General features: G+C 47.6%; 23 protein-coding genes across 25 annotated transcripts; 12 read left to right on the top strand and 11 right to left on the bottom strand.

Moving 5' to 3' along the window:
* Positions 1-2,743: 2,743 nt before the first annotated feature.
* L3040_007283 (uncharacterized protein) lies at positions 2,744-3,983 on the bottom strand (the record flags this gene model as incomplete). Its single annotated transcript, XM_007288781.1, has 2 exons — positions 2,744-3,809; positions 3,874-3,983. 2 exons carry the CDS (start codon positions 3,981-3,983, stop codon positions 2,744-2,746), a joined length of 1,176 nt encoding a protein of 391 aa, XP_007288843.1.
* Positions 3,984-4,652: 669 nt separating this feature from the next.
* L3040_007284 (uncharacterized protein) lies at positions 4,653-7,768 on the bottom strand (the record flags this gene model as incomplete). Its single annotated transcript, XM_066156217.1, has 14 exons — positions 4,653-4,662; positions 4,713-4,750; positions 4,801-4,932; positions 4,977-5,278; positions 5,331-5,533; positions 5,577-6,135; positions 6,184-6,308; positions 6,361-6,718; positions 6,768-6,821; positions 6,870-6,986; positions 7,041-7,164; positions 7,217-7,415; positions 7,466-7,610; positions 7,663-7,768. The coding sequence occupies 14 exons, from the start codon at positions 7,766-7,768 to the stop codon at positions 4,653-4,655; spliced, it is 2,472 nt and encodes an 823-aa protein (XP_066011020.1).
* A 4,770-nt stretch (positions 7,769-12,538) lies between these two features.
* Positions 12,539-13,054, bottom strand: L3040_007285 (uncharacterized protein; the record flags this gene model as incomplete). Its single annotated transcript, XM_066156218.1, has 3 exons — positions 12,539-12,591; positions 12,687-12,722; positions 12,769-13,054. 3 exons carry the CDS (start codon positions 13,052-13,054, stop codon positions 12,539-12,541), a joined length of 375 nt encoding a protein of 124 aa, XP_066011021.1.
* Positions 13,055-13,313: 259 nt separating this feature from the next.
* Positions 13,314-14,694, top strand: L3040_007286 (uncharacterized protein; the record flags this gene model as incomplete). The annotated part of the gene is made up of 8 exons (XM_007288784.1): positions 13,314-13,474; positions 13,533-13,561; positions 13,617-13,743; positions 13,802-13,864; positions 13,913-13,938; positions 13,991-14,395; positions 14,463-14,501; positions 14,555-14,694. The coding sequence occupies 8 exons, from the start codon at positions 13,314-13,316 to the stop codon at positions 14,692-14,694; spliced, it is 990 nt and encodes a 329-aa protein (XP_007288846.1).
* Positions 14,695-15,059: 365 nt separating this feature from the next.
* On the top strand, positions 15,060-16,472 carry L3040_007287 (uncharacterized protein; the record flags this gene model as incomplete). Its single annotated transcript, XM_007288785.2, has 3 exons — positions 15,060-15,396; positions 15,447-16,416; positions 16,466-16,472. 3 exons carry the CDS (start codon positions 15,060-15,062, stop codon positions 16,470-16,472), a joined length of 1,314 nt encoding a protein of 437 aa, XP_007288847.2.
* Positions 16,473-19,223: 2,751 nt separating this feature from the next.
* On the top strand, positions 19,224-20,259 carry L3040_007288 (uncharacterized protein; the record flags this gene model as incomplete). The annotated part of the gene is made up of 4 exons (XM_066156219.1): positions 19,224-19,762; positions 19,839-19,914; positions 19,969-20,010; positions 20,071-20,259. 4 exons carry the CDS (start codon positions 19,224-19,226, stop codon positions 20,257-20,259), a joined length of 846 nt encoding a protein of 281 aa, XP_066011022.1.
* A 1,933-nt stretch (positions 20,260-22,192) lies between these two features.
* On the top strand, positions 22,193-23,939 carry L3040_007289 (uncharacterized protein; the record flags this gene model as incomplete). The annotated part of the gene is made up of 4 exons (XM_007288787.1): positions 22,193-22,234; positions 22,293-22,492; positions 22,559-22,939; positions 22,991-23,939. The coding sequence occupies 4 exons, from the start codon at positions 22,193-22,195 to the stop codon at positions 23,937-23,939; spliced, it is 1,572 nt and encodes a 523-aa protein (XP_007288849.1).
* A 4,367-nt stretch (positions 23,940-28,306) lies between these two features.
* L3040_007290 (uncharacterized protein) lies at positions 28,307-30,375 on the bottom strand (the record flags this gene model as incomplete). The annotated part of the gene is made up of 5 exons (XM_066156220.1): positions 28,307-29,067; positions 29,126-29,365; positions 29,421-29,888; positions 29,957-30,155; positions 30,217-30,375. 5 exons carry the CDS (start codon positions 30,373-30,375, stop codon positions 28,307-28,309), a joined length of 1,827 nt encoding a protein of 608 aa, XP_066011023.1.
* Positions 30,376-39,433: 9,058 nt separating this feature from the next.
* L3040_007291 (uncharacterized protein) lies at positions 39,434-45,705 on the bottom strand (the record flags this gene model as incomplete). Of its 2 annotated transcripts, XM_007288791.1 has the most annotated exons (12): positions 39,434-39,770; positions 40,231-40,297; positions 40,525-41,153; positions 41,209-41,543; positions 41,597-41,618; positions 41,928-41,963; positions 42,021-42,088; positions 42,151-42,311; positions 42,407-42,493; positions 42,549-43,971; positions 44,106-45,257; positions 45,391-45,705. In XM_007288791.1, the coding sequence occupies 12 exons, from the start codon at positions 45,703-45,705 to the stop codon at positions 39,434-39,436; spliced, it is 4,632 nt and encodes a 1,543-aa protein (XP_007288853.1). The 2 variants fall into 2 exon arrangements, with proteins under 2 accessions (XP_007288853.1, XP_066011024.1); XM_066156221.1 differs by lacking the exons at positions 40,231-40,297; positions 40,525-41,153; positions 41,209-41,543; ... (6 more) ...; positions 44,106-45,257; positions 45,391-45,705 and adding an exon at positions 40,000-40,043.
* A 1,340-nt stretch (positions 45,706-47,045) lies between these two features.
* Positions 47,046-47,898, bottom strand: L3040_007292 (uncharacterized protein; the record flags this gene model as incomplete). Its single annotated transcript, XM_066156223.1, has 2 exons — positions 47,046-47,368; positions 47,421-47,898. The coding sequence occupies 2 exons, from the start codon at positions 47,896-47,898 to the stop codon at positions 47,046-47,048; spliced, it is 801 nt and encodes a 266-aa protein (XP_066011025.1).
* A 2,337-nt stretch (positions 47,899-50,235) lies between these two features.
* On the top strand, positions 50,236-51,680 carry L3040_007293 (uncharacterized protein; the record flags this gene model as incomplete). Its single annotated transcript, XM_007288793.1, has 4 exons — positions 50,236-50,286; positions 50,345-50,887; positions 50,946-51,140; positions 51,192-51,680. 4 exons carry the CDS (start codon positions 50,236-50,238, stop codon positions 51,678-51,680), a joined length of 1,278 nt encoding a protein of 425 aa, XP_007288855.1.
* A 2,167-nt stretch (positions 51,681-53,847) lies between these two features.
* L3040_007294 (uncharacterized protein) lies at positions 53,848-54,968 on the bottom strand (the record flags this gene model as incomplete). Its single annotated transcript, XM_007288794.1, has 2 exons — positions 53,848-54,577; positions 54,628-54,968. 2 exons carry the CDS (start codon positions 54,966-54,968, stop codon positions 53,848-53,850), a joined length of 1,071 nt encoding a protein of 356 aa, XP_007288856.1.
* Positions 54,969-60,817: 5,849 nt separating this feature from the next.
* L3040_007295 (uncharacterized protein) lies at positions 60,818-61,938 on the top strand (the record flags this gene model as incomplete). Its single annotated transcript, XM_007288796.1, has 3 exons — positions 60,818-61,138; positions 61,192-61,380; positions 61,435-61,938. The coding sequence occupies 3 exons, from the start codon at positions 60,818-60,820 to the stop codon at positions 61,936-61,938; spliced, it is 1,014 nt and encodes a 337-aa protein (XP_007288858.1).
* An 8,811-nt stretch (positions 61,939-70,749) lies between these two features.
* On the top strand, positions 70,750-71,230 carry L3040_007296 (uncharacterized protein; the record flags this gene model as incomplete). Its single annotated transcript, XM_066156224.1, has 3 exons — positions 70,750-70,915; positions 70,970-71,048; positions 71,101-71,230. The coding sequence occupies 3 exons, from the start codon at positions 70,750-70,752 to the stop codon at positions 71,228-71,230; spliced, it is 375 nt and encodes a 124-aa protein (XP_066011026.1).
* A 2,658-nt stretch (positions 71,231-73,888) lies between these two features.
* L3040_007297 (uncharacterized protein) lies at positions 73,889-75,878 on the bottom strand (the record flags this gene model as incomplete). Its single annotated transcript, XM_007288798.1, has 5 exons — positions 73,889-74,121; positions 74,212-74,499; positions 74,565-74,932; positions 75,059-75,574; positions 75,694-75,878. 5 exons carry the CDS (start codon positions 75,876-75,878, stop codon positions 73,889-73,891), a joined length of 1,590 nt encoding a protein of 529 aa, XP_007288860.1.
* Positions 75,879-76,976: 1,098 nt separating this feature from the next.
* On the bottom strand, positions 76,977-78,545 carry L3040_007298 (uncharacterized protein; the record flags this gene model as incomplete). The annotated part of the gene is made up of 1 exon (XM_007288799.1): positions 76,977-78,545. One exon carries the CDS (start codon positions 78,543-78,545, stop codon positions 76,977-76,979), a length of 1,569 nt encoding a protein of 522 aa, XP_007288861.1.
* Positions 78,546-79,818: 1,273 nt separating this feature from the next.
* Positions 79,819-81,311, bottom strand: L3040_007299 (uncharacterized protein; the record flags this gene model as incomplete). Its single annotated transcript, XM_007288800.1, has 6 exons — positions 79,819-79,956; positions 80,066-80,406; positions 80,535-80,632; positions 80,716-80,760; positions 80,816-80,912; positions 81,038-81,311. The coding sequence occupies 6 exons, from the start codon at positions 81,309-81,311 to the stop codon at positions 79,819-79,821; spliced, it is 993 nt and encodes a 330-aa protein (XP_007288862.1).
* A 1,761-nt stretch (positions 81,312-83,072) lies between these two features.
* L3040_007300 (uncharacterized protein) lies at positions 83,073-83,531 on the top strand (the record flags this gene model as incomplete). The annotated part of the gene is made up of 1 exon (XM_007288801.1): positions 83,073-83,531. The coding sequence occupies one exon, from the start codon at positions 83,073-83,075 to the stop codon at positions 83,529-83,531; it is 459 nt and encodes a 152-aa protein (XP_007288863.1).
* Positions 83,532-85,520: 1,989 nt separating this feature from the next.
* L3040_007301 (uncharacterized protein) lies at positions 85,521-86,574 on the top strand (the record flags this gene model as incomplete). Its single annotated transcript, XM_066156225.1, has 4 exons — positions 85,521-85,675; positions 85,747-86,185; positions 86,298-86,372; positions 86,485-86,574. The coding sequence occupies 4 exons, from the start codon at positions 85,521-85,523 to the stop codon at positions 86,572-86,574; spliced, it is 759 nt and encodes a 252-aa protein (XP_066011027.1).
* Positions 86,575-87,496: 922 nt separating this feature from the next.
* Positions 87,497-88,228, bottom strand: L3040_007302 (uncharacterized protein; the record flags this gene model as incomplete). Its single annotated transcript, XM_007288803.1, has 2 exons — positions 87,497-87,832; positions 87,884-88,228. The coding sequence occupies 2 exons, from the start codon at positions 88,226-88,228 to the stop codon at positions 87,497-87,499; spliced, it is 681 nt and encodes a 226-aa protein (XP_007288865.1).
* A 1,737-nt stretch (positions 88,229-89,965) lies between these two features.
* On the top strand, positions 89,966-92,333 carry L3040_007303 (uncharacterized protein; the record flags this gene model as incomplete). The annotated part of the gene is made up of 9 exons (XM_007288804.1): positions 89,966-90,070; positions 90,124-90,259; positions 90,309-90,530; positions 90,581-90,651; positions 90,700-90,771; positions 90,818-90,932; positions 90,987-91,173; positions 91,223-91,290; positions 91,348-92,333. The coding sequence occupies 9 exons, from the start codon at positions 89,966-89,968 to the stop codon at positions 92,331-92,333; spliced, it is 1,962 nt and encodes a 653-aa protein (XP_007288866.1).
* A 6,264-nt stretch (positions 92,334-98,597) lies between these two features.
* Positions 98,598-101,305, top strand: L3040_007304 (uncharacterized protein; the record flags this gene model as incomplete). Of its 2 annotated transcripts, none has more annotated exons than XM_007288805.2 (4): positions 98,598-99,626; positions 99,759-100,758; positions 100,805-101,208; positions 101,258-101,305. In XM_007288805.2, 4 exons carry the CDS (start codon positions 98,598-98,600, stop codon positions 101,303-101,305), a joined length of 2,481 nt encoding a protein of 826 aa, XP_007288867.2. The 2 variants fall into 2 exon arrangements, with proteins under 2 accessions (XP_007288867.2, XP_066011028.1); XM_066156227.1 differs by having other exon boundaries at positions 100,817-101,208.
* Positions 101,306-103,199: 1,894 nt separating this feature from the next.
* Positions 103,200-105,379, top strand: L3040_007305 (uncharacterized protein; the record flags this gene model as incomplete). Its single annotated transcript, XM_007288806.2, has 2 exons — positions 103,200-103,493; positions 103,592-105,379. 2 exons carry the CDS (start codon positions 103,200-103,202, stop codon positions 105,377-105,379), a joined length of 2,082 nt encoding a protein of 693 aa, XP_007288868.2.
* Positions 105,380-123,605: the final 18,226 nt, after the last annotated feature.

Raw genomic sequence — 123,605 nt, forward strand, 5'->3', positions numbered from 1 at the left:
TTCGTACGGGGTAGAGAGATCGTACTACCGGTACTGTATAGCCTCGGGCGCGCTTGCTTGCTTGCTTGCTTGCTTGCCTTTTCTACCTTTTCTTTGTTTTCTTTTCTTTTCTCTTTGTTTTCCTCTTCAATCCAATACCTACCACTCCGCAAGACCTTGTCACTCATAGGTGAGTTTTGAGTCGCACCTTGACTGGATTGGATACCGTCGGTCGGGTTTGTACTACTTACTACCTACCGGTAACGTGCCACTGCATGAGATGGGTGGCTGCTGCTAATGTACTGGGAAGGTGGGAAGGTGGGAAGGTGGGAAGGGGGAAGGGAGGGAATCCCAAGTACGGAGGGAGGCAGGCCTGGAGATGCGAATTCGGAACATTTTTCGAACCGGATCAGGGGGGCAGGCTTGGTCAGTTGTAGGTACCGGTACCGGTACCGGTAGGTATCGAGACCATGCTGGGATCGAGGTTTGAGGATCTAGGCTAGCCTGGAGCGGGCGGTGCTGGGACGGACGTACCGTACGTGTGCGTGCGACTTGTCGGTCACGCATTGCAGCTCTGTTTGTCGTTTGCCAGGTTGTCTTGCACCGGTATTATTGTCATGAGTGTTCGTTGAGCGACGGAGCTTCCAGATGGCAAGTTAGGCGGGAGCACGAGCGGGAATGGGATGCTTTATAGGATACTACTGTTAGGTATTGTAAAGGGGAAATCGCGAAGTGCGAAGTCGTCGTGATTTTCTATCTGATTTCCCAGTGTGCAGGTGGATCGAAACTTGATATCAGGAGGTAGTTCGTGTACATGGTAGATGTGTTGCTTCTGGGTTGGAGCGAGGCGGTTGGTGGTGTGTCTATATTCTCCAGTTGAATTACTGGTTACACGGTTGATGGTATTGTTCAGCCATTCTACTTCGCAGTCTACTGGCCCAGCGCTTTACTGAGAGCAGTCTTTCCTGAGAGCAGTCGGGCTTCTCTGTTGATGTTAGCGTGCTTGGACACCCCTTCCGCACTTAACGCAATCCTTCCAACCACCAGAAGGTAAACGGTTCGGAAAGAGACACGAGGGATTTGCAGTGCCGAGTTGGTCTCGCTATGATCTCTAGCCCAGCCGTTGCCTTGCTCGTCGGGGATATCGAAGAGATACCGGTACTTATTATTTCTTACTTTTCTGGCTTACGCCTCGGTGCAGAAGGGATATGGAATCATTCGCTCCTGCCTCTTTATCCGCTGCTGTCGAGTCGATGCTTCGTGAACCGGCTTTCGGCCATATCCATATAGAGCTGCATTTGTGTCCCGCTTGGTAACCGAGCTTTGGATATACGGGATCACTATGGAAGGGCCGGTCGTTGGGCGAGGATCGCCGCAAGCCTCTTCACTAGCAATCGCTTCTTTGTGAAATGGTGAGCTCGTCATCTCCTGGGGTGTGATTGAGATACAGAGTGCTTCTAGCGCTTTGGGATTCAAGCGGGAGCCGTGCATTGGAAACCCGTTTAGTCAAAGGGTGGAATTGTGTATTCGGAGCTAGAACTCATAACCAGTGATTCAGGATAGCTCAAACTCTAGTCATGTTCTGTTTGTAAAGTGATAACAGCAGTGACGGTACATAACATCAATGCCGACGTATCCCTTCTACGCAGAGAGCAGTACTTGGATGCCTAGTGGCTTTGAAGTATAGCCCAATAAATGCAGTGGATATGATCTAGCGAAGCTCGAGACCGTCGAGCAATTCGCTGTAGAAACACAATTGAAATATAATATATATATATATATATATATAAACCCATACCCATATAACCACCAAAGCAAGATCTATACAACCGAAACACTGACGAGGGCCCCTTCCGCCCTCCTCCCCGTGTACATCGACTTCCCACCTCGAATACCTGCCAACAATCCGATCGCAAAGGGAGTATGTAGTTCTCGCTTAGCAGGCAAAAGCTAGGTACCTCACCTTCACCTTCACCTTTACCTTCCCCGAATTATCCCCGCGAGAAAAAAAAAAAAAAAAAATAGCTGATACATATATCCACATACTTCTTACAGACGTATCCAAGGGCGCAGATGGCATAGTGGTTTGCTATCTGTCGGGTCAAATTGGTGTGGGGGATCAACAACTGTAGCGATTTGGGGCCGAGTGGTTTAGATTTCACCGAACCACACACGACAGAAAGGAGGTAGGCACTCGACATCGGGCTGAACCTTTTTTGATGTTTTTTACTTTGGTATTAAGAACTCTACTGATGGTTTTGGGGCGGTTTTTTTTTTTCTTTCCTTTTTTTTTTTATTTTTTTATTTTTTTATTTTTTTATTTTTTTATTTTTTTATTTTTTTTTTTTTTTTTTTTTTTTTTTTTTTGGATTGGTTTATTTGCGTTCCGACGATGGGTTGTTGAGCGAGCGAGGGAAGGGAGGGAGCGAGCGGGTGGCCTAGGTAGAGCCGACGAGAGGGAGACCAATATTTTGTAGGAAGATGCGGTTCGCTTCGTACGGGACTTGTGTCATATAGCTGGCTGGCTATTCGAAATGAGTAGGAGGAGGGAGGGAGGGAGACCTTCAAGTCTAAAGACTCAAGCCAAACTGGGGCTTGATCTATGATTTCATTTCACGCTTCAGGTCGACTGACATACATATAACTCGAGAAATGCGTAAGCAGCTTATAGATGTACGAAGCGTAGATGTTTGTATTATAGTAAAGTAGACCTATGGTGCTTTTTAGAGAGAGGGACTCCTGATACTATCCTCGACCAGACGCTCTATACAGCCGTGTTGATATTGATAGTTAGCGTCATCTCCGGCATCAGCTCAACTCCGACCATCGCTTGTACTGTCGCCGCGACATGTCCCACCTCCTCCTCAACCACATCGTCGCCCAGATATACATGGTCACCAGACCCTATCGCCTCGTCCGCTGCCGCAACCCTTTCGTCACCCCCATCGACATCATCCCAGCTCACGCCCTCGGGTAAGTCAACAATCTCACCCGACACAATATCGTCCGAAGAGAACTTCAGCGCCTGCACATCATACCTCACGATCCTCAACGTCCGAATCGAAGGAAAGCAAGCGGAGACCGCGCATCGGGCAGCGTCCACCATGTCGGCATACAGCCACTGACTCTGCCGCTGCGGATCCGTGCAGCAGCGAGCGTGATGCACGATATCCACGTCTGGATCGCCAGCCGTGAGGCTCACCACCACCGTCTCGAGCACCGGGTGGACGCCGATCCGCACGACGTCGAACAGCTCGGGACAGACGCAGTGGACCCGTAGCCTCAAGTGGCGCAGCGCAGGCAGGGCATTACGAGCGTGCAGCGCCTGACAGACAGCGTGTGCGTCGCTCTCGCCGGCTGTGGCATACCGCGTCGTCGGACCCAGCTTGTCCATCGTCAGGCTCTCCAGCGAGGGCGGCAGGGCCGCAACCACGCTCTTCAGCGCCGCCGTCCACGTGTCGTCCGCCGCGACAGAAGCATACGTCTCCGCGTCGCAGGACAGCGCCAGCCGGAACGTCCGTAGCTTCCTCATCTGCGCTAGGCCCGTCGAGAAGGCGGCCAGGGCACTGCTTAGCTCCGTACTGCGCGCGTGCTGCTGCGTTCGCCACCGGGCTCTCTTCTGCGCCTCGGTGTGGGCGGGGTCCGAGACGGATTGCCTGCTTGCGAGGTGGTGGAGCTCGTTCGGGATGGAGTACGAGCCTGAGATGGAGAGGTGCTTGACGCGGCTGCGGATGAAGGACTGCACGTCGGGTGGTGCCTGGAGGAAGCCTGTGAGGGTTGAGAGGGAGAGGGCGACGTCCTCCCATGCGACCGATTGCGTGACGCTGTACCTGTGGATTCTCAGATGTGCAAAGGAGGAATGGGGGGGAGGGGAGGTGTCGAGGAAAGGCGCACCATGATCTGAAGAGGAGGATATGGTCGACTCGGCCGCGCAGGTAGGCGCCACCAAGGATTCGCGCTATTATGAGGAGAGTCTCTGCTGGGAGACTGTCTAAGGACGGCATCTCTTTTTTTTTTTTGCGGTCTGATTAGTTTGGGTACTCGTGAAGGTCGAGAAATTTCAGTATTCGAGGTGGCTGGTTGCCGAGACTCACACAAAGGAAATTATTTGGAAGCTGGTTCCGGTCGTCTTTGTTTGAGCCTACCCACCCAGCATTCTGTATTAGGGGTGGGAGGGAGCGAGTTGGAATGCATACAGTAGAGTGACGTGAGGTAGGAGAAAAAAATTAGTGAGCAATGCGAGAGCGCAGCTGTGCCAATCGCTCGCTTCACCCTCCATAAGCGAGTCTGTCTGCCTCGGCTAATGTCAACAAACCTGCAGGCACGAGACTTAGTGTTCCTTTGATCAATATTTACAATTGAAATCTCTCCATTGTTGACTCAGTCAGAGTGATCTGCAGACCATAGCCGAATGTGCTGAGCTTCGGAAACCGTCGCAATCCTTTCCATATTTCTCATCGGGATTGACCTCCCTACCACTAACCTATATACAGCCCAGCCCTATCCCCTGCCAGAGTTCGCTCCGTTGAGGACCTACGATTGGAGACCTGTAAAGATTCAGTATGTTTTTTTTTCTATCACGTGCTTTGAAAATCTTACATTGCGAGTAGAATGTGTTCGAGAACGTGCATGTCCATCCGGTAGGGCAGATTTTGGGTCCTGTGTAGGTAGAATCACCCGCGCCTATCATAGTATCAGCAATTATCCCAAACTTCGGGCTGGGTTGGACGTACATTGTCCATACGGAAGGGCTGTTGCTGTCGAGCCAGCGCTGCCTTGACGTTAGCTCTGCGCTTTTCCGATCGGAGTGAACGGGCTCACCCAGAAGTTTTCGAAGTCGCCGTAGTAGTCTTGGATGTCGAACTCGCCGTAGTAGCCTTGGATGTCGAACTCGCCATAGTAGTCTTCGAGGTCGAAGTCGATGCTTTGAAGCTCGTTGTCACGATAACCGTACTAGATTTACTCGACGTGACAGAATTCGTAAGGCTCGTTCTAACACTTGAAGTCGTCTTTGACGTCGTCGATGTCGAGGAAGCGGTCGCAGTCGAAGGCGGAAGCGCCCCCGAGGCGATGCCATAATAGATTCCGCGACCATTAGTCCCAACGTACACCTTGCCATAAATCGCCATATCGGCTCCAACGACATTTGCTGACGCAGCACCGAAGCCATGAGTGGCGTCACTGATCATGGCCCAGTTGAGGCCACTGTCTTCGGATTTGAATAGGGCTGTTGTGCCGCTGATTGTGAAAAACCCGTAGATGGTTGGATATGCGGCTGTGGTCGAGCCGGCACCAAACGCTACGAAGTCATAATTATTAAATGAGGTGGGAGTGGAATGAAGGTAGCGTACCGAAACTGTAGCCTGCTGTAACACTACTTGCGACTTGTGTAAATGTGCTACCGAAATTTGTCGAGTGGAAGAGACCAGCGTCAGTCGTTGCCCAAACATCACCAGCAACTGTTGGATGGACTCGTATTTGGTTGACGAGGGTGGATGACCCCAGTGCGACAGTTTTCGTGAAGGTGACGCCGCCATTGGACGAGACATAGAAGCTATGAATTTTAAGCACAGCTCAGATTTGGGCATGAATCTCACCTTCCCGCGGAGCCACCATAGAAGTACGAGTTGTTCCTCTTATCGGACGCAATCGCCGCCCCAGACGGCAGACTTGGGACCGCAGCAAACGTCGCCACATTTTTCGAAATCAGCGGGCCGTCCGTTCCAGACATTAGTAAGATGGTATCAGCATCAGCTGAGAATGCAACCTTGCCAGGGGCTGTGGTCAAAGAAGCACCGTAGTACGGATTCCAAGATCCTCCAAAGTTAGAAGAGATAGCTATCTGGATGGCTGTAGAGCTTTCTCCTGATCGTACGATGTTGGCGGGTTTGTTACCAGCGTAGTCAAGATCCTTAGTGCTGCCGTAAGTTGGGGTGTGAAAAGCTTGGGTGGGAGCGACATCAAGACTTGCGTGAGAGAAGCCTCCGATGTCGCCCACAGCTGATAGAAGCGGAGGACCACCTGGCACCACTAAAAGGCTTTGGACGGAGGTTTCTTCAAGCCCGTTTGCGAGTGACTTCACGGTCACGGAATGGGAAGTATCCCAGTTCAACAAGTCGTGAGATCCATAAATGGTAGCGCCAGTCCCGTAAAGCCCTGGAATGATGTCAGCAATTCCCTACGGATAGTAGAGAGAGCTCTCACAATGATTAGAATCAAACGGATCTATCGAAAGCGCTTCGACCATCCACCCAACTTTGGCTACGAAGTCTGCTGTAGAAGTTGTGTCCACAAGCCATGGGGCATTGGTTATGTCAAACTTGTAGTAGCTATCCAAAAGTCAGTGGCATCATGACTAGATCAACAGTTCGGAAGACAAACTAGTTGATGGATGGATATGCGTTCCATTCCCAGATAGGCGACCAGGTCGCACCTGAATCAGTACTTCTCCAGATAATCTCATCAGGCCACCAGCAGTTCAGAGCCGCCACCATGAGCGTACCAGGACGCTGCAGATCGACAGTCAGGCCGCCGTAGCCATAGTATGTCGAGGCTAGAGGCGTGGGAGAGATGTCAGTCCAAACGCCAGAAGTGACATTGTACTTGTGCAAAGTGCCATTGGTCCCATCGTAAGGGCCGACACCATTGGCATAAGTCACGTAGAGGATCTTCTCTCCGGGTGAGAATACTCCCTTGTGAGGAACAAATCCTAGCTGCGGCTCCCCTGATACCCAAGACCCTGGTGCTAGTTAGCCTCTGGCACAGTTTAGACAGCGGTACAGACTTACAGGTGACACCAGCATCCTCGGACTTGAAGACGGATTGGCCAGCATCGACGACCCCTAGATGATTAGCCGAATTCAACATCGAAGATTTGGCCGGAAACTCACCCACGAAGATACGAGGCGTAGCAGTGCCTTTGGTACCGGTCGTAGTATCAAACGTGATCCAGGCAATGCCTACCGGATCAGAGGTATACGAAGAACTCGCGTCCTGGAAGTATGTTCCTGTTCGAAAGTCAGCTAGCAGTTTGATGAAATAAAAATTCTGAGCGAGCCTACCTGGCCAAGTGAAAGACGAAACCTTCGCAAAAGTAACCCCGTAATCCGTGCTCTTATAAAGCCCATTTCCACTTCTTGCTCCATAATAGATGATGTTGTTCGCTTTCGGATCAATGGCAAGACGCTTGAATATTTCAGCCAGATATCTCGGTTCTTCAGAGGGCGATACATCATACCTCGCCTATCCCGCGTCCAGGCATATTTCCACCAACCTTGAAGGGGAGCTTGGTCTCAGCCCACGTATTCCCTTGATCGGTTGAGCGCAGAATGGATCCTGCATTGGGATCCCATTCATTGGTGTACATGCCAACCGCTACGTAGAGCCGATTTGTGTCCACAGGATCTGTGGCAAGTGCGTCGGTACCCCAGTCATGCCTCAAAATTTCAGCTGAGGTCTGGAGTGTGTCGAGAATTCCGAGACGTACCAGTTGGAAGAATTGGCCCATTCCATCAGAGGTGTCCAGGAGTCGTCTGCGTTCAGTCGGTATGCTCCTCCAATGTCTGTTCGCGCGTAAGCCAATCCCTTGACGGTGGGATTAAAAACGATCCCAGGGACGAAGCCACCGCCTCCTGAGGTATGAGTCAGTGGTGCAATGTGAGCTGCTGGAAATGAACCGGATACCTCCAATCTTGACATTCTTCCAAGTAAAAGCTTGAGAGGCCACAGCTTGGACAGATTCCGAAAGGAGAACGACCACTAGAAACGCAACGCTTTGAAGGGTACGCATGATAAAAGAGGTAAAACTTTGGTAACTGAAATAGATTCCTAAGGAGCAGGTAATACGAAGACTATATAAAGGCCAATTCTACTCATGTCCGCGAGGACAGGAAGATGATTCAGGAACATAGAGACTTAAATCCTAGCTGCATAACGCGTGCATCAAAGTGTGCCTGGTACCTTGCAACTTTTGACGAGGAAGAATGGACGGAATATGCAAGGTATCACGAATGATGGCAAGATCTGGGGTACAGACGGGGATACAATTTCTCATTCCGTCCAGATGAGCACATAACGGATCTGTTCGGTCCGTACTGATTAGGGCTTCGAGCTAAGTTAATTCTCTTATCGGCTTGATCTTATTATGAAGTTGCGCGAGATAGCAAATGGATAAGCTGAAGGTTGTTTTGTAAAGGCATCTGGCCGGCTTTAACAGCCGACGGTTTTGTCAGGTAGCTACCGTCGCACCTGAAATCTTAGACCCGACATCATTTTCCCGTGGTTTTCGTCAAAGAGGGTCGCAGATTTATATTGAACCTACAACTTCAATATGGCAAGGCGCAAAAGTGGCCAATTCGAATGGTGGAAACAAAAATTTCCGTCGCGACTTCGGCTGCGCCCGTCCGGCGCAGAAATAATTTGCTGGAATTAAGGCCCGGCCTAATATTAAGCGTTTAACGATAGCTGCAATCGAATATGTGCTTTTGAAACTATATATAAAAGGGAAGAAGCAAGTCGGGGCTGCAAGGCATCGATATTCGATCGCCGGTGAATATAAAAAAGCTAGCAGCGAGACATCAAGCATAATAACGCCTTCGCTTAGATAATTATCCGCGAGGCATATTAAAAAGAACGGAGCGTGATTTATAAACATTACATTTGCCTTAAAAAATTTGTATGCAATTGCAAGGTATCTATCTTATAGCTGCTTTAGCCCGTATACAGCACATATAGCTTATTAATCAAATAACTATAATTATAAAGCTTAGCATAAAGGATCGTAAAAGGTATAAGCGTAAGTGCAAAGCGGAAAGACGAAGAAAGTATTAGGCGTTTGAAAAAAGCTGTCAAGGCTTTGCTCGGGCGGATATAACTATTAAGCGGTTGCTAAAGGGCAATGCTTACGAAGCTAAGGCTTGTATTTAATTAAGATTAGAAACTTGATTGAGATTAAATGTGATAGATAAAGCGGACAGTTTCGAATGGTGGAAACAAAAATTTCCGTTGCGACTTCGGCTGCGCCCGTCCGGCGCAGACATAATTTGCTAGAATTAAAGCTCGGCTTAATATTAAGCGTTTAGCGATAGATGCAATCGGATATATGCTTTTAAAACCATGTATAGAAAGGAAGAAGCAGGTCGGGGCTGCAAAGCATCGATATTCGATCGCCGGTAAATATAAAAAAGCTAGCAGCAAGATATTAAGCATAATAACGCTTTCGCTTCGATAATTATCCGCGGGGCATGTTAAAAAAAAGCGGAGCGTGATTTATAAACATTATATTCGCCTTAAAAGATTTATATGCAATTGCAAGGTATTTATTTTATAGCTGCCTTAGCTCGTATGCAGCATATACAGCCTACTAGTTAGATAACTGTAATTATAAGGCTTAGCATAAAGGATCGTAAAAGGTGTAAGCGTAAGTGCAAAGCGAAAAGACGAAGAGAGTACTGAGCGTTTGAAGAAGGCTGTCAAGGCTTTACTCGGGCGGATATAAATATTAAGCGGTTGCTAAAGGGCAATGCCCACGAAGCTAAGGCTTGTATTTGGTTGAGATTAGAAACCTGGTTGAGATTAAATGTGATGGATGAAGCGGACAGTTCCAAGACAGCCGTGTCCAGAGTGACGACCAACAGAGTCGGAGATGAGAAATCGGATGAGGGCTAGCGAGACAGGAAAAGAGCGACTCGGACTCGTGACTGAGACGAAGATCCTGAGGCTGATGGACCCCTCTAAGGATGCAACGGATGCTGTTCCGCCGTCGCGAAAGGAGGAGAAAGGGGCGACTGGGGCTGTTCGGAAGGAAATGGGGTTGCTGGAGGGGTTACGGGCGAGAAATTAGAGAGGTGGGGAGATTCAGGGAAGCCTCGAGGGCCTTGCGTGGGTGCCAGGGCCGTTGATGCGATAATGTATGATAATAAGGGTATGATTTCGCGGCGTGCAGGAACAGGCAGGCAACGACAATGCAGTCAGATAGGAAAGAGTATTATTTTGCGGAATATGATCGCGTTGAATTTTTCAATGAACCATCTACCGTTCGAGCCACCTGTGTCAGCAAATCTAAGAGAATTAGATTTCACAGCTGAATGGTTGCGTTTGTTGAGATCCTGCTTCTGGTCTCAGCCTTGAACAGAGGGATCTAATCCCATGTGCTGGGCTAGGCGTCCGATCCCAAAAGTGACTAGGGGTACCCCCGAGAGGACTCGCGCAGAAAACTATGGCAGTTCTAGTTTTTAGTACCTTTAGCCTTGGTGAAATATTAGCAAGTATCATGTACAAGTTCCAATACAAACAAATGTAACACAATTTCTTGAATCAGAAGGAAGGCAACGGAAAATCTCCACACGGTTTTGCTCTCTCGGAGACAAGATGATTTAAAATCCGAATTTCTTTCATTATTTTGAACAGCGAACAGTTGCTCGAAAATTTTGACAAATAGTTGTAGACTCACATCTTACTCATTGGAAATCCGATTACCTAATTTCACGTATCTCTCGTTGACCACTTCTGAGTCTGTCAACATGTCATGATCATGGGAATGACTGTGAGCTCTGTTAGCCGTAAGTCGGGAGAGACTAAACATATCGAGGAAACATTTGAAGGTGCTCAGAGTCTAATTAATAAGTCCACTCGGGGTTTCGGTCAGGGATAACTGAAATTTTTCATCACAGCAAGGCGGTAAGGTGAGGAAATCGAGAAAATGATATGTACGTACTGTGGGGTATCAAAGAGTCTTTCGGCAAGCGCAACCCGTAATTCAGAAGACTTCTGGATTATGTTTCAAAGGACTTGCCCATTCATCAGTTACTCCTACATGATCTGATCAGCAAGGTCTTCGCGAAGAGAGTTTGCGCTCCAGAAAAGGCACGTGAGATTCTTATCAGAGCATATGGTGATGGTTTGTCTCATGGCCTGGTCTCCCAGGCTCTGAAGTAGCAAATACTTTATAAGTTGCGTAGCATCATCTGAATCCCGTACACCGTGTTCTGGGTTGAGGCCTGGATGACTGCTTACCTGATGAATTTGGCCGGTTCATGGCTCTGCGCCTTGGCGGGGATATTGGACAGATTCTTCTCCGGAGATTATACTTCGGCTTGGAATAACTAAGGTCGTATCATGCATGACACAAGAGCGCCAGTGACATTCTGTTGGCGGACTGATGAGCTTCAATGGTTGGTATGTGTAGAGAGTTGATAAGTTTCCGCACATGCAGAAATTTTATATCTGGTGTGGACACTTGCGATAGTGCGGTGGATCCTGTCTTAACGCATAGACCAGGAGACGGAGCGTGATGCGACCAATCGCTCAGAATTCATCGTCGCTCTCGTCCTCATTTCTCGGTTTGATATTCTTGCTCATATAGGGACCATCCAGCCAATATCCAAGCCTTCTGTAGTAATCCCGAGTGCCAACTCCAGAAATGACACTGATCTTGGCGCTGCCATGCTCATCTCTGGCAATCCTCTCAGCCTCCTCCATCAGCAAGGTACCATATCCTTGATGTTGGAACTTTCGAGGATCACGAGCATGAACAGGCACAGCAGAACCATACACGTGTAACTCGCGGACGAGGCTGGTGGGTTGGCCGACAAGCTCTGGTCGGTAGGTGTACTTCTTGGAACACTTGCGGAGACGAAGGAGTCCGATCAAAATATCCTGTTTTGGATCCTCGTAGGCCAGGAATGTCTCCCATCCGCCATTGGCAGTGTAGTCTCGACGCACAAGTTCAACCTGCGAAGGCCTGATCTTATTCTTGACCTCGTTGATGCCGACTTCGCGAGTCCGAACATCTCGACATGTGGTACCAAAGTCTTTCATTCTGCTCAGAGCCAGTTCCCTCAGATTTCCATTTTCCACACCAGATGTGACCAACGGCATTGGGATATCTCTCTGAACTCGGTAGATACGAGTCCACGGCGGGACGAGGGCCAATATCCGGGCAACAATATCGATAAGAGCATTTGGAGTATAGTTCTTATATCTGCCAGTTCTCCATAGCTCGTATAAACCAGTTCCTCGAATGACGAGCGTGGGGTAGATTTTCAATCCATCTGTTCGAAAAGCTGGGTTCTCAAAATACTCTCTGAACTGATCCAAATCTCTCTCCATGCCGACATTGGGCAAATCTGGCATCATGTGGCTAACTACCTTGAAGCCTGCATCCTTTGAGAAACAAAAGGTTTCAGCAACAGAGGCAACAGTGTGTCCTCGATTAGTATCCCGAGCCACATCCTCGTAGAGTGACTGAACACCGATTTCCAGTCTAGTACAGCCGTATCGCAACATATCGGTCAAATGTGTAGGCAGACAATAGTCCGGTCGAGTTTCGATTGTAATCCCCACGCACTTTATGTTACTCATTTCTCCGGCTTCCACGGCCTCGTCAACACTGGTCCCTTGATATCCACTGAGTGCATTATGCAGCTGAGAGATGAAACTCTCTCGGTAGCTGACTGGCAAAGACATGAATGTCCCACCCATAATAATATATTCGACCTTGTCCACACTGTGTCCCAGCGACTTGATCTGATCCACCCTACCTCTTGCCTGCTCGAAAGGATCATATCGTGCTCGAATAGCTCGCATAGAAGTAGGTTCGTAGCCAGTGTACGACTGTGTAGAGTATTCAAAATCAGAATCTGGGCCACCTGGACAATAGACACAAATATTTCCAGTGTATGCAATGTGTGGGCATCTGTGGGGTTTACACATGACAGCGACTACCGCAATACCAGAGGCACTTCCTGGAGATAGTTAGGCGAAAGCAATGGGAAGTAGGATCAAGCATACTAATGGGCTTAGCTATCAATTTTGGCAAGATGTATTTTTTGTAATGCTCGGGAATGGCAGCGATGATAGCTGTCAGAGCTGGCATATTGGTGAGCCTATGCTTCTTGGACATCCTTGCACGCAAGCTGTTGAGATTAACATCTTTCTTGGGCGCGGATGCATCTTGCTGCGCTTCATGGTCTTGTACAAGGAAGCTGACGATGTCTGAGCAGGCCCTCAAAGCTCGCTCATTCTCCGGGGGTAAATTTGCGACTTTGGGCTTGCTCTGCCGCTCGGAGAGAGTCATCGTGAAGGTTTCGGTCGCCATATTCGTAGTAGAGAGGAATAGAAGGACCCAGCCTTGGGTTCTGGGCGCTTGATTGTCGTTGATGTGTATTGTGGTAGGATCATGGTGGGGGGTTGGCGACATAAATAGCAAAATTGCAGAGGTCGGCTGGTCCCGGAGCTAAAACTTCTACACAGCTCCTAGCATACAAACTCATCAGCAATCACAAAACCACCCCTCATTCCACCACTCATTCCTGACATCAATTGTCTTTGGCAAGATGCAGGCCTTTTCAAGATGTGCTAGACCGGCGATGAAAGCTGCGGTGCGCAGACAGGCCTATTCCTCCTCGACCTCCGCCTACACTGCGACTGCCGAAAATTTGCGGATCAACGGCGAGACCAAGGTCATCTACCAGGGCTTCACCGGAAAGCAGGGAACGTGAGTAGCTGTGAGCTGGATGATTCAGAGGAACGGGATACTGATCCAGGTGTTGCAGATTCCACGCGCAACAAGCAATCGAGTACGGTACGTGGTCGAAAACATCAAGGTCGCGAAAAGACATATCTGATAAGGAAAGTAGGTACACAAGTGGTTGGAGGAACAAACCCCAAGAAGGCTGGACAAACACATTTGGGTCTGCCCGTCTTCGCCAATGTCGCCGACGCCGTGAAGCAGGCTGGAGCTACAGCTTCAGCTATCTTCGTCCCGTACAGAAACCCTCGACCAGAGCCCCTTTTTTACCGCAGACATTTAACGATTTTCCAGACCTCCGCTTGCTGCCGCTGGTATTGAGGAAGCCATTGCTGCCGAGATCCCTTTGGTTGTCTGGTATGTGTCCCAGTGAGCAGGCGAAAGGGCTCTCTAACGTTTATCTAGCATCACTGAGGGTATCCCTCAACATGGTATGTAATTCTGCTCCGACTATGAAGTCTCGAAACCTTACGCATTTGACAGATATGGTCCGAATCACCGACATCCTGAAGACGCAAGGAAAGACACGTTTGGTAGGACCCAACTGCCCGGGCCTCATTGCTCCAGGTCAATGCAAGATCGGTATCATGCCAGGATTCATCCACAAGCGCGGCCGTATTGGTATTGTCTCTCGTTCCGGAACTCTTACATACGAAGCCGTCAATCAAACCACCCAAACCGGTCTTGGACAATCACTCGTGGTTGGAATCGGTGGTGATCCATTCTCTGGCACCAACTTCATTGACTGCTTGAAGGTTTTCCTGGAGGACGAGGAGACCGATGGTATCATCATGATTGGTGAGATTGGAGGATCTGCCGAGGAGGATGCTGCCGAGTTCTTGAAGGAGTACAACACTGCCAAGAAGCCAGTCGTCAGTTTCATTGCTGGTAAGTCAGCTTCCAAAAGGTCTCATAACGATTATCAAGAACAAGGCTAATCTTAATACTTGTAAAGGCATCAGTGCTCCAAAGGGTAGAAGGATGGGACATGCAGGTAAGCCATACCTACCATTTGCACTACTACGGGCTTTCACTAAATCAATCAAGGTGCTATTGTCAGTGGAGGTAAGGGAGGAGCCGACTCCAAGATCTCTGCTCTTGAGGCTGCTGGTGTTATTGTGGAGCGCAGCCCTGCAATGCTCGGCAAGACCCTGCACGGAGAGTTTGTACGAAGGGACTTGATTTGAGGATACTTGTTGAAGTAGACGATAGTGGGTAGTTGCACAGGGAGCGTTGATGCATTTTCTTTCATGTGTTTATGGACAATACCACGTTCCTGTTGTACAGCTAGCCGATTACCCTTAAGATTCGATAGACCTTTTTGATCTGTATCAAATCAGACATGTATCATCCCGATCTCATTTCATGAAGCATTTTCAAATGGCTGTAGTCGTCTCTGTATAGATCGAAACAAAACGTCCAGGTATCCTACTTCCCTTGACTGGGCCGGATTCGGTAAAGCGCGGCACATTCTCAAAAAAACCCCCGCATATGGACTTCCGAAGTCAATACCTCGATTCCATCAACCAGCGTACTTTGTCTGATATCCACGATGCTGTCCGGGATATTGGTCTTCAATCAGAAAGGGGAGAATCTTATATTCCGTGCCTTCCGAAATGATTGCCGGCCGCGCCTCGCAGACGTATTTCGAATCCAGGTCATATCGAATGCCCAAGTGCGGTCACCAATCCTTACATTAGGCAGCACAACCTTCAGTCATGTCAAACACGAAAACATATATCTGGTCGCGATCACCAAAAGCAATGCGAACGCTGCACTGGTCTTCGAGTTCTTGTACAGGTTGATTGCGCTTGGCAAGGGATATTTTGGAAAGTTCGACGAGGAGGCGGTTAAGAACAACTTTGTGCTGGTCTACGAGCTCTTGGATGGTCAGTTTCAGCTCTGAGAAACAAGCTGCATATATTGATTACTGCTGCAGAAATCTTAGACTTTGGATACCCGCAGAACACCGAAACGGATACTCTCAAGATGTACATCACCACCGAGGGCGTCAAGTCCGAGCGGACAATGGAAGACTCGGCCAAAATCACGATGCAAGCAACCGGCGCGCTCTCCTGGCGCAAAGCAGATGTAAAATACCGCAAGAACGAAGCTTTCGTCGACGTGATCGAAGACGTGAACCTCCTCGTGTCTGCCACCGGTACCGTACTTCGCGCAGACGTGAACGGCCAGATTGTCATGCGCGCATACCTCACAGGGACCCCTGAATGCAAGTTTGGGCTCAACGACAGATTGCTGCTTGATGGCGATAGTCTTTCGTCTCTCGAGTCGGGCAATAGGCAGGGCTCGAAGGCGACGAAGGCAGCGGCGGGCAGTGTGACGCTGGAGGACTGCCAGTTCCACCAATGTGTCAAGCTGGGTAAATTCGATACGGACAGGATTATCTCGTTTATTCCTCCAGATGGTGAATTCGAATTGATGCGGTACCGCGCGACGGAGAATGTTAATTTGCCGTTCAAGATCCATGCCATTGTCAACGAGGTCGGGAAGACGAAGGTGGAATACAGTATTGCAATCCGCGCGAACTACGGCAGCAAACTCTTCGCTACCAATGTTGTGGTACGGGTGCCCACCCCGTTGAATACAGCAAAGATCACGGAGAGGTGTACGCAAGGCAAAGCGAAGTACGAGCCAAGTGAAAACAATATTGTGTGGAAGATCCCGAGATTTACAGGACAGAACGAGTTTGTGTTGAGTGCAGAGGCGTCCTTGACGCATATGACGAACCAAAAGACGTGGTCGAGGCCGCCGCTGAGCTTAAACTTTAGTCTGTTGATGTTCACGAGTTCTGGATTGCTGGTTAGGTATTTGAAGGTGTTTGAGAAGAGCAATTACTCTTCTGTGAAGTGGGTGCGGTATATGACTAGAGCTGGGTCATACGAGATACGGTGAGTTGCTATATATCTACCACGCGGTGAAGTTGCTGACAGAGTGCAGATTTTAATGTATTTTATGGGATTTGGGAATGGATCGATGCATAGCATTGGCGTCAACGGGAAGTCTGAGCTCACAGTAGTCGAAGACTTTTTTTTTTCCCTCAAAGATATTGCCTACTTTCATTTCATCGCAGCTACTTAGTGAGACGCGGACCCTGAATTTCAGACGGGCTCGGCAATCAGGGCAGTATTACTAAATGGTACAAAGATGACCCAGACTGGATATAACTCTTAAGAGAAAACAGCCTTCCCTTTTACTGCATACCCGTATACGTTAAGAGAAGCTCCATGGAAGCTGCACGATAAAATATCATCGCCGAAACCTCCCTGGGGAATAGTCCTCCTCTCGCTGCGAGGCGGGATGTCTATCAGGATCGCTGTACGTATGAGAGCAGCGCCACTCCAGACTGCACTCATTGTTCGCCGTACCTCACGTTAACGCTAGCAACTATCCCTTCCTCCGCAGCGCTGTTAAGAATCTGCCAACACCGACTTGACTCCAACCGTTGGATGCGTGCGTAAAGCAGACGGTACCCACGGGATCAGGATGATGTCGACCAGTGGGATGGGTAGTGGCTTGGATGGCAGGCAGGCGGAAGGAAGGAGGTTTCTTTACCTTTGGGGTATATATAAATAGAACTGTTGTTGGAGAGATGGGGAAGTGAGTGGCTGGCCTAGGTCACGAGAGAGAGAGACAGAGTGGGAAGGGAGGAAGTGAGGAAGTGAGGAGGGCTTGATTTACGGATACGGATAGCGAGCGTGGGGTACTGCGGAGACGGGTATATCTCCGTAGAAAGCAGATAATGAAAGGAATGCAAGCAAGCAAGGCTGTAGGTACCGGTAGGCATCAACGCGCCTGTACCTCGTATCTACGGAGCATCTTTATCTATCTTCTTTATCCTCCTTCGACGCAAGGAACGCTGGAGCACATACATCATGTTGGTTTTTTGTTGGGGATGTACGGAACGGACAGGAAGGCGGCGAGTTGGCGCCAGCCGTCTGGATTCCGTACGGCACGGAACTAGAAGCGAATGCAGGGGGAGGGGAGGGGAGGGGGCAGGCATATTTGGGATGTACTCCATACGAACTTCATTCACACTCCGGAATCTAGGATCTACTTGGAGAACTGGAAAAAGCCTCGTGCTACTGAATAAGTACAGTTTATTATTACGAGTGGAAGTCCTGGGCAGGCGTGTATGCATGCTTTTAAGAGGTATGGGGTATGGATGGGTAGGGATGGATGGGATGGGATGTCAGCGTGATAATTGATATATGTAGGTTTATATATGGCCCGACCGCCCATTTTGTGGTTGAATCTAGCTGGCTGTTCTTTCTTACTTTCATGGCTATCAGCGAGCCATAATTGGAAGACGCGGTCGAAGGTGTAGATGATGAAAAAAACAAAGCATTTCATCACGCGCCTTGGTTCACGTCGAAATATGTAGATCGTGAGATAGTTAGCCGACATTTGAAGGGATGGCAAGATGGCAACTATACGAAGTTACCAGGATAATAATAGCGTGGTGGGATGATGCATGGCGACTAGATCGCATAAAGGCAGTACAGATCTCTAAAGAAACATTTCTTGAAAATCGAAAAATGTTCCATTTTGTTTATACTGCAGTTCTGAGTGAATATGAGATTGGGGGTTTGGCTCGCTCGCTAATCACTAACTTGGAGCCTTGTTTGGCTCGCAAAGCAAGTTTTGCAGGAGATCCATATCACTATCCTAAATATAGTTGGGAGGTAAGGCTGCTTGTCAACTATCGTAGGTGGTGATCATCAACTATAAATAGAAGGTAGAGCTCGTTTGGCTCCACTACAGGTGAAAAATAACCGTCGGCTCGGACCGAGAGGGATGTACGGAGGCCCACCTAAGCGAGCCGACGATTAGGTAGCTCTTCCATCCATTCTCCCCTAACAATTTGGATGTATTGCTGTGGCGTTTTAGCGAAGTTGCTATCAATCGTAGTTAATTCAAAAGCCGCAGAAAGACCAAGGAGATTGCGATCGATCCCGTATGCGACGTTTTTTAAGAAGCCGAAGGAGCCATTTGATAGTGGTGGAGAGATAGTATCAAAGATGTTATATTTTAGGCTGAAAAGGTTCCAAAATAGGGGGTCGGTTCAATGGTGCAAGGGTATATAGTGATCAATTACTATGGAAATTACAAAAAATCCTCCAACTTCGATATTTTGGAGATTTGTATGGAGCAACTCATAATTCTTGGAATAGTAATTGATCCCAACTGCAAATCACTATTGGGACCCACTATACATCGCAGATTGAAGATCACTATAAATTTTGTTGGTGCACTATGTCTCCAACTTGCGAGGTAAGGTCGTTCTTTTTGTTGAACATTGATACATAGCTGACGGGGTATTTCTTCCGGCCCGAACTCCGTACCAATCATTTTTCACTGAAGAAGAGAAGAGAAGATAATCTTCCGACCTACCACGCATTTCTCGTCGTTCATTCTCCAGGCCCCCTCGCGTGGTGGCAGCATTTCGCGCCACAACATTCCTCTTCAAATACCAACCTCGCTAGCGAAGTAAACATATGAGACCTGGGAATTTCCCTACCCACGACTCTCTTTTTCTCTCCTCCTGAAGACATTCGTCTGACAACGCTCTTTTAAAAAACGACACTCGTTTCTCACGGTGGACACCCAGTATCTGACTCCATTCGAACTGGATATCGACGCTCGCCTCAACGCCCCCGAAGCTGCTGCTGCCGCCGCCGCAGCTCCCGCTACCAGCATGGGCTCCCCTATCGAAGAGTACGCCTACTCGGTCCTCTTCTCCTTCATCGGCGTGCTGGTGTTCATTTCTAGCGTCATGGCCGGGATGTGGGTCTACCGCCTCTACACCACGCGCGGCTTCCACCTCGCCGACTTCGAGAGGCTGTCTGCGGAAGCGCAGAGGTTGGCCCAGGAAACCTCGACGATCCGTCGAGACGTCGAGAGTGACTCCTCGTCGGAACCGTCGGTTAGGATTGCGAACGTCGCGAAAGTGGATGCGGCGGATGAGATCGATGCTGGCATCAGGATCGCGCTGTGTGCCTGGGAGGATATCATGCAGCCGGGGGAGGGGGCTGCGCTCGACGAGGAGAAGGGGGTTGGGGGCGGGAAGCTAGATAGCCAGGGCGAGGGCCAAGGCCAGGGCCAGATGGGGGAGAAGCGTAAGAGCCACGGACGGTATGTGATTGGGCTTATGAGAGGGAAGTGTCTCGAACGGGTGGAGAAGAGGAGGGATCTGAGCCCGGCCTTGCAGGCCATGCATCTTGAAGTCTTGTCCCGGTAGGTGAAGACGCTGTCGTCGTCGACATACATACATACATACAAACGGCCGGAGACTGATCAAGTGCCACCGAAGAAACTTCGACATCCGCTCCAGCCGTATCAGCCGTCGCATGGCGAGCGGAAGCAACATCTCGTTCGGGAAGTCACCAGTGAGTCCTCGCCCTCCTCGTCGCCCTCTTGCCGTTTCACTAACGTGACCGTAGCGGGACAAATACCGCTCGCTCTCCGAGCATCCCTCTGAGACGGTAGGTCTCCCCGCCTCTCACACCTTGTACCTCGGGGCTTTACTGATGTCGTCGGTCCAGAACGAGGAAATATGCGCGCCGTCCACCTCTGCCGCTTCGGCGGCTGCGACTCCAGGGTCGATCGACCCCATGGTGCCCAGCGCCATGCCTCTCCATTCGACATCTCAGAGGTCGGCCAGTTGCCCGGTTCCAGACGACGATAAGTCTGAGATGATGGGTCCAGCGAGAAAGGAGCACACCTGTGTGTAGACACGTATATATATATATATATATATATATGTTTGTATGTATGTATGTATGTGCATGTATATGCACATCTATGCATAAGTTTAAAAATTTAATCATCTCGGTCCTGTAGTGGTCCTATATGCTGGGCTTGGCGGTGGTAAAAACGAGACAATCTGTTTACCTGGAATATGGTCTTTAATATCCGAGATTTGACCTGTCCAGGTATTTCCTGTAATCATCCTCTCGGTTCTGGCATTTCTGCTTGATCATCGGGTTTCCTTGCTGCAGATATATGAGTGAGTTCCCTTTCTGTGGTTCCCTCGGACGGACGATGTCTCCTTCAAGTACGGAGCGTTCGACCCGTCGGTGTTCCGGCATGAGAGATCTTTCTAGGCCCGCTTGAGCCGGAATCTCCGTCTTCATCTCTTGTCAACGCCCTCCCTCGTTCGTCCTTTGTCTTTCACCACTCACCCCCCACGAGACTATATCTCCATCGCATGGTGCCGATTGTCCCATCTTTGGCCGGTTTCCATTTGGTCGCATGTGTGTGGTTCCGCTTGCATGCGTCTCATCTACATATAGATCGGGCTGTCGGTTTGTGTTTCAATTAATCTCGCAAGGCTATACCTACAGGAGATTTACTATACTTCGGCATAGTCTAGATCGGCTTTCGCAGGAATCAGGCCGGGGCCACGCTGCTGTGAGTTTCAAAGTTCAGCCAATCGGCGATCTCACTTCACAATCAAGGACTATTTTACCCTAAACCCTATTTACGGTTAACCCCCATACACCTTCGGGGTATTTTTCAGACTTCGCTCCCGCCCGGGACTGCACTCTCTAATTCCCCTTACGGACTCTGCACGGCACGCTTCATCCACCACCCACCATTCCGGGACCCGAGAATCAATATACTTTTGTCGTATTACCTTAATTGTTTTTGAGTTACTTCCAAATACGGAGCACCTATTGTATTTACTCTTTCGCGCCGACGGCTCGAGCCTACCGAGAGCCAGAACTTTGTCAGCTCGCCTGGCAATACGAAAGCTTAAGGCATGATAGCCCGAGGGTTTGGGGGTGGTTTTTTTTTTTTTTTTTTTTTTTTTTTTTTTTCTGCGTCAAACGTTTGGACCAGAGCTACATCCCATACTTGTGTCAAGATGCTTGGGATGATTAAGTGTCGAAGTCTATCTATAGTCTGCTTGTAGTGTGGTTTGGAAATGGTGATGGATAACCCTTATATACGCGCGTGGGCTGGAAATCGTACGCACTTCCTTCCCAGTTATAGTAGTAAAGTAATTGTAAACGTCCAGAACATCGATGCTTATCACTGAAATTCAAACTCATATAATATTTCAACTGGTGTTTTTTCGAGCACAGCCGAATCATTGGCAGTGGAGCAAGTTCAAGTAGGAACGGACGAGTCCTGGACACCCTGCAGACCGACCGAGGACCACCCAGCAAGCAGAGGCAGGGACATGCTGGACCCTCGACTCGACAACTCGACAGTGGACACCTCCGTATCAGATATTCGGCACGGCGGTGGTTCCTGTAGGCGGGATTTTCATAATGCGGATTTGCAATTCATCTACTCTCCGCTTAGGCTTGGCGCACTTAAGTATGTAGCGGCTACCACCGTGGGATATCTACCTACCGACCCATCCCTCTCTCGCTATTTCTGTTCTTCCTTTCGCGCAAGTACATACAGCCTTCTGCTGCTTGTCCTGGTACCCGCGTCTAACCACCTTCGTCCCGGTCACATCGCTGGCGAGCCTATTCTACACAGTCACTCTTTCAATATCATCTTTTACTTCGTTCTTCATTCTGGGTGTTGGAGTTGAAAGAAAAAAACGAATCTAGGGCGACATATTCTTGCCGAAGCTCTTTTTTTGTGGTTAGAATAGGAGTTTAGGGGAAGAAATCTATACGATTTCACACACATCCATACACAGCAGTTATGCCTTCGTGGGGTATCTTGCAAGACCCGAAGCACCCATATGTTAGTCAACAATGTGTCGGTTCTCCCTGGCAACTAGTGCTGATCATCATCGTCACAGGTACCAGGAACCATTAAACTCAACGAGGACGTCAGCGCAGAGAAGCTCGCCGACTGGGAATATCAGGAGCCAAAGAAGAGGGGAGATACTATACTCAACCCTCAGCCCTCAGATAGTCCCAATGACCCTCTGAACTGGCCGACGTCTACCAAGCTGGCGATCCTGGTTATTCTCTCTTTCGCATCTGGTGTCACGGTCTCGTGAGTACAATCTCTGGCCTGCCTTGGTGATTCGCAGAGCAGATATACTGACGATGATGACCGTAGACTTGGGCCGATGCTCACACCTGGTATGGAAGACATCGCCAAGAAGTTCAACGTCACGACAGATCAGGCTTCATTTAACCTCGTCGGACTTTTACTGGCTGCGACGGGAGGTGCACTATGCTTTACAGCCGCTGCGGCGGCGGTATGGGGGAAAAGACCGGTTTTTTTCCTGTCCACGTTGTGCCTGTTTGCTACAAGCACCTGGGGTTTCTTCTCTCCCAACCTTTTGTCTCTGACGGCTTCGAGATTCATTCAGGGAGTGGCTGCTGCTCCCCTGGACACACTCATCGGTGCCACAGTGTCAGAACTGTTTTTCGTTCATGAGAAGGGCAGGATGTTGAGTATTTGGAACATGTTTGTTATGGGTGGTCCCAAGCTCGGGTATGTTTGTACTCGCCGGCATTTACTTCTTTCTGTACTAATTGAATATAGCCCACTGGTTTCCGGCTTCATCATTCAAAACCTCGGATTCGAATTTACCTTCGGCATCTGCGCGCTGCTCTACTTTGTCATCGCCGTCCTGATGTATTTCCTACTCCTCGAAACGGTCTTTGTCGAAAAGGAGCCCGTAACCGAAGTCATCTTTGACAAGTCTTCCCTTCGGATCTACGAAATCATTATCCCGGAAAAGAAGAAGAGCTACAGCGAGCGCCTCAAGATCTTCCAAGGCCGTGTGTCGAAGAATGCCAGCTTCTGGCGCCTGTCTTTCAAACCCTTTCCCCTCATTTTGTTTCCTGTAGTCATCTACGCCGCTATCACATTTTCTACATACGCAGCAAGCATCACTCTCGTTGCATTACTCCAAGACACCATCTTTTCAGAAGCCCCTTACAACCTCACCGTGTCGCAAATCGGCCTGACCAACGTCCCCCTCTTCGCCATCGGACTCGTCGGCACCCTCTTATCAGGCTACGCCGCCGATGGAATAGTGCAGTTCATGACGCGCAAGAACAATGGCGTCTGCGAGCCCGAGTTCCGCCTCGTCCTCATGCTCATAGCCGCCACCCTCAGCACCACCGCCTACCTAGGCGTCGGCTACAGCGTGTCGGCCGGGGCGCACATCTCCATCCCCATCGTCTTCCTCGGCCTGCACACGGCCGCCGTCCCCTTCGCCAACAGTGCCATGTTCACCTACGTGATGGACTGCCACAGCCAGCACGCCCCGCAGGCCTTCGTCACCATGGGCCTGGCCAAGGGCCTCATGGCCCTCGGCCTGAGCAACTTCGTCAACGGTTGGTACGACAAGTCGGGCCCCAAGGCCGTGTTCACCATCGTGGCCATTGTCAGCCTCGCCGTCTCGCTCATGTCCCTACCAATGTACATCTTTGGCAAACGTCTGCGCAGCAAGATCGCGCGCAGCTCGTTCCATCAGGGCATCTAAAGAACAGGCGGGCCCATATTTTACGATTCACCTCTTCTCACCAAGCACATAGAAAAAGAACTCGGGAGACTTTTTTTTTCCCTTTCTTTTTAGCGCATACCCTGCGGGCAGAACCAGTAGACCGGGACAGCTATCAGAAAACGTTACGACGACATGTGATCGCTTATTATAGATCTGGGATGCATCTCTTAAGGCACCTCTTAAGTACTTAGGTATGTGTATATCATACATTCTCGATAAGTTTGATACTTGTCAAAATTATCTTTACTCCTGGGCAGTAGACAGCCCTCCCAGAGAGATGCGCCTGTACCTCTACCATATACTGTATATAAATTGTATTCAATCATATAAACTAAGAACAAAAAAGTACAAAAAAAATTACAAAAGAATATAAAAATAAAGAAAAAAAAAATGTAGAAAAATTAATAGAAAAGTTAAAAATATTGACCAGGTCATTTACTCGCCAGCTTTCACATCCACGCATATTGGTGGCTTCCGTCACATTGCTATTAATCTAGGCTAAAATATATTACTAATATTGAAGGGGGTGGAGGGAAGGGGAGAGAAAATGTTACAGAGATAGCTGCTTGCATCATACTTGAAGAAACTACTACTAGGAATGAAATGCTAGAATGATAGCTGCTTGCATTATCCTCAAGGAGGCTAATAGTAGGAATAAAACGCTAAAGAAACAGCTGCTTGCATCGCACTTTAAAAGGCTACTATAATGTACGGTGGGGTCCACTGATAGAGCAAGGAATAGGATACGGTAGAATGGGTTCTGATTCTTAAGTAGAGAAGAAAGAGAAGCTCTACCGAGCCTGCAGAAGCTCTATCTAGCTGCTTGGCTACATGCCATAAGTAGCGCCCCGCGATATATAAAAAGTACAATATATAAAAAAAAACTAGCTGCTTATACCGCGCTTTGGCGGTTAATCGTCGGCTCGCTTAAGTAGACCTCTCTACATCCTTTCAGTCTTAGTCGGCGTAAGCGATTGCGGATCGGAAGCGAATGCGGATTTTTCGAGTATATTAGAAATTCTCTTATATTATAGCAGTTATCATTATAATTAATTGAAAAATGAATATATAAACAATTAATCTACGAGTATACCTTCTTTTAAAATATTTAGAATCTTATTATCAGTCGATAAAAAGTTTGCTGTTGAATAGCAAGCTAAAAAAAAATTCGAATTTGTTGTTAAACAATAACGGATCGTCGGTAAGCTTTAAAAAGAAGAAAGAGATATTGAGTATCGTACAGGAATCGATTTACGCAAAGCTAAGCGTAAGCGTAAAAGGGTGTATAAAAACGCTTTACTGCAACTTTAATTATTAAAAACGACGATGCAATATTTATTTCAATTCTCGATTCGAAAGAGATTAAATAATTGCAATAACTAATATTAAATTTTGCGGCCTTATAGAAAAAAGTATTCCTCGATCAACTTTCTCTTAACTTGAACTTTTTTTCGATATCGATGATTTAATAATTACAAGTGATACTATTAGAGACCCTTTTTTAAATTAAGATTTTTTTCAATATTAATATCGATAGCGATAGCTTTAATTCTGATAATAAAAATTCAAACGATTCGTTGCGTAAGGTAAAAGACGAGTCAGATTCTAATGAAAATAATAATCGATCGTCAAATGTTTTATCGGACAATACGATTTTGGAAGTTTCGAAAGAAGATATACTCATAGAATTAATTGTTTATATAAATGTTTCTTAATTGTAATAGTAATTGCTATAATATTGAAAAAAATTTGACATCATGCTCGAAAAATCCGCATTCGCTTTCGATCCGCAATCGCTTACGCCGACTAAGACTGAAAGGATATAAGGAGGCCCACCTAAGCGAGCCGACGATTAGTCCGAATACAAAGTTCAGCAGCAGTTTCTTATGTCTTTCGCATAACTCATCACACCTCGTACCGCATTCGCTTTTCCCTTCCCTTTCCTTCCTTCCTTCCTCCCTTCCTTCATTCATTCGTGCATCGTTCTCTGTCCGTAGCTCTGTCCGTCCGCACTACTCTTTCCGCCGATCAAAGCCTAGCGCGTCCCTCCGATCGATCAACTGATAGAAACAGTTATATTTCCCAAACAAAGTAAGAGAAGAGAGGATGATCATTCTTCTGGAGGACACGAAAGGCTATGTATGTACTTATGAGATACGCTAAGGAGTCGTGATGTCATCAAGGTCGGTCTCTCCTTCCCTTAGCTTTCTGAGACTGGAAGAGGTGTACCTATACCTAGGTAGGTAGGTAGGTAGGGTAGTATAAATCTAACTAACCGAAGCGAGAGAGTTTGAGAACGTCGTTTCGACTTTTCAACTTTTCGACTTTTCATTTCTTCCCCAAACTCTTTTCTGAGATATCTCGTCTTTGGATTCGGATCTTTTTACAACCGATACTGGATGATCTTTCAGCGAGTCAACTTCCACCTCCCGAAGCGTTTTAAGATAAGTAAACAGCTCTCTTTTATCTTTATCTTCGTCATCATCGTCGCCGTCGCAGGAGCCGGTAGGGTAGGGAGCGCTTCAGTTTCCATTTCAACTCGTCTCGTCTTGTCTTTTTTCCCGAGATACAAGGGGGAAGAGGGGGAAGAAGAAGAAGAAGAAGAAGAAGAAGAAGAAGTGGCGGTGGCGGCATTAGCCTAGCTTTAGATGTGTCCAGCAAGCCAGCAAGCACCTCTTCGAACCTGACCTCCCCCCCTCTCTCTCCTCACTCACTCACCCACCACCTCTCTCTCTCTCTCTCTCTCTCTCTCTCTCTCTCTCTCTCTCTCTCTCTCTCTCTCTCTCTCTCTCTCTCTCTCTCTCTCTCTCTCTCCCCCTCTCACTATCTAGCCAGCCGCCCCACATCAACACCGAAATTTCCAGATCCAGATTGCCTCTCGCTGGGAATGAATTGGTAGAGAATAGGTTAGGTTAGGAGGGGGGGTCTAGATCGAGTATGCTATGCTATTCTATGCTATGCTATGCTATTCGACATCACACCACATCACACCCCACCCAAAGCTATAAACGAAAGGCGTAGGAGCGCCGAGCGCCGGTTTGATAGCGGAGGTTAAGCTACGCCGTCGCGGCACGCGCCGCCTCGGTGCGCCGTGATTTTTCTTCTCTTTTCCCTTCTCATTTCCTCTCTCCTCATCTCCTCTCTCCTCTCCCCTCCCGTTTCAATTTTCGATTTTCGATTTTTATTTTCATGCTCATGCTCATCGATTACATGAGTAGGTCAGGTACCTTAGAGGTGGGAAGGGGGAGAGAAAGAGAGAGAGAAATAGAGAGAGAGAGAGAGATAGAGAGAGAGAGAGAGAAAGGAGGGGATCTAGAGTTTGGGATGGAGGAGAGGGCTGGGATGGGATGGGATGGGATGGGATGGGATGGGATTGTGGTGGTGGCTGTTGAGATTGAGAGAAGTGATAGATTAATATATATATATATATAATAATTTACAATTATAATAGAAATAATAAAAATTTAAAGCATGTTCATCCTCATCACTTCATCACTTCATCACTTCATCCCTCGGCTGGGCTACATAGCTCCAAGATGTGGACATTTCATTATTGTCATCTTTTTTTCAATTTAAATGTAATGGGCAAGCTCAAAGAGGAGGAGGAGGAGGAGTGGTTATTTTAAAGATATTTCGTAGGGCTCGTTGCAGAAACGTAAAAAGAAGAAAGGTGTAAAAAAAAAGGAGAAGAATACAGTGATGATACCCTCGTCGCCGTCATCCTTTGCCACCGCCCTGCTTCTACTCTGCTCTGCCCCTGCTCTGCCCTGCCCTATCTGGGACTGGATTCAATGGGACAGGCCACATTACCCACAACATACAAGAGGATAATGATAAGGAAAAAAAAAACACCTTGGAAACGCAGCCTTTGAATAGTGAGATAAGATAATTTGATAAGATGCCGGATATGATATGGATAGCCGGGGAATTGGATAAGGATGTGATAGATCGCGCTATTGATGTGGACAAAAACAAAAGGTTGTGAAGAGTCTATCCCGATCGATCCGCGACAAGGTCCGGATGATGTGACGCGAAAGGGGGTGGTGGGTGTATCGACAAAACCAGTGACGGACGAGACTTTAGGGGTATATCGACGTACGAACGAACGAGCAGAACGAACGCGCATAGGGAGTAAAATGCTTTGCACCGCCTTTTTGCTAGTTTTAAAACTGGGCTCCTCGCGCGCGGTAGATGGAATTGAATTCAAACACCTCGGATCGCCGAACGATAGATAAATGAATGAGGGTATCCGCTAAAAATGCTGCCTCCGGAAATTTTGACGCCGATACTCGAGTTTTCATGGTTGCGCCGTACTGCTTGCTGCTTGCTGCATATTGCGACCAGGCCTACGCTTGCGAGTGATAGATCCCACCTTGTCCCATGCCCTGATGCGGCTCCTCCTTCAACTCCTGTGGACCGGAATACCCTTGTTCCTGAGCTAGATATTCATGGTACCCTCCCGGGGCTGCTTGCGGCGCCTGCAGAGGGTGGTGCGGATGTCCAATACTGCCCGTCCTGAACTGAGACCCGGGTGCTGGCCTGATATCATACTTGGTCTGGAAAGAATCGAACTGGTTTGGGGGACTGTTGGATGCCTGCGGCTGCGGAGCGGGAAGGACGGGTCCGGAAAACGCGGAGACCATGGCCTGGGGAGAAGTGGTGTACGAAGGGGATTGTTGGCTGGAGCTGACCATATTGTTGCTGCCCCAATGTTGGAGGGGATGATGCTGTTGGGGAAACACCGGGGAGAAGCCGAGTCGGCGAGAGGGGTCTATCTGGTTGGGGCCGGGCTGGTGGTAATTCATCGAGTGGACGGGATCCTCGTAGCTCATGCCTGGCATCTCGTAGGCTGGATAGGACGGCCGCAGCTGGAGATTGGAGCGGACGACTTGCTGCGCTCTGTACTCGGAGTCCATGTTCACGTGCTGCTGGAAATGGGGGTTCTGGCCCATGGCGGGCGACACAAGACTATCAGGCGGTGTCATGATGGAACCGGATTGGAAGTCGTCCTCATCATCGTCTTCCGGTTTGAAGTGGGCGTTGTCATCAGAGTCGTCATCGTCACGTAGTTTCCCGTCGCAACATACCGGGATCGTAGTGCTGGCATCTAAGAAGCAGCGTCAGATTCTCATCATGCTTCAAACCGTGACCCAGGGCCGACGTACCAATCTCGCCCATGCGAAACCTCTCCTCTTGTTTGGCAACCTTGAAGATCTCCTTGAGCAGAGGCCTCTTGGCCTCGTTGTCCGGGTGGTCCTTGTCCGCGAACCAGTTGGACATGGCCTCCATGGTCGCCAACTCCAGAGTCTTGACATCCAACCCCCCGGACTTCTGTAGCGTCGCGTGCTGGGTTTTCTTAGGCTCAATGACCATCCTGAGGATGTGGACCAACAGGTGAGTCCGCTCTATGGACAAGTTAGACGGGAAACTTTTTCAAAGCGAGAGCTAGCCAGAGCCTACCATGCTTCAAAAGGTGGTCGGGCTCTCGGTGTCGGACGCCTTCTTGACCGCTCGTGCTCGGCCACCACGGCGGTGCTTTGTCGTTACCCTTGGTGTAGGGGTGGTGCGTCTGCTTCTTGGGCTCAATCAAGCGGACAAATGCCTTTCCCATCACCTTACATGCCGACTGCTGCATCTCCCTGAACCTCCGGTGATAGTACTGCAAGACGTCACCCCCGTTGCCGATGACCAAGTGCTGCCTCTCCTGAGCCGGGACCGGGAGCGGCGCGTCCTCATCTGACCGCTCACGCAATTGCCCCGGGTTCCCTCGCCGAGGTCTCTTGGAGATCCTCGGTCCGTCATCCGATTCTTCGGATCTGGACTTGCGATGTGGACGGCGTCCAAGGTCCGATGACGATCCACCGCTGGAGTACTTCCGGTTGGGACCACCTTCGTCATACTCGGATAGGGAACCCATTGAAAGATACGCTATGCCACACCCGTTAGCCAACGGTTTCCGACCTCCAGAGGTAAGTAAATCAAGCTCATCGACCTACGAGGATGGTACGATCTCCCCTCGGATTCACGGAGAGCTCCACGGAACGCCCTCTTTGTCTCTCTGCTGAAGATCCGGTCCAGGTACGGGGTCATGGACTTTCCGGCGTAGGTGACCTCTTCTCCATTATCTTTTATCACAATGAGAGCAAAATTCCGGACAGGTATCCGGGCACATTGCTTCAATGCTGCTTCAATCGTCTTGAGTAGTGTTAGACCACTGGTTGGTCTCTGGGTGCATATGATGGGATGGATCACTCACGGTAGCCTCAGCATGTTGATGTCCCTGCTGCACGGGGGGAGGAACATGTTGCAGGCGATGGTCCTCTAGATAAGGGTCTCGATTATCTGTGCGTTGCCAATCCCTCGCTTGGTAGTAGCTCCCGGGTTGCAGGTTTCCTCCTGGTACCTGTTGCACCATCTTGGGAAGAAGATATGGATGGAGGCGTGGGGGGAGTTCTTCAGCGCGGGTTGGTTGACTGGCGGCGGTGTGGTCTGCAAGTCGAGTTGTCGTATTGGAGAGCTAGACGAATGTGAAATGTTCGGACAGAGAAAAGGGGGATCAAGATAGATAGATGTATCAGGACCCAGTGAGTGGAGCCGAAGTGAGAGGGCCTGCAGATGTGGATGGGAGGGGGGATGGATGGGGTCGCGGGACGAGGGACGAGGGACGAGGTGCTAGCGTGATGTCTGATTTACGGCACGCATCCTAGCAACCGAGTGTTAATGAAGTAGGTGAGCCGGACTGGGAGTAGGAGTCGGCTGAGCTGGACTGGGCTGGGCTGGGAGAGAGAGAGGGAGTTGTTTTAGACACACACGGATGGATGTTGATGAAAGAGAGAGAGAGAGAGAGAGAGAGAGAGAGAGAGAGAGAGAGAGAGACAGAGAAAGAGAGAGAGAGACAAAGAGAGAGATTGAGATAAGCGGAGCGGACGGACGAACAGTTGATTAATCTAGCCGTGTTTCTGGCTCTGCGGGTCGGAAAATTCACAGAAGAGGACGTTGAGTGGTTGATCGAGGTGATCTGCTGGTCTCTTGTGGGATAGGTGGTGGATGGTGGATGGGGTTGGATGGGGTTGGATGGTGGTGGCGTTTGCTGGGCCTTCCAAAGTCGCACAAACGGAGGCGGAGGAGGCAAGGATATCCAGCGAGGGTGTGATGTGGAGAAGCTGAGTAACTGAGTAACTGAGTAACTGGGTAACTGGGTAATTGGGTAATTGGGTAATTGGGTAACTGGGTAACTGGGTAACTGGGTAACTGGGTAACTGGGTAACTGGGGAGGCAACTGGGTAGGCAGCTGGGTAGCTGGCTGGGTAGCTGGGTAACTGGCTGGCTGGCTGGCTGGCCGAGGATCAGTAGAGAGTAGAGCTGGCTGCAATTGAATCCGGATTCGAGGCGTTTGATAGCAGCAAGGCCCATAAGATGGGTGAGACCCAAGTCCCGTCGACCGAGACTTTGGTCTCCCGTTTCCCGAGAAGAGACGACCCTGGACCGAACGGTAGGTCAATCAATCGGTCGATCGGTAGATCGGTAGAGAGATAGATAGAAAGATAGAGAGATAGATGTGTCGGTCAGTAGGAGTGAGAGATGCTCACGCTGGCTGACTGCTGCTATCTATGCCCGTGGAGGAAGGGAATGCAGATGCAGATGCAGCTGCAGACACCAATTCAATGCGCGGGCTGCTGACTGTCGAGGTCCTGAGGCCAAATGAATGAGTGAGTTGGATGCTGTGTTTACCCCTCAGGTCAGCTTAGAGTCAGACGGACGAACGAACGAACGAACGAACGAACGAACGAACGGGTGTGTGAGACAGCCGCCGCTCTTACTACGAGGCGAGGGAGGGGAGTCCGGAAAGCGGCAGAAGTAGACAATCTCGACCCGGGCTTGTCTCTAAGAGGTAGCAAATAAGTAGTACCAGTACCTCCTCTCGTTTTCCGTTGCGTGTTCCAGTTGTAAGTCAAGCGTGTCAGTCGCTCGTTGCCGTCCTCGTCGTCCTCGTCCTCGTCGCCGTGGTGGTGTTGTGTGTTGTGTGCTAATGTTGGGCGAGAATGTTTAAGATCCCGAGGCGTGAGCGGGTCCAGCGTCCGGCGACCAATTGAATGACGTTTCTTGACCTGGGTCTTCGTTTGCAAAAGAGGGGGGAGAGAAGAGAAAGGAAAGAAGCAATGACAGAGGCGGACCCGTGAGGTTTTAAGAAATTATTGCTCCGATCGGTATTGATGGGGATAGGATGGGTTGGGGATGGGCTGGGCTGGGCTGGGCTGGGCTGGGATGGGATGGGATGGGCTGCCCATGCCATGTCATGCCTATAGTAGACGAAAAAGCAGCAGCCCGTCTATACTGTACGAACTCACAATTATATATGTATATGGATATTATATATATAATATATAATATAATATATATATATACACATAGATACATAGATACATACATACATACATACATACATACATACATACATACATACATACATACATACATATATACATAAACATATACATACATACATACATACATACATACATACATACATAAACATATACATAGATATATATCCTCGGTACGGAATACACAGACCAGATGGGTAGACAGACAGGACAGGACTGCAGCATCCTGAACGCAAATCATCTTCGGCAAGGCAAGCTGCAGGCAGACAAATGATAGGGCCGGGCCGGGCAGGGCAGGGCCGGGCAGGGCCGAACAGGGCAGCATAACTGGTCATGACTTGCAGGCCCGGGATGCAGCTTGCTGGCCGGGGGAGGCAGGTTAAGCTCGCTCGCTTTTGCTGTAGTTGCTGTTGTGATGATTATTGTTGTTGTTGTTATTGTTGTTGTTGTTGTTGTTTTTGTTGTTGCTGCTGCTGCCACTGCCGCTGCCGCTGCCGTTGCGGTTGTTGATATGTTGTGGCAAGTGAAGATGTGAGTATCTTATTTAAGCTTCTTGGTGTTGCAGTTGCCGTTGCAGTTGCCGCTGTGCTCGCTACGGTGAAGTCCTGCAGCTGGATGGCCGAACGTCTCTGGCCGAAGAGCCGAAGAGGGTGGGCCAGACACAGCGAAGCATAAGCATAAGCATAGCACAGCACAGCGCATATACCTAGCACAGCGTATTAAGCAGCGGGCAGCGGGCAGCAGCAGCAGCAGCAGCAGCAGCCTCCACCATCCACGCACCACCACCATAACCCATGGTAATAATTTGGAGTTGGATTGGAAGTCCGCGCTCCAGCAACTTCCAGCTTGTTGGGTCCCGGACTCCACCTCCAGGTCCAGGTCCAGGTCCAGGTCCCCCGGCCCGCTTGCTACGATCCCCGAAGAGCGATGGAGTGAGGGGAGGGGGGAGCGCCAGAGACATGAAGAAAACATGGTGGGAGACAGGGCCTGACGGGCATGGCGGGCGGGCATGCTTGCCTGGCATGCCACGACACCCACATCCGTCGAATGAGCCGGGCAGGCAGCAAGCAGGTTCCGGATGTATGAGCAAGGAAGAGAAGGGAAGGGGGGAAGGGGGGGGAGAGGAGAGGAGAGAGAGGAGAGAGAAAAGAGGAGAACAAGACAAGAGCCAATTTCGGGGACGGGTTCCTGGATGAGCTGCAGAGCGCAGAGCGCAGAGCGCAGAGCGCAGAGCACAGCACAGCACAGCACAGCACATTCAATGTTTGCGCGTGTCCGGGATCGTGGGATGGATGATGGATAGGTGGTTGGATGTACTGTATGGGGGGTATGGAGCTTTGGGTGGATGGGATGTTTGGGATGTATTGGACGTGTTGGTGGTATTGGATGTATTGGACGTGTTGCTTGTATTGGATGAATCGGAAGTATTGGATGTCATGGATGGATTTTGGATATACTACCACTACCACTACTACTACCAACCACTCCACAATGCACAGACAAGACAAATTCGACGGGCAGATCCGATAGCTGAAGGTGGATCCCGATCCAGATAACCCCCAATGCCGAGAAGTCTCCGCACCACTCACCGCCAGGACTCGGGGTCAGAGAAAGGATATGCCATACTAGTATGGGTATATACCGAACTACTACGTAGTAGTAACTCTGTCATAAGACTTGAATCCCGATATGCTTTCACCAAGTTTGCTTATTAACTTGACCCTTGTGATGATTAATCATGGATTCAGAGAGAGAGGAAGAGAGGAAGAGAGAGAGAGAGAGAGGGGGAGAGAGAGAGAGAGAGAGAGAGAGAGAGAAAGAGAGGGAAAAGAAATAGAAAAAGGGAGACAGAGAGATAGAGAGAGCGAGAGAGCGAGAGAGCGAGAGAGTGAGAGAGCGAGAGAGCATCTCCGGGTCACTGCCGTTCCCAAGATATTGGGCGCATACGGCGGTGCCGGTTGGTAGACTCGGGGCGGTCAGCATCAGCATCGCATGTGCTGTGTGGACAGGATCCATATATGTACATCTGCTGTACAGTCCATGTACTACGTACTCTCCTCTCCGTATGTACATTTACTGTAAGTGCAGTATCTACCAGGATGATAAGGATATGTATGGGACACGGACACGGAAGCGCTCAATGTCTGAGACGCTACTACTGTACTTACTGCACGACTACTCCGAGCCGTAGGGAGACCAACTCAACCTGGACCTCGACCTCGACCACGACCAGGCCTGGAAGTGGAAAGAAAATACGGAGAAGTAGTGCTACTACTTGGACACATCACGGAACAACCTAAATCAGCCTAAGCCGGGAGCAATGACTGTCAGCGGCAACTCAAATTCTCATCTCATCTCAACTCAGCTCAACTCTGCTCTCGGGCTCCCGTCCTTGGACTTAAACCTAATAAACCTGGGGGCAGGGCAGGGCAAGTAAGGGCTTCGGCAAGGCAAGGCTTGGTTTGGATTTGCAAGGCAAGGCAAGGCAAGGAGACGATCAGAAGGGCCCTCAGAAGAGAGCGCGACTCGAATTTCTGGAAGCTTGTACTTGATCCTCCTCCACGTGCCTCCGATCTCACACGATCTCTATCCGTATTTATCCTTATGACAGGTCTCTTTCTCGAGATTGCTGAAGAATCTTCCGAAGAATATGCTTAGCAAACACGAAACAACATGACGAGATGTGATGAAAAAGACAGTAACAAGCAAGCAATCGAAGCAAGCAAGCGAGCAAGCAAAGCAAAGCAAAGTCAAAGTACTGACCTTTTCCGCCCTTGCCTGCCTGCCTGCCTCGGCCTCGGCCTCGGCCTCGGCCTCGGCATCGGCATCGGCATCGGGGAGCACAACCGCTCCTCCTCTGGCCCCCCCTACGGAAAACGGAACGCTCCCCTCTTCCCCGAACCAATCTCTGACATCCATCCTCTGTTGATGATCCATCCCCATCCCATCTATCGCCACCATCTCCAAGGACACAAGAAAACACTCCACTTGAAAAGCACGAAAGAAAAGAAAAGAAGAAAAGAAAAGAAGAAAAGAAAAGAAACGAAAAGAAAAAAAGAAAAGAGAAAAAAAAAACAGAAAAAAGGAAAAGAGAGAAAAAAGGACCCCGAGTCTCACACAAACCAAACCAGCAGGACATCAAAAGTCAGTACGGGTACCATATTGATCCGAGCAGTGATCGCCACTACCGACCGTACGCATCACCCGAACGTTGGTGTGGACAGGACAAGACTGGGCTGGGCGCTACTTAAGTAATCTGAAGCTACGTAACCTACCCGGTCGGAAAGACTAGTAGCGCCAAAGCCGATGGCGATTTCTATTACAGTACCTATTACGGTACCGGTATTTCCATGACCTTACTGTATATTCCCGTCTCGACCCTTCCTGACTGGACTACGGATGGACTACGGAGTAGAGCGGCGGGACGTACTAGCGGCGTCAACAAAAGAACCGCATCACCACCCATCACCACCACCACCACCACCACCACCACCACCACCACCACCACCACCTCCACCACTACCACCACCATCACCACCACCACCATACAACCACAACAAGCCGCAAATTCAAAACATGAGCAGCGGGAGAGACACCATCGTGACGGACGCTTGACTCGAGGATATGCAGAACGTGCGCGGCCTTGCCGTTTCCTCCCATGCGGCGGCCCGGGGATCTCCATCCCGTCCAACCCAATCCAATCCAATCCAATCCAATCAATCCAAGCCAATATCCAATCCTCAATGCAATCCCACCTCGAGGCTGTTGCAGCTCACAGCACATCCCCAACGCAATAATTTCAAGTCAGACGATACCAAAAGAAGAAAGAAGAAGACGAAGAAAAGCACAGAAAGGCAAGAAGATGAAGACGAAGAAAAGCAAAGAAAGGCAAGAAGAAGGAGAAGAAAAAAAGCAAAGAAAGGCACCTACTTCTGCTTCCCCGGGCAAAAAACAAAAAACAAAAAAGAAGAAAAGAAAAGTAAACACCCGTCCCCCCGTCCCCCTCCCCCTACGCACAGGTCTCGAAGAGGAGCGAGCCTTGCATTCGGCAAAAAGGCACCCCAGCCTCCACTGCGGGGCGGCCGCCCCCAAAGCCTAATACTGCGATTCGGAGTGCTGCTGCGCCAAAACATTCCGTTTTTCTTCCTCTTCTTCTTCTCTCCTTTTCTTCAAATGTCTGGAGGGTCCTTTTTTAAATTCCTTTTTCGAATGGTCCGCGGTCTCAGACCGAACTCGGGAAGCGAAGCGATCACACCCCCATGGTGGCCACCGCCGCCACCGCCGCCACTGTGCCAATGCTCTGTACAGCGCCGCCGTGTCACCTGGAGCGGCAGCGGTAAGTTCGACGCCGATGACGGTGACATAATTTCTTTCTTGCCTTTATGCCTTCATGCGTTCGTTGCTTCCGTCCCGTTTCCGAGCGCGGGGTTTGAAAAAGTCAAGTCAAGGAAAGGAACTATTCATCCTGTCTCGCGATGCCTCGTCTGCTTGCTGCCCCATCCCGTCCGTGAACACATGCTACGGTCCAAGGGAGAGGAGACCGGTTCTGTCGGTGGGTACCACGTTCTAGACCTTCTTGCTCTGCACATCTTAGCCTGATCTTCCGGGATCTACCTCTGATCATTGCTTCGACTTCCGCCTTTTCGTCAAGGGAGGCCTCACATTATCTGACTGAGTTGCACTGTTTTGTATTTTGTTCTACTCGGAGGAATCTGAGAGCCAGGCCTGATCTGGATTCTGAAAAGGGTTGTGGCGGATTGATTTGTCTTTCGTAGTGGGGTATGTGCGTTTTCTTTCTGGTGAAGAAGCCGTGGGGGTGGGGGGGAAGCGAAAGTAAACAACACATGTTATTGACGCAATATGCAACAGCCCAGCCGATGACGAAGCTGGGTTGAAGTGAGCTGAGCTGCTTCCCCGGAAGCTAGTAGTACTTGCTGTATTTCCTAGCCGAACTCAGACCCCAGGATCGAGTAAAGCGCGAGTTGATGCTTTACGGTATCCCAGCTGACTGCGAAGCCTCTAACTACCTCGGTACAGGCATAAGTACTACGTACTACGTAGTACGTACGTAGTATTACCCCTCGAGGGTGCGTCAAAGGTTTAGTTCCCACTATAAACCCCTGATGACCCTATCCTTAAGGGGGATACTTACGTCTGGGACGTAGTAGTAGTAACTACTGAATCCCCGATGGCGCAAAGTATTGCATTTCTGTTTCTATTCTCTCCTGTACATCTCTTCCTCTACGTCCTCTTTATCAGAAGAGATCCCTCGCCTCTTTTCTTCTGCTCCCTCCTCTCCATCAAGAAGATCTCTCTCCTCTCCCCTCGACTAAAAAGGTCTGACTCTCTCCCCAAAAACCCAAGTTCTACCTACCTACCTCCACAGCTACACCTCTCGCCTCCCATCCATCTATCCAACCCAGCCAGCCCAACCCAATCCAATCAAATCAGTAATCACAAACTACCCAGTACCACCACCACCACCACCATCATCATCACTACTTACGACCACCACCTCCACCCCAGCCTGCATGCCGCAAGCCGCAATATCAGCATCCCTCCCTCCCTTCCCCGGTAGATAAATCCAGATCTAAAGTACCCCTCGCTGCTTTCCTTTCTATTTCTTTTCCTTTTTTTTTTTTCTCTCTTCCTTTTCCTTTTTTCTTTCCTTCAACTAAATATAAACTAAACTAGATTAAACTAAATTAAACTAGACTTGAAGTAAACTTGAGGTAAAGTAAAGTAGACTGAAGTAAACTTCAGGTAAACTAAACTAAACTAAACTAAACTAAACTAAACTAAACTAAACTAAATTAAACTAGGCTAAACTAAACCAAATTAAACTAAACTAAATCAAACTAAACTAAACTAAACTAAACTAACCTAACCTAACCTAACCTAAACTAAACTAAACTAAACTAAACTAAACTAAACTAAACTAAACTAAACTAAACTAAACTAAACTAAACTAAACTAAACTAAACTAAACTAAACTAAACTAAACTAAACTAAACTAAACTAAACTAAACCAAACATGAAGTAAAAATCAAACTCGGCTCGAACCATATAAATATACAGCAAAGAATATATTCAAAATAACAATACCCTTTTCTTCTACTTGCTTGTGTCCTATAATAGTACACTATTACTATTACTATTATTACTACTACATCATTACCATACCTACCGCACCGGCTACGATATCGACACTTTTGCGATTTAGTATTTTGTTGTTGTTAATAGATAGATTGATAGATAGATAGATGTTTATCCACATCTAAAGCACTGAATCACAGTATGCACGAATAGAGTAGGTAGAGGGACTGCTGCTGCTGCGGTGATATCTCCATCTTTTTTTCTTGCTATATACTTATATATTTATACATCTATACACCTACCTCCCACTTGTTTCCTTCTGCTGCTCCTTCGCCATCCTCCTTCACCACCTCCATCTTCTGTCTATCTATCCCTCCTCCTCCTCTTCCTCCTCCTCCTCCTCTTCATCATCAGCTCAACTCAACCCACTCTCCGACCACACTCCACCACATCACACCAAAAAGCCAACCAACCACCCCAACTTTCCAACTCCACTCCATCCATCCCATTCCATTCCCAAGCAGGTAAGCAGGTAGGCAATTAATCAAGCAAGTATGCAAGCAATCAACCCACCAACTAGAAAACCCAAGCAAGCAATCAAGCAAGCAATCAACCACCTAACCAATCTCAAGCGAAACACAAACAGACCTTCTCTCCATCCACCCATTCATCCATCCATCCATCCATCCATCCATCCATCCACCCATCTATCCATCTAGCAAAGCTCATACCCAACTAGCTGTTCACCACCCAAGTCCAGCGATTGAGTCTGATATTCAAATTATGATCATATGATACTATACACAGATAAAAATGCTATCCGGTAATGCACTGGTTTCACACTCCGAAAAATTTCCTTTTCCCCAACTCGGCCGTGAAGTAAAAACCTCGCTTCCATCCCTCCCAACACCGCTTCATCACCCCCAGGTATCCTGTATTTCCACAAAAAAACTTTTCCCCTTACCCATAATCTCCGCGGCTCATCTTTTGTCCTCACCTCTGTACCCCCTCCAACAGCCCCGCTTCCTTCACCAGTCGCCAGAAGCTCCCCCGGAGCTCCAACAACTCAGCCGGCGTCCCAAACTCCTCCACGCGCCCCTTGTCCAGCACAACGATGCGGTCAGAGTCCAGGATCGTGTTGATGCGGTGTGCAATGGTGATGATAGTGCGCTTGCTGAAGAGCGGGCTTCGCAGCGTCGTCTGCAGCAGGGCGTCCGTCTCGACGTCCACCGCCGCCGTGGCCTCGTCCAGGATGAGGATGTTGGACGGGGTGAGGAGGGCCCGGGCTAGAGAGACGAGCTGGCGCTGGCCTTGCGAGAGATTGGAGCCACTGTTGTGCGGGGCGTCAGTTATTGATGTTGCGTGCTTTCTGTCTTCTGATTGGATTGGTGGGGGGAGGTGTGATGTTGTGAACGGAGAAGGGAGGTGTGGGGTTGTAGGATGGTGAGAATAGAAGAGGGTGGTTGGTGTGCTTGGAGTTGTGCAATGTAACCCCAATACCACCGACCGAGTACACAGTACAGCACTCAGGGGAAGGCTTCAGCAAGCCCAGCACCTACGAGGCAGACAAAAAAAGCCAAGCAAGGAAGCACAGCTCGCACATACGCGACGGTTTGGCATGTGAACAACCGTGTGCCCACTACCTGAGCCTTCGCATATTGCGCTGACTGGGAGAGAGGAGGTTGGGCACGGAAGCATGCACCATAACAATACAGCCATAAAACAACGGTGGTGGAAGGATCCAAGGCAGGGGACGACAAGCAGATAAGGAACAACACTCAAGGACTCACCCCTCCTGAATCTTCGCTTCCAGCCCACCATTCATACTGCTAACGTGCTCTTTCAGCCTAGCATGTTCTGCACAGCCAATTCGTCAGCCGAAATCCCCGGCACGATTCGCCGCTTGCAGATTCTGAGGAATCAGGTACCACAGCGCCACTGACATATTGGCGCCTGCCTCGTCCAACCCCGGCCCTATCCCCGTCCCCAGAATCCCGTATAATGTGACGGTCGAAAAAAAAAAAAAAAAAAAAAAAAAAAAAAAAAGGCTTTAAAGACTTAAGAAGGATTGGGAGCAGACTTACCCAGCACGCTCCACAACTCCGTATCATCATGCACATGTCCAGGGTCAAGGTTATCCCGAATCGTCCCCTCAAAAAGAGCCGCATCCTGCGGAATGATCGCCAGCCTGCGCCTCAAATCCAGTAGCCCAATCGTCGACGTGTTCAGCGCATCAATACTGATATTTCCCTCGCTCGGCTCGATAATCCGAAACAGCGCCAGCGTAAGCGAACTCTTTCCCGCCCCCGTTCTCCCCACAACCCCGATCTTCTCGTGAGGCTTGATGTCAAGGTTGATATCCTTCAGCACGAGGTCGAGCTCGGGTCGGTACCGGGTGCTGTAGTTCTTGAACTCGACCGCGCCAGACGCAGGCCAGGAGATGGGAGGGCGGTGCCGGTGCAGGACCTCGGGCGCTTCGCTCTCGAGGCGTGCGTACTCGAGCACGCGCTCGACGGAGACGATGTTCGTTTCGACTTCGACGGTCTGGCGCACTATCCAGTTGAGTGATTGGGTGATTTGCAGCGCGTAGGACATTGCGAGACCGACGAAGCCGGCGGAGAGGCCGCTGCCGGTGGCTACCGAGATGATAGCAAAGCCAGCTGCACTCAGGATGATAATTGATCCTAGGAATTCCAGTCGCACAGCGAGCCATCTGGATCCATTCTATAAGCAAGTGGGAACCCGCAGCAAGAGGGAGGGTCACGTACCGATTCGCGTTGATCGAGGGGAAGTACGCGCGGAGATTTGCGTCCACGCGCCACTCGTTCTCCATTGCGAAACGCTGCTGCTGGTGGTAGGCCCGAATGGTCGTGATACCGCCCAGCGACTCTTGGAAATGCGCATAGATAGGGCTTTTACTTACGGAGTCCAGTCTCTTGAGCTCCCGGGAAGTGCGGAGATAGTAGCGTTGGACCCAGTAGTACACACCTCCCAAGGGGAGAATGAGGGCAGTGAAAGCAGGGGTCGCCGTCGAGATGACAGCTAACGTGAACATGGCCCGAGCGCTGTTGACGAATAGCATGTTAAACGTGCGTGCAAGGACCTAACTCACTGTCAATCTCGAGCTGGCAGCTTGGTAGCACAGATAAAACTCACTTCATCGACCCGGTAAATATCGCTAAGCGGTGGCGGTTGGTGTCAGTAAAGCAGCGGAACACTAGGGTGGCACAACATCGAGCATCGACAAATAACAGTCCGCGATACGAACTGCATATGCAACGTGCTTGATGCAACGCTGCGGGGTCTCCAACCACTTGGTGGCACCAGTGCTGAGGGGAGAGTCAAGAATCCTCGAGTCAAGCTTTCTATGTAGCTCGGGCAACCCCGCAGCAGCAAAGTAAGCAAACACTATGGAAGGAAGAAAGAACCGCCAACCACTCCTCAAATTCGGATCGCAGCAGACGGCAAGGATTGAAAGTAAACGCACCTAGAGAATCTGTTGAGGATACGCCCAGCCGGAGTCCTACGCACGTCAGTCAGTCACCATCCCACAATCTTGGCCTCAGAGCAAGGCACTCACGTCTCGAAAAAGCTCATCGGCGATCTGAAAATGGCAAACGCCATCCTCTCGTGGAGTTTCCTCGACGCCTACGGGGCGGAGTTTAGCTTTGTGCCGTCTTGCATCCTGCAGATCCCCCGAGCAAACTTACCTCAATAGAACAGAAGATCCAGAGGATGAGTGTTTGCACGACGACAAGCAGAGCACCGCCGATGCCGAACGCAAAGTAGACGCCGATGTACTTGCCGACTTCCGGGTTGCCATCCGCGCGCTCATTCCTGTCGGCCCACCGGTTAAGCCAAACGCTGCCACCTGCGATCAAAAGTAAGCGTCACACGACAAAAAGGGGTGGGAATTTCCAGAATGGGCGAGCTCTGCATGGGAAACAGAGACAAGATGCAGCTTACCGATCTGTGCTGTTTGCCCGCCGATTAGCATGAGCCCGTACAGGCCCACGGCATACAGATTGCTCGTCTTGGCGTATTCGGCATACACTGGTCAATACAATTTAGCATGGATACGCTCCGGCAACCGGGTAACGAAGCTTACCGTCCCATTTGACCTTGCCCTGTTCCGAATGTTCTTTGTTCTTGCTCTTATGGCCTTCCTCCTCATCACGCAGTTTGCCTCGCGGACCCTTGAAGCTGGCGGTACTGGCTCGTCTCAGGGTCCCGCTACTTCCCTTACGCTTCTTGACACCTGACCCTCCCGGTCGAATAGGCTGGAGTTCAGTCAAGTGCTCTTGGGCCTCTTCCATCTCATCTTCTTTCTCGTCATCGAGAGCTTGGTCAGTATCGATGATTGTCGAGGAATTGCTGGAAGTGGTTGACGTTTCTGCTGAGGACTCCTGATTGTTCAGAGTCTTGATCAGGTTTGCAATCTCCCCCTTCATTGCCATGACCTGATTATGAGTACCACGCTCGATGATCTTGCCGTCTCTGATCAGACAAATGAAGTCAGACTCCAACAGGACCGGGATGGAGTTGGTAGCCAAAACCCTTGTTTTGCTCTTTAGCAATCCATTGGAACCAAGAACATTATCGATGAGATGTCTCCCAACATGTTGATCAACAGCCGACAGACAGTCATCGAGAAGGTAAATATCAGCCCTGGCGTAGACAGCGCGCGCAAGCGTCAATCGCGCTTTCTGGCCCCCAGAAAGCGAGATTCCACGCTCTCCAACTTCCGTCTCATCGCCGTCAGGCAATTGAGCGAAATCCTCGGTCAACGCGCAAGCGTGGACGCACTTTTCGTAGAAAACTTCATCGAATTTGTGCCCGAAGGTAATATTCTCTTTGACACTTGCATTCATGACCCAGGCTTGCTGAGCCACATATGCCGTCTTTCCAGCAACCTCAACATGGCCCCTGACTTTCCACAGATCTCCGAGGATGGCTTGGAGAAATGATGACTTGCCGGCTCCGACTCTGCCAACAATGCAGGTAAGCTCGCCCTTGGAGGCGGTGAAATTGATATCCTCAAGTGCGTTTCGGCCAGCGTGTCTATCCCAGGAAAATGTCCCGTCGCGAATCTTGAGAGACTCTTCGCCGTTCTCCTCAACGGCATCTTTCAGAAGGACTGCATCTGGTTGGAGCTCTTCGGCAGTGAAGAACGCAGTCAATCGGCCGACAGCCACGGAAGCTTCGATGATGGAAGTGATGACCATGGGCAAGATTGCGAGGGGAAAAGTAAGGAGATTGAATAGCGTCAGGGCCGGGAACACAATATCGGTGGTCAAGGGTCTGTCTTGAGTAAGGACGAAGACGGTGAAGGTCGAGCAGGAGACCAGAAACGGAGTGGTGGACCAGGTGAAAGTAGCAATAGCTTGAGCGGCACCAATCTTTCTCAGAGTCTTCAATTCGAGGTCGTTTCGTACGTAGTTGAGCTTCTGCATAAAAGCGCTTCCCCAAGCGTAGAGTTTGATGCTCTTCATATTGTTGACAATCTCAGCAATAAGTCGAGTTCTTTGATCCTATGATGCAGTATGATTAGATCTGTTGCCCATCTCGGCTGAAGAGCGTATTGTCAAACTGAATTTACAAGAGCGGGGGCGCTTTCGCTTAGAAAGGGGGCAACGGGGCAGGATCCACTCGAGAGTAAACACACCTTATTTTTCATCTGTTCCTTCTGCAACGTCTTCATCATCCGCGCAATCAACCCGTTGATAGGAATCATCAAAATCATCGCGCCCACACCCGCCAGCATACTCAGCCCAAGCAGCTGATAAAGACTGACCATACACAAAATAATCTGGTAAGGCGCGCTCCACAGCTGCTGTCCATACTGCGTTAGATCCTGCAGTCTCTGCGTATCCACCGCCATATAATTGACGATATCGCCTGTGCTCTTCGATGCTCGCCCTTCATTTGACAGTTTCAGGGACTTGCCGTAAATGGCTGCCGTCAGCGCTGTCTTAATACGCATACCCGTCTCGAAAGCACGCTGGAAGTATTGGTGCAAGGCCATAGTCTGGCCGACCGAGACGGCGAACATAGCGATTGCGATAGCCGCGCCGCGGATCACAGGCTCCGGCTCCCTGCCCTCACGGTACGAATCCACGAATTTGATCAACAACCTCAACAGCTGCGGCTGCACGAACGCCAAGGTATCGGACACCATCTTGAACAAACTACCTCTCACATATGGTCCACTGAATGAACGGAAAATCGCCATCCAGAGACTTGGGTTTTTCTTGTGGGCAATCTCCTTGTCCCAGGCCTTCTTGAAGGTCTCACCGGTCGACTTGGTGGTATCGCGTTTCGCGAGGTTCCAGAGGTCGTCCTCATTCAGGAATTTCTTGTAGCCATGGCGCATCATGGGCGTCATCCAACTGAACGTCAAGATGGAGAAGACAGTCGCGTATTCAACCGGGCACTCGTCTTCGTCGCCCACCACCTGGTAGTCGGACTTCTCCTTCGGCACCAGCCACTCCCATCCAAATTCCACCCACGCGAGTCCGTAACCGACGCAGTATGCCACGAAGTATGGGAGATGGTGGTGATAGACTTGCTGCGAGAGGAGGGAGCGCAGTTTCACGGACCACGCGATGAGTAGGAAGAGCCAGTAGAACAACACCACTCCATTAGGATTCCGTAACCGATCGTGTTCCAGCCATTGAATCGTGAAGATGACGCCCAGCGAAAGAACAGTCAGCACGCTGGTCCAGAAGCGGAAGTCGCCCGCCCAGACGTTGGGATAGTTGAGGATCTGGAAGACGAGTTGGAGGGCCACGGAAAGAGCTATAGCCACAATAGTTGCCTATACCCAGTCAGCGATAATCCTTCCTAGCCTAACATAACCCCCTAGCAAGAAGACCCATGAGAGAAGACCAATACTAATCCCTTTACATCTGCCCCAAGAACATCCGATATTCGATAGAAGATAGACCTACCATCTTTCCCCCCTCTGCCCAACCCCTCCCCCTCCCCTCCATGCCACCCAACTTCCCCTTCCGCCTTAGCAACCACCACACCGCGCCCGCCCCAAACAGGATCCCGAAGGCCGCCACGCTGCTGACCCAGACATCCATGAAGCACGGCGTGAAATCGTATCGGATCGGGCTCAGCGGGCCCCATCCTTCGCGGTTGCCACAGAACGGCTGGTGGCCGCTGTGTTGGGACACGGCGGACATGTAGTCGCTACCATCTTGCAGCGGCGCAGAGTGGAGGCCGAAGAAGGAGCCTGTGGATAGGATTCTCTGCGCCATATTTTTTTGGTAGCCAGCTGCTTGCCTGCCTGTCTAAGCAGCTTCTCGATCGATCGTTTCTCTCCCTATCTTTTCTCGGTAGCGTGTTCGATTCTGTATTCTCGTTGCAGGGATGTTCCGCCGTTTTGGCGTATTGTGAGGCGCGTTGTAGTCGCCTTTTTATTATCGTGGAGGGAAATGTCGGTGTTGGCTGGCGTTGGTGTTGCCGCTGAGAGAAGAGAAGAGAAGCTCGGCAAAAGCAAGTCGCTTGGGCAATCTATCAATCCACCCTTCTGGGTCCCGGGCCGTTATGCTATCAAAACATTTCGTTTCGTCAGCGGTCTGGCTAGCTCTTATCGGCATTGAGCTTCTCAATCTCTCCGATGCCTGCATACCCCACTTTATACTTACCCAGTAAGGCATTACCTCGAGTGCTTCAGAGGTGCAGTTGTGGCTTACAATATCCTATCTACCTAGGTAGGTAGGTATATTAAAGTTACCTATGATTCCCTCTACAGAGTCTATGATAGAGAATTGCGCATATAAGGAGACAAGGTAAGTAAGTATTAGGAAAGTTACTTCGTAGGGCAAGTAAGCCTTGCTTGCTCTTACGTATAATAATTGGTAGACGTCATCGATCAAGCATTTCCGGGACCTTCTTTCCCGAATTTCTACTTAGCCGTCAATCAAAATCAGCCTTTCCCGCCCGGATAACGCAGCCTCGCTGACAAGGCTGTTGTCTATGTTTATGTATCTCTATCTACCTACCTCTTCGCATTTTCAACTTCTCCATCAGAGCATAGAGCCTAATAAATGTACCATGTCGTCAATTGTCCTTTCGGCTGTGATACTGGGCTGGTCTTACAGATCTCTCTCTGCAAAAGTTCGAGCATCTTCTTGTCAAAAGTGACTCTACATCTTGAACACGCATCACGATACTGAACGTTAACGTTCTTTCAATGCAATCCTCTTCATTTACTTCCTATGACACACACTGGGAATTCTTTGCAAACCGCAAACGCCAAGAACAAAGAAAGAAAATGCATACCCCGACCTCAGTGTTTTGCGTTCTAGGAGTCCGATTTGTCCATCATCAAATATCTCCCGATTGTGCGCGATAAGAGAAAGGAACTGGCTACACTCAAGCTCAGCTAAGGAGAGCCTCAAGAAGCCGGTGATGCGAAAAGCAGTGACCAAGAGGAAAAGTGAGAACTGAATCAATGTCCATACAAGAAGAGCGAGAGGCAGCGACTGTCGGAGTTCGTAAAATCGTATGTAAGGGTATCATCATATCGAAGAAGCCGTCGCATACCCAAGCGTCACACTGACTGAGGGCCACCCAAGGTTCAAGATGCAAGCGTCTAGTTTTCGAGGGGTCCTTCATCTTTCTTAGGAGCAAGACCGGCGCTTTGACAAGTCTTCTTCCAGGTCTCAACCTCACGCCATGCGCGTTCGCACTCGGCCTTCAGCTTGTCGTTACTTGCGCTCAACTCAGCAATAGCTTGTTCTGTCAAGAGCTTCTCTAGGGTCCACTTCTCGATATTCTGCGTCTCGTTCTCCTTCAATTGTGTGATGAATTGGACTGCACGCTGCAGGATCGAGCCTTTGTTCTTCTCGCAGCCGGGGACGATCTTGGCCAACTCATTGATCCCTTCATTGATGGTCTCTCTGCGACGGCGCTCGACTACATTTACTGTTAGCGCATGCCAAAATGTGCTGGCCGTGTCCAAACTTGCCTTCCTTGTGGTTGTCCTTGCGAACCTTATGCCACTCGTCGGATCCAACCGCTGGCTTGCCTCTGCTCCTCTCGACAGGTTCCTGGCCGTAGCCGGAGTAGCCACCGTCATTCTGGCTGTTATCCATGTAAGGGTTGTCGCGACCACCGTCGGAATCTTGGGTAGCGAATGAGACGTCGGTGGCTTGCGGAACGGTCATAGTCGGGTAGATGCCAGCGAGCGCAGCTTGAGCGGTGGCCTCATGCTGATTTGAACCGTTGTGGTTGTCGAGTTGGGCCTGGTGGTGGAGGTTGTTATAATCCTGGAGCGCCTCAACGTCCTGCTGATCCTTACTAGCATTGTTGGGTGAGATACGCTTGTTGTTACCTCGTCGTGTGTCATCAGCTGATTCAGAATCCCGCTTCCGCTTTTGGGAGATGTCTTCGCGCATAGCGTTTGCGACCTCTTGCAAGCCTTGTTCAAGATCCATGTCTGACATTATAACCGTTATGCCCTACTCGTGACGAGCCTTGCGATATGATTCGTAGGTCTGGTGAGGGAAAAGGTCCCGAGAGGCGCAGATGACCTCGAGGGTTGGCAGGAAGTATTAAGGCTGGAGCTGTTCCGTCGGGGCGAAAGATGACGTGTTGTACCGGCCTCTGTACAGGTACAACGAATCGATCTACTGCGTGCGATCCTCAACTCGAAGAGAGGTCTGGGTGATTCGCGCCGATGAGAGTTCTCGAAGCGCTCCGCTGCAGTAGTTCGCTCAGTCTCTTCTCGCGACGAACGTTTTTGTAACCTTCGTAGTTGTACCTACACTGTCAGCACGTGTCATTGCAGATAAGTACCACATTGCAATTGCACTTTTTGATGCGCTGACGGGGGATGCGATGCGATGGCCATGAAATTGTTCTGCCCTGCCCTCAGAGGATTGATATCCGTTCGACAGGTCATATTAGGGCGAAAAACACACGCGCTGGCGAAGTACAGTCTGAAGCGTGAGCGCGAGAGAGCTTGACACTGCTGCTGCTGCTGCTGCTGCTGTTGCTTGCAAACAAAGACATTGTTTGAGTTGCAGCACGGTACGGTACAGGGAGCGAAGACTTATGGCTGGTCGGCGTGATGTGACATTGAAGGGAAGAAGCAGGAGATTCGGTGTTTGCGATCCGATGGGCGGGCAGGGCAAAGCGCGCTGGACTTGGGCCAACAGTGAAGTCCGAGCATTGGGCGTGACGAGGTCGTGACCTTGAACGGGGAGCTGGACCACTGCGATGCGACGTGACCGAAGCTGGTGGTAGTGACACCAACTGAATGGAATCGCCGAGATGGGCAGAACAGGACCGTAGTGATGCGAATTGGGAGAAGGACGAAGTGCAAGGAAAAGTAGAAAATGCTTACCTATTGTATTTGTTGTATTCTATTGTACTGGATAGGTAGGGATTGGATTGTAGGTCTGCTGCCCACGCGACTTGTATTGCGGCGACGCGTCAATTTCTACAATCTCGACAATCCGAGGACAATAGCAAGATCAAGAAGGTTCCCGATCAAGTCCAATCCAGTCCGACGGGGAGATAGAGAGTCGTCGGGTCGAGGTGAGGGAGGAGGCGGACGAAGGTGAGGTGAGGTCACGTTGACCGAAAGACTTGTCGTTTTTAAAAAAACGAACGTGAGAAAATCGTGCACCAGACAGGTCTGCGAAAGAGGATCGTGATGGATTTTTGCGGTCACAATGTCCGATAGACACCTTTATGTTATCGATGGCGAAGACCCGACCTTGGATGGAGTTGAGGAAGAGTTGTAAAAACTCGGACACGTGCGGCCAGCACCTGATCAAGCGTGACGCTAGCAGAGGCCCCGCTATGAGGAGCAGGGGTGCGTTCGGCAAGGGGAAGACAGAGAGAGGGTTCCAGGTCAGATGACCAGCTCGAGCTCGAGGGGAGAGTGGGAATACCGGTACGGGAGATAGATGAACGGCTAGATGAATAAAGACATTGGACTCTGATTCCACGGTTCAAGATTCAACGATTCATGGGATGGAGTAAATGCTCAGGCTAAGCTAGGTCAAGATTTCAGCTACCGGTATGGAGCATTCTTCAAGTATTCCTGTCTAGTCCCTTGAGGTAAAGCGCGGCAGTAGGCAAATGCTTCAAGTGCGATCGCCATGCCAAGAGGCTGCGATGCGATGGGTAGTCGAGGCCAGCCTTGTCAGGACTCTTGGAGACGTAACGCTCCGAAATCTATGAATGAGCCTACGTGGGATGGATGATTATTGATGACGGCAATGATGTGCAGCTATCGCACCGTCCATTAATCAAGAAAATACGGCGTAGAAGTGTGTTGACTTGGGCCAAGATCAAAGTGTGCTACGGACGACTGTGGTTGAGGGTTGAGATACGGTACCTACCGGTAATCTCCAAAAATCTATACGTACAGAGATGCATTCACTAAGCACACACCCCATACCCAGAGCATGGGGATGACGGGGAGGAAGTTCCGAGGCAAAGGCTCACGCGAGCTCTTGCACTCTCCAGCAACAACAGCACCCGACTATACTACATACTTATCACGGAACATTTGCCAGATCGTTCGACTCCCACACCAACTAGATACATTACGAAGAGAAGAGCGAGATCAAAAATATACGGTTACCTCCTCCTCCTCCTCCTCCTCCTCCTCCTCCTCTTCCTCCTCCCCCTCTCCCTCCTCCTCCCCCTCGCCCCAAGACAAGTAAGCCCAGAACTCCAGCCAGAGCCATCACTCCCACCACCGTCCTTGACAGCTCTCGAACGCTCCCCAAAGCACAACACATGCAACCACCCTCTCTCGTCCCAAGATGGCCGACCACATAACTTCAAAGCTCAACCCAGAGACCCACCTCATTTTGGTACTTCCATCTCCACCATCTTCACCTATACCGTCCACAACTAACAAGGGCGCCCCAGGACCAACCCCTTCTCCGTCTCCCCTTCGAGCTCCTCCGCAAAAATTTCAAGTCCGCCCACCGCTCCGTAGAAATGGATTCTTCGTCCGTCAAGTCTACCCTCAAAGAGACCGCCCTCGTCTCCCAATCTCCCTCGTCTAGCGACCCCGCCGAGATCCTCAAGAACGTCGACTCGATGCTCGTCCGCATGCGTAACCTCAAGCGCAAGCTTGCTGCTGCCTCGGAAGAAGAAGCCCGCTTGCATCAGCAGTCGGCGAGTAGGATTAAGCATATAGGGGAGCTGTACGGTATGCAGAGCTTAGATGACGTGAAGTACGAGGAGTGGAGTCGGACGCGGCTGGACAGGTTATTGGTAGACTATCTGCTCAGGAATGGGTATAGGCAGAGCGCAGGGGCGCTGGCGAGGGAGAAGGGCATTGAGGAGTTGGTGGATGTGGAGACTTTTGTGCAGATGGGGAAGATCAGAGAATCTCTGCTGAACGGGAGGACACAGGAAGCCTTGGCGTGGTGTCAGGAGAACAAGAAGGATTTGCGGAGGATGGAGGTATATTTTCTTTATTTCTTTACACATGTGAAGGGGAATGCGACTGACACAGAGGCAGAGTAGTCTCGAGTTCATGCTCCGCTTTCAGCAGTACATCGAGTTGGTGCGCAGTCAGGAACAGGCGAAGCTGCTGGAGAGTATTGCGCACGCAAAAAAGTACTTACTACCCTTTCGAGAAGCATATCCGAAGGAGGTGCAACAAGCCTGTGGACTTCTCGCATTTCCTCCCACGACGAGAGCAGAGGCATATTCCGTAAATTCCCCATCTTGCCAGTCTACACACATCTCACTTAATTACGCACAGGAACTATACTCGTTCACTCGCTGGACCACCCTCTCCAACCTCTTCGCAACAACCCACAACGCCCTGCTTTCTCTCCCCTCCGTCCCTCTCCTTCACATTGCCCTCTCGGCCGGCCTCTCCGCCCTCAAAACCCCCTCCTGCCACTCCTCACACCACCTCCCCTCCTCCTCTTCCACCCGCCCCCAAACTCAAACCCAATCCCAATCCATTTCACCCACCTCGTCCTCCTCACTAACAACATCCGTCTGCCCCATCTGCTCTACCGAGCTTAACGATCTCGCCCGCAACGTACCCTACGCGCACCACACCACCAGCCACGTGGAAAGCGATTTAGTGCTGCTGCCGAACAATTGCGTCTATGGACTCGAAAGGCTTGAAGAATATAGTCGGAAAGCAGGCTTGGAGAAGGGGTGGGTGAGGGATTTGAGGGAAGGCGGCAGCGGGAAATTGTACAAGGTTGAGGATTTAAAGAAAGTGTACATTTCATAGACAGCGATCGATGGCTTTAAGCAATGGATAGAATACTTTGATGCTATGAAGATAGTATCGTCGATTGCTTGCCTCAAACTCTTCACCTATGTGTATATGTGTCCCTTTTCTCTTCTTAATGGTTGAAATCACGAAAATTAAACGGGCTCTAGAGATGGTATTGGATTTTGTTGTTGTATTTATTAACGTCGGGCGGGTATCCAAGACGCAATGCTTGGACCCTAGGGCCTCTTATAAGGTACGGCGACGTGCTAAGTAGAGGAACTATATATAAAGTATTATTTAATCGAGAATAAAAACCACGTTAAAGAAAGGCTTTCTTTCGAGAAGCCTCGGGTCTCTCATCCCGCGATATCGCATAACCTTTATAACTTTCAAAAGCAATTCAAGTTAGTACAGCGCAGCTGCTATCGATTATGCTTTTTTTTTTCTACGAATAAGATAGATCGCAGATAAGATATATCTTCGTCGAAAGAAAAACTTCACAAGCAAGTTACAGCGTAAGTAACGTATATCGGTGTCGATTATCGAAATAATTCGAGGCCGGACCGGGATTAGCTAGGTGGCCTCTTCGAAAGCGCGATTTCGTAGATCGTCTTAAATCCTCTCTCATCTCTTTCACCTCGTTCCCTTTTTTATCGCAAATGCTTTTAATATTTTCAATCGGTATGCCTGTGGAGTATAAATCGTCATCGGCGTGGTAATCGAGGTATGAAGAGGAGGCTCGTTCGGATCGCTGGTAAAAGAAAATCTCTTCGGAAAGGGTACCTTGATTTGATTTTGGCTTTCGAGACTCTCCTTGCTGCAGGAAAGAAAGCTGGAGGTTCGTGAGAGGCATCTCGTACGAGTAAAGAATCGTAGCCCTTCAGATGGTAGTGGATAGTTTGATGCATGGGTAGATTGATAGATGAGTGTATGTTTTAGGATTTTGGATCCGGGGTTTGGGGTGCGGGGTTTGGAATTTGATGGTGATTTCTGATATATGGATGCATAGATGAGTGGATGGTTGGTAAGTTAGATGCTTGGATGGGTATACCGGTATACATGTTTGTATATCTTTTCTGTATGGTTGAAGTGGTGAATTCTAGAAGATGATCAGCAGAACTCCGATTTAATTCTCGAGGTTGGGATGAGGTTGTTGGGAGGTGTGTAGAGAGATGGATGGGTGGATAGGTAGATGGACGTTGTGTATGGTGAAGTGAAGGAGAGAGAGGTGAAGTGAAGGAAAGTGAAGTGAAGTACGGTGAGGGAAAGTAAAGGAAAGTGAGGGAAAGTAAGGGAGAGTGAAGGAAAGTAAAGGAAAGTGAAGTAAAGTAAAACAAAGGAAAGGTAAAGAGAAGAAAGTAAAGGAAAAGAAAATCAAAGTAAAGTAAAGTGAGGTAAAGTAAATTAAAGTAAAAGAAAGTAAAGGGAAGAAAAGTAAAGGAAAGTGATGTAAAGTAAAGTAAAGTGAAGTGAAGTAAAGTGAAGTAAAGTAAAAAAAAGTGAAAAAAAAAAAAAAAAAAAAAAAAGGAAAGTCAAAGTCAAAGCAGAAAGTAAAAGTAAACAAACCGCTGCAAGCAGGATTAAGTTTAACCAAGAAGCGAGCGTGATATTTACTTTACATAATTTGCAATTGGAATTCTGAAATTTGGTAAGTAGACGGACCCTATCCAAACGACAGATACCTCGCTCGCTGCACAGGCCAGTCACTAAGGGCCTTTTTTTTTTTTTTTTTTTAAAGGAAAAAAAAAAAACTTTAAGATTCTGTTTGAGAAACTTGAGATGTTTTTTTTTTTTCTGCTTTTGAATTTCTGAACTGGAAAGGAGAGGGGAGAGAGAGAGGGAGTAAAGAGGCCTAGAGGTAGATAGGGATACTTCCATCCTGCTTGGGCGGGCGCATTTTACGATTCTGGATGGGCACCCTGGCGAGAATATAAGATATTGTTAATTAATCAATCAGAGACATCGGATGCATACATCGTTTGGTCTTGGGTCTTGAGGGGTAGCGGTCTGTTATGCGGCAATGATTACTTCGTGTTCGTGATCTCCAATACCGCGATCCCGAAAAACGCACCCAAAAATGTAAATTCCGTCGTCGTTCGATTTACATGACCTAGGCATCGGATTCTTTCTATTCTTTTCGTCACAATGGTCGTTTCATCGTGAAAGTACCTCCTCCAATCAATCATACAGGCAATCCTCTCGCCCGCCGCGACTCCTCCTCTTTCTTTGCCTCCACCCGAGCCAAAAACTCTTGCCGGGCCTTGTAAGCGCCCCTGCTCTTCCCAGCAGCGTCAAGCTCGTCCGCGATTCCCTCTTTGTCCACGAATCCCGCCCAGTCCATAGCACTCTTCTCCACCGTGTTAAACTTCTTAACTTTCGCCTGTCCAGACAGCAGTTGTACCCCGCTATCTTTTCTCGTCCCAAAGGACAGATCAGTCCTCTGCGGCAAGCCCTCTATCACTGGTTCGAATATCGAGCGGCGGGCTTTCTTCAACGGCCGCTTGGGTTTTGTAAAGGGCGAATTCTCCTCCTCTGTAGGGGTTTCCGGGGGAGCCGTAGCGGGGTCGGGGTTCGATGCTAAGAAGAGTTTTGCTTCTGCTGAGTGTCTGGGGACGAGTTTCTGCTCTGTGTGTACTTTTCCCGCAAAGTTATATGTTCGCTTTATCATTATCAAGGAATCAGGGCCATCTCCCAGTGTGCTTGGCGATCGAGCCTTGTGGCTAGTATCTGGTAATGTGAGGGTTGTACGTTTTATTTCGGGACTCAAAGAGCCTTTCGTAGAGGAATCGATCGTCGGTTTGGGCTCTGAAGGAGACGGTGCTGTTGGTTTCCCGGATATCATGGCTTGCCAGACTGCGTCGACGTCAATGGTTGCTGCTGTCGTGTTCACCAGCGGTTTTCTCTCCACCTGCCTATTACCAATCAATACTGTATCTGCGATCCAGATTTTGATCCCACCTACTCTTGAGCCCTCATACTCCTCGTCTTAATCAATCCTCCCTCGCCCCCCTCATCCTCTACTTCCTCCTTGCTCTTCCCTTTCTTCTTCCGCCGCATCTTTGCCCCCTTCTCTATAATCGCCTCATCTCCCGAATTCTCAAACCCCAGATCCTCTGCTTCTTCATCTTGCCCTCGTTTCCTCTTCTTGGGGCCAGGTTGATTTGTTATCACCGCAGATTCTTCGGCCTCCGATTCCTCGTCCGAAGACTCTTCTGGGCCTGCAGCTGGCGCTGCATCTGGAGCGAAGTCTGAGTCCTCGTCGGAGGCATACTCCTCATCGCTGGGTATGAGTTCTGGTGGCATGATCGCGGTTGTGGGTTACTGACGTTGAAAATCCGCAAGGCTGAAAGCTTGGGTAGGCTAATAAGCCCCTGGGGATGGTCCATGTCATACCAAGCCTCGACTAGTCTCCTGAACACAACCTCCGATGAATTTTACATCGCTAAACGTGGAGGTTGCTCGATTCACAGACGTGAAAAAACTCCCTGATATACACACATCAGCATCAGCTAAACTATTTTCCCTCCCCAAAGTCAGGCACTGTCTGGAGGCGGAGTTGCGTGACCGTTGCAAAGCCAAATACTTGAAGGGCTTTAACAGGACAACCCATCTCGAAGCGGCTCTGACACAGTTGAGGGGAGTAATCCATGCGGGCTCGGGATCATTCAAATCATGTGTTACGGTTAGGGAGTACTTCCAGGGCGCCTGTGCGAACTATCATTTTCAAGATACGAAGAGATGCAGCTTTCGACTGAATTAATTATCGATTCGGGCTGGGCAACGTGTTTGGTCTGGAACTAAATGAATGACCAGGAGCTCAGGTGAGGAAGAGGTCAAGAAAACAGCTGCGCAGAACGCGATTGAAATTTTCGCCTAAGAATTCTGTTGTAGGAGAAGATGTCAAGCCTGGTGATGATTAGGATCAGGATGAGGATGAGGGCAATACTGTTGCGCCTGAACAGCGATCTTCGGAAACCGGTACAACAAAACTTCTTGACAGATTCGCATGGTGAATGGCTGGGACAAGAGAGCCTGGAAGATCAGGGGGAGACACTATGGATCTCTACCAGACGCTACTTCCAGCACATAGTACATGGTACGTTTAGGATCAGAATAATATGTCTCGGCGCAACATCGTACTGGTAGCAAGAGGTGACGAGAAGACGTCTGAGGGTTTAAAGGCGAGCATTTTGAGGTGGAGTATCGCCGAAAATGTATATCAATGGAAGCCGCGGAAGTCAATTCCGTGATAGAACGCTACACATTCCTATCAGCTGTTTTCGAAACAGTCTCCCAGCCCTAGGTCAGTGGGGTTCATGCAGAGAAGAGGCCCAGGTATTACCGAGCAAGATGGTACGTTACGACGACATGCCAATGGGGACCTTTACGGATGAAACGGGCGCAAGCATTGAAGCATTCCACTGCAGCGTTCAGAGGACAGCTGCCGTCTGAAACTTTGGACGACAAGGGAGCTACAGTAGAAAGCGGAGAGCGCACAGATCGCTAGACAGTCGAAAGCGGAGAAAAAAGGTGACGGAGAAGCTAGAAATGAAACATCAGAATTCGAAAGAGATTCGGAAAGACCAGGCCGAGGGACGTACCTGTCATCCTGGACAGGCGCGATATAAATCGGAGCAGAACCAGAGAGACCTAGAAAGGTACATAGAAGAGCTCAAGGAATTGGCTGAAGTTGATGATATGGATCTTGACGAATACGGATATGCCTCGGATTCGGGCTCCGAGGACTCGTAGAAGTCCTAGCAGCATAAATATCCCGGAGTAGTACAACCATGGTGGCCTTTACCTTTGCCTTCAGCCATATGATCAGGGTCTGTTTTGGTTGCATCGATACCGTATACTTGTACGTAGTAAGTATTTTGAAATGTGGCAGTGGTAATAGCAGTATTGAATAAAGTTTAGCGGGTTGCAAGCGATAGCCTGCCGCCCCGAGAACTTACTTTATGTGGTGCAGATACTGTCGACTGGGTTCTTGTGGAATCATGAAAGGGGAGCAGAAAGTCCTCAACCCTATTAGAAGAGGTTCTGAGTGCTACGGAGGGAAAGGAACCCTGATAGTAGAATCGAGGGTCAAACGTATTAGAGAACCAATGGGGGGGATCTTTGACCCAGTCAATGCTCGTTATAATTTTTGCGTCCTTCGACACGAAGTTCTTGTCAGAGGTTTGTCCAAAACCTGTATGGGAACACACGCTACCAGTAACCAAATTGCCTCGCTGATCTGGATTCCGAATTTCCGACGGCCTCGAGGATCATAGAACCAAACATCCCCAGCTTAAAAAGCATTCCGACAGGCGGTTAGAGTCTGTTAAAAATAAAAATAAATAGAAATAAATAAAAATAAAACAAAAGAAGAAGAAAAAGAAGAAGAAGAAGAAAAATGAAGAAGAAAAAAAGAATAAGAGAAAACCGATACCAGTCCTCGGAGATTTACAGTACGACGTATTCCAGGAAATAGATTGAGGTTTAAAGTGCAAGTGGTGTGTGCAAACTTCAAAGTTCGAAGGAAGCCTGACACTAGAATTAAAAGTATCGAAGAAATGTGCACCTACTTCCAGGAAGTGTTAATAGAATGTGTCACAATGCCCGGTCACTTGAAGAGCTCTTGTGGGATTAATATTACAATAACCGGACCGCGGAATCTTCATTCTGTGACGCAGGTATTCTCGATTGCATTGCTTTGTTAGTCTTACAAGGACTGACAAAAATCGTTTATGTACCGGTACTCCAATCCAAGACTTGAGCCGCACTAAGAAGCTGCCAGTTGACAGTAGAGTTAGAACTTGGAAGATAGAAATGTAGTCCAGTAGTGACGAGGAATTCGAGCAAGGACCGACATGTGGCACCAGAGCCGTCTGGGGCCTTTCTCAAATGAAATAGAGATTCCCTTGTTTGCATCCATATCGAATTCTCCGATGGATCGATCAAGGCTCTGTCACACGGAGCGCCTGGTCAAAGAATGAAAGTCGAGCAAGTGGTTCAATGCAAACTGGGAAGGACACGGGTTTTGATATCGCTTAGCAAAAAGAAAAAGAAATCGCCTCTCGGAAATCGTTGAATCAGCTTGCTAATTCCGGGAAATCAAAATGTGGTATCTCGCTAGAGCTCCACCGAAGCGAGACGCATGTACAAGTAATGGAAGAACAGCACATGTCAGGAGATGTCCAGCGATCGAACAAGGGCGTTGAGTAGACTGGTAAAGCATGAATTAATAATATTCGGATGAAAATAACAGAGACTCGAGCTGAGCCCGATAGCCAAGATTGAGAGTCAGAGGAAAGCCGAAGATGCCGACATATACTTACGTCTTAGAATTGAAACACGAGGGAGTGAATTCAAGGAGTTACCCAATGGAATCAGCGCAGAAACTATCAGAAAAGCAGCACGTCAAAGCATCGTGATCGTGAAAAGCAGGTAAGGTTTTTCCTGCCTCCCCTTTTTTCCAAGCCACTTAAATCGATAAGCACATCCAAAGTATGCTTTCACCACGTGGACCTGCCTTTACTACGTACTAAATTTAGAGAAGATGGTGTTTTCAAGAAGTATTATGCACGATAAGGAATTTGGCTGTGATTTATGGTAGCGAAGGGACTTGGCTTTTACCAATCAACCAGCCATGATTACCATGATTGTTTTTTTTTAATCGATCAAGTCTTACCGCCAAGTCGATGGCATATCTCTCTCTCATAGACAGCAGGCTGTCCTGTATCAAACCGAAGTCCGGAGCAGATAGAGGTTATGAGACGAAAGAAGAGGCGGTATTGAAACAGGAGGATCAGGTCTTGGAGATCCTTTGACCAAGACCCAGACTTCCATCAGGATTATCGGATCACCGGGTAACGAGATTTCCAATAGCAGGGTCAAGCAAGTACCGGAGGTCAGTCCACTTCATAACAGGAGTACTAATACAATTAATTACTTGTGCGGGCGGTCATGAAGTCTGTCCGTCAAGGCGAAAATCTTGGAGATGCACGGTGCGCTGGAGTGCCTTTTCAGTCAGTAGAGTCCTGCGACCTATTATTTTTGGGCGATTTGTCAATCTCCAAGCCCTCAGTACCGGCCACACGACTTGGGTAGCGTCTATTTCGCAGTGCCTGTAAACTCCGAAGCGAGACTTAGGAAGTGAAACCTTGGAATCGTCTTCGTAATGATATTGTGGATTTACTTTCTACGGAGTCCGTACTCGTGCGCTCCCATGTCGAAAATCATCCCAAATATAGTAGTGAGTCAAATTTGTTAAATTTAAGCATAGCCAACCATACAGAGCGTTGCAACCCCTTTTCCAAGCTTAAAAAGATCAACGCATGGGGACAGGCATTCTGGCCCCACCAGTATATTAATACCGGTATATTGAGCTTTTTCGTATATCGAGTCTCGTATTTATAGTTGTTGTTGTTGTACTTATTGATTTACTAGTACGTCGGGCGGGTATCCAAAACGCAATGCTTGGACCCTAGGACCTCCCATGGGGTACGGCATCGTGCTAGGTAGAGGAGTTATAAACACCTTATCAACCCCATAGAAGCAGTTCATAGTGACGTGCGCCGAGTTTTCTCTCGTCAACTATCGAATACGCATGGCCTTACGGGCGGCTTCGATCCGATTAAGTACAAACATCGCCACATGTCGATGACTCAATTTCGGCTCTTTAAACTCTCTGCCGCAAGAGAGAGCTGAAGGTTCGCAGGAGGCACCTCGTACAGGTAAAGAATCGTAGCCCCCCCCCTCGTATCTGTAAAGCTCGTCGAAAGAGTATGTTGTTATGATGCCAAGGATCGCTTGTTGAAATGCGAAATACGGAGAACTAGTAGTAGTAGATACTTTCTAAAGTTGACCACCGTGCGCCAATACGGCAAGCTGTGGCTACTCTCACATTGTATACAAGCCGAACTTCAAGGATTTATTACTCATCTTAAATGGCTTAAAATCTCTTATTTAAGGTTTGCTGTTTTATACGAGCGTACAGTATAATTTGCATCGTATGGCCTCCTCTGGACTATTTTTAATTACAGTTCGTTCAAGGTTTTACGGTTTGAGTTTGAGAAAGACGGAGCTCAAGAAATGTAGTAGTGGCAGGAGTTACTTATAAATAAAAACCTTATTTTTGGAAGCTTGTCCAGAAGTCAGTCTCAAGAAATCGAGTTTTAAACAAATTCCAAAAGATCATCTACCAACCGCTGATAGGCTGAATTACCCCTTAGAAACAGCTTTTGCCAGAGGACGGCCTCTTAGCCAGAGTACCCACAAATTACTGCGTGAAGTTAAGAAGTAAAAGAGCGGGGACGAAGTCGCGGACGAAGAAGATCCTGTTCATGAAGCTGCGCATGTTGTAGAACAAGTATGACAAAACCTGGAGACAGGTTTCCAAATTAGCCGGGGGAACTACCTTCGAAGCTGAGAACGGGAAGGGGGAGACGAAGAAAATTGGTCCAAGTTGAGGCGTGGCTGCATGTCATACATAAGCTTGTCTGGTCTTCAGCTCTCTTCTGCCCCATATATCTCCTTACTAGGCAGCAGCAGAAGCGTGTTGTTATAAACACCATAGGCATAAGCGAGGGCCTGTCGATCTTTGGGCATGAATCACGGTCCACAAATGTAAATCGCCGACTGAATCTTCTGCTTTACTTGGACAACTTTTACGAATATGCCAAAACTGCAATCCTTTTGAGACTCTACTACCATCCTTAGGTCGCATTCACTAGAAGGTCTTCAGAAGAAAACTTGTTTCAAAGTCGATGATCATTTTATTACGTTCTCCGTCTATGCAGCGGCAAATTACATGGTTTCTGTTTCATAATTAGAACCTGGTCCTTTGTCCTAGGCTTATAATAAAGTTTTCCGCAACTTTGCTCCCCCACATGGGATGATATAGTAGTAGTACAACACCTTAAGGCGCAGCTTGGCAGTCTTCCAAATATAGCCGGAACCGACATGGTTTCTCCGGATGGCCAGAATCTATACGAGCCCGATACTATGGTCATTTAGTATAAGTAAAGACGACGGTTGACTCCCCTCCCAATTCTCATTCGAACATAGATCATCAACCGACCGAGCTTTACACATTCAATACACATTCAATTCCGCCTTTTCACAACCCAATCTCTCCCCATCCACCTCAGGCCTTGCATTCCAACATGTGGCCCGCCCTCTTTCTCCCATACCTTTTGGCCATTGGAACCTGCCAAACTCCCCAACTCGCCGACCCATTGGTTTTGGATGCACCACCACTGGTGGGTTACCTCGGTGCCTTCTTTCTCGGAAATGCCCCAGACATCTTCTTTTACCTGAGCAATGGAAACGAAGCTTTCTCGTACAAGGCGCTGAACGGCGGGAAGCCGGTCTTGACCCCAACCCTCGGAACAGGTGGTGTGAGGGATCCTAGTATCATTGAAGGCGGGGGACAGGAATACCAGAAAAAGTGGTACATTATTGGTACTGATTTGGATATCTCAAAGGTATGTCTTTTTGAGAAGAGTTGAGATGCAGATAACTGATGAGAATGCTACAGACAACATGGGACGCATCCCAGCGCAAAGGTTCCTTGAGTATCTTCGTCTGGGAGAGCACAGATCTGATCACTTGGGAAAATGAACGCCTCGTCAAAGTTGAGGATGACACCGCCGGCATGGTCTGGGCTCCAGATGCGATCTGGGATCTCGAGAAGAGGCAATACCTCGTCTGGTGGGCGTCAAAATTCGTAAGTCCCACCATTCACTCCTCGTGCTCGTTCTATCACTGACAGACGGCCCAGTATAAAGCCGATGACCCCGACCACGTCGGCGAGTCAGGACCTAGCGAGATTCGCTACGCATACACCTCTGACTTCATAACCTTCACCGCACCCCAAACCTATATCTCCGCCGCGCCTACATCCTTGATTGACCTCGCCATCGTGCAAACCGGTGGACCCGCCTACGCCCGCTTCCTGAAGAACGAAAGCTCCCCCAGTGTCTACATGGAGCTCTCCCAGACGGGCCTCTTTGGAACATGGACGCGACCTGGCGGCGAACAGGCAATCATTGAAACTGGTGTCGAGGGACCATATGCATGGAGGGACAACAAGACACCTCTTAATATCAATTTGCTTTTGGACTACTATGGTGGCGATGGCTTGAAGCCATTCATCAGCACAGATGTGGACGCCAATGCTTGGGTCCCTGCCGACGCCAAAAATTTCCCCAAGGGATTAAGGCACGGGAGTGTGACTTCACTTACCCAGGACAAATATGATGCCCTTAACGCGAAATGGGGTTGATTGGAATGACGAAGGAAAGATGTCGAGCGTTGAACGCGGGATGGCGATGAGCGCGAGATGATGATAATGATGATGATTATTCATATAAGGAATTTTATTCTGAAGATAGTTGAAAAGCATTATAGGCTGGATTCTGTATTGCAAAGCTTTGATATGGAGTGTCTTGGCTTGGTCCAATAACCGCGGGTATCTCTTCCTTTCAGTGAGTCTCTGTAGTGCACCCCGTCCATCCAGGGCGGGGGGTCCCATAGCGACCTTTGTTTATGTCGACGGTATCGAAAATATCCCCTGAGAGTGGTTCAAGCTCTACTTCCCACACCGTGGATGCTTGTGGGTACAAAGCTATGTCATGGCTGGTGAGTGCTGCACTCGAAGGGTTCCGCGTTTGAAAGCCTCTCGCTCTTGCGGTTTGTTCGACAGTCTCCACGGATGTCTGGTCTCAATCATAAAATTAGGGACTCGTGCATTACCAGCGTAGATTACCGATGAGATTTACGGAGGATGGGGCTGCTGAAAGCTAGCCAGCCAAGTCTGTGCGGACATTCGGAGTATGACCAGCCAGGGGGAGCTATCCCTGTATTCGCCAGAATGATAAGAGTGCCGAGCCTCACGGCCAGCATGTATTGAGGAATGACTTCGGATGCATCGCGAAATCATCTGTGTAATTACAAATTTGAGCTGTCGGTACCTGTCATTCACAGCTGCTGCATGAGAGGCGGTGGTCCAATTTTCTATCTCTTAGCGAGCTGCCCCTATTTTCTCTTAGCGCTCCTCGGCTATCGAGTGTTTTATTGCTAGGAAATGAAGAGGGGCAGATTTATGCAGTGATTTTGATTTCTAGCAGCCTCATTCATTTGTTTCGTATGCTGCAAATCCTGAATCGATTTGAAATAATATTAAAAAACCGTGCCACGCAGTCAGTTTCGCCATGGGCAGGATGTGACTATTTTCATTTACTTAAGCGAAATCCCCTGTTCTTTATTTACTCTGCTATAAGGAGACTATTGCGAGTGATTGGATCAGCAACGAGGAGGTGCAAAGTAGCAAGCGCATAGATTTCCTCGGGAAAAAATAATCGCACACCTTTTACGAAGTATTCCTTGCAGGTTCCCATTTAATACTTGCAGCTAGTTAGTTGTACGTGGTATAAGCAAGTCCGGGCCAAAGACTTCCCATGCCTCGATATCAGTAGAGCGTAATTTCGCATGCCTCAATACTCAAAACTGAATGCCGCTCTATGATAGCCAATGTTTCTCTTATGCGCGTAGAGTAAAATAGAAGATTCGGAGCGTAAAGATGGCCTTGTAGGAATCGTAACTGGGAGGGATTAATGAGATGGGAAAGAAGAAGAAGCTATTCGCAAAGTACCGCGGTCTGTTGCCAGATCGCGAGTGGGCGTAGATATCAGGAACTAGCGGACTAAACGCATAATTAATTGATTGTTCCTATGACTTCCAATACGCAAGACACTTCTTTTTGTTTTTACTATTACCCATAGCCAGTTCGATTACAAGCAGAACAAGAGTAAGGCGTCGCTGGTTTTGCTCTCATATAGTTAATTTCCTTCCGTTTCTTCGATCACTATGGTTGCTACAGTATCGCACTAAGAGAAGCTATTCAAAATAAAGGGGTGATATATGCTGGAGCCGACGATAGTAGCTGGGCTAATCGCCTGGGCCATCCTTCCTCAAACCCCTCGCCTATCCTTGTGAAGTGTCCGAATTTTTAAAATGTCCGATGGCCCGAGGGATTTGAAGCACTTGGGCTATCGTATTAACACCGATTTAGTCATATTTCCTACTAGTAAAGCTATAATAACTTGATCTTTGATATTATTACTATATTCATTCACGTCTAGCGGATTATAAGCGCAGCATGCGCTCTTCGTCTTAAGACCTTTTGAAGGGTACGGAGACGTGCAAAGCTAAAGGTTTATATATAGTCTATTAAATCGATCTTTTAAGCGCTAAACTCTTGCGCAGCTGTAGTTTTCTTCCAAAGCGACTCAATATTATTTTATAATACTTTAAAATACAATTCAAAAAAGTGTCGAAACGAATAAGTACTCTTTTTGTTGGTATATCCATATCGACCTTAGCTAGCTAGTAGTAGTAGTTGGGGAAGTTCACTCGTGAACCAGGGTACGAGGTGCTCCTTACGAACCTTCAGCTCTTTTTCTTTCTTTCTCTTGCGGTAAAAAGAAAGATAGAGAGTCTAGAGAGCTGAAATTGAATCATCGATATGCGACGTCTTTTCGAAGAGGTATTCCTTTATCAGCGATTCCGAACTTCCTTCTTTTTTTTTCTCGAATACTACGCCGACTACGATTTATACTTAACGGGCATACCGATTAAAAAGACTAAAAGGATTTGCGATAAAAGAGGAACGTATATAAGAGATAGGATAAGAAGGGCTTAGTTTGATTGATCGAAAACATAATACTACGCTTTTAAAAAAGCGTTTTGCAAATATACCGGCTTTATTTAAAAGCTATAAACGCGAGCTTTCTTAGCTTTACGACGAAAGAGAACGATATTTGTATTATACGGATCGAGGCCGCTCGTAAGGCCATACGTATTCGATAGTTGTCGAGAGAAAACTCGACGCATAGCATTATAAATTGCTTTTAAAAGGCTTATAAGTATTCAGCTATTTAACGAAAGATTTTCCTTAACGTAGTTTTTACTTTCGATTAAATAGTACTTTATATATAATTCCTTTACTTAGCACGTCGCTGTACCTTATAAGAGGTCCCTAAGGTCTAAGTATTGCGTTTTAAATACCCGCCCGACGTTAATAAATACAACAACAACAACAATTCGTGAACCAGGGTTCACGGGCCACTTGGCATGCCTCGCTTAGCATGCCGTGGCTCAAGGGACCCCCAACTTGAGTATATAACCTTGTATTTAGCTAGTGCAAGTGATTCCTTCTAATCGTATAGAAGGAATCAGCTCCCCTGAATATTGGGGAGCAGTTAGAATTCAGTTACCTTTACAACCGAGTGTTTTTGCAATTGCAAGTACTTTGACGACCTTCACGAAGTTACGAATATATTCCACAATCGCTTGGAAGCAATCCAACACTTTTTCTTTACGAGCGGAATAGATAATACGAAAAAAGAAAATAAACTCTGATTAAAGTCTAAACTTCGATATCCTTTTCTCGATTTTAAGTAAGCTCGGCGAAGCTTCCTTTAATAAGTCCGATAAAAAGTATCAAGCTTTTTATTCGATCAAGTCGAGTAAAAATTTGTTCCATTAAGCTTTAGCGCATATGCCATACGTATACAAATCCGAGAATCTTTTAAATACTTCTTCCACGAGCTCCTTTTATTTTGATCCTTTTTCTTTCGCTTTATCGTCGTCGAGATCGCGAGACATAAAGTCATTTCCTTTATTAATCTCGCGAATTTAAAGCTTTTTTAAAGCGTCTTAGCCACGTATTTTATCTTTTCTCGTAGTATCGTACCAGTCGAATATATATATCTCCGTAATGATCAAATGAAAGACTTAGCTAGCAAAAGAGGCGCACGATTATAAGGTATAAAGAAAAGTGCCGTAAGCTAATCGAGTAAAATAGTTTAAAGTATCGAGAAAAAGAAGAAAATGCGCAATTCGTACTATCCTCCCCCATGTATACATGTCGAAAGTATAATCTCGCAAGGGATCTTACCAGGGCTTAAACCAATAAACTTATAAGGATTCAGCTTTGAAAATTATCTTTGAGCCAGTATTTAGTCTATACAGTGAGTTGACAGGGCTTTGAGCCATTAAGAAACCACCGCTCTATAATTTATGGGCCTAAACTGGGTCCGACATTTATTCATGAGGGGGGAGAGTAAGAATCCAGCCTTGAAAAGTATATTTAGGCCAGTTTTTGGTCTGCATAATAGAGTTCACAGGGCTTTGAGCCATTCAGAAACCACCGCTCTATAATTTATGGGCCTAAACTGGGTCCGACATGTTGTTGTTGTTATTATTGTTGTTGTATTTACGTAGTATTAACGTCGGGCGGGTATCCAAAACGCAATGCTTAGACTTTAAGGACCTTTTATAAGATAGGGCGACGTATTAAGTAAAGGAATTATATATAAAGTCTATCTAATCGAAAGTAAAAACCACGTAAAAGAAAAGCTTTCGTTAAATAGATGAACACTTATAAACCCTTTAAAAGCAATTTATAATATTATGCGTCGAGTTTTCTTTCGACAACTATCGAATACGTATAGCTTTACGAGCGGCCTCGATCCGAATAATATAAATATCGTCTTTTTTCGTTATAAAGCTAAAAAGGCTCGCGTTCGTAGCTTTAAATAAAGCCGGTGAGTTTGCAAAACGCTCTTTCGAAGGCGCAATACCGTGTGTTCGATCAATCGAATTAAGCCTTTCTTATCTTATCTCTTATATTCGTTCTTTTTTTATCGCAAATCCTTTTGGTCTTTTAAGTCGGTATACTCGTTAGGTATAGATCGTAATCGGCGTAATATTCGAAAAGTGTGACGACACGCCAGGTCTCTTGGGGTATCCTCACATGCGCCAAGCTACCTCCTTCCTTTTTCCTTACCTTGCATCTCCTTCGTATTCTTCGTATTCTCTCATTCCCCTCTTTTGACCCATGAACCATGGTTCACGAGTCCTTGGCGCTTCTACCTTCGTGTAAATAAAACCTCAGCTACCTTCGACCTCTACACTCGGTAGCTGTTGATTCTAAGTCATTACCTTAAGATCTTCCTGAGCTCCCATGTGCACCCCGCGCTCCCGTGAGTTCCGTCAGGTAATCGCTTACGGTCGTCACAAAAAGAAGGAGGGAGGTTCGGAACCGCCGGTGAAGGAAGATCTCTTCGAAGAGACGTCGCATATCGATGATTTAATTTCGGCTCTCCAAACTCTTTATCTCTCTCTCTACCGCAGGAGAGAAAGAGAAATAGAGCTGAAGATTCGTAGGGAGCACCTCGTACAAGTAAAGAATCGTAGCCCCCCTTAGACGTTCAATAGATGATAGAAATGGCTTTTATTTTCGCTATTGTTCGCATAACGATATATCAAACAACATTTAACAATTGTCCTCGCAAAAGTTCAACCGTTTTTTTTAAAAAAAAGTTGATTGCTTGATATGCCATCCGAAAGTGCACATGAATCATCTGATGCCATTCTATTGGATTTTTCGAATCGTGCGCACGCATAAAAGCATACGAAAGCGATAATAAGATTTACGACGATACGCACGGCGGGCACGGGGGTGTAGTGCAAGGAGCAGTGCCGACGCACTATTGATATTTGTTAGCGTGATTTAAGCGTAATTATTCGCTATCTGAAGGTGGACTGACTGCTCTGTCGCAATCTTCGGGATCACCTGAACGGCACTCAGTCTTAAGCGGGTCAGCAGAGACGACGCTAATCATAGCGAGGAGAGCAATATAAGAGAATCGCATCTTGAATGGCTTTAGATATGATAGATAACGAGGATATGAATGAAGATGTGAATTGTTGGATTGACTTGAAGTAAGGTGAGAAGACTGAGTAAAGCATCTACGGGATCTTTCTTTCTATTTATCTATTCCTAGGCCAAAGCACTTCTAGAAAAGGGGCTCGCAGCCTTGCCCCACCTTCGTATGAATCATTGTCAAAAGTATAATTTTGCAAGAGCTTCTACTAGGGCTTGAACCAATCAATTTGTAAGGATTCAGCTTTATAAAGTATCTTGAAGCAAGTATTCATTTAAGAGGCGGGAGAGTAACAGAATGAAACATCGTATTTACTTGTTACTTGTACGTATTATATTTATAATCAAGTATTACGTATGAAGGTATAGCGGTCAAGCGTTATAACCTTGGTTACCCCCGCAGCCACTTTTCTTGACTGACTACCTATTACACGTTTCACGTTGTAATTGGGCAGTTCTATTACTCCCCCCTCCCCCATAAATAAATGTCGAAAGTATAATTTCGCAAGAGATCTTACTAGGGCTTAAACCAATCAACTTATAAGCATTCAGCTTTGAAAAGTATCTTTAAGCCAGTATTTACGTAGTACGTAGTAGTTTCTACAATGGAGTTAACAGGGCTTTGAGCTATTAAGAAACCACCGCTCTATGACTTATGGGCCTAAACTGGGTCCGACATTTAAGAAGGGAGAGTATAAACACGAGATCGTACTAGTATGCAAAGTCGGAGGCGAGTAGTTGTTCGTATTTAGTAAATCTACTTTCCGCATCAATCACAGCTTGATAGCGAGCGGGCATGCTTTCAATTAGCGCTTCAAGGGGGGGAAAGTAAATTATAAAAAGATCATCGGTTTATACGTAGTACGTACTTACGCCTGCGACGTAGTGTTTAGGTCAGTTTTGAATCTGCATAATAGAGTTCACAGGGATTTGAGCCATTCAGAAACCACCGCTCTATGATTTATGAGCCTAAACTGGGTCCGACATTTATTTATGGGGGGGGGGGGAGAGTAAGCCTGCACCGGCGTAAAGGTGGAAGTTCGATTTTGCAGGCCCGATAACTTGATCGTAAACTCGCCCCATTGGAGCTGTTGCAAATAGACCTAGACCCACCCCGATCATGATAATGTTGGTATTGTAGGATGTGTGTGACGCAAGTTGAATACGTATCCAGTCTGAGTGATTGTGTTCTCTTGGTTTTGCAAGCCTATCACTAAGTGAAATCGTGGCTACTTATATAGCTCCTGAATACAAACAGAGTAGCAAATGGAATAGTCAGGCCACTTGACCGAATTGACCGCTAACATCGCTTAGCCCTAACCGTTCGCCAACAAGGCAAGCTGTCGGCTGCTCTCTGTGATGGAACCAACAGGTAACATGCCTTTACCTATCGATTAGAGTTGGTTGCAACATAAAGGCTGGGGGTACGGAGGCTGGGGGTACGCAAGCTGACCACGGAATGGGCGGAGGAGAGAGTTTTGTTATTAATTTAAAGCCTACATGGTTCAGTCTTGACGCTGATTTTGTACCGATTCCAGGAGTTGATAACACCAGGAGTTTTGCATTGTAAATATAAATTTTTGGAAATCTGAATGTATTGACATGTCGGTGCCGGGTGTAAGAGTCCTCGGCCATTAAAGATTGCGCTGTTTCGCGCTCGTTTTGATGGCCGAGGCCTTCATGTCAAGTGCCTCAAATGCCTCAGGCCATCAGACACATGAAAGGGACAGGCCGGGTGGAGGAAGGGTGACCCAGGCGATTAATTGTATGGGCCGCGTGAAACAAAAATTCACTACGCAATACGTTCGTACAGGGGCGTTTAGTTTTCCAGGCATGGGAAATCTTTGGCCGCAAGTCCGCAGATGAGTAATCGTTAATCCTTGAAACCGTTTATTTTTATTTTATTAGACTTTAATCGTCGGCTCGCTTGGGTGGATCTCCTTACATCCTTTCAGTCTTAGTCGGCGTAAGCGATTGCGGATCGGAAGCGAATGCGGATTTTTCTACCTTACGATCAATTTTTGTATATAAAATATAATTTATAGTATCACCTTTTGATTTATAACCGCATAATTCGATTGTAATTTATAATTAATTATGAGCCGAAAACACATTCAGTAAGGATTTTCTAATACAAAAGCTACGCTTGATTCAATAGTCTTAATGCTATGAATCTCGAATCAGCTATAAAACAAGAACGAATCGCTAATAAGCTTTTTTTTAAAAAAAAATAGAGACGCTAAGTATCGTAAAGAAATCGGTCCACGCAAAGCTAAGGCGCGAGGGTAAATAAACTATGCGAGAACGATTTGCGGCAAGGTTGATTATTAAAGACGACGATTTGATACTTATTCCAATTCTCGATTCGAAAGAGATTTAGTAGTTGCAATAACCTTTTAAGCGTTAGGATTTGCGGCCTCGTAAGAAAAGTATTCCTCGACCAACTCTCTTTTAATTTAAACCTTTTCTCGATGATGATAATTTAATAATTACAACCGATATCATTGAAAACCCTTCTTTATAGCAAAACTTCTTTTTCTTGATATTAATATTAATATCGATAGCGATAGCTTTAATTCTGATAATAATAAAGATTTAAACGATCCATTGCGTAAAGTGGAAGACGAATCAAATTCTACTGAAAGTAATAATCGATAATCAGATATTTCATCGGATATTACGATTTTTGATTTTTTTTAGAGGAAATTATACTCGTAGATATAAATAGTAACTACTATAATATAAAAAAAAAAAATCTAATATATATGAAAAATCCGCATTCGCTTCCGATCCGTAATCGCTTACGCCGACTGAGACTGAAAGAATGTAAGGAGACCTACCCAAGCGAGCCGACGATTAGGCGGTATGGTTGATTCTAATATTAGGATAACTCAATAGGTTATCCTGGCTTTGAAGCTTCTCTAACCGTGCGCCAATACTTAAGGCAAGCTGTCGGCTCCTCTCAGCCAGCCTACCTCACGTATTGGCCCAAGGTAATTGAGGGGTGGATTACGGAATTTTGCTAGCTTTTGAACATCACGAAGCTCAAATGTGCTGTTCACAAAAATTTATTGCCGGCCTTACCCTCCTAAATTTTTTATAAATACCCTACCAAAACCGTACTGACGGCATAATTTCACCCGGTATCTGTAACGGTGGACAGAGAAATAATATATTAATATATCCACTTCTCTGTCAAATACGACGTAGCCAAGAGACAAGTCGAAGTCCATAATAGCAGCAAGCCTATAGAACAGTATTTATATCTCTTCAAAGTCTTTTATATTTGCACGTCATTCTATCTTCATCTCAAGCATCCAGTCTCAAGCACAAGTATCTATTCTTCATTACCAATCTACCAACAAGATGTTCATCAACGCCATCGTCGCCGCAGCGATTCTTGCAGCCTCTACCGTAACAGCAGCACCTTCTGCCTCTATCGTTGCTAGACAAGGGAAAGGAACCATCCAGTTGTGCCGCGATGCTGGTTATGTCGATTGCTACGATATGACTTACGACCCAAACCAATGCAGTAAGATCCCCTCTCCCTCTTACCTTCTCAAAGTCGAAGCTTACAAGGTTAAAGCCAACAATGACAAAATTGACCGATTCAACGATTCCATCACCTCTCTCGGCTTGAAAAAGAACACGTGCACGTTCTATGCGTAAGCACTGATCTGTTCTTCTCATCCAGGCTCCAACCGCTAACTGAGATAGTGATCCCGACTGCAACGGCGCATCCTTCAGCAGTGGCGAAGATGTTCCAGACATTTCAAAAGTACTCACCGTTACTGCTCTTCTCGATAATAAGATCTCCTCTTTCCAGTGCGGTGATCTGCCAGCATAGGATTAGGAACCATCTCCCGAAGATTAGCTTGTTTGACTCGGTCGGGTGGTTACTCAAGAATTTCAGCACTTCCGGACTGGTTTCGATTGGACTCGCGGCTGGGACTCGATTGTACTTTATGATATAAACGTTTTGTTCTGATCAGGAACCGACTTCCCTTTCATGCTATTGTCTCCCTGATACCAGCGATGCGTTACTCTATCTGTGAATTGTCATGCGGCCTCTCTATTAGCTCGCGGCTCCCTTGTAGATGACCAGCGATCTGTGGGAAGCCCTCATGCTACTTCATCATTCAGCCATTCCACTAACAGATCAAAGTCCTCGCGGATTAAATTAGATTTGCGCTGGCAGAAGTTTGCGAGTCAACGAGACGAAAAGCTGCGGGTTGCGGAAGTTTTTGAGCCAGCCGTGTCTATAATTATCCATACATAGCGTATTCTAGAAGATAAGCTACTTCGAAACAGATTCTGACTCGCAAAACTTTGGGCAAAGAGAATTGCAAGGCCTTTAACTGTGTTCCAAGAGGGATTTCCAGGCTGAAACGAGGGTCTACGGATAGTACGGAGTAGTCGTGGTTCTTGCGGACTTGACAGCTCCACTTGCCAAAGTCTGTTAAAAATAGTTTCCGCTGCATAAACCCGCTCACAGCCCGCAGTCTTTTCAACCTGTCGTGCAACCTCTCTGCTAAGGTATTTCAATGGGACGCAATTTCCGAGTTGACCTCAGTCAGCATCAATCTTCTTGGACGAAACCTCTATCAAACCTTGGACTCTCGCGGCTACTCTGCCATCCTGATCCAAGAACCAAGCTTCTTTCTCTGCCGATACTTCTCGATCTGCAAGACGCTGAACAGAGAAGTCTGATCTTTGGCAGCGCTATTGGATGAGGGGAAGAGAACCCCTTCTTTCGCCAGCCAGACTCTAGAGAAAATCTTGGTCAGCGAGCCGAGTTGGCAGGTCCTACTCCGTAGGGTCCAAACGGGACGCAGGATTCTACTCCGCAGAACGAAGGGGAAAGAATAACCATCACCGACGAAGGGTTGCAGGTCGATATCGATATCGAGGCCATCCATCCATTCTTGGGCAGTATCGGGCAAGATTGCTTTCAAACTTATAGTACCGTACTTTCTCTCCTCTCGCAAAGAATCACACCCGGCACTCGATGCAAACGGCGTTGTGGCAGAAATATATCACATCACATCACCTCACATCACATCAGAAAGCTAGCCTAGCTAATCGAGTCGGTCGGTCGGTATCCGAGAAAGCTGGACCAGAACAGATCGATCCACGTCTCGCCAAACCAACCAACCAAGACCCCAAGGCAAGACGCACGAGAAGCGCACGAGAAGAGCACAAAACTGCCCCCTTCCCCCGGATCCAGGATCAAAACATAGCGAGCTTTTCGCAATCCGCCAGCCACGCTGTGGAGCTCGATACCAACCAACAGTCAAACCTCAACGGCCCCTTTCCCTTCTTTTCCCTTTCTTTTTTGCCTATCGCAGCCCGGCTTCAAAGTATGGTTTGACTTGTGACTTGCCCATCTCGATACAACACGCTTTGGTAAGTTACACACGAGGCCCTCCTAGTCAACCCTCCCCCATCTTCAGCATCTTCAACATCTCCAATTCTTGCACACCAACACCAACACCAATACCAAACACCGAACGATTCCATGGCTCCAATCCCCATCCATCACCAACTCTCATTCTTAAACCCACTAACCAACCAACCACACTATCTATCGCTCGCTCGCTCGCTGCCTCTCAGTCTCTCTATTTCCCTATCCCCCCCCCTTTTCCCCCCAATTCTCACACCTGCCTGCCTGCCTTGAGCAGAGCCAGCAAAAAAAAAAAGCCGAGCCGAGCCGAGCCCCCTAAACGATAACAAACGATGAATAAAAGACAGAAAAGAGAAAGATCAGAGGCCAAGAAGAAAACAACAGAGGACCCTCGAAAGTCTCCTATTTCATCAAACAAACAGATAAATGTCTAGAAGGTAATAAGCAGGCAAGCGAGCGAGCGCTAGCAAGCGCAAGGGAGGTGGAGGGTGGGGGGGTTTCTGTTGTTGATGTTAGTGTTGGTATTGGTGTCAGTGTCTATTACGGAGGTAGTTCAAAGCTTTTCTTTGCTCTCTCTCGAGGAGGAGAAAAAAAAAGGAAAATTGAAAATACATGCATGCATATACTAGCTGCGATCAATATCGATATCTATTTCAGTAAGAATCATATTCTGCGATCGGGAGCTACTTCGTTGGGTGTGAGTTATTTGAATGTTAGACGCAAGTGAGAGGAGGACTGCAAGCTAAGTAGCTGGCTAGCCTTGCGATGTTGATCGTACATACATATACATACATGCCCTCCACCCCCCCCACCCAAAAAACCCCCCGATATCATTATATCTGCCATGTTGAATTTCAATCAAATAATGTTCGGATTATTTCCCAAGCTTCTCTGAATAGAGAGCTTTTCCTTCCTTCCTTCCTTTCTTTCTTCCCCTTCCCTTCTCCCTTTCTCTCATGCCAACTGGATGGATTACGCAACCAAAGAGCTCGTTCCTGTTATCATACAGCCCTTCTCTCGCTGGCTGCATCGGAACTCCCCCCTCCCCCTTCCCTTCCCCCTTACGCCTCTACTCTAGCAAGAGCAAGAACAAGAGCAAGTCTATATGGCAGCATGCCCATGCGTCTCAAACGGCAGCCCAAACGCCATCACGCCCACCACAACCCACATGCCAGCGCTGACATAGATAGGCGCAGACGTGAAGCCCGTATGCGTCGCGATCAGACTCGCACACAGGCCACCGAGCCGCAGAAGCGTCGACGCCGTGCCCGTCCCGGTGCCGCGATGGGGCCCCGGGAAGGATTCGGGCGTGAAGGCGTACATGATTGCGTAGACTCAATTTATCAGCGAGTTAGTAAAGAGCAACGCAGGGTAGTCGGTCAGTCAACCAGAGGGAAGGGAGGGGAGGGGGGGAGGTTTCTCACCAAAGTTCGCAAGCAGAGCCGTGACGCTTGAGAACGCCAGGTCGGAAGTTGGCGAGTCCACGCCGACGTAGGCGAAGAGGAAGATCCCCGTGACGATGGCAGACGCGCCCATCATCCAGCGTCTTCCGAGCCTGGTGTTCACCAGGAACCCGGCGGCGAGCGGGCCGATGACTCCGACCGAAGACGTGATGCAGTAGTTGCGGTAGGTGAGGTAGAGCGACGATTCTTGGGTGAATCTCTGGGCGAGGTACGATGGGAGGAAGTTGAAGTAGAGGGGGTACGCGATTCCTATAGGATACGGACGGGGTCAGCGGACCGAGTCGCATGTCAGCCACAAGCGAGACGTCACGTACCGATCGTCAGCCAGATGAGCCAGATCAGGCTCGTGTGGAGGCCGAGTTTCTTGTTCGCGAAAAGCTTGGAGTACTCGACGCCTTTGAAGTCCTTGAAGTTGTCCTGCATGATCTCCATCCGGGTCAGGCCTTCCTTGACTTCGTGATGGACGGCAATGCCGAGCTGGGCGTCAATTTTCTGCAGCATGTCCAGCGTGAGTGTCTCGGGCTTCCCGTTTCGCCTGGCGACGTAGTTCACTGCATCAACGGCCTCGGCATCGCGACCTTTCGAGAGCAGGAACCGGGGGCTCTCGGGCATCTTGAAGATGACGCTGCGGATGAAACCGAATGCCAGCGCCACAGCACCCAAGGTGATGAGGAGGTATCGCCTAGGGGTCACTGGTCAGCTTGTTGACGGAGGAGGTATCGGATGAGAGAAGGGGGGAGGGGGGGGGAGAGGGAGAGACAGAGAGAGAGAGAGAGAGAGAGAGAGAGAGAGAGAGGAGAAAACCAACCATCCCATGTTATCTGCCCGCTTACACGTTTCCCAAGTGCTTCCTGCGGCGCAACTAAAGTTGGCTTGGTACACCCAGCCCAGGAGGCTGACAATGACCTGTCCAAAGTTCCACCAGGCGCTCATGGCCGTGAGCAGCCACTGGTGACTCCCGGGCACGAATTCCAGGAAGATGAGACTGTCGACGGGCACGTTACCTCCCGCCGCCGTACCGATCACGGCCCAGATGGCGCTGAAGGCGATGAAGTTCTGGGTCCCGGCCGCGGCACACGCGAAGATGCCGCCGGTGAGCAAGGTGATGTTGAAGGCCGGCTTGCGCCCGATGAAGTCGGCCGAGACGCCCCAGAAGAAGGCCCCGAGGATCAGGCCGACGTAGTACGCAACCGAGGAGTACGCGACTCGGGTGATGTCGTCGAACTCGAGCTGGATCAGGGGCTGCACGGTGCCGATGCCCTGCGACCAGAAGTTGTCGGTGGTCCAGCCGAACCCGGTCACGACGAAGAGCTCCCACTGGTATCTGCAAATGCGTGTATATATATATATGATCAGTCAGCTGATCATGATGCAAGTCCTGGATCCCGAGATCTGAGCTTCTGAGTTTCCGAGTTCTGAGTTCGGAGTTCGTTTCCCACCTACCTTCCCATTCCAATGTCCTCCATACACCGGCTGACCAGTTCGGACTTGATCCGGTAGGAGTCGCTGATGGAGCCGCCATAGAATTCACGATTGGCGACATCCTCAATCTTCTCGAAGCTGTCTGATCTGCCATCTACGGCTATGGGGGGTGCAGCTTGGATGGTGTCTTTCGTGGGTTCCTCCATGATGGATGGTCGTGGGTAGGTCGTACGGTGAAAGTGCTCTTCAGTGACAACAAGCGCGCGATAACATTTCCGGGCAGAGGTTCCATATCTGCTTTTCAACAATCATACCTCCACTACCGGTAGTGCATACATCTGTGTCGGTAGCCGACATTTGGCTTTCTTGGATGCAGGCAAGAGGCTTCTAATCCGGTGACCCGCAGGATGGACAGGATGGGACAGGATGGATAGGATGGACAGGATGGACAAGTAGCACACCGACTCTTAGCTCTCCTAAATAAGCATCGACACAGATGCAAGATACTCGGCTCTGAAGTCTCATAAGTCGGCATCAGAACTCAGAAAGCCCTGTTGATGAAGCATAGAGCCAACCAGATCAGGAGGATGCAGAGAGAACTGGAGCAGAACAAAAGCATATAAGGCGCTAAATGCAGGTTCTGCTGCCAAGATGGCGGTGCGTGGTTCAGGCATGCGCGGACTCTACTTGTTGTACAGTACAGTACCGGTACCTACACTGTACGCTTTTTTGTAAGAAGCTCCGTCCAAAGTCAAATTTGGGGAAATTTGAAGGCTGAGGAGGTTGATGTGTATCTATAGAAAGGGAGAGGGAGAGAGGGAGAGAGGGAGAGAGGGAGAGAGGGAGAGAAAGAGAGTCATCATGTACCTACCGTCGCGTTCAAACTTCCTCCTCAAAGCCATACACAAAGACCTACCGGCCGGGGTATGAGATATTGGTATTGGTAAGTAAGATATACATGCCCGACACGCCAGACTCGTTCCGAGCCCGTCGATCCAGCTATAAGATGGCAAAAATACCAGACGGGCCAGCCAGCCCAGCCAGCCCAGCCAGCCCGGCCCAGCCAGGCTCAGCTAATTCTGCGCACGGCTGGCGGCCCGAGAAAGAAACGCCTGCAGATGAACAGTACAACCCACGTACGTGGTGGGTGGGTATCAAGCAATCAGTGCAAATGCAATCAATCCAATGCTCCCTCCACTGGTCCCGAATATTTCAATTTATACAGCAGCCAACCAGGCTCCCGTTCCGTCTCCCACAGAGACAAGCGGACACTCGGCGAGGGAAGAATGTTTGTGGACATCGATTTATACGATCCCATGGCAAGCATCCAATGCCCCCTCGACCGCCCTCTCCAGCCCTTCAACCCTTTCCTTCAGCCCCTTGTTTTCCGCCCTCATCAAGCCCACCGCGTCCCATGCCACGCTTGCATCTTGCCCCCGGCAGTTGACGCATCCCTCCTCGCCCATGCCGATGCCATCCCAGATGCCATCCCAGAAATTTCCCTTCGACTGATCTCTCACTTCTTCCAAGGGCGATTGTCCCATTCCACCATAGACCTTCTGAAAGGCGCTTTTCGGCCTCTGTATCGCTGGCCGTGCCACCTCCCTCCCCGGATTCATCACCACCCTTGCAACCGAGGCCTCCATGATCTCCGGCGTACTCGACGAGGTATCGACCACCGAAACAGAGGACATGGTAAGTGTAGGACTGCGGCTTCGAGAGAAGACCGAATTCGCAGACTCGGCATCACTTTCCCCTTCGCCTTCAAGACTACTCTCCCCTTCACTGCGTCGGTTGCGTGTTCGGCGACAGATACCCAGGTCTTCGCCTGTCGAGTCGAGGCTGAGATGTTTCCCCCTCCTCCCAGCAACATGCCTGGCGGCTTTCTCCTCCGCGTGTGCCTGCTTCTCCGCAGCAAGCTCGGTAGCAAGTTCGCGGATGGCAGAGTCTTTTAACGAGACCTGGTGTGCCATATCCTCCAGCTGGCTCTTCAAGCTGCGGGCTCTCGTCTCCGCTTCCGCCATTTCTTCGCTCATAGCAGATTTCTCGACAGAAAGTTCGTGGAGGGAGATGGTGCGCAGCTTATACGCCGTTTGTAGCTTCAGCAATAGTCCTTCTGCATTCATCAACAAGTTTTTGAAAGCCGCTGGGGAGAAGGGATCATTGGCATTGGGTTCCCCTCCTGGAAAGAGAGCTGTTGTGACATTGAGAGTGAGGAATTCGTCGTCGTTGAGCGCAGCGGGCATCTGCACCGTATGTTGCTGTTTGGTAGGCGATCTGGCGGTGAAAAAGTTAAACATGCCGCCTCCAATGGTGTTTTTCCTTCCCAAAGGTTTGATTCCGATTTTGGGTGTATTTCGTGTAGGGCTGCTCGAGAGAGAGGGAGGTGACGGAAGGTCGGATTCCATGGCCGAAGACCCCGAGAACCATGAGCTCAGTCCTCCACGGCCTTGATCCGCGACCTTGCTCATGCCCTCCTTGCCGCCCGTGAAATTCGCCATGATTTCTCCCTCGATATCGAGCTTGATCGCTCCTTTCCTCTCTGGGCTCCTCGAAAAGGCGGCAGGTAGCAGATCCGTCAGTGATCTCTTGTGCGTCCTGTATGTTCTGGAATTCACTCCGAGATGCGTTGGGGGAGAAGGAAATTGGAAGGAAGCAGGTGGGTAGGCAGGAGTCGAATCGTGCAGATGCTGGTTTTGTGCAGACGCCGTGTCCTTGTTCTCTTCCGCAGTCTCAGCGCCGTAGTAGTCCTCGGCCCATATCTCCCGACTGGAACTCCGGCTGTTACAATCCTCGTCGTCCCTTGCCGTCACGACACAATGCTCTGGACTGCTGAATTGTGAAATATGTTTGGTGAAGGATGGAGAGGGCATTGGCACAGCTGAGGGCGATGAACGCTATGACTACTTGGTGCCCCCTTCACATAAATTGGACGACCCGCCTAGAAATTGGAATTAATAATTCAAGGGACGTGCTAGTGGATCGTGTCGTGGATTGAGTTATGCAAAGTGCTGGAGTCCGGGGAACGTCGCAAGTATTTACGACGGCGACGCAATGGTAGAATCGGAGGATCAGCTCGTGCCGAATGCTGGTGCTTGACTGTCTATCTTTGTTTGTTTTCTGTCTTTCTGTTTGTTTGTTTGTTTGTTTGGTTGGTTGGTTGGTTGGTTGGTTGGTTGGTTGGTTGATGAGTTGGTTTCGGGATATCTCTCGCCGCCCCGACGGGATTAGGTTCGATGTAGCTGCTTGGCAACGGCCTTATTTATACCGGTACCAATAGTAAAGTTGGTAGCAAGCTGTGAAGCTGACGATGTTGATGGCGGCTTGATGGCGGCTTGATGGATCGAGGACCTTGGATCAGAACGGGAGAGACCGCGAGTGCACCTTCCTATCGATTGCACAGGTCCAACGCGGAGTCTCGACAGAGTAACAAGGTAATAGACGCAGTTAGTATGTAATTATCAGGAACGAGTTTGGTGGTTTCTCAAGTGATCATTCATGTAGTATGAAGTACAACAAAGTTTGGACGATCGATCCCGAGAACCCGGGCTTTATGATATGCAGACGCAGCAAAAGTTGCGAGGTTGGGATGGTCGTCTAGGAATGTGTGTGTTAGGCGAGGGCTGGGAAATCTCATAGCTAAGCTGGGCTGGGCTGGCTGTCCGGAAGGCGTCAGGGAAAGAAAATGTTCGGACGAATGTTTCTGTTCTTCTGATTTGATGTTTGGTAGGTACCTAAGTAGCACAGACGCGGTGCTAGAATATTCCGGACTATACTATACTATCAATACTATAATCGCTAGGGCATTTGAAGCATCCCATGTCATCCTATGGCCTCAAGCGCTTCGGCTACGAATCGTTTAATATGACAAGTTGATCGTGGATGCGCTGGAATTCAATTTGAAACCCAGAATCGACACATTTACTTTATTAAATAATAGATGAACCTTCTATTAAAGTCGTGCTTGTGCGATACCTCCCCGGAAATCATATCCCCATGTGGGAAGGGTAAGGGAAGGGCCGTCCAGGCGATTACAGACATCCTGAAAAAGACTGCAAAAATCATATATACCAGAGAACCGGAATCGGACCAAAAAAAAACCGACCACGTCGCAAGGAGACACGTGAGATCAGTCGCTAGCGGGGTTCACTGGTGATACACTTTGACTGAATTGACACTCCAGTAGGCCGGCGCAAAAGCTCCCGGGTTGGCGCCCACAAAGTTCTGACAAGTCCCCTTGGCGGCACAGCTGCTGGTGCCCCAGACGTCGGCAGATCCCGCCCACTACCATCCAGACAAAATCACCATCAGCTTGAGTTCGTTCCCAGTTCTCCCCTCTCTCTATCACGGTCACGGTCACAAGAGCCAGAGGACCAGAGGGGGCAAGACTTACGTCACCGCAGAACGTCGTATCAAAGATGATGTTCTGGTTCGCAAAGTGCGCATCAATGTCGCACCCGCTCCCGCCGTTGAAGGCCACGACGGGCGTGCCCCATTTTCCGGTCGCGGGCGCCCCGCTCACGATGTCACTGGGGATGGCACCGCGCGGGAAGAACCATACATAGATGCCGGAGGACTCCCACTGCATGGCGTAGACGCCGCCGCCATTGCGGTTGAACGCGCTACCGTAGGCGTTCGGCGTCGTGGTCGTGGCACCGCAGCCGTTGTAGCCCGAATTGGAGTTGCAGTCGGTGTTTATCAAGCTGGTGCCTGCTTGGGAGCCGGCGGTGTTGACTATGAGGTTGACCGTTATTAGCAGGGTATCGATTCGATAAATGGATGGACATGGACATGAACTTATAGGGTGTCATTCCCTCAGGGGACTGTGAGTAGTGAGAAATAGATGACTGTGTAGTACTTACTGGAACATCCAGGAGTAGTGTGCAAAGTAATCTGATTTGTCCCACCCAGGTTTACACCTTCGATGACATCGATCTCGCCGCTCGCGGGCCAGTTTGGACTATCAAATGGTCATTTATTTACTATTCTTCAGAATCCGAGGATGTCGACAAGGGACAAGTCTGGACTGGTAGCACAACGTACCCAAAAAGCCAGAATGCAGGCCACACGCCACAAATGCTGTCTGGCCTTAAGCGAAGAAGTTAGAACAGACCTCGCTTGGAATTCCGAGGATGAGGCTTACATGTGCGCAATATCGGCAATGAATAGCCCATGGTTATACGCCTTGTTGCTAGAGACTCGCACGGATGCACGGCCTCTCGGGGGGTCCTTAGTCGTGTCTGAATAACAGGGGACTCAGCAATTGCTATAAAGAGAATACTTGGAGAAGGCTGGGCAAGTTTCCAGACTCCAGGAGATCCTAAAGTCTACAAAGATAAGTAGCATGTTCTTTCCTAGTACGTACGGTCAACTCCCATATAAATTTGTCCGTTATTGGTGTTGATCAAGCCAGAAGCAGTAGCTGAGGCTGCGTCCTTGTAGTCTACGAACCCGTGCGTCGGATCAGTGCCGGTAAAGAGTGAGAAGCTGCTGAAGAAATTTGCACTGGTGTACGAGTCCATTAGGTGGTACGAAGCTGCAGCGAGCCTGTGATAAGTGCCTGTCAGGTTCGTTGCCACTGCTGTTGTTGTTGCTGCGTAGCCGAGGAGGCTCAAGCCAAGAAATTTGGTGAATTGCATGGTGCCGGATCGTAATTTGTGTTATTCACAGATGCTCGAAAACAACTAAAAGTATAGAAAACCACCCACAGCAGTATGTACAGCAAGAATCTCAAGCAAAGGAGTGACTGAGCAGTGCCGATATAGGACAAGGTATCAGCTCCATGACCGGCGGCACGACTTATATATCATTGGAAAGAAACTCGATTGATCAGGAGGGGTTTAGTAATGAAAATACCCCTCGCAATGCCACCTGACAGTTACTTCGAACGAGTTGGCACCGAGGAAACTCTCTTGGTCAGCCAGTGGCCGGACTGAGATAGAAAGCACCTTGGGCGTCGACTGAATGCGGCGTTCGAGGACATGATTGGCAGTCTGGCGGGTTGCTCATATCAGAAGCTACCTCTTGGGGGTCCGGTATCAGAGAGATCTAGAAGATCTAGACCCAGCAGATCGGAGATGGACCCCTAAAGCAGGAAATGCGATACATATGTGATAGCGGCGTGTTGTTTAAGATGAAGTACTTTGAACTCCGCGAATCGAGAGGAGAGAAGGGGTTGTGGAAGCTTAGATCACTTGTTCCGTGCTGCTGCATCTAATGCAAGCCATGCTTATGGGTACAAGGGTACTTTGGCAAGACAAGCTGATGGTTGGGTAGCTCGCTCGGTACAAAAGACCAGATGAATATAAATCAAAATCGACAAAAGAGTAGGAGAAGCATGCTTCTTTCCCCTACCTTCTATCTCATAATCATACTATTCAAAACTCAGATCACGTCCTTCTATCCAAAAAATAAAAATAAAGTAGAAAATAAAGTACAAAAAAGTATAAATAAAGTAGCAAAATAAAGTATAAAAAAAAGTATGAAAAAAGTATAAAGAAAAGTTGCAACCGCAAGACAAAAAGGACCAGATATAGATCATGAGATGCAAAGAACATTGGATCGTAAAGTAATGCTAAAGTGATGCTAAGGTAATGCCAGAAAGGGGTTCGACCGCCTTGGCCTCGCTAATCACAAGGCGTTCTTCGATCATCTGTAAAGTTCGAGGATCACGATGTACCATCACCTGCAAGAGCTTCAAGTCTCCTGGAAGGTGATAGGGCCGAGTGAAGACCGAGTCGAGTCTGTCGCGGCCCCTGACACCGGACGCGGGGCCGAGGCGTTAACGTACCGGGCTTCTTTCCTGTTCCTGGCTATCATGCCTGACTGACTGAGCGATACTTCCAATCGCCCCGACTCAACTCTGCAAATTACCCTACCTGTGTGAGATTCGGATAATTCAGGGGGGGGGGGGGGGGGGGGGGTTCCATGAGCATTCAGACTTGATTAGACGGCTGCTCAGACACGTAGTAGTATGTAGCAAAACAAAAACCTCGAGCTCGAAAAATTCCCAGAAACTTCGAGGCAGTACGTTGTCGGAAGAAGCAATAAATATGATGTAGAAAATGTTGATTTCGAGCACCGGACAGGCAGCATATTCTGTTTCAATTCGGGACGTTGCTGTGCTGTGTTGTGTTAATCCGTTGAGAAGGAGGATACAGAAGAGAAAAGGGAAAATGAAGGAGACCCTCTCGCTGAGTGCTGGCTGATTAAGCTGTGCCAAGTGTGCCAAGTGTGCCAAGTGTATCAAGAAGCTTATGACCCTTTTCTCCTCGAGCTGCTTCTCGGCTCAGTACACCCACAGTTTTATATATATGTAGATATATACATATATACTATCACATATACTGTTCTCACTTCAAAACTCCCACATCTTGGTACGAACCGATATTCCATCGGCCATGTCAACAGACAACAAACCCCGTGCCTTCAACCCCCCAGGCGTCCCTCTCCCACCCCCAACCTACAGCCACGTGTGCATCACGCCTCTGATCCCGGGGTCCGTTGACCTCGTCACCCTCGCCGGCCTCACAGGTTTCGTCCCGTCCGACGCAAGCTCTCAGACCACCATCGCCCTCCAGGCGCCCATCGCCTACAGCAAAATCAAAAAGTGTCTTGCGTCCGCCGGCGCTACCCCACGGGATGTCGTGCAGGTGAAGCATTACATCGTCAAGGAGACGGGAGATCCGGAGGTCGACAAGCTGGATGTGGTGGATCGGGGTTGGGGAGAGGCGTGGATCAAGTTTATGGACGAGGAGGCTGCGGGGCATAAGCCTCCCGACACGGTTGTGGGAGTCGCGAGTCTGGCCGTCACGGGGTTGTTGTATGAGTGTGAGGTTTGGGCTATCGTGAGGAAGTGAGGAATTGGCGTGAGATGGCTATCAGGGGGTAGGAAGAGAGCGATTGGTACTATCCCCCCCCATGAATAAGTGTCGGACCCAGTTTAGCTCCATAAATCGTAGAGCGGTGATTTCTGAATGGCTTAAAGCCCTGTCAACTCCATTGCACAGACTGAATACTGGCTCAAAGATACTTTTCAAGGCTGAATGAATTTTTATACTACAGTACAACGGTAAGTTGATCGGTTTAAGATCTGGTAAGATCCCTTGCAAAATTATACTTTCGATCGATATGTATTCATGGGGGAAGAGAGTAGAAGAGCGGATGGTGTGTTGAGTTCGAAACCGTTATTACCAAATCTCGGCAAAGCAACGCCGGCAAGGGCTTCGAAGGAGGAAGAAGAAGACAGCATCAGGAAGAACATCTAGGCGGCGCTGCGGTCATAGATGATGGTACTTTGTTTACGACGAGTTCATTGCTGGTTCCAACTGCTGGAAACGTCGTTGGCTAACCCAATTTCTCACAATTGTCAAGTGACTAAGATACCGCTGAGACCTACCCATATCAAGGCTGCATTTAACCCCCCCCCCCCCCAAATTGCTACAGCCTGAGGGTGCCTCAAAGTTTAAATTTCAACTTCAAACCCCCTGGTTACCCTACCCTCAAGGGTGTAACAATTATGCCTACGACGTAGTAGTAATCATCTACTACGTAGCAACTCAAAGAACACGCGCCTCTACCCAGCAGACAGGCGGACCCAAGATTGGCCATTACCGATAACTGACCGAGTTCTATGGCTATACACTCCCTATGCTTATTCGTTCTTATCATGACATGTTCCAACTGCTTTGCGGTGACTACGATCATCAATATTTACCCTCCTTTAGCCAAGCGAGACAATGTCGTCAAAGTAAGCTCACCGGGCCGCACACCCCCTAAATCCATTCCCCCATTACCTCCTCACATGAGCTCAGATCTCCCTTCTCGAGGTTAAGAAAAACCTAAGCAAATCACCATTCACTCAGTCGAAACGCCTGGCGGACCTATAAAGAAAGGAAAAATTATCCCGAGCAACAACCACCACAAGCGACCCATCATCATCGCGAGCCCCCCCTTTTCCCGCTCTTTCTCAAATCCAGATACCGCTCAACTTGAAGAGTGTTACCGTCTAGCATATACATAGCCCCCCACCCCCCTGGCGCGGCTGAATATGCCTCTAATTTTTTTTCTTGAAATGAATGAATGCCGCTCGCCACGGTCCGGCACCCGCGGGTATCTCGAAAGCACATCCTCCGCGTTCCTCCGCCTTCCCGATTCGGCCACGGAGTATCTATCAGCGCGTTCTTATATTTTTTTCCGACATGGGTTTATGTGAATAGGGGTATTGATTTTTGAGAGAGGTGGAATCGCGGGAATGGGATTTTTGGGGCATCGCGAGGTGTGCTATGTAGATTTTAGAAGCCGGGGGGAGGGTGGAGCAGGACTGGGAGAGGAGGAGATAGGAGAGGAGGGGATGAGATGAGTTGGGTATATGCAAGCAAGGCCTGTGGATGTTGGAATGGATGTGTAGCTTGATAAGGTCGTATTAGGAATCATGGGGATGGGGATTGCTTGGAGACGAGAATTAGCATGCTGCTGCCGCTGCTTGTTGGTGATGGGTGGGATGTGATGTTGCGTGGATAGAGATATATGAAGCAGGCGCCGCTCCTCCCATCGGTCAGTTTATTTTGTTTCCACTCATCTTAGGATCCTGTTTCCGGATTATTCAGAAAGCTTCGTCTTTTCTGTCGGTCGCTCATCATGAGGTCGCTTACTGCTCTCATCGCCTGCTTTTGGGTATTGGCAAGCCAAACGTCCGCACATTGTACGCATCAATCGCTCTCTAGACGCCCGTTGGGGTTATCTTTTTTAAGTAGTATTTCGTAGCTGACAGCTCAGATATCTTCAACCAGTTCTCTTCGGCAGGCATCAAGTACCCAGTGTATCAATATATCCGGCAAAACACGAACATGAACTCGCCTGTGATAGACTTGACGTCCACCGACCTGCGCTGTAACCAAGGAGGTGTTACCGGCGGAAACACCCAGACCATTACCATCGCAGCTGGCTCCTCGTTCACGTTCACGAGTGATACTGCCGTATACCACAACGGTCCTCTGTCGATGTACCATCCCTCATTCCCCTCCCCTGCGAATTTTCACGCGTAAGGATCCAGCTGACGGGAACGGGAACCAGATACATGGCCAAAGCCACAAGCACCGCCGCCGCCTTCGACGGGGCCGGGAGCGTCTGGTTCAAAATCCTCGACCTGGGCCCGACCTTCTCGAACGGCGCAGCCACTTGGCCCTTGGCCCAGGACTACAGCTACACCGTCCCCACAGCCCTGCCCAGCGGCGACTACCTCCTCCGCATCCAGCAGCTGGCAATCCACAACCCGTACCCGGCAGGCATCCCGCAATTCTACGTCGAATGCGCGCAGGTGACCGTCACCGGGGGCGGCAGCGGGGCTCCAGGTCCCCTTGAGTCGATCCCGGGCTTCATCAAGGGCGATGAGCCAGGCTATACGGCTAATATCTACGCGAACTTTAGCAACTACACTGTTCCTGGGCCGGAGGTCTGGAGTGGACAGAACGCTGGTGGTGGGGGTGTATCGGTTACGACGAAGAAGCCTGTAGTGAGTCCCGTCGATCGTTTTCGTCTCGTCGTCTGTCTCGTCGAGATAGCTGGTAGAGACAGAGAGAGAAAGGAGTTGTGAAGTCAGTCTTAACTGATGATCATCGCGCTAGGCGACAACGCTGACAACATCCGCCAAGCCAACGAGCACAACGGCAACGGGTGCGCTGGCATCGCATTACGCGCAGGTATGTAATGTAATCCGTGTGTCTGGTTTTTTGCCCCCATAATCTGGTGTTTTCGTGTTATCTACCACTCCCGAACAATTGTTAATCGAGGCAACGACTGATTGAGTCCTAGTGCGGTGGACAGGATTGGACTGGGCCGAAGGCTTGCGTCAGCCCGTATGTATGTACTTTCAACAACGCCTACTTCTCGCAGTGTCTTTGAAAGCCGAGACGCTAGTAGGTAGGAGAAGCGAGGCGAAGAAAAGAGGGGGATGGGGAGTTGTTATTCGGATGTCGATTGATTGATTGATTGATCGATGGCGGTCAGAAAAGAAGAAAGAAAACGTTGCGGTCTTGATCGAGTTCGAGTTCGAAGAACGACTCCTCACTGTATATACCGTACAGGATAAGTGCATTATCTTTCTCTTTCGGTTCTCCAATTGCAGAGCAGTTCTTTTTTTTTTTCTTCTTCCAAGAAGTAAGGTTCGCGCGGAGGGTGTCAGCAGAGGATCATCTGATGCATTTTCCGATATTGAGGACTCAGGTTGAAAAAAACGTAGATTTTCTTGCGAGAGTTTGGAATCAGCGCATTGTACATCTGTGCATCTCATATCTGGATGGAATTCGCTGTAGGAAACCTATCAAGAACGCTATCATTCTCTTTGGCCAAACTCAAGCACGAATATTCGAAAACGCAGTGATATGAAAAGATGGCGTGGAGCTTTGCAGAGAGCGGAATAAAGCAACACTAGACAGTTCTGAGTATTCAAGTTGTCTCTGAGATGTTTGCGAGGATAAGAAAAGGACACTTGCCGCGGAAACTAGAGCCCGGGATCGATTCCCTATTGTAGTAACGGGAGAGATACTGAAATATTATGAATCGAAGTCTGAGCCATATGAGTCGTCAGGAGCCCCTTAGTTTCCTTCGGTTCCCTCTAACTGCCCTTATACTGACAACACTCCCATTATTCCATATTTACCCCGCACTCAGATGCCCGATACCAGCATAAGCTTTCAGCATAATTAACCGAACAAAAACAAAAACATACTTCTAAGATACCCATGCCCACAAGTGCTTCTGCTCGTACGCGTATCTTTCCTCGTCGGCCCCGTAGCATCCAGTGGTGTAGCAAGCTGTAAGCTCTTCAAGACGTAGCGGGACTTTCCATGCGCTCGTGCTGGACACTCTCCTTCTTCGCAGCAAGCGCACCCCATGCCGCAGTCCCAAGTACGAACACTTGCAGCGGGATCATCATAACGGTAAGATATAATGCGACTTTGCTCTGCTTGCACAGCGAGCTCCAGTGTGGCTGCACATGCATGTCAATCGAAGACCATTGGCAAGACCAACTTTGGAGCGAGAAGGTCGTGTTCGAGGCATTGACGCCGTAGAAGAAGGAGGTAGCGATCAGGGATGCGATGAGGGATATGGTGGGTGCAAGGTAGGAGACGGATGTTGAAATAATGTGGATGTTCTTGATCTAACATCAAATTAGCGACTGCCAGTACTGATATGGAGAAGGTAGACGCACAGCAGGGACTTGAGTAGCAACCAGGAACGCAATGCTGGAGAGCATGATGATGTTTCCGCAAGTGACCAGGGCGACAGTCGGCCTGAGATCAAAGTTTGTAGGCCATAGTGATAGGTGGAACTCCGAGCCGAGAGTGGTCTTGTTATATACACGGAGGGTGTCTCCTGCTGTACCCACAACAACGATGGAGGAGAGGAGAGCAAGCACAGTCAGACCCAGTCCAACAGATTTGACGAGTCGGGCAGAGTCAGCCTTGTGCTGTCTCTCAAAAGTAGGGGGCTCGTATTCGCTGGTGTCAAACTGAAGCTCGGGCTTCTTCTCTGGTTTGGAGGATGTCATAGACATGGTAAAGAATGTTCAGAGATCAGGTGGTGCCCAGAGAAAGGTGTCTTAAGGAAGGACTGGATATTGCGGATGGGACTGGATCAACCGTGCAATGATAGTGCTCTACTGCAAGAACAAAAACGAGAGGAAACGAAACATACAAGTACTTCGTACTTAGTACTTTGTACTTGGCTTGTGTAGACGCTGACCATAGACATAAATAGGAAAGAAGCGTCCATACTACGGGGGGAGATGATAGCCGAGACTCCTAGATTAAGATTGTGCTGCAGGAGACATCGTTGCCGCTTCCCCGTCAGATATATTTCTCCTTCGCGCCCTTCGCGGGCTTGGAGCTCCAGATAGCGATGCGCGTATGCGCCTTGTCATCCGGTAGCAGATCGGAGGGGAAGATCAGTTGGGATCGGTTGGGCATGGTCGAGGTTGGGGAGTCCTCGCTTAGGATTGTGACGGCGGTTTGACTGGTGAGTTATTTTTGGAGGGCGCTTCGTTGCATGGGATCACGGCGGCTACAGTATGAAATTCTGAGCACTGTACAGAGCTTAGAAGAGGAGTGCATGTCGATCGATGCTCGCTTTAGGATTTCTGCATGTCGGTCTAGGCATAGTCACAACATTGTTTTCACAACGAGCAAGCGAATGAGAATACCTCGAGTCGGCTGTCGATACCACGTGACAGAGGATATCAGCCAGCTGAAGAATGCGCGAAGATGGCATATTGCGAAAAGAAAAGCAGCTCAATACATGGTGCAAAGACGTTTATTTTTCTAGACTGGTGAAATCCAGCAGAGCTTGACGCTTCCAACATAGTTCCCGTGATGTGGCTGACATTACTTCACGTGTATCATCATCCTTCCCTCCCTACATCATCATCATCATCACTACAGCATTCCTCGTTACAGTCCCGCCACTTCGGGTCGCACGGAACAAGCTCTCGGGATATGGGAAGATGCTGCACAGTAGGAAGCATCTGAGAGGCGCCTTCGTTTGAGGGTTTCCACGCGAGCAGACAGACGGGCCGTCCCAACAACACGCAAGCTCGAACGACGGCCACGACAGCTCGCACACGGTCTCGGGCGGTTACGCGCAAGTGGGATCCTCATGCGTTCACTGTATTTTTCTCTTCATCCTCTTCCATATATCCGCTTCAGATCTGGTTCTTTTCTTTGTATTCGTCCTTCTGTTTTCAGTCGCGAATCGTACTCGGACCTCGAACTTTCTCATGCTGCGAGCATGGGCACTATCTAGAGGTAGTCTTGGTAGAAGTCGCCATCAACCCGGGATGAATATCACTACCAGCGGAAGCTAGGCTCAAGCTCAGGTCCTCCCTCTATGTCAACTAGGAGCTCTCGGACCGCCCGCTAGCATCTAGCAGCCGAATTTCTAAATCGCCTCTCATCTTCTATATTCCGTCCCAAGACATGTAAAGTCTTGATTATGAACAGTTCATCTTAGTTCCTCCTTTCGTTGTTTCCGCCGATCCTATATGCCCAATCCATTGGTTTTTCGGAAGCAGCCTATTGCCTGAAGATGTATCTTTCTTACTCTGATCGGCAATCGCGTTTTCTGTCGTTTGTCTGTGCAGACGCGGAGTTCACAGCCAGAGCTTGGATGCCATGTGTTTTCGGGCTTGCGCCCAAGACTAGACCACTGCGCATCTAGTCGAGATATAGGTGCGGTGCACCCCCGCTCAATCCACCTGTTGTGTATTGTCCCAGGCTACTGTTCTTAACCCCCCGCGATGCATCTCCTGCGAGCCATTTGTCTTCTGCCTTTACTGGTAGAGGTGCTGGTCGCTGCCAATGCGGACATCGTTGCGATTCTCCAAGAGCTACCTCAGTGTGCAGTACGTCCAAAACCTCGAAATCTCGGCTGGTAGCATGGCTCACACGAAAGCAGGTCAAATGCATCGCCCAGCGCGTGGAGATGAATATCACGATTCTACCCGATCCAACCGTAACGTGCCGCAATGAGACTCTACAGGTGACTATTGCCTCTTGTGTTCTAGGTACATGCGACTTCGAAGAGCAACAGCGTATAGTTGACATCTTGCTTGTAATATGGACTCGAGCTGACATAGGCAGAGGTCATACTATTGAACAAACTACTGTGCAAAGGTATTGCTCCAGAAAGCCGAGCCTGGCAAATTGCTATTGTTGGTCTGGTATGCGGCTCGGTTGCTTTGATTGCTGTCAGCCTACGGTGCTATTGTCGACATGCGATTAATAGGAGACTTGGCTTCGATGATTGGCTTGCCGTTGGGGCGGGGGCTCTATTGATCTCCTATACCACACTTCAAATATACAGTGAGAAGGCTATTTCCTGTGACAAGAGCCTCGTACGCTAAAATCTTCAGACGGTCTTGTGAATGGATACGGAAGGCATTTCTGGGACGTCGATCAGTCCAAGATGGTGGAGCTGCTGAAGGTAACTATAACCCCACCAACATTCATCAGTTTCGTCTGACAATTACAGATTTTCTGGATCGCCGAAATCATTTTCATCTCAGCTTTGGCTTTTGTTAAATCCTCCATTCTCGTGTTCTACGTAAGATAAATTGCCCTCCCAACGGCATCTCATTGATCAGAGTTAGTTGCGAGTATTCACGCCGCGATGGTTTTGCATACTTGATATTATCACTTTAATCGCAGTCGTCCTGTCGTGGCTGGGCACCACGTTCGCCACTATCTTCCAATGCAGTCCCATGAGTACGATTTCATTGAAACTCGATATGAGAAACGCTTACTAATTTGACTTCGCAGCTGCCATCTGGGACCGGGCAGTTCCTTCGAAGTGTATTGACGTCAATTCTCTCTCCTACGCCACCGGTTCAATTTCCGTTGTCCTGAATCTGATCATCCTGATCTTACCGATCCCGTTACTCTTTCGGCTCCGTATGGGCCTCAAAAAGAAATTAAGTCTGTTGTTGATGTTTGGCCTCGGAAGCCTGTGAGTCCAATCTTCGAGGATAAGGTGCAAGAGCTAAACTATCTGGCAGGGCCTGCATTACGAGTGGCATCAGACTCAAGTACTTGATAGCCTTTGCAACGTCGAAAGACCCGTCGTGTATGTTTTCTCCCTCTTTCCAGTCCTATATCGAAACTAAGCCCTGGCGTCTGACAGATCTTCCACTTACGGGAGATAACGCCGTGCCAGCGATTTGGAGCTTCGTCGAACTATGCGTCGCCTTGATCTGCGCCTGTCTGCCAGCGATGCGAGCACTTTTGTCTCGCTGGTTCCCCTCGATTTTCGACCTGACTGCACCTCCCAGCACCAATATCAAACCAATTTCAAGCTCGGCATCCAAGATCCCTTTCGAAATCTCTACAGAATCAGGTCTAGATCTTAAATTTATCGAAAAGGCCCCCCCGTCATATTACACCAAGGGGGCCGCCATCGTATCAGACGAAAACTTTCTATTTCACACCCCCTCTTCTGAAGTACTCCCTAATCGACTATCGAGCCATTTCCAAGCACAGCTCCCAATGCAGGGTAGGAGAGGCTCCGGAATATGGCCTCGACGCTTCCCTCCCGTCTTTTCCCAACTTTCACAGCCCTTCTCTCACGCCCGGAGCGGGTCCTCAGATACCATACCGGCTCATCTCGCACGCCCCAGCACGCCACAATTGTCCACTGCCCGTCATTCCGGGGCAGATTCCCAAGTCAGAATGTGGAACAGCCCCACCTGTGACCACGAAGGCAATTCTGACGAAGTCGTCGAGGTGGACAGTAGGCGTGTTCCAAGTCCTCGGATAGCATCCGATTACCGTGTCAGTATCGCAGAGAGCGAGACCAGTGTTTGGGCATTGGAAGGGCCGAGGCTCAGTGATCAGTTTTATGGAGGTGCAATCGATATCGAAGGGTGGCTTGATCGTAATGTGCACACGGCTCGACGGGCGTCTATCTCGGAGGATGATTCGCCGAGGCACAGTCAACAGCTACAGTTTGCGGAGGAGGGGATGGTGATGAGGCCTGTGAGCGTGTCGTTGCCGACGAAGCAGAGGGGTGGAAGGGTCTTTGCAAAGCGTACGAGTGCGTCGTCAGGACCGGAGCTATTGCCCCCCGTTCCGCAGGGTCTGGGTAGCTGCGATGACTTGAACAGATTCTGAAAGAGACCGACCGGGCCTTTGGCTGAAAGCAGGGAAGCGTCTCTTTCCTCTCAATATCCGCTGGTGGGTCTATACAAGCTGCGCCTGTAGTAGTCGAGAAGCGAGAGAGAGACTCATGGGGGTTCAGCGGAGCTCTCATCTGTGGAGCAGAGCTGGACACTTGACCCAGACGTCGGTGGTGAAAGCTACAGAGCTATCTTCTTACTTTCTAAGCTACATCCCGTTCCGAGTAATGATGATGAATTATAATACTCGCGCAACGTCATTGTTGAAATATCAAACCTGATCATTCTGATGCTAAATCTTTCGCTGGGCAAGTATTCTGCAACTGCTTTGTCCACAACCTCTGAAATACTGCAGCGCCAGTCCTTCCCTCGATTTAGCTAAAGCCTCGCAACGTAACGTAACCGAGCCGATCACGAAGAGGAAACGGACTCCAGGGCTCGCTTACCTCCCCCCCCCCCCCCCCCCCCTTCCTACATATTCACCTCAACACCCTCCCCTCTCCTCTTTCCCCCTTCCAGAACCAACCCGCTCGACCCCCCCGCCTACTCCCCATTCCCCCCTTCCATTTCCTCCTGCCGCGCCAAGACAAGCCACCCAAACAAACCGAAACCGAAACTCGCAAGCGCAAAATAGGATCCTACCTAGGTACTCCATCTCGGCATCAGTAAATCTCACCATCCCTAATCTCACCATCGGGCTAGGAGTCAGATAGATGGTCGCGACTAGGTAGGTCCACGTCCGCTAGCTACCGTATCGTAACACCCAGGATTCGACCGCCCGTACGTACGTACGTACACCACGGCTGCTTCGTCTTGTGCGGCGCAAGCGGACGGACGGACGGACGACGCCGAGCCAAAGGTGGGAAATGGGGGCTGGAGAGACAGAGTTGCTGTTTGGGGGAAGCGGGGTGAGTGGGTGGCTGGTTTGTTGGTTTGGTTGATTGTCGTAGATGGATAGATAGATAGATAGATAGATAGATAGATAGATAGGATTACTATGATATGGAACTCGAATATGAGTCCTGGTAGAGTTGAGTGAGTAAGTCCCTACCGGTATGCGTGCGGTACTCGGCTCGGCTCGGCTCGGCTCGGTTCGGCTCGGTTTCGGTTCGGTTCAGTTCGGATTGGATTGGATTGGATATCACGCGCCTTGCTGGACTGGACGGAACTGTGTTTCTCTCTGCACGGTACTGCTTACTTACCGTGTGGAGAATTGAGCATTGAGTACTTACTTATCGGTAGGTATTTGTTTACACTGTAGGCAGGCCTACATAGTACCCTGTTCGGCTCGGTTCGGTTCGGTTCGGTTCGGTTCTTTCCTGTTACGCTACTCTACTCTACTTTACTCTACACTACACTACTCTTCTCTACTCTACTTACTTACTTACCTACTTACTTACTTACCTACTTACTCACAGAGTACACACACACACACACACATACACACACTTTAGTAACTTCCACACCCGCCAGTCAGTCCCCTCCGATCGCCGAGGCTCTTGGTTTTCTCTCGCTCAATCCTGCACCCACCACCCACCCTTCCCCCCTTCCCTCCCTCCCTCCGGTACTTGGTTGTTGTCCTTACACCTAGGTAATTACTTGTTGTAATTACTACTACCTACCTCCCACCAACCCACCAACCAACCAACCAACCAACCAACCCAGCTACCGGTATCTGTATCTGTAGCAGCCACTTTAGCTTTTCTCATCAAGATTTTTTATTTTTAAATTTTTTTTTTCTTCTTTAATTTTTCTTTGAGGATTTTGTCGAAGGTACGCACGTACGCGTGCACGGATTGGCGCGTTTGAGCTCGAAGTAAGTGGGTGGGTAGGTAGGTAGGTACCGGTAGGTACCTAGGTAGGTAGACGGTTTGAGTACGGCGACGGGGGAGATGAGATGAGATGAGATGAGGAGGGAAGTGGGAGGTGAGGTGAGGACGATGTGGAGGTGGGGGAGGTGGGGGAGGGGGATATATGTATGGGTGTTGGGGTGCTTCTATGTGTGTTTATATGTATGCGTGATTATATGTGTGTATTTATATATATGCGTGATTATATACGTGCATGATTATCCAGCAGGTGTCTTTGTATTAAGGGGTTAGGTGTTAACTTGAGGCTGATTTGGACGAGGAGGATATCTACCGGTATCTACCGGTATCTACTTGACCCCGGTGTGACCTTGAGAATCGATATCGATGCTTTCGAAGGATATATACATCGTGAGCAAAAATTTTATTAAAATTAAATCGTTAAGATTAAATCGATAAGGTTTTAATGCGTTAGCAGATACCGCAGCAGGAATCATCCAGATTGCATACATAGATCAGAAGATATTCGTAGGTTAGAAGACGGAGGGTTAGTGGTTGGATGGGTTTGCTGTAGATAGGACGAGGACGACGACGATAGCGACGACGACGACGACGACGATATACGTAGTAGATTGGCCGTCTCGCTGTTTCAACCAAGGGGCGATCGGCCGGCACCGTCGTCGGTGTTACTGTACCGACTTCATTTCATGCTGTTTCAGGAGTGCGGCTTAGTTGCTTACTTGCTTGCTTTGCTTGCTTGCTTGCAAGTTGTGGCTCCCTCTGCATTGTTGGGATGATGTCTTGTGCGACCAGTCCAGCGCAGCTCTCCGTACGGATGTGGGTAGTACCGGTAGTGGGTGGGTGAGTGCTGTTGTTTATTTTCGTACGGAGCCGCAACGGAGAGCCCTGGAGGGAAGTGATTGTTGGCATGGCAGGCAGGGCAGGGCAGGGCAGGGCAGGGCAGGGCAGGGCAGGGCCGGGCAAGGGCAAGGGCGGGTACGGGTGGTTTCTGTTTTGGTTTTATTTTGATTCTTTTCCGTTTTCGTTTTTGGGGCCGGGAGACTTTCATGCCGATGTACTACAATGTACAACTACTACTACGGTACCTAGTGATGATGCTCTGATCGATATTATGGGGCGAGTATGGGGCGAGTATAGGGAGGTTTGTTGGTTGGATGCTTGGTTGATGAATGCATCATGCATGGGAAGGCAGCGATACGAGATCATGAGGAAGAGGGATGCAGGGTACGAAATGTATATATACACACATATATATATTTCACACACATATTTATATATATATATATCACATATATATATATACATATATATATGTGCGGAGTATCTCCACATGTACTACGTACTACTACAAACGTAGTATGTACATGCGGAGGGACCTGGCCCCAGATGCAACCCTGAGTAAATACACATCGGGCAATGCCGAGGAAAGCCGTCTTTTGGTACAAGTATTTGCATAGACTATAGAATGCAGACAGCATTTCTCCGTCTCCGGAGATCGATCATGGATTGATGCATGAATAACAGACGGAATAATGTCACGCGTTCCGCATTTTGCTTTCTTGAGTTTGACATCTCCATCTTTCTCATGTTCGTCCTCGGATTTCCAAATCCTAAACCCGATGCGCAGCAGGCAGGGACCAGCTGGCGATCCGTGAGCTAGATACGTCGGCTTGTGATGGATGAGCTAGAACTTACTCTGTATAGGTATTCTACGTACTACGTATAACGGTGTGATGCTGGATTTGCACTGGTGGACATTGAGGATATCCGGCATTCCTCCTTCTAGGGGGAAGATGATTGCGAGGATGGGTTTCCGATTCCCGGTTGACACTCGGTAGGTCGATAGTAGTATGTAGATAGGTAGGAGGTAGGAGGTGCCTTGGGATCTTGACCGATGGAGTAGGTAGATGCTGGCTGCATACGTTTCAGATGCCGAGAGTCTCTGTCTCTCTCTCACAGCAGCAGAGCCACACAGCAAAAATCGGTTGGGGGCATCGCACAAGCACGATTCTCTGTCTGGGATGCTGCAGGTATCCTTGCTGTGGTAGAGGCGCTGTGTTACCGTATACGTACCGTAGTAGACGTACTACCGGTACGTACGTAGTACCGGTATGTCGTTGTGGCTGTATACTGTACAGAGTAGTACTACCTACGTAGGTAGTGGGAGGTGCTCTGCCCGAGCAGATAAAGCGACTATTATTAGTCAGGGAGGATTGGGAGCTGGCTGGGAAGGGAAATGGGAATGGGGGAATGGGATTGGGATAAGGATTAGGATTGGGATTGCATTGGCAATTAGGCACCCCTCACGCCGGACTTGACTTGCGAGGAGTGGCTTCCGCCGGGGTTTCAGTAGTTTTGTTTTGTTTTTAGTTGTGTTCCTCTTTACCGAGGGGAGAAGGAAAGAAAAAAAAAAAACATGGGCCATGATCACATCACGTTGCACGGAGTACTGTGCGGGTGAGGCGTCGATATTGGCGGCCACCACGTCCCAGTCGATCCGGGTCGCGTCGAGTCGAGTCCGTCATTGTTAACTAATGAGAAGCAGCCATAGGCCGGAAGAGGGAGGCTGAGATTCCACCTGCATACAAGACATTGTGGGCGTGGTGGGTGTGGTGGGTGTGGGTGTAGGTGTGGACGTGGCTGTGGGTGTGGGTGTGGATGTCAACAAACAATGCGATGGGGATTGAGGAATGCAGTTATTGAATGTTGATCTGCCTCGGTAAGCATTTGAATGGAATGACTCGACAGCGGCATAGTTGTAGTAATATTGGTAGTACGTGTAGATGTGTGTAGATGGATGGGATGGATGGACGGATGGACGGATGGATAGATAGATAGATAGATAGATAGATAGATATAGATATATACTGTATATAGGTAAACACATACATAGTAGTATATACATACTATACATACCTCCATACCGCCACACCTTAATCACCTCAGTTGGTGGAAAGAGCCACCGCCCCGTATTCTGCCGGGATCAATGAGGTGGAGAGAAGTAAACACGACCAGGTCCCCCCTTCCCCCCCCGGCTCGTTCTTCCCCCTTCCCTGATCCTGATGCCATCTGTCTCCACTCGGGAGTGGAGACAGATGGAGATAGATGGATGGTCATGGGTGTCGATTGGAATACCAATGCTGCCGATGCTGCCGATGCCTGCCCCTACTGCCTCTGCCTATGCACTAGTCCACATCCCTGGACCTACCTTGGCCCCTCATTGGTGCCCCTTGTTCCCGTATCCCCGGCCCTCACCTCCCTCAACTCAGAAGGTTCAAGGCATGAGAAGAGAGAGAGAGGGCAAGTAGTAGTAGTACCGTAGGTAGTAGTAGGTGGTAGTTTCCCTAGTAGTACAATTCCAATCTCAAGTTTCAACCTTCTTCATCCTTCACATCCCATTCATCCCATTCACCCTTTCACCCTGTCACCCTTTCCATCCACCCCCCTTTCACTCCATCCACCCCCATCCATCCCATCCACCCACCCAACCTAGGCTCCGTCTCAATAATGTGCAGCTGTTGATGACACCCATCGGCTTCCTTTCTACCAACCTTCCACTTCCACCTCCCAACTCTCCTCTGCGATCCTGCCCGTCTGCTTCCAAGACGGTGGGTGCTTCTCTTTCTCCTTGTCGTCTTGATTCCCCCCCCGTCCTTCTCTTTGCCCTGTCCAATCTCTCCACGTCCGCGTCCGGCGCCTCGGGGTGGGAAAAACAAAAAAAAAAAACACCAAAAAAAAAGAAAAGAAAAACATTCCTCTCCTCCGTCCCACGACCCTCACTTTCACGACGACCACGACGACGCAGCACTGCAACTTCACCCCCAGGAGACCTGACAGGTCCGCAGACGCCCATCATCATCTGCTTCTTGGAAGTCCTATCGTTCTGTTGCGGCAGATCCGCTCTCTTTTCGGCTGGATAGAGCAGAGCTCCCACGGTAAAAGTGGTGCTGCTTTGTTGCAAGACGCGAACGAGTTCGACTCCAACTCCTTCTTGGCCGCCGGCGTCCTCTTCAATTCGATTCTGCTCAACCCTTCACTGGTGTTGATTTTGAATTTTGACCTACTCCTTCCTAATCGTTGCACCCACCTTCGTTGGCAGATCCGACCCCCCCCCCTTCAAAGGTTCGTCGCGCGACTTCCATTCTACACATCCCTTCTCGGATCCGGCAAACGTCTCTGTGATGCCGCTCCTGTCTATTTGATGAAGAGCTATCAATTTTGCATATTAACAACAGTCTACTAACAGTGACTGTAGCTTGCAGATTCCACCCTCCGTCCGATTTTACGACCGACCTTTCCATACGAATGAGCCCTTGACCACAATTCAAAGCTCTTGGCTTTGATCTGATCAGCTCACCCTCCATACCCCCGAGGACCACAGCATGGCTGCTTTGGTTCAATCATTCACACAACAGACCAATACCCTGACCATGCTTCAAACTCGACCGTCCTCTGCATCAGGCATCCTCCAGAACGCCTCGCAGTCTCAGTCCCACAAGCAGTACCCTGCGAATCCACAACAGATGCAGCGTAACAACGTCCGCGGAATGGGCAATGGGAAGGGCATATCATCGAACTACAGAGGACATACCACAGTGGCACCAACTCCGACATACGCCTTTACAAGCACACCGAGTCTTGCGGCACCGGGTCAGAGGCAAGGGCCCCCTCTCCGGGCTGACCAGAGAACCTCGTCAGCACCCAGCCCAATGCCTCTCCCCACGGAGTCGGGTCCAGTACGATCACGCTATCCGGCTCCTCCGTCGGTCTCGACGACGACATCGTCCTCCTCCTCGTCCGATGTCTCCGCACTAACCCATCGATCGGGAAGCAAAGATGATTCCGTCATTACTGCTCGTGTGGTTTCAGGGGCCGCCAGACCTCAGTCTGCAGTATTGGGCTCGGGCCTTGTCCCGAATCTTGCACTTTCTGCAATTTCCCCCCCCTCAAAGCCTTCTCCGGATCGATATCGTCGACCAAATAATCGTCGTGCCGATTCTGCGACCAGCCCACAGCCGATCTCTCCTCCCGCTTCCTCGATGCCCAACGTCATGCAGTTTTATGGCAGCTCCACCCAGGCACCAACTCTGCCTCCCGCATCGTCCCAGAGTTTCAGTCTGCAGATGCCTCAATTCTCCAAACCGACGACAGGCGTCACATCGGGGGCAACGAGTGTCGACGATCTGCAATTGAAATCAACCCCGAGCCTAGATGCGGCCAAGAGATACCGTCGACGCAGCATCCACGCTATAGATGTTGGTGATTATAGCGGGACGCCGGGTGAATTGCTGAAACAAGGATCCCGACTGTCGAGCAGCGCGAATGGGCGGATTGACCAGCAGCACCCCCTTCGAAGTTCTCCGGTCGTGATCACCCAGCCGGCGGCTCACGGCAGGACTTTCAGTTCCGAAAGCGTGGCCTCGACTTTCAGTGCTCGAGGCTCCTCCAAACCTGGATCGGTAAGTGATCTCGTGTGCATTTCTCACCGCCACTGTTTTCTTTTTCACATCCCGTTAGGGGCGCCTCTGATTTAAGCCTGACCAATGAGAGTGTTTCTAAGGATCCGTCCACTAATCCAAGACTTGATCCAGGCGGCCAAGCGAGAAAACCCCACCTCGTCTCCATCCGCGCAATCTCCAGCGGCAATTGCCGTGGACCAGAACACGGGCAAGCACGATGCTTCCAGACTCGTAAATATACCCCCTCGAGCTTCGTCTACCGATGCCGCGAAACGAATTGCCCCTTCTCCTCTTTCCAAGCCGATGACGATGAGCCCTGAGGCGTCAGGACCCAAGGACACTGTCGCAACGGCGGTTCCTGCAGCCGTGCAGCCACTTACGAGACCAGCCTCTGCGCAGGTCGCAAATGGCCCCCCGAGCCCCGCTGCTCAGCAATTGGCTGCATTGAACGATAAGGAAGGAAAGAAGAGCAAAACCTCCAGGCTGCGGAGGGCATTCTCGTTTGGCAGTGCCGCCGACCTTCGACGAGCGTCGGCGGAGAACAGTCAGGCGATCAGCAACACAGCGACCGTCAGCCGCTCGCAGTCACGAAAGGACAGGTATCAAGAGGAGCACGATGAAGAACAATTCCGAATTGCACAACAGCAGGAGGCTGGAGGGATTGGATCAGACATCTATTCGGGGCAGGGCCACATGTTCACTGGGTCCACCGATAACCTTTCCATATCCTCCACAGCTTCGTCCGCGTCCATCATGATTCGCAAGATGGGGAAGGGTATGAAGAAGTCGACCCGGTCCTTGGTTGGGCTGTTCCGGCCGAAATCGGTCATCGGTGTGCCTGCAGCAGATTCGGCGCTCCCCCAAGTCAGCCAGGCCCAGGTATCTATGGTCAACGTCGAGGCGGAGAGAGAAAAGGTCAATGTCAACCCTGACCCACACGATCAGGCTGGCGGTGGCACTGGCTTCCCCAAGCTGGAGAGTAACTCCATCGATGCGGCCAACGCCACAAGCAGCGTCACTGAGCGACTGGGAAGCGCGAGCACTGAAAACTCTGCTGCTAGACGAAGCATTGTCGGAGGTGAGAAGGAGCGTGCCGAGGTTCTTGCAGCTGTGAAAAAGGGTATTCTCAAACGTACGTCAGCCTTTCCCCTCACCCCCGAGATCTGCTAACATGTTAGGCTCTGGCACAGACTCTGGCAACTCCTCCCCAGTCATCCGACCTCTCGATCCCAAGTCTACTAACTTCCAACTCCCCAACATCCCCCACGTCAACGACTCCCCTCAATCATCGGCACCCAGCACGCCAGGTGACGAAAATGGACACAAGAAGAATGGCTCCCTCAGCTTAGGTGGAGAGGACTACTTCATGTCTGCGCTGCGTTTCCGTGGCGATTCCAAGAGTGTCCCAGGCACGCCCCAAGGTGCTGCCGCAAAGCGAAATGCCACGTTCAGCCCTCGCATTCAATTCCACGATACCTGGCCAAGCGGAGAGTACGATCGTAGGGGGGAGATTGCCACCTGCAACCGTTTGACTCCGATGCTTGCGCAGCAAATCAAGGAGGAGATTAACAACTTCAAGATGGTATCCAGTCCTCTCCCGCGATGCCGGAAACTGTGCTAATGTCGCCCAGGAAATGGTAGTGCACGAGAACTCCAAGATCTACACCCACTTTTTCTAACGAAACCACGATTATGGCTGCCTCGGGCGGTCCACGAAAGCCACCAATCCCCTCTTCGCATAACTTTGGCCTAAAACTGCTACGCGCAATCGATAATTATTAGCGTTTACCAGGTTCGCATTCTATGGTGTACAGGAGTCAATTCACATCTGAGCGATTTTTCGGTCTCTATATTCTTCCACTAGACAAGCGGCGGCTGTCTGTCTGTTTTCACTTTTCGCGCGTACAGGGGGAGTCAGGAAGATGAGTGTTGTTGGGGAGGAGTGTTGTTGGGGAGAGGAAGACCACACGTGAAGCAGGAAGTGTGACCAAGATGTATTGCTGCAAGGCTTTTCCAGAAGACGGAAAGTTCTTGAGCGACGGTCCTCGCCAGGTAGGACTACGATTTGTGTGATTGTGTTCTTCGGGGAGCTTGGGAGCCTGGAAGACCGATGCGCTTCATACTTCTTTTCGAAAATCTCCGCGCCTGGCCTTGTCATTTCGTCCATGTAAGGGTTGCAAATGCAGGGACGGAGACGGTTTTACGACGCGTTTTGTCTTTGGCCCCCCCCCCCTCACTCTGTGTCGATGCGTTTGTCCACTACTTCTGCTTCTACTGGTATCATATTGCATTGAGATTGGGGTGTTGTGTAGCGGCTCTTTGGGGGTGTGAGAGGAGGGGGGGGCGGGGAGGGCAGCGAATCAAGGGAAGGGTTGCATAGGATGGGTAATCAAATGGTACTCTTTCTTGTGTGGGTGTGGATACCTACACGTATTTGTTTATCATTCTCTCTATACTGGCAATGGAATGTGAAGTGAGGCGAAATCAGATGCTGGTTTCCAAGTTTGAATGAAGTCACTTAGCAGTAGAGACGAAGGGATCGCGACGCAGAGCACCGTCGATGTGGACTTGAACCAAGCCAAGCGAGGCGGAGTTGAGCATTGTGATCCGGTTCCATGCATCCGAACAGCAGTAGAATGATGGTGGAAGTCCATGTCACTAAAAGAAAACAGCACGCTCTCACACCCAACCTAATTCCCATGCTCGCATCCTCCAGGGCACGGCACATCATCTATTATCCAATTGGCCAATACGGGCCTGCCATGTGTGTGTGTGTGAAGAATTGCTTCTACTCTGTAAGTACATGGTACGGTACCGGTAGTCAACAAGCAAGCACTCTTTCCCTAGATTACCGGTACCTACCTATGCTTGCTACTTGGAATCACATCGGATCGGATCGGATCGGATCGGATCAGTTCAGATCCGATTCGGTTCCTGAGATCCTGCCCTGTCCTGTCCTGTCTGTGTCTGACTGTGTGACTGACTGACTGACTGATATCGCGATCTCGATCTCGATCGAGAGGCTGCGTCTTGCTGGGTGGGCATGGGGGGTGTGCTGGGTGGATGCTGGATGCTGGAAGCGGTGTGCGGTGTGCTGTGCAAGGGTAGCCTCGTGGACCGAGACACTAGCTACGTTGGGGAAAAAAAACTATTGGAAAAAAATTGGAGAAAATTGGAAGATAAAAAATTAGGTGGACGGGAGTTTGTGGGCGAGGCTGAAAATTTTGGGATGGGAGTTCGTGGGCGAGGCTGATGCGTGCACGTATGGCATGCACGCATGCGGTTGAGAAGTAAGCTAATTTTTGACCCCCTTCCACCCCGCCTCTCTTCCCTCCTTCCCCATCTACACTATAAACTGTTCACACATACTCTCGAACGAACGAGCGGACGGACGAGCGGACGATTTCCAGTCTGCGAGCGAGCGTGGCGGCGGCGGCGGCACCTGCGCTGCGACGGGGGCTGTTGCTGCTGGGGGGGTGGGCAGCTGGGACCCGGCGGCGATTCCCATCCCTCGTTAGTACGGCTGCGGGCTTGGGTGAGGCGGGAATTTTTCACGCGAGGGGGGGGCTCATGATGGCTTCTTTGACTTCGAGTTCGAGTTCGACTGGGACTGAGACTGAGGCGGCTGGGATGGCGGCTAGGGTAGCGGTCGATGGCAGCGGCGGGGGGGTGAGCTGCAATGGCAATGGCAGTGGCAGTGGGCCTGGTGGCGGCGAGGAGGAGGAGGAGATGCGGCGTGGTGGTGGTTTGGGAGAGGCACAGGCAGGGGAGAAGAAGAAGACGAAGAAGCTTCACGGACGAGCTTTCTACGAGAGTATTGGGAGTCCGAAGTTCGTGCTTGCGCCTATGGTTGATCAATCGGAGTTCGTACGTGTCCCCCCTCCCCCTCTGCACCTGGACTTGGATTTGGAATGTTCTTCCTTTTTTGGACTGAGGAGTGGTCTATATGGCTGACGGCTACGCAGGCGTGGCGGATGCTATCCCGCTCGTTTATACCGGGCGACAGGCAGAGGGATTTACTGGCGTACACGCCCATGTTACACGCTCGCCTGTTTTGCGAGACGCCGAAGTTCAGGGACGCGCATTTTCAGCCTCTGAGGACCTCTCTCGTTTCGTGTGGGGGTGGGGATGGTGCGGATGAAGGGGAACAGCAGCAGGAGGAGGTGGAGGGAAAGGAGAAGAAGACTTTCTTGGATGGCAATCCGGCCGATCGCCCGCTGTTCGTACAGTTCTGCGCCAACAACCCCGATGAGCTGCTGAAGGCAGCTACGTACGTGGCGCCGTTCTGCGACGCCGTGGACCTCAATCTGGGCTGTCCGCAAGGGATTGCTCGGAAGGGGAGGTACGGGGCCTTCTTGCAGGAGGACCAGGAGTTGATCTACTCTCTGATTAACAAGTTGCATCTGGGATTGGATGTTCCCGTCACGGCGAAGATCCGGATCTTGGACACGAAGGAGAACACGCTGGCATATGCCCAGAAGGTGTTGGGGGCGGGCGCAAGTATCTTGACTGTTCACGGCAGGACGCGGGAGATGAAGGGGCACAAGACCGGGCTGGCGGATTGGAAGATGATTCGCTTCCTGCGAGAGAGTCTGCCGAAGGAGACGGTGCTGTTTGCAAACGGGAATATCTTGCGGAAGGAGGATATTGAGAGGTGTCTAGAGGAGACGGGCGCCGACGCTGTGATGAGCGCGGAGGGGAATCTCTATGACCCTGCGATCTTTGCGGATGCGCCACCTGTGGGGGAAGAGGGGAGGGAGTATTGGAGGGGTGGCGATGGGAAGGGTGGGTGGAGGATGGATGCTGTTGTGAGGAGGTACATGGACATCATCCACCGCTACGTTCTGGAAGTCGAGCCGCCGGTCAGAGCACCGCTATACCTCCCCACCGATCCCGATCCCGAATCCCCTACGTCCACCACTACTCAGCCGCCAGCAGCAGCAGCAGAAAGCGAAAAAGACCACGGCCCGAAACGCAAATCAGAGCAGGACCCGAGTACTGACACCGGACCCCCGGCCAAACGGCAAAAACAGCAGCAACTCAAACAGAAGAAGAGCGGCGGGGCGAGACCACCGAAAAGTACGAGCCCGAATATGCTCGCCATGCAGCCGCACCTCTTCAAGCTCCTGAGGCCGCTGGTGGCGCGGCACCACAACGTGCGGGATGCACTGGCGCGGAGCCGGGCCGGAGACATGGAAGCCTTTGAAAACGTGCTACGCTTGGTGGAGGTTGCCTGCCGCGAGGGGATCAAGGCCTACCACGATACCGGGGGCCAGTCCTGGGAGCGGGAGATGGAAGACGACGTGAGGCTGAACGCGGCCAAGGCGGCGGCGAATGCCAGGAGGGCAATGCTCGAGATGAAAGGGGCTGCTGCTGTAGGGGATCCAGCGGGGAAGAAGGGCGAGGTGGGTGTGGATGGTGATGGTGGAGAAGGGGGGGAGGGGGAGGGGGAGATGGACGAGAGTTCCGTCGCGACGGTCCGGGCGTGCAAGCGGCCGTGGTGGGTTGTGCAGCCGTATGTGCGGCCGCTGCCGAAGGAGGCGCTGGCGAAGGGGGCGCTGACTATGAGCAAGAAGGAACGGGAGGCTTTGGAGAAGAAGGGAGAGGGAAAGGGGAAGGCCGAGGAGGGAGAAGGCGAGGGGGATGGAGATGGAGATGCTAAGGGGAAGGGACCTGGGCCCCATGTTGAGGCTGAGAATGTTGGTGTTGGTGAGGTGGTATTGGTTCCAAAGGAAGGGCTGGTTTGTGGATGATTATACAGATGGAAAATAAAAGCAAGGCGATATCGTATACTATCTGCCATCTTTCAGGAATCTTTTCGGAGGGGGGGAGGGTACCTACTTATATCATCGGCCGTCTCTCATGCAAGAAAGACTCGGATAGGTAGATTACTAAGAGGCTGTATGGCTCGCAGATGCAAGCCAAGTTGCACGACCAAAATATTCTTGCATCTCCAAGTTGCACGTCAAGATGCAAGAATTGAGCAATCTGTTTGGCTCGTGCTCGTAAATCTCGCAAAGTGTGCATCTGACCTTGCAACTTGCAGTTGCACCATACGAATCGAAGTTGCAGCAAAAAGCTCTAACTCCCAAGTTGCAAGCTTAAGATGCAAGCTATTTACCCCCCTTTATGCTTTTCCGCTTATTTTAATCACCTTTTCATCCTTTTACCACGCTTTTTTTTTTTTTTTTTTTTTTTTCGCCGTACCTACCCCACGGGAGGTCCTAGGGCGGCAGGCAGGCTTCGCTTGCTATTCGCTCGACGTGAATGAATATAATAAAGAACAACTTGAGAGTCTCCCCTAAAAGCGTTCTCGATCTATCGAACGAAGACTTGCTGATACGCAGGGCCACGATGGCGGAATACTCTCGATACATGCATGCATGGGCGGATTTTCAAACGAGGAAACTCGCCTGAGGAGCCTTCACTATGAGAAAACCTCGAGTTGGAAGGGAGCGACATGGTAATAAAGTAGCGTTGTTCATCTCGGATCTGTTGCGAAATGAAATCATTGATAAAAAATTAAAAAATTAAAAAATTAAAAAATTAAAAAATTAAAAAATTAAAAAATTAAAAAATTAAAAAATTAAAAAATTAAAAAATTAAAAAATTAAAAAATTAAAAAATTAAAAAATTAAAAAATTAAAAAAAAAAATTAAAAAATTAAAAAATTAAAAAATTAAAAAATTAAAAAATTAAAAAATTAAAAAATTAAAAAATTAAAAAATTAAAAAATTAAAAAATTAAAAAATTAAAAAATTAAAAAATTAAAAAATTAAAAAATTAAAAAATTAAAAAATTAAAAAATTAAAAAATTAAAAAATTAAAAAATTAAAAAATTAAAAAATTAAATTTTTTTTTTTTTTTTTTTTTTTTAGAAATAAATCTTGAGTTGCAGATCGCTATTCAACCTGCTAGTTGCGAGCCATAGCGGCCTTGGAACGCGCAGCTTCTACGTGCCGTTAAGTTGGGTTGATCTTGTTTTAAATCAAGATCAACTCGACTGCTTGGTTGCACGGACGTGCAACTGCGAGCCGCACACACCTTAATTATAGTAATAGTGGGCCTTGACGTCGCAACTTTTGGGGCCCTTCCTTAAAGTGGGCGAAAAAATTATGTCTTGCGAAAAAATTATGTCCCGCTTCAACGTTAAAAATCGCGGGGAACGTAGACACTTATATTGCTTATAACATTGCTCACAACGTTGCAATAATATATATATATATATATTTAATAATGTTATTCATTCTTAATTAAGCTACGAAAAAATTATTTTACTGCGTGTCTTTTGAATTGAATTAAAAGATGCTATAAATCGAATCGATATCGAATTTTCTTTCTTTTCAAGCTCTTTTTCAAGCTTTTCTTATTTAATAAGCATCATTTTTGCTAAAAGAGACGAAAGTAAAGTATTTAATCTTTTATCTTCGTCGTTATCGTTAATTTGAATGCAAGATAATAGGTTTTGTTTAATTCGAAAGCGTTTTTCTTTTATAAGGATTTAAAGATCGATTGAATACGAAAGGTCCGCGAATATAGCAAGATCTTTTTCTTAAACTTCTTTTAACGTAGCTTTTTCGTTTGCAATTGCGTCTCGAAAAGAAATCAGATTAATATTATCAGCTTTTAGTTCTTTTATTATAGGTTGCTTTTCGCGGTCTCGAATAAAGACTTCTCGTTCGAGTAGAATGTGTATAAGAATCCTTCGACTTTGTTGCTTATACGCTTCGTTCAACTATTTCTTTCGCTCTTTTTCGGCTTTTCGATTAAGAACTCTTTAATTGTAACGATCGTTTCGAATTTTAATCGTTGCTAATTTGAGTTTAGCGTTCGCTATCTTAAGACTAGCTTTTTGCTTTTTTATCTTTATAGCCTTGACTTTTTCGAGTGCTTTAAAAGCTAGTATATTCCTTCTCGTTTGCAAACTCGATTTTCTAATCAGCTTTTTTCGATGTGTATCGTGCTAAAGCTTTTGATTTTTATCGAGTTCTGCTTGATTAAAGCTTTTTCGTAACAATTAAGTCTCGGTATGTTGGATTGCTTCCAAGCGATTAAGAATATATTCGTAACTTCGTAAGGTCGTCAAAGTACTTGCAATTGCAAAACACTCGGTTGATAAAGTATTTGAATTCTGTCTGCTCCCTCTTGCTTAAAGGAGCTGATTCTTTTTATATGATTAAAAGGAATCACGTGCACTAGCTAGCTAATAAGTTTACTTGTCAAGTTGAGGGTCCTTTGATTGTTAGCATGCTAAGCGAAGCATGTTAAGTGGCCCGTGAACCATAGTTTACGAGTGAGTTCTTTAACTACTACTACTACTACTACTAGCTAGCTAAGGTCGATATAGATATACCGACACCGGCAACTCTCTTTTTAGCAAGCAGTGCTTTGCTAATTACTATATCGACCGAAAAAGAAAGAAAGTAATCAAACAAAAGAAAACAATCTTATTCTTCTTTCTTTTATAGCGGCCTTTCTACTTATCTATCCACTTGCACTTTCAAGGTATTAGTTAAAATTAGCTCTTGCAAGGAAGTATTAGCCTCGATTTTAATTATAACGTTAGCAAGGTTGGATTTTCCTTCGATCTAGCGTATTTCAGATAGTTCTCGCTTCTCGTATGACTCTCGAATAGCTATAATATCGATCATTAAGCGCTTCTCTTTAATAGTTCTCAGCTTTATTATACACTCGTAAAGCGAGTAAGAGTTAATGCACATAACTACGAGGAAATTAAAGATCTTTAGCTAAGTTGTGATTTAAGCAAAGGTAGTCGATATAATAATAGCTATATCGATACTTAAGGACATAGCGTATAGCTTAAAAGCTAGTACTGCTTTTGTTACCTTCTTGCACTTTTATAACACTTAATAGAAGATGTTATCCGTTAAAGTGAACTCGTTTTCACTTACGTGAACTTTATTATTAAAGATAATTACGAAACCGATTTAAGAGCTAAAGTTAGCGTTATTAGCAAACGCTTCGTTTACGAACACAAAGAGCTTCGCTGTTTTCAAGTCTAAGAGCACGTAGTAGATCCTTCGTGTTAAGTAATCGATCAGCTATTAGATCACCTTATTGAGAGCCTTATAGTCTTCGTCCTTCGGTTCTTAATGTTAAGCAGCTATCGACAAAGCACAAGATGCTTTTAAGTAGCAAATAGTAGCTAAATACGCCTTTCGAGCACGTTGCTTTAAGTACTTCTTAGCTCGTATAGCTGAATCAAGCTTAATTACTGCAAGCCTTTCATTTTGCTTTTTTTGACCAACTAATACTCCGAACCCGTCTTTATCTAAAGATAGCTTGCATCTATTGAAAATCATCGGTTCGGCGTGTGTAAGGATCTTTATTTCTTTGCTCTTTAGCTTAGATTTGATTAGCTTTTTCTTTTCCTTTGCTTTTATAGCTCGATTGACAATTATAAAAACATCGTTCGTTTGCAAGGTAGTTATTCTTAACTGATCTTTGTTAATTGATATAAAAAGGCAAGAGTTAAAGCTCGATTGCTTCATTCCGAAGTTGTTTATAAAGTGCTCGGAAAAACGCTTATACTAGTGCGTCTTTGCCTCGAGGATGCTGTATAAAAAGCTAATTATAAAAAACAAAGTGCTAAAAGGAAATCGATAAGTGATTTCTTTAAATAGTCGCACGACGATTATCCGTATAAGCTTCGTGCTTGATTGAGTATAAGCTTGAGTGATATCTCTGTTATAAACTTGATACCCGTAGTCTTTTATTAGCGAAAGAGCTAAAGCATAATAGAGTCTTTGGCCCGCTTGCTATACTATAAAAGACTCGATGAGTATTCTTGTTTTGCTTTTATCTTGAAAAGCTTAAACTATTATACGAGACTTTTCGTATAGCGTAAGTATTCTTTTGCTTTTGATCTTATTAACAAACTTAGACTCGAAGATCTTAACGCTTTTAACGCGTAAGTCGGTACTCGAGATCACTTAAAAGATGCTTTAAGCTATCAATCTAGCTAATTTCTTTACTTTAGACTCTTGAAATAGTGCTTCGAGGCTTTTAATAATTCCTTCGGCTCGTAGCTTAGTTAAAAGCTTATAGTCTTAGCGTTTTTTATCGGTAATCAATACTTCGGAGTCTTTAATAAATAGAACGTAAGAATCGTCTTCTTCTTCGTCGAGCACAGTCGAGATACTCGGATCGTACTTTTAATAAAGTATTTAGACTATTAATATTATTGACTTTTAAGGATTAGCAAGTTAAAAGTTAAAAAGGCTGTTTGCTGATTTAAGCGACTTCGGTGGATTAAGCGAATATTGAAGTTTAAGCGAATTTCGCGGTTCTAGCTTTTTTTCGCTTTTACTTTAATCTTCTTTTACTTTTACTTTAAGTACTTGCAACTCTTTTAGCAGCTTTTCAACTTTAAAGTAGTAAAGTTTTATTAAAGTTGACTTGAATTCCGTAAGTTTCGGACATACTATTATGCACGTGTGCTTTTGTTTATTAAGCAGCTAAAAAAGGCTTTTTTACCTTTGATTCTTTCGTTACACGAATACTTGTGAGCTAATAGAAAGGTTTAAAGTATGCTTCGTAACTAGCCTATTCCTCTTTTTAAGCGCGTCTTTAACTTGCTTCGCTACGTAGCATTTTCGTATTTCTTTTATAGCTTTGTTAATAGCAGTAGCACGCTCTTAAGTAGACGCGGCAAGTCGATCTTGTTCCGTTAGCTTTAGTAAAGTCTTAAAAACGAAAAGCGTAAAGACTAAGCTATTAAGTCTCGCCGTATCGTTGATAACTTTAATAGCTATTTAAAGCCGGTCTTCTTTTAAAGCTTTTAAAAGCTCTTTTATAACGATCTTAAAAGCGCGTCGCACAAAGACGTAGTAGCGTTTTACTAGCTCGACGCTGTGATAAGCTTTTATAAGCATTTGCTTTAAAGTGCTGCTAATACTTTTAAAGTAGCTTCGAAACGTTGCTAAATTGAAATTGGTTCCGAGATCGTGCACGACGTTTATAAAAAGTCCGACGTAAATATTGACTTAATATCGATTAAATCTTTTAAGTAAGTGCTATGCGAACATGCTTTTAAAGAAGGTAACGGCTTGAAAATTAATAGAATCGCAAACGACGTGCAATACGTTCTTGTTGTTAAGATGTATTACGTTTACGTATATCGTATTATTAAAGTTAGTATCATTTTTAAGCTTGATATTAAACCTTTTCGAAGAGCGTCCGAATACTTAACAATAGTAGCAAAACTTTTGAATGTTATAAAGCAAATCCCGCTTAAATTCGTGCTCGGCCCTTTTAAGAATAGCAGCAAATCGACTTGTTAAAAGGTGGTTAAAACGCTTGTAGATAGTCTTTAATTGCTCTTTCGTAAAGTAGTAATAGACGGTCTCGCTTTCAATGCTATAATAAGTAGCAGCGTGCTTTTTACTTAATAGCATTCACACGTGCTTAAATATCTTTACTATTAGTATTTCTTTTTTCTTTTAGATTAGCACGTTCCGCAAGTTATTCAAAATCACTTTGTGCTTGTTTATGTTAACTAATAAAAATAAAAAAGGTACGTCGCTCTTTACAACGTAGAACTTTACTTGACTTAGAAGGATATCTAAAGTAATTGCTTTAATAAAAGTAGTAGAGCCGATCTCGTACTTAACGGATTTTTCTTTTGCTCGAGATGTATTTAATTAGACCTCGAAGTACTTCTTTTAAAATGCTTTTAGTTAAGGCAAGCTAGCGGTAAAGAAATTGACTGCTCCGCTGTCAATCATAAGGCTTATGAATACGTTTTCAAAGTACTTAAAAGCTATATAAGTCTCTACTTTGCTCGCGAGCACACGCGGATCTTATCCGAGCATCTTTTAAGTCTTTACTTAGCTAATAAAAGCGTAGAATGCCGTTTGAATCTTTAATTGTTTGTATATTTCGTTAGCGTTAAAAGTGCTGTAAGTAATTATAAAACTTTTTAATATATTAGCGTAGCTGCTCGATTCGAGCGGCTCGTTTAATAAGCTTGCGATAAACTAATCGAATTCTTTCGTAGATACGAGTAGCAAGCTTTTAATCGATGCTACGTATTAAAAGAATTTGCTTTTCGTCACTTTTTTTGCGTTTTTAAAAGCTTAAAACTTAGCGACGGATGCCTTTCTTTCGTCGAGGGTGTAGTTAGTGCTTTAGCAGCTTAGCTTTTTGCAAACAAAACACCTTTTCTTACTTTTAATAGCTTTAACAGCTTTCTTACTTCTAAAGTATTAACGGTCTTAAATAAAGCATTCGTATTCTTCGTCTAAATCGAAGTCAGCTTTTAAAGTGTTGTAAAAGCAAGTGTGATCGTGTAGCTCGCTAAAGCTCGCGTAAGCTTTAACCTTAGCGAAAAGTCGAGAAGTCTTAATTGCGAATGCAATTGCTCGGCGGATATCAGCAATTACGGCGGTAAAAGTAAACGTAAAGTTCATACGTGCAATCGTAATCTCTAGCACGTTTTTACAAGCTAAATACAGCTTATTAATAAGACTTCGATCGTCTTTTAAACTTAGTCGTAAAGAGCTTTAAATGCTTTTAAGCTTTTTAGCGAGCTTTTTAAAGCACTTGCTAAGCGAGGTCTTTAGATTTTCTTTCTTAATCAAATCTAACGAAATTTCTTTTTAACAATCGTATTTTGCTTGCCGCCGGTAATCAATTTCGAAGTAGTCTTTTACCGCAATAGCGTTTGCTTTAAATGTCGGAAGCTTAATCTTGATGACGTGATTATAATAAAATGTAATAGCTTTTTTCGTAAGCATAATAAAGAACGCCGCTAAGTAATCGTCGAAAGTTAAACCGTATCGACTTGCTTAGTTAATAAAAATCTTTAATTAAGTTTTAAAGTTATCGTCGAGTCTCGAATACTTTAGCTCTTTAAGAAAGCTTTTTGCAAACAAAGCTAACTCTTTTGCTTTTAAGTGAAGGTCCGTTGCTCTTAGCTTAAAGAAATCGTTTTTATTATCGTTAAAAGCGCTTAGAGTGCCGTACGCAAGCGTGCCGTGCTTAACTAATAATCGGATCGGTAATAAGTTATTAATATAGTTACCGGTTGTAAGTCTTACTTTTTTAAAGTCTTTAAGAAGCTTATATCCGGATCCGAAGTCTTTTAAAGGTCCGTTTCCGAATCCTTTTAATAGTTTAAAAGGCTCGTTCTTACTTTTTCCGTATCCGTGTCTTCGATTTCCTTGCTAATCTCTTTCGTTTCTTCTTCGTCGGTTATCGTTAAGATCGCTAAAGCTATTCGAGTCATCGGCTAAAGCTTTAGCTTAATGATATCCGTATCCTTAAGCTTGCTTTTAGCGATTCTTATACCTTTGCTCTCTCTCTTATTAATACGTAGCTTCTTAAGAGATGTAAGTAGCTTGCCGGTACGTCCGAAAGTGCTAGATCTCCTTTTCGAGTTGCTAAAGTTAAGCACGGAAACTTGCACGCTGTCTTTAATAAGAGCTGATTTTGTCCGGTATGCTTTTAAGTTTTAACGGGTCTTCTTTTAGCGTATAGCTTCCGTAGCTTCGAGTATTGTCTAGTCCGATGATAATCTTAAAACCGTTTTTATTGCTATTCGGTCTTAGTTTTTCGAAAATTCGATTATAGCTTTTGAAAAAAAGGTTTAAAAGCCGTTAAAGTGATTTTGGCTCTTCTTATATAGTTAGCGTATTGCGTAGCGATTGATAAAGTTGACGAATTAAAGACGTCGAGTACGCTAAAGTGCTTCGTCGTAGCCCTTCGTTAGATTGTATAGCGTAAGTTCGTAATTCCGCTATTTGCCTTGCTATTACTTTTATATTTTGCTTTATATTCTTTTTCTCTTTCGCAAATTCCTTGCGTAACCTTCGAATTTCCTTTTCTTTTTGTCGGTATATCCATATCGACCTTAGCTAGCTAGTAGTAGTAGTAGTAGTAGTTGGGGAAGCTCACCCGTGAACCATGGTTCACGGGCCACTTGGCATGCCTCGCTTAGCATGCCAGCAGTTAAGGGACCCTCAACTTGACAAGTAGACCTATTAGTTAGCTAGTGCACGTGATTCCTTCTAGTCTTATAAAAGGAATCAACTCCTTTAAATCTTAGGGAGAAGACAGAATTCAAATACCTTATCAACCGAGTGTTTTGCAATTGCAAGTACTTTAACGACCTTACGAAGTTACGAATATATTCTTAATCGCTTGGAAGCAATCTAATACTGATCAGTGGTTAATTTACTACTAAGTGATCAATCACAAAGAAGCTAGGAATACTCTATAGCGAAGATACCTTTCACTACGATACCTCCCTCCTTTTATAACGAAAGAGCGATTCCGTACCAAGTCGCTTTCTTACACCTCGATACCTTTCCTTTACAACGGAAGAGCGATTCCGTACCAAGTCGCTTGCTTATACTATCGATCTTTCTTTATTCCTACGGAAGAGTGATTCCGAACCAAGTCACTTTCAAAACAACAACTTCAACGCTATAAGAGCCGCGCTTGCTACATATAGCAACTTAATCAAATTTAGATCGACCTATACACAAATAGACAACAACTATAGCCGATCGAGCAACTAGACCTCCGGGTAAAGAGTCTAGCCGACAAAGAGCAAGGTATTATACCCTTCGAATCTCATCACCACCTTCGGAACCCTTAGCTATTCAGCCAAAAGAAACACTATACTTAAAGCTCTCAAGCCTCTCGAAAGGACCAGACGATGAGATGTCGGGCATTTTATTTGACTTAAACGAGCTCTTATACGCAAGGCTCGATAGTGAGATTACGACCCGAGCAATAGTAAAAGACTTCTTAGACGTAAAGTGTAGAGGGCTAAAGGATTACGACTTATAGAGCCTATTCCGGCACGCTTTCTTACGCTAAGATTAGACGAGTTTTACGATGACGAAGGACAATACGAAACGAAGCCTTAAGTTTGCTACCTTTATTAGCTTCAAAGAACACTTGCTGTCCAAAGGCGTGTGGTGCCCCTTAAAGCAAAAGGGCTACGCTAATAAGATGGTCAAGCTCTTGAACGATGAGCAGCAACACTAATAGACCTTCTAAGAAATAAAAGAGCAACAAGCAACACCTTTAGGCCTCGATTCAAGGTAGACCGTCGAAAACCTTACGGACGACGACGACGACGATATTACACCTCAACCACTTTTACCCCCGCGCAGTCTAAAAGAGAAGGAAAAGGAGACTTTAAACAAGAAGGAAGAAGGGGAAGAGATCCGAAGGTTACGGGAAGAGTTTTTAAAAGAAAAGAGCGATATAGAACGAAATATAAAGACTATAGCAAAGCAAATAGCGGAATTACGAACTTACGCTATATAATCTAACGAAGAGCTACGACGAAGCACTTTAGCGTATTCGACGCTTTTAATTCATCAATCGTTACGCAATACGCTAATTATATAAGAGCTAAAATCACCTTAGCGGCCCTTAAACCCTTTTCTTAAAAGCTATACTCAGTTTTCTGAAAAGCCTGGGCTTAATAGCAACAACAATAAAAGTCTTGAGATTATCAGCGGACCAGACAATACTCGAGGCTACGAGAGCTATACGCTAAAAGAAGACCCGCCAAAACCTAAGAGCATACCGGACAAAATCAACTCTTACTAAGGACAGCGTGCAGATTTCCGTGCCCAACTTTAGCAACTCGAGAAAGGGATCTAGCACTTTCGGACGTACCGACAAGCTACCTACATCTCTTAAGAAGCTACGTATCAACAAGAGAGAAACCAAAGGTATGGGAATCGCTAAAGGCAAGCTTAAGGATACGGATATCATTAAGCTAGAGCACTAGCCGATGACCCGAATAACTTTAGCGATCTTAGCGATGACCGACGAAGAGAAAACGAGGGAGATTAGCAGAGAGATCGAGGGCACGGATACGAAGAGGGTAAGAACGGTCCCTTTAGACTACTAAAAGGATTCGGAAACGGACCTTTAAAAGACTTCGGATTCGGAAATAAGCTTCTTAAAGACCTTAGAAGAGGACGGACCACCGGCAATTATATCGGTAACTTTTTACCGATCAGACTATTAGCTAAGCACAACACGCTTGCGTACGGCACTCTAAGCGCCTTTGACGACGATAGCGATGACTTCCTTAAGCTAAGAGCAGTAGACCTTCACTTAAGAGCGAAAGAGTTAGCCTTGTTTGCAAGAAGCTTTTTTAAAGAGCTGAAGTATTTAAAACCCGACGATGATTTTAAGACTTAATTAAGGATTTTCGCTGACCAAGCAAGTCGATACGGTTTGACTTCCGACGACTACTTGACGGCGTTCTTTATTATGCTCACGAAAGAAGCTATTACATTTTATTACAATCACGTCATCAAAGCCAAGCTTCCGACGTTTAAAGCAAACGCTATTACTGTGAAAGACCACTTCGAGACCGACCACCGGCGGCAAGCAAAATACGACCGCTAAGAAGAAATTTCGCTAGATTTGGTCAAGAAAGAGAATCCAAGGACCTCGCTTAGCGAGTGCTTTAAGAAGCTCGCTAAAAAGCTCAAGGGTATTCAAGGCTCTTTACGACTAGGTTTAAGGGACGATCGAAGTCTTGCTAACAAGCTGTATTCAGCTTGTAAGAACGTGCTAAAGACTACGATTGCACGAATGAACTTTGCGTTTACCTTTACCGCCGCAGTTGCCGATATTCGCAGAGCTATTGCGTTTGCAACTGAGACCTTTCGACCTCTCGCTAAGGCTAGAGCTTACGCGAGCTCTAGCGAGCCATACGACCACACTTGCTTTTAGCATAATACTTTAAAGGCTAACTCCGATTTGGACGAGGAATACGAATGCTTTATTCAAGACCGCTAATACTTCGGAAGTAAGAAAGCTGCTAAGGCTATTAAAGGTGAGAAAAGGTGTTTTGTTTGCAAAAAGCTAGGTTGCTAAAGCACTAATCACACCTCCGACGAGAGAAAGGCATCCGTCGCCAAGTTCCAAGCTTTTAAAGACGCAAAAAAGGTGACGAAAAGCAAATTCTCTTAATACGTAGCATCGATTGAAGGCTTGCTACTTGTATCTACGGAAGAATTCGATCAGTTTATCGCAAGCCTATTAGACGAGCCGCTCGAATCGGGCAGCTACGCTAATATATCGGAAGGTTTTATAACTACCTACGGCACCTTCGATGCTAACGAGGTATATAAGCAGCTAGAGATTCAGACGGCATTCTACGCTTTTACTAGCTAAGTGGAGACTTAAAAGATGCCCGGGCAAGATCCGCGTGTGCTTACGGGCAAAGCAGAGACTTATATGGCCTTTAGGTATTTTGAAAACGTATTCATAAGCCTTATGATTGATAGCGGAGCAGCTAATTTCTTTACCGCTAGCTTGCCTTAGCTAAGAGCACTTTAAAAGAAGTACCTCGAGGTCCAATTGAATACATCCCGGGCAAAGGAGAAGTCCGTCAAGTACGAGATCGGCTTTGCCACCTTTATTAAAGCAGTTACCTTGGATATTCCTTTAAGTTAAGTAGAGTTCTACGTTGTAAAGAGCGACGTACCTTTTTTATTTTTATTAGCTGATATAGATAAGCATAAAGTGATCTTGGATAATTTGCGGAACGTGCTAATTTAAAAGAAGAAGGAAATACTAGTAGTAAGGATATTTAGATACGTATAGATGCTATTAAGTAAAGAGCGCGCTGTTACTTATTACAGCACCGAAGGCGAGACCGTTTACTGCCACCTCACGGAAGAGCAATTAAGGACCATCCATAAGCGTTTTAGCTACTTTTTAGCAAGTCGATTTGCTGCTGTTCTCAAGAAGGCCGAGCACGAATTCAAACGGGATTTGCTTTATAATATCTAAAAGTTTTGCTATCATTGTTAAGTATTCGAACGCTTTTCGAAGAGGTTTAGTATCAGACTTAAAGATGATACTGACTTTAATAACACGGTATACGTCGATGTGATGCACTTTAACGGCAAGAACGTATTGCACGTCGTTTGCGATTCTATTAACTTTTAAGCCGCTACTTTCTTTAAAAGCATATTCGCATAGCACTTACTTAAGGGATTCAGTCGATGTTAAGTCAATACTTACGTCGGACCTTTTACAAACGTCGTGCACGACTTCGGAACCAACTTCAATTCGGCAACGTTCCGAAGCTACCTTAAAGGTATTAGCAGCACTTTAAAGCAGATGCTTATAGAAGCTTATCATAGCGTCGGGCTAGTAGAACGCTACTACGTCTTTGTGCGACGCGCCTTTAAGATCGTTATAAAAGAGCTTCTAAAAGCTTTAAAGGAGGACCGGCTTCAAATGGCTATAAAAGCTATTAACGACATAGCTGGACTTAATAGCTTGGTTCTTACACTTTTCGTTTTTAAGACCTTACCGAAGCTGACGGAGCAAGATCGACTTGCCGCGTCTACCTAAGAGCGTGCTACTGCTATCAACAAAGCTATAAGGGAAGTACGAAAATGCTACGCTGCGAGGCAGGTTAAGGACGCGCTTAAAAGGAGGAATGGCCTAATTACGGAGCATACCTTAGACCTTTTTATTAGCTTACGAGTGCTCGTGTGGCGGGAAAACTAAGGGTGGAAGGGCCCTTTTCAGCTGCTTAGCAAGCAAGGCTATACGTGCATAGTGGCATGTCCGAGACCTACGGAATTCAGGTCAACCTTAGTAAAACCTTACTACTTTGAAGTTGAAAAGCTGCTAAAAGAGTTGCAGGTACTTGAGGTAAAGGAAAAAGATCAAAGCGAAAGCGAAAAAGAGCTGGAACCGCGAAATTCGCTTAAACCTCAGCATTCGCTTAATCCGAGAAGCTCGCTAAGATCAGCCCTCAACTATCAAATTGTCAATCCTCAGAAGTTAATAATACCAATAGTCTAGATACTTTATTAGAAGTACGATTTTAGTATCCCGACCGTGCTCGACGAAAAAGAGGACGATTCTTACGTTCTATTTACTAAGGACTCCGAGGTGTTGATTACCGACAAAGAACGCCGGGACTATAAGCTCTTAGCTAAGCTGCGCGCCGAAAGGATCATTAAGAACTTTAAAGCACTATTTCAAGAGTCTAAAGCAAAAGAATTAGCTAGATTGATAGCTTAAAGCATCTTTCAAGTGATCTCGAGCACCGACTTACGCGCTAAAGGCGCTAAGATCTTCGAGTCTAGGTTTGTTGATAAGATTAAAAGCAAAAGAACACTTACGCTATACGAGAAGTCTCGTATAGTGGTCTAAGCTTTCTAAGATAAAGGCAAGACGAAGGTACTCACCGAGTCTTTTACGGTATAGCGAGCGGGTTAAAGACTTTGTTGTGCTTTAGCTCTTTCGCTAATAAAAGACTACGGGTGTTAAGTCTGTAGCAGAGATATCACTTAAGCTTACACTCAATCAAGCACGAAGCTTATCCGAATAATCGTCGTGCGACTACTTAAAAAGATCACTTATCGATTCCCTCTTAGCACTTTGTTCCTCATGACTAGCCTTTTATACGGCATCCTCGAGGCAAGAACGCACTAGTATAAGCGTTTTTCAAGGCATTTCACGGACAACTTCGAAATGAGGCAATCGAGCTTTGATTCTTGCTTCTTTGTATCAACTAATAAAGATCAGCTAAGAATAGTTGCTTTACAAACGGACGATGTTCTTATAATTGTCAATCTAGCTATAAAAGCAAAGGAGAAGAAAGAGCTGGTCAAATCCAAGCTGAAGAGCAAAGAAATAAAGACCTTTATATACGCCGAACCGATGATTTTCAATAGATGCAAGCTATCTTTAGATAAAGACGGGTTCGAGCTGTTAGTTAAGCAGAAAGAGCAAAGTGAAAGGCTTGCCGTGATCAAGATCGATTTAACTATACGGGCCAAAGAGTACTTAAAGCAACGTGCTCGAAGAGCGTATTTAACTATCATTTGCTACTTAAAGGCATCTTGCGCTCTATCGATAGCTGCTTAGCATTAAGAACCGAGGGACGAAGACTATAAGGCCTTTAATAAGGTGATCTAATAGCTGATCGATCACTTAACTCGAAGGATCTATTACGTGCCTTTAGACTTAAGGACGGCGAAGCTCTTTGTGTTCGTAGATAAAGCGTTTGCTAACAACGCTGACCTTAGCTCCTAGATCGGTTTCGTAGCTATCTTTAGCAATAAGGCTTACGTAAATGAGAACGAGTTCACTTTAACGGGTAATATCCTTTATTAAGTGTTATAGAAGTGCAAGAAGGTGATAAGGGCGGTGTTAGCCTTTAAGCTATACGCTATGTCTTTAAGTATCGATATAGCTATTGTTATATCGACTACTTTTGCTTAAATCATAGCTTAGTTAAAGATCTTTAATTTCCTCGTAGTTGTGTGCACTGACTTTTACTCGCTTTACGAGTGTATAATAAAGCTAAGGACTATTAAAGAGAAGCGCTTTATGATTGATATTATAACTATTCGGGAGTCATACGAGAGGCAGGAGCTCTCTGAAGTACGCTAGATCGGAGGAAAATCCAACCTTGCTGACGCTATAACTAAAGTCGGGGCTAATACCTCTTTGCAAGAGCTAGTTTTGACTAATACCTTGAAGGTGCAAGTGGACGGGTGGGTAGAAAGGCCGCTGTAAGAAAGGGAGGGATGAGATTGTTTTTTTTTTTTTGTTTGATTACCTTCCTTCTTTTTTCGGTCGATATAATAGTTGGCAAGGCACTGCTTGCCAAAGAGAGAGTTGCCGGTGTCGGTATATCCATATCGACTTTAGCTAGCTAATAGTAGTAGTAGTAGTAGTTAGGGAAGCTCACCCGTGAACCATGGTTCACGGGCCACTTAGCATGCCTCGCTTAGCATGCCAGCAGTCAAAGGACCCTCAACTTGACAAGTAGACCTATTAGTTAGCTAGTGCACGTGATTCCTTCTAGTCTTATAAAAGGAATCAACTCCTTTGAATCTTAAGGAGAAGACAGAATTCAAATACCTTATCAACCGAGTGTTTTGCAATTGCAAGTACTTTGACGACCTTACGAAGTTACGAATATATTCCCAATCGCTTAGAAGCAATCCAACACTTTTTCTTTTTCTTTTCTTTTTAAACTTCGTAAGAGTAGAAGTAGTTAAAGTATAATATCGTCGTCGTCGTCGTCCGTAAGGTTTTCGATAGTCTACTTTAAATCGAAGCTTAAAAGTGTTGCTTGTTGCTTTTTTATCTTTTAAAAGGTCTATTAATATTGCTGCTCGTCGTTTAAGAGCTTGACCATCTTATTAGCGTAGCTCTTTTGCTTTAAAAAGCATTACACGCTTTTAAACAGCAAGTGTTCTTTAAGGCTAATAAAAGTAATAAACTTAAAGCTTCGTCTCGTATTATCCTTCGTCATCGTAAAACTCGTCTAATCTTAGCGTAAGAAAGCGTGCTAAAATAGGTTTTACAAGTCGTAATCCTTTAGCTTTTTATACTTCGCGTTTAAAAAGTCTCTTATTATTGCTCGAGCCGTAATCTTATTATCGAGCCTTGCGTATAAGAGCTCGTTTAAGTCAAATAAGATGCTCGACATCTTATCGTCTAGTCCTTTCGAAAGGCTTAAAAGCCTTAAGTATAGTGTTTCTTTTAATTGAATAGCTAAAGGTTCCGTAAGTAATGATAAGATTCGAAGTATATAATACTTTTTTGCTTTTTATCGGCTAGACTTTTTACTTAAAGGTTTAATTACTCGATCGGTTATAATTATTGTCTATTAGTATGTAAATCGATTTAAATTTAGTTAAGGTACTATATATAGCAAACGCGGCTCTTACAGCGTTGACGTTATTATTTTTGAAAGTGATTTAGTTCGGAATCACTCTTCCGTAAGAATAAAGAAAAATCGATAGTATAAGCAAGCGATTTAATACGGAATCGCTCTTCCGTTATAGAAAGAAAGAAGTATCGTATTAAAAAGTATCTTCGTTATAAAGTCTTAGCTTCTTTGTGATTGATCACTTAATAGTAAATCAACTATTGATTAGTGTTAGATTGCTTTTAAGCGATTAAGAATATATTCGTAACTTCGTAAGGTCGTTAAAGTACTTGCAATTGCAAAACACTCGGTTGATAAAGTATTTGAATTCTGTTTGCTCTTTCTTGCTTAAAAGAGCTGATTCCTTTTATATAATTAAAAGGAATCACGTGCATTAGCTAGCTAATAGGTTTACTTATCAAGTTAAGGGTCCTTTGACTATTAGCATGCTAAGCGAGGCATGCCAAGTGGCCCGTGAACTATGGTTCACGAGTGAGTTTCCCAACTACTATTACTACTACTACTAGCTAGCTAAGGTCGATATGGATATACCGACACGGTACTTTGTTTCGCGATATCGAAGCGTTAGCGGCTAAGAGAAGAAAGAGCTATTCTGATCTTATCGTTTAGATCGTCGAGTTGCTTTACGCAATCTTGAAAAGATTGAGGAGGTCGAAGTAGCGCAAGAAGAAGTAATTCGTTAAGTTGCTTATCGATTGAAAAAGAATATTTATCTTCTTTAAGATTAAACGTTTCTCCGTACTCGAGTATATGCAATCCCGCTTCTTTCTTACTTTTTTTACTATACTCTTTCAATTTGCGTTAAATTTAAGAAAAGCTGATCGGCTATATTTTTGCATCTCGAAAAGCGTGTTTAATATTCCGAGTTGTAAAGGTTTGCTTGCGAATTTAAAGAAAGTCTCGTATAAACGATAAAATAGTATATTCAGCTTCGAAGCCTCGAATAGCATCTATGATAGCATATTATTGATTATATTTTCAAGTGCGAAAGCAGCCGACATCGAGAGGTTATAAAAGATGAGTTTAATAAGAAAGGAATTTGATAAGCTATATACGATTTTGTTTAGTTAATAAAATGAAATTTAAAGCTTCGTAGCAAAGCTGACTATTAAGTAATAATATCATCTACGGTTTATCGGGTCTTTGATCGGTATGTTTAATAAAGTGCTTAAGCTACTTTATAATAATCTTATCGTTCGTATAATCGGATTCGGAAACAATAATAACTTTATATCTAGTCATCTTTTCGAAAAACTAAGACGTTATAATTTGCTTTTCGAGCATAATAATCATTAAAAGAATAGCTTTTTTATCGGCAAGAATAACTTCGATCACAGTTACGGATAGTCGATTTTCATAGATTCTTATATACATTTCTTTGATTCCGATAAATACGATAACTTCTTCTCCGGCCGGCATACAAATCCGCGCGCTTTTCTCATTTATATTTGCGATTCTATGCTTATCTTTAAGCTTAATTCCGCAAAATTAAATAGCAAGAATAAGCTCGGTATAAAACCAATTAAAAAAAGATTTCTCGATATGCATATCGACGCGATAAGATGCGATTGATTTAGTCTGTATAGCATAGAGTTCTATTGTATTTCTTAACTAAGATTAAAACTAACGCTAAGAAAGTTCTAGCTTATTTTCTTGTATTTTAAAGTAGCAAATGCATCGATAAAGCATACGCTTAATAGCTCTTTTTTTTCTTTTAATTGCTTGATCTGCAGCGTAAATTAAAACAGTTTTATACTATGTTGCTAATAAAACTATAAGCTTCTTTACTTATAGCGCTTTCTTTTCTTTTAATCGAGCTTGTTTAACTTGATACTTATTTTATCTTCGCTTTAAAGTATTAAGCTTTTCTATCATATAAATGCGACTCGCAGTAAAAGGTGTTTCGAAAGGGTTTTCGAGGAGCTATTCGAATGCTAGCTATATTCGCTTATGTTGAAAAGCTTTTAAAAGCTTTTAGTATTTAGAATTAAGATTAAAAAGTGCAAGAGCGCGCGCGCGTTTTTTGCTCATTTTTATTTAAGTACGTAAGTCAATGTTTGATAGAAAATGTTATATTAAAGTGTTATTAAAGTGTCTACGTTCCTCGCGATTTTTAGCGTTAAAGCGAGACATAATTTTTTCGCGGGACATAATTTTTTCGCCCACTTTAGGGAAGGGCCCCAAAAGTTGCGACGTCAAGGCCCACTATTAGGTTATTGGTTTAGTTAGCTTGTTGGTTTCGCTAGCTTTAGTTACCAAGT

The sequence above is a fragment of the Drepanopeziza brunnea genome, assembly GCF_022702325.1.
Source record: "Drepanopeziza brunnea f. sp. 'multigermtubi' strain 214-2 chromosome Unknown ctg12, whole genome shotgun sequence".
Lineage (NCBI taxonomy): Eukaryota > Fungi > Ascomycota > Leotiomycetes > Helotiales > Drepanopezizaceae > Drepanopeziza > Drepanopeziza brunnea.